Raw genomic sequence first — 144,179 nt, 5'->3', positions numbered from 1 at the left:
AAGCCACATCCATACTTTTTTCTCTGTCTGTTCTTTCATTATTCGGTGTCATAGGAATGTTGCAGCGAAATTATACAAAAACTTACTATCCTTTCAGCCGACCAAATATAGACCACCAAGTTTTGTTGAAGTCGCCCATGCCCTGCTGCTAAGGGAGTGCATAGTGGCTGCCCCCAATAATAAAAGGCGGGCGCGGAAGCGGTAAGAAAGAAAGAAAAGAGAGAGAGAGAGACCGTTTGTTTGATATGGCAGAGAACAGGTTGTTACGCGTGGCAACGCAAGCGTGTGCGTCTGTGGCGTTTATTGGATCTGTGTATCGGGTGATGACGTGACCTAGAGACGCGGTCGCGGGCAATAACCATAAATAACAGCCCGCTAAAGCACGATGGCTTGACCGGGTTGCGGGAGGCTCGCGCTGAAAGCGTGTCTGTCGGCTCTGCCTTTTGCTTTCACACGCTTTCTGCATGGCTATTGTAAGGGAGGAAAAAAAAAAGCGAGTCAGGTTTGAACAGCTACTAAATTTTTTTTTCTTAGGTGCCTTTAGAATTTGTTGCCACCGCCTATTCCGACGTTCTTCTGTCTTGCTGATTTTCTTTCTTTTCCTTTTCAGAAAAGAAAATGAGCCCAGAGTATCAGTTCTTCCAGATGTGTATCGTAAGGAAGAAGTTCAGGGTAATACCCGCAAAAAAATCTATGGGATAAGCGATTCCCTTGTGTTCATCGCTTCAGAATGTCTTGTTCGGTGTTTGTAAGGAGATACACATCACAAGTTTTCTGTTGTCAACTTGAGGTTTCATTCGTTCTTCAATGACTCGGTACCTCGCCTCTTGTAACTTATAGTATTAGCATGCAACAGCTGTCAAGCGGTTCTTTGCATTTATATTTGCCTGAGCGCCGAGTAATTTCTTGCCACTTCTCTATAACGAAACAGAGCAACATGGTGCATCAGACTAGAATCACACTGCATTCCGGATGTTCGAGCCTGATTGGCTGACTGCAGTCAACCACTCAAGGCCTGAATGCGCAGTACTGCTCCAGTGCAACTATATAGCAGAATGCTTCGTGATTGGCGGTGAACGCGAGAATGCTTGGCAATTGGTTAGCCTTTCGTATGTCGTATCGCTGGTTTTGTTGACTTCAGTAAAACTTCCTTGCTCAATTGAAGCAGCAACACACGCAATAAAACGTATATCGGCATCCCTGGCTGTCATCGCCTGTTAGAGCACGCGGACAAGTTACTTATGCCAACGGAGGATTTCGGTTCATTATTCGAATCTTCAGCTTCTAAATTTTCAGTGGTGTTCTTCGGCAACTCGTCGTCGTTTCGAACATTTTCATTCATCCACAATCCCTGCATTTCAAGACTAATGATGTCTTGATACGGCGCATGCTACGTTATACTTATGTTCCCAGAGGTGCTAATTGATAACTCGAACCAACTAGCTTCAAGATGTCCAACAAACATGTCCATCAAGTAGGTCTGTTTCCAGTGCAAAGCTGTTTCGCACTCTCGTTAACTGATTCATGATCCTAGATTCCGCGTCGTTTCACGGGTTTCATGAGGTAAGGTCTACCGATATTATAACGGCACTGTAAGGGAAGTGATACACATACGTATGTAGCCATAAAAGAACTGCGAAAAAAGAAAAAAAGAAAAAACGAATGTTTCTCACCGTGCGTTATCGAGAAGAGCCAAGAGGATGAACGTGATCTTGGCGTGACGAGTCCACTGCGTGCCGTGGGCTCCAGCGAGTCTTCTGACCATGTCCCTGACCTACGTTGATGGCGGCGGCATGGCCCAGGCTCGAACAGCCTGAACCTAGAGCCGTCCATCGACACTCGAGACAGGCATGTCACTTCACCGCCCGAAGAAGGCCCGAATGCCCGCGTCTCATCGCAGTGCTACGACGACGCCACACTGCAGCACTCGCTGAGTCACCGAGACGTGGGCAGTATAGTCGTCTTCCTGGCGCTCTCCCTTTTCTTTTTTTTCTTTTTTTCCTTACTTCGTGGGCGGAGGCGACGATACTGTAGCCGCTACGCAAGGCCGGTAACGGAGCGCTACTTCCGGTTTCCCTTTTACGGGACAACGGGTGCTTTTCGAACGCACTGGGTACACTCGAGATGCGAGGACAAGAAACAGCGTACTCTCTGCCGTTATCGCGACAGTTTTGTGAACCGAGTCACAAGCAAACGAAACGCTTCCGCAAGGGGTGTTGTCTTCCCATATCCGTCGGACCAATTCTCGCAAGAAACTGATAACATCGGTTCCTGTATCCGATGAGGCCCTCCTTTAACGTGAAAATGAACTCAGCAGCAGCAGCAGCAGGAACAGCACCGAAGATTGAGCTATACGGCGCCGCTCGCGCACGTTAAACGGGGCCACGAATCAGCTCAAGGAGGTTGTCCGGCCAAACTCACCAGGACGACGCGTACACTTCTTGCGCACTCAGGGTTTTAAAAAGAGAGAACGAATGTAGCGACGAAGCTCCATCGCACGAGCGGCACACGATGCACGATCCGCACAAACAGCACACGTGTCGCAGAACGGCAAGCGGTATCTGCGTCCCACGCGGTTTTAAGCACTGCACATCCTCATCCGTTTGGCTGCGGCGACGAGCAGCGCGCGGGAACGCATTGCGCTGTCGCCACGCTGTGCGCGACTCGCTCAGGTGGCTGGCTGGTGTAATCCCCTCACCGGTGGCCTCTCACAAGCGGCAAAGAGGTAAGAACGTAGAAAGAAGAGGGGGGAAAAAAGAGAGAAAAAAAGGAAAGAAAATACGAGAGTGGTGTGTGTGTGTGCGCGCGTTTTATCCCTTGCCTCGATTGAATGTGTGCTTCCCCCCCTCCACCATCACCTCCTTTCGCTTCTTAGCTTGCTTCGCCTTCCATACACGAAGTTCCCTTTCCTCGGTGCGCGGACCAGTCGTGAACGACGCCGCTAGCGTGCGGGACGTCCCATTGGTCCGTAGCCGACACCCTCTCGCCCCCGACGCGCAGGAGCCCTTGGGATGGGGCGGAAAACGCTACAGGCTCGACGAGCGGACGGCTGGCTTCTCCGCAGAACTTCCCTGCTTTGCACGGTAGTTGCACCTCCTTGCGCAACGCGCAACCTGCGCGTCGAGCAGCTGTGTGAAGTAAGAAGACGAAAGCTGAAGCAGTTGGGGATTCTAGCTGTAAACAGCACGGGATGATTAAATATGCAAAACGATAGCTTGCTTGCCACTGAGTGTTTTTGAAAACAAGAAAGAATATTACGGCAGAACTCATTTCACCACGATTGTCGACGGTAATGCGATTAGCATTCGAGTAATTTAGTGACACCGTATTTCTGAATCCACGTTTACTTAACAGCTGTAGTGGTCATTTTGAGATTTCCATTGCTTCGGCTATATGCGACACATTCCGGCACCGTCCCACTTTGCTATGGCACTCGCTCGCCAAGGTCGCCCATCAGCATGGGGGCAAGACGTCGTCAGTACGACGCCGAAAGACAATGGAACGAAGAAGGAGTGATACTTGCCAAGGTTGACGACTGGGCGTGTTGGTATAGCATATTAGAGGTTGGATTGCGCAACATCTTGACGAGACACACAGAAGAGAAACACACCAACGGAACGTATCAACGAAACATATCATATCATATCAACGGAACGTCAAAGGCGGCGTGAAGACCATGACATGACGACACTGAAACGACGATTCTGCCAGAACGGCATGACAAGTACGGCATCACAACAAATGAACTGTCCGACGACGACATAATGGCGACGATGGCGTGACAACGGCGGCACAATCACGACTTGAGTGACGACGGCATGGTTAAGGCAGAACCACGAAGAAAGAACGAATAAGATAGATAGATGAAAGCGGTATGACGACGACCGTGTAACGACGATGGCATGAGAGTCGAATGTCGAATTTCGGAAGGACGACGCTAGAACGACCACGACGGCATCACTACGACGATATGACAATGAATTCATGACAACTATTTGGCAACGACGCGTCATGCAGTCGACACGTCGTAAACAGTATGCACAACGCGTCAGCGATGATGGCATGACAACGGTATAGGGACAGTGAGATGACGACAAATGTATGACGACTGTATTATGAAGCCTGTAGGGCGACGATGGCGGGACGACGACGGTACGACGATAGTCGCATGACGAAGCTGAAGTGACCATGACGGCACGATCACGAAGGCATCACGACGGCGTTGTGAGAACCACTGCCTATATATGAGAACCTATATGAGATATATATGAGATATATATGAGAGCCTATATGAGAACGATGGTCTGATGACGACCGGCATGACAAAAGTTTGATGGAAAAGCTGGAATTAAGACAATGCAACGAACACGACGGCATTAGGACCACGAGCACATGCCTATAGTGGTACAAGCTATTAGGCAGCTTGGGCCACTGGGTCGGAGTAGGAAGCGAGACGATGACGCCATGACAACGTCCAGATGAAGAATCTAAAATGATGGCTATAGAACGACCACGACGACATCAGGACCACGAGCACATACTTAGTGGCTCGAGCTGTGGCACGCCGCTGTTGTCCTTGCGTCGACGTTGTTCGGCCTTTCTTGACTCGGGCTCTACTTTTTTCCATATTCATGGTTCTGGCTCTTTTGTGCTTTTAATAAAAGTCTGCTTCACGCTGCAGAGAGAGAGAGATGCAAATGAGAGAAAGGCAGGGAGGTTAACCAGAGTTGAAGCCTCTGGTTTGCTACCCTGCAAAGGGGAAAGGAAATGGCTAGTAAAGACGGAAGGGAGAGCAGGAACGAAAAGAAAGACGTAAAAAAGAAAGTCCGTATTTGTTCCGGCTTCATTTAAAAAGAAGAAAAACGCGAAGTAGAGGAAATCGGTCTCTCTCCTCCTTGATGTCTAGTGCATTTGTAGTGTTGTCCTCACGATCCTCGACATGTGTGAACAACCAGCATTCACTGTAATGGTGATGATGATGACGATGATGATGATGATGATGATGATTATCTTTAAACATGGCAAATTCCGCAGTTGGGAATGGGCGGAGATTAGGGTGGTTGGAGGAAGCGAAGTAAAAGCATACAGCTGACTTACAGAAGCGTCGTTGCTGCTTTTCAATGTGGTATATGCCTCCGTCAAGACACAATTAGCCATGATTGGCCATTCAAGCAGACAGTAGCTCCATATTTCCTCCTTGCAATATATTTGTAGAAAACTAAACTGCGCATTGCGAAAAGCTGCTCCAAGAAGAACGCGATGTTGTACATCCCAAAGCATACTTGAGGTTAGGCGCAATTTTATTGAAAAGGATGCATCCGTACTTTACTGTATAAATTGTATCTTGGGGTAAAATGACGTTAATGAAAGGCAGTCTGCAACTGCAGTCGTTAAATAATCACAGGCATCGTAGTTCCGATTTCTTTGTGGTCTGAATCACAGTATGGAACTTCTCTTTTAATATTAGTTGTCGATTCTTCAGGTCTCAATTCTCAATTACGTATATATATAGCTTTGGTTTTTCTTTCCAGTTTCTCAGTGTCATACCTTTTTTTTCTTTTCTCGCTACGCTGAATCACTGATATGTTGAGTGTGACTGGCTTAGGTCGTTCTTTCGATTCTTGCCTCGACCAAAGGAGAAGATTTTTTAGACTTTCGCATAGATTGTGTGTCACTCTTTTAGTGTCTGAATGGTGTCGCCATAATAGACTTGTCATTAACCTCTCTAAGACAAAGATTATGGTGTTGTAGTCACCGCAATACCATCTAACGTGTTCTTCTTTACTAACTTTTAATTCACGTTACATTACTCCTTGTGATTCTGTAACCTTTCTAGGTATTAATTTAGATATAAATCTCCTATTCCGCATGCACATTGTTCACTTCAGGAAGAAAATATTGCTTTCGGCATGACAGCTCTAATTGGAGCACGGCCATTCTTTTTCATTAAACGCTCTTGTTATTGTTATTTATTTATTTATTTATTTATTTATTTATTTATTTATTTATTTATTTATTTATTTATATCCCGCTGGGGCCCGTCTGGGCCTGAGCAGGAGGGGTAAAAGTACAAAAACAAGAGAAATAGAATGTACACATAAAGAACAAACAAATCATAATAAAGTTCTAAAAGTGTGACACCAGTAATTATTCTGTTCTAGAGAATCAGTACTGCTTAGCTATGGCAATAGGAGAGTGTTTCATTCACTAATAGTGCGGGAAAAAAGCTAAAATGTGAGAACGTTACTTCCTGCCTGATAGGGAGGTAAGGTTTCTGAGTCACGATGGCTGGTTAACTGTGGTGCTAATTGAGGGACGTATTGTCTAGGGCGTCAGAATATGTCATTTTTGAAGTGAAAAAAAAAGAAGGTAAGGATCAGAACTTTACGCGGAAGTTACGATGTCTCGATGCGATGTGTTTGCATGAGAGTTGTGTGTGAGTCTGATTTACGGTACATAGAATAAATAAATCTAATTGGTATCCGTTGAACCGTTTCAAGGGCGTTAATATTGTGTTTATCGTGGGGAACCCAAACGGTGCAAGCGTATTCCATTTTAGGCCCAGTCAGTGATGAGTATGCACGAAGTTTAGTTTAGGAAGGCGCTTGTTCTAGCTTATGTAGAAGGATACAAAGCTTTCGGAATGAAGCAGCACATAACTTATGCTGACAGTTGCGCGCAACTTGTTCCAAAATTAAATATATATATGCGAGTGCCATGTGACTAAACAGGACCGAGCTAATGTTGTTTTTCGTCGCTTGGAGCAAGCCAGACTATTTTTTTTTTGTTTCTCGCCTAGTTACATTATTTGTTATTATTAATTGATTCGCTTTTGAAATGTTACAATGAGAGCAAAACTGTCAATCAGAGCACTGTAAGCCATCGTGAAAAATTCTCAATCCATATTTTCGCTGCTCAGTACGTACCACATAAAAGTTCTTTTTTTTTTCCAAGCGTTAAGGAAAGCCCGCGAAAGAACAAAAACGCGGCTCGCAACGAGTCGCGAAGGCGCTTTTTGGTTCTGTTCAGTCACGTAAGACTCGCCTATTTGCAAATTTTGGCACAAGTTACGTGGGACGCCCTCTATCGTGGATACATGAGAATTCCAGATTAGGTTGTCAGTTATTGTAGAACCCAAGTATTTACATTCATTAACTTCAACAAGAGGACGAGTAGGGAGACCGTAACGCAACATCCTTTTGTATATCTTCTTGGTAATCTGCATGCGAACTGTTCTTTCATTATTAAACCTCACGTCCCATATTTCACACCACGAGCGAATGTTGTTAAGGTTAAAGTAGTTACATTCATTAACTTCAACAGGAGGACGAGTAGGAAGGCTGCAACGCAACATCCTTTTGTTTGTCTTCTTGGTAATCTGCATGCGAACTGTTCTTTCATTATTAAACATCATGTCCCATATTTCACACCACGAGCGAATGTTGTTAAGGTTAACGTTCAAACGTTCCTGATGATCTCTGCAAAACAATCTTGTCATAGAAAGTACGGTCGTCTGCAAATAAGCAAGTTTGTACTGGCCCTTCATTAGCACTAGCGATATCATTAATCTAAAGCAAGAACAGAAATGATGGTACCCTAGAAGTTATCGGAATATGACGCGAGCAGTGGACATTATTGGAAAATGGTGGGACGCGGTTTTCTAGATATATGCAGAAATCCAGGTTATAATGAAAGAGAAAAGGTGAATGTACTCTATAGTTTAAGGATTAATTTATAGCGTGAAACAAGATCAAACGCTTTTCCAACTTCCTATAAAACTACGTCGGTTTATCGATCAAACTTGCAAAACTGAATTACCGCGGTTAGCTGCGTGACCGTAGAAAAGCCTTTCATGAAACCATGCTGAAAAGGGGAACGAATACCGTTATCTGTCAAAACGTTGGTTATGTAGTTAGCAATAATAAGTTAAGTAGCTTACAGCAGGAAGAAGTAAGAAACATTGAGCGATAATTTGCTGGAAGCGCAGCGTCCCCTTTATTTCCTTTCTTTTTGTCTGTGTGTATAGGCACGACATGTACCGCCCATGCATCAGTTAGCCGGTATATTTGCCGATGATGTGGATCCGTGAAAAATGGCGCTAAGAAATGGAGCTAGCATTTCGGCGCAGCGACGGAGGACCGCGCTGGGAGCAGGCCATCGGGATCCGGTGATGCTTTAGTTTTCGTGCAAAGCAGCATCGAAACAAGGCCTGGGAGTGATATAATGTCAACACCATCAAAACAGAATGCGGGCGTGCGAAAAAATATTTCAGAGTGGACAAAAGAAGCACTCAGAATATACACATTAAGATGATCACCGATGGCCCCTTTGTCGACAATTTGCATACCAGTGAGTTCCATTTCGTCAATGGTGTTTCTTTTTCTGGCTTGAAAAGGCTGAGAACGTTTGGGGGGAGTCTCACAAAAAATTTGGTAGAGTATGTTGAAAAACAGTGACGTTTTAAACGCACCAATGCTCATAAAGCGTTGTTTGAGCCGTCTTAGCAATGAGTGATCACACGTTCTTTTTTTTTTTTTTTCAGTCGCTTCAGTTTTCTTTTGGGGTGTAAGATTGCTCACGTTATCCAGGGGTTCAATTTTCTTGTTTCTAGGTTTTATTCGGTACAATACTATCAAGACGGTAATTACATATTTGTTTAAATTGATCCTAAATATTATTTACATCTCAACCTTGAAAGCTGCTTAGCTTAAGGTCAAGATAATCCAGGAAACCCTCATCCTTGGCCCGAGAAAAAGGTATTTGCAGAATGTTTTTATGGAGGTGTCACGCAAGGCGTTTCAAGAAACAGAAATATGATCAGAAATACCGCGGTTTACAGATACATTAATTTCTTAATTTGTCCTGGTAACGAAAACAATTTCTAGGATTGAAAAGGATACGTCACAAACCCGCGTAGGCTATGTTACTACTTGCTGCACCTCCCGGTTTAACATGATATCAAGCAAAATATTGACATCTGTGCTTTTGTCTGTATACTTGAGAATGGACGATTCCGGTCAACAGCAGGCAAACGCAAATCCCCAACAATGAAAGCTGTTTTTATATAAGAAAATTTTGGCAAATGATCGCGTAGATCCTGCAAGCCTCAAGGGTGTGCATCAAGAGGTCGATAAACGGCAGACAACGAAAATGCGCCTCCCGATAACAACAATTTCAAAGCAATGCTTTCGTGATTATCCATTTGATTTAACAAATACGATCGGATGCCACGTTATCAAATGAGCAACACCGCCGCATTTAGTAGGTCGGTCACGGCGAAAGACCTGATATGAAGGCGGGAAAACATCAGCGTCATCAATGTCGTCATGAAGCCGAGTCTCCCTTATAACGACAACATGAGGACCATAACCTAACACAACAGCTTCAAGTTGGGCACATTTGTTGACGACGTTACGCGCATTTATGTTAACAAGTTGAAATCGATTACTAGAAGAACGTATCGGTCAGTCATTCCTGGAAATACCGTGACGGGAAGGCACCGTTGCTCTAGTCTATGTATTGTCGTCCCACATGAAAAACTCACCGCTCACTCGCAGTTTCTCTTTTATAAGTGAAACTGTGTTTCCTTGTTTTTTCTTTACTTACATCACTTGCCCATAACCGTCCCCTCTTCTGTAACGTATCCCGAGAGTAATCGTGCTTAATGAACATTTTTGCCACCTTTAGCATTGAACGTTCTTAAACACTGCTTGCTTCTCATTGTATAACTGAAAATTAACAATAATTAGCCTATGTTTGTCTGTTCTGCCTAAGCGGTGCATTCCACCGACCGAGACGAATGGTATACCTGTAGCCTTGTAGTGAAAAGGTAACTCAAAACTATTTCCTTGAAATCCAAGTCGCTCTCATTAGGACTTCCCTGGATTCTAAAAATGACCAGGTTAGACAGTCTGCTACGATCTTCCAGATCGATAGCCTTGGCTTTCAAAATGCTAATTGTCTTTTTGCGCGAATCGACTAGGGCTGTCCTTTCTTCTAATTCAACGAAGCGCAAGGTAAGATCAGACATCAGTTTTTTCCTACTTATTTTGCTCATCCCAAAGGGCGGTTATTTCTTCTTCAACTAACTTATTTTGCTTTGCTAGCAATTCCTTCAATATTTCTGTTGTTGTAGAGCATATAGATTAGGCTCCACATCCCCAAACCAAACGAGCGCGCACAGAAAACTCATCATATGTAATTGCAATGCACTGTTGTGGGCGCGGCAGGACCAGAAGGCCTCGGCAATCACTACGAAAAGTGTTGTAGCTGGGACTGACCTGCACGAAGTAGAATGAGTTTCGTGACGTCATGCCGCTGTCTGTTGCGCCGGACCTACTGAAAGTGTAGTCGTGCAGGTGATCATTTATAGGCAAGTCCTGTGACGTAATCGTCGAAGGTGGCGCTGCCGTGACGACTTCCAACGAGGAAGGGAGGTGAACCGTACACCAGCTAAGATACGCGCAGCACACGTGTTAGCACGGTCACTCGTGTTAACGACGAGGCAAGGTTCTGGATCATGCGTTCTGGATTATGACGAAACAGAGCAGGGGAGCCTGCATGAAGTAGAAAAAGGGCTTTCGTGAGTGCATGCCCCAGTCCAGTCCGCCGCATACCCACCTGCCTTTGTTCACAGTTATGTCAGTTATGAAGTTATCAATTGTGGAAACACTTTCAAATGTTGCGTGTCTCCAACACAGCGCATTCAGAATCAGGCTATTCGCATCATCACTAATAACCTCTACTTTTCTGATCCTAACTCCCGACGACGCGCTTGCAAGTTATTGTCTGTACAGGATCGTTATTAAAATACGATTTCGCACTCATCTTTTATATGGTACTTACGAATAAACTTTCGTGTGTATACACTGATGGTAATTTACTTATTAATAATAACCGCTCTACATTCGCTGCCAATAACTATCAATAATTATGGAAAATTACGAATTCCGCTTTTAAGGCAATTAAACTGTGGAATAGTTTACCAGATGCATTAAAATCCTTGTCATCGTTTTTCACATTTCAATTATTCCTTAAACCTTCCTTTCTTTATTATTCCTAAATTTGTCCCATGTTGCTAGTAGTTCGTGCTATATTTGTTCTTGAGCTTTCCATTGTTTTACGTATTTTCAATTTTATTCGATTGTATTGCATAACAATGTTTAATAATCTTGTTCTTGTGCTGCTTGAACTGTGTACATTTGTTCACTAAGTTATTTTTTAGGCTGCTTGTTTATTTTCTATCGTAATTGCTGACGAGCATTCCGTCGCAATATACGATTTTGGCACCCTGTTCTGTGTATTCGCAGTATGTCTAAATTTCTGTATACTAATACAATAAAATGACTTGATTTCATTTGATGTGATTATTTTGATTTCGCCTGTTGCTCGGCGACTGAAGGTAAAGGTCGCACACCGAAACCCTGCGTGATCAGTAAAATACTGGCGTTTACAGTGCCGCCCGCTGCTGTGTAGAGCGCGCGAGCGGCCGGCTTTGATCTGTAAGGACACCTGGCGGCAGTTGCTGTGTCCGAGATAGTGTGCCCCGGAGCATGCGCGGTGTTGCGTACTCCAGGGTAGCGTACCGTACTGCTGCCGAGAAGTAGCGGCGCCTGCCTATCGAAGCTCGACCGACATTACTTATTGGGTAGCGTGGCGTTGTCGGCGGGCTGCAGGCATCCGGTAGATCATGGCGAACAAGCAGGGGCGAGACGATTTGCTAGTGCGAAACTTGCACGGTTTATTCAAAGGTAGTTGAAAGAAAATAAGAAAAGCATGAAGTATGAAGTATCAAGTATGAAGTCTCTCAAAGTACATTTCGGAGCCCCTTATATAGGCTCTCTACAAGTTGTGGGCGGGATCTTGCTTCCGTCGAATGACACCTGACAGGCACGGAGAGAGGGCCCCTCCTCCTGCAATACCGAGCACGGGAAGGAGAAGTCGATCCTCTTTTCGACGAATCCGGGGAGAAGGTCGGGTGAATGAACTCTCCGGCGCCGTGGGGTCCGGCCAAGAGAAGGTGAGGGGATGAGGTAAGCACACACGATGCCACGACCATGAGAGGAGGGGAAGGGGATGAGGTCGCCCGTGGGCTCCGGCTCAGCGGGAAGGGTGAATGACCTCTCATGCGCCCGTGGGCTCCGGCTTAGGAGTAGGGTGAATGACCTCTAGCCACGTGGTGTCAGACGACAACCCTAACAGCGGCCTGACAGACACGCAGAACTGCTTTTGACGAGTGGCGACGTTGAAAAACGCTTTGCTTACCCTAATCTGCACCTGGTCTGAGGGAGCTTGCGGCAAACGTCATGGAATGAAGCGCATGGGCTGATAACGTGCGCCGGTCCTTTCGCAACAAATGAAGCGCATTCAAGGACTATTCTAGATAACAAAGGCGCTTACGAACATCACCTCCTGTCAAATGCAACAAGCGCAAGCTTACATGTTTATTAGGCCGCGCACGCTCCTGGGCACCCTATCGCGGACCCAGTAAACCGTCACCAGGTGTCGTTCCGCAGAGCATAGCCGACCCTTCGCGCGCTCTACACAGCAGTGGCCGGCACTTTACTCTGAGGCACAGCGATGTTTTAGGATGATGCAGCGGCTTAGCGGCCCTCTGAGGGGCTGATGAGAACGAGAACTTTTTTTCTAAGATCACCCGCATACATTATTTAAAAAATTAAATTCTGGGGTTTTACGTGCCAAAACCACTTTCTGATTATGAGGCACGCCGTAGTGGAGGACTCCGGAAATTTCGACCACCTGGGGTTCTTTAACGTGCACCTAAATCTAAGTACACGGGTGTTTTCGCATTTCGCCCCCATCGAAATGCGGCCGCCGTGGCCGGGATCCGATCCCGCGACCTGGTGATACATTATTTACTACGAGTGTTTGATTGACTTAACATATTGGCACCTCACAGACACCATCCAAAGAATTAGTTCTTGCAATATTTGTAGAAAACTCTGCTTTGCGGAAAGCTGCCCCACGGAGCGATGTTGTACATTCCGAAGCATACTTAGCGCAACTCGGTGGTACACTTCCTTCTGACGCTTATATTAACAAGGCTATGAGCACAAACAGTTTCCGCACATCGTTATTGTGACATCTTAACGAAAATAAATTTGAATTCGGACCTTTCGTATGCCAAGAGGGATCCTCTTCAAGGGACAATAGCTCAGACATAGTAGCGCAGTGGTGAAAAGCATAAGAATCCAGGCTATTGCTCGGGAGCAAATAAGAGACCTAGAAATAGGATCATCAGAATAGGATTAAAGTAGTGGGTGAAATTTCGATGACAACAATTTCAGGTTCAATAAGTGAATTTAAACATTCTGACTTCAGTCAGCCCATAGTGCAAGTCCGTGCATTTCATCCTGTCACTGACTTGCTCTCGCGCTTCAAATATATAAGGCCTATATAATTACTGACGTTCCAACTAGCTCGCTACTAAGCCTCGTCAGAGAACAGCTTGGCTTCACAAAAAGATATTCAATAATATATCGCAATGTAATCGATGAGCCTGCGGGAAAGTCTGAGTGGCATTCACAAACCCCCAAAAATTATTCGATTCAAAAGGGATGCCAGTCGTCATAGAACCATTGTGTAGAAAAGAAGTAGAAAACGTCTACATGAGTATCTTTGGAAATATGTTCAGGTATCCCACAGCTACCACAATTTTCTTTTCAGAAAGGGGTTAGGCAAGATGAGACAATTTTTTCAATGGTTTTTACTGCTTTCGTTTGAAAAAAGTATCATCGGGGAAGACCTCCGCAACGTGCTGTTTGCAGGTGACGTTGTCCTGTTGAGCAACGCTGGAGATGCCCTGAACAAATGGTCGAGGACTTGAACTGGCAAGGTCTGACGGTAGATTCGAGAATTCATATACGCAAGGCTAAAATAGTGCTCAATAGCCTGGAAAGAGAGCAGAAACTTGTGATAGATAGGCAGCCTCGAGAAGCTTTCCAAGAGTATATTTATCTATATATGTCAAATATAGTAACAGAAAACGCGGGCACGACAACATGGTTTCCAGACGAGTAATATTGGATTGGTGAGCATATGCCGGGTGCATCCTCCTAGGTCATGACGTGCAGATTTACCGGACACAAAAGTGCACAATCATTACAATCGACTGGGGTTGAAACATGGAGGACTAGAAATAGGCTTGAGGAAAAGCAACCGACCATGCAGCGAGCCATATGGAACGAAAAATGACAAAAACGTTGAGATAGAGGGAAATTATGGAATGGATCAGAGAGCAAACGGGTCAAGCTTATGTTCATGAATATTAACCAACTTGCTCAGCTGCAATCCTCGCTACAGCTTCCAACAGTGTTCCACTACTTCTAGCTCGTGCAACCCTATTCAGCGCGATAGATGTGCAAAGCAGGATAAGACACTGAATGCCCCAGCTGTCATTCCCGTGCCAATTTCAGCGTTTACGGTTTTGGTACGCTGGGAAACCCCATTTCTATTCTTCCAATCTCTCTTCTTTTCACATCTTCACAGACTTCCCGCGAAGGGTATATTCAACCGCAACTACTCTTTCTTTGCCCATGTCTCCAAGGTTACGGCTACAAACTACCTCCGTGTGGGTGCTATATATTTGTGTACTCCAGCAAAAATCAGCGCCATCGCTTCACCAACGAATGCTAAGTGCAGGACTCACCTCACGCCTGCAACTCATCACAGGCTCACGCGATGCACCCGTGATTGCGCAGCAGTCCATTAGTCCAGAATCATAGCAAGCACGTTATCCACGCCTCCTACATCTTCCCAACGTTGAATAAACACGGTGCGAATTGACCTTATCGAGGTGCATCTCAATTTACCCTCTCATTACGCCGCTCCTGATAGGAATCACCCTCGCTGTCCTTGCGCCGTCCGGCAAACACTATACCACTGCCGGGTGAGGGCCAATTAATGACACGACAGTCTCCGGCCGCACTGTCGATATCTCTAATGCAATGCGCGCACCGAGGCGCCAGTGAACCGAGTCAAATGACACTGATCGTGGCAGTATAATGACTCGGAAGGGCCTCAACCGGACCGAAGCTGCCCAGAGATGCGTGTTGGGTCTGTGGTTGCCGTTTGTCCAGCCACTTTGCCGAGGCTATATACACGCAGGCGCTCTGTTTCGAAATGCGGCGAAGGGAGATTTCCTACGATGAGTTGCGTCGCTGTTCCCGAGCCCAGCCGTTCGTGATCCGCCCAATAAGGCAGGCATGCGGCCGCGATCTTCGATGCGACATGCATAGCACTCGGGGGGAAGGGGACGCGCCACGCATGTCAAGAGAGAGAGAGAGAGAGAGAATCTAGGGATCAAACTATAGTTGCAGGCATACACGAACGGCAGCCAAATCTCCTTTCCGCGTTTATTCCCTTAGTTCGATCGGTGGGCTCACTCCGCTTCTCGTGAGGCCGAGAGACAAATTACCGAGCACGACCGAGGCGTCGTGGAAGAAAAAATGGGGGCCTCTTTCGGCTACTCTAACAAGGCTGGCCCGCGGGCGAAGTGCAAGAACCGAGAGAGGATACTACGTGAACGCCGCGTTTCGGCCGCGATTTCCGCCTCGCAAATACCGTGTGAACTGCCCTAAGGTTGCGTCGATCATGCTCTCAATTCGCTAAGCGTTTGATGCGCGCGTACGAGCTGCGGAAGAGTTGAGCGATTAGTGAAATTTTTTTCTTTTTCTTCTCAAGTATAGTGCCAGCGGGGCGGCCCCGAGCTCCCCCCCCCCTTCCTCTATTTCTTTAAAATGATGCTATAGCTTCAACAAGAGAATTCTCACGCGTGAGCTCAATTACGGTAACGAGACGACTCGCATATGAAGCAGACTGATGAAGAGGTAGCCCAAAGTCGCGCAGCAATAATACAAGTGTGATGAGCAAAGAACTGGAGTAGGGAGGGGGGAGGAGACTTGACTGCCAAAAAAGTGCGAAAAAGACAGTTAACAACCTAGCTAAGCAACCGGGAAAGGAAAGGAACAAAGGTTAAGAGTTCGTCGCAGTGATTGATTGCAGATTACGCTTCTTAAGACCGTGGTTAAGGCTACGCAATGCGAACGGGTCCCAAATTAAATGCGTGGATGGCGGCGGTTGCCATGGGTTAAGCTTTCGCAAGTGTGCTGTTAGGAGGACCGCACAAGAGCAAAGATAGAGCTCTAGGGCAGACAGTCAATCCGGTTCCGGCGTGGCGTCAGAAGCAAAAGTTTTGTTTATTATTTGTTTATGCATTTTTGTTCAAGATAAACTGCAGTTCAAGGATCAGGAAGGTGGACGTACAACAAGATACAAAAGCACATCGTGCAAGAAAATTTCAAGGACACGTGAAGAAAAAAGTGATAACCATAGCGAAAACACTATTTTAGTAAGACGTTAAAATACAGCGTAAATATAAAGCAAAGTGGTTCAATAACACGCTTTCAAGTGCTTTCACGTCATCAATCATTAGCAGACTTTCAGGCAACGCTTTCCATTGGGGGAAAGTGCGAGGAAAAAAAATGAAAGCTAAAAAAGCGTATCGAGAGCTAAATGCGGCGCTCTCTCAAGATTATGAGCGTTCCATCTTGGTCGTGATAAACGGGGGCGTAAGTATGAGTTGGGGCTGGTATCAAATTGATTCGATTAGAGAGCAATAAAAACAAAAATACTAGTCTAGCGATAGCTCTCCTCTTATCAAAAGAGAAAATGTTGTAAGTCCCGAGCTGAGTCAGTGAATCCTTGCGACGACAGGAGTTGAAAATGAAACGAACTTCCTTTCATCTAGATCTTTTTTTTTTATTAAATGTTTTTAAGGAGAGGTTGGTGCCCTTCTTTGAATCATTTCAAGTTTGTAAATGTCCTTTTTTCTTTTTATTGTTTCTTTTTTTAAGTACGGATCTCAAAACACGATCGCGTGTTCTTGTTGGGGACATCACGAGTCTATTATACGCGATAATTTTTATATGAGATGGGCCAGATAAATCTTTCTGTCGAAGAAACACAAATTTTCTTTAGGCGGTCACCCAAATTTTAATAACATGACTGGACCATGACAGATCATTAGTGATAGCAACCCCTAAATGTTTATGCTCATGAACTTAGTTTAGTAAACGCTCCGTAAGTTTGAAATCAAACGACAGATTACTTTTCTTTCTGGAGACCAGAAGAAAAACAGATTTGGTGTCCTTTAGCTTCATCGACAAAACCTGGCACCACTCTAGACCAGCCTAAAGGTTAGTCTGTAAGGATTCTTGGTCTTCCGGGGAAGCGACAGTTTTAGTGAGAATGCACACATCTGCAGTTAACCTGATGCCTACTGATGATGCGTCGATTGTTGTCATAATATCATCTGTACATAGATGATGAAGTGCGCGGCCAAGAACACTCCCTTGGGAACTCCAGATGATACCTGATCGAAGACCCCAGATGGTCAGCCCTGCGCTTAAAGAAACTGAAATAGGTTTGAGAAGAATAAATCCACTTGACAAGAGTTAGCGGAAAACCAATATTCTCTGGTTTTAGTACAGTTCTACTGCATAAAACGCGATCAAATGCCTCATTGAATTCTACGAGAAGAAAGGGGGTTAAACGAGGGGCCCGGTCTTTATTAATCGTACCATAAGGAGCCAACAAACAGACACCAAGGAAAGCGCAGGGGAAATTACTTGTACTTACTAAGTGAATTAAAGAAATGATAAATAAATGGAATTGAAAGTGGGTGAAAAAAAAAACAACGTGGAGAACGAACCCACGTCTTCGCATTACGCGTGCGATGCTCTGCCAAAGGAACTACCACGGCGCCGTTTTCCCATCCACTTTCTGGGATATTTATGTGCTACTTCTAGAACTAACCCTTTATAATTTCTTTAATTCAATTAGTAAGTATGTTGTGCTTGGTGTCCTTGTTTGTTAGCTTCTTATGAAATGAAATCTAGAAATGACACAATGCAATTGGAAATCAAATGTTTCATAAGCTTGGAGACAGAGTATGTCAATGAAATTAGTCGGTAGCTAGAAGCCAATCATTTGGAACGTAGCCTTCAGGATAAGATAATCTGAACAGGTGGGTTAGGATATGTGCTGTCTGTTCGGCACAGCGGGGCAGAAACATAATTGGAATTTCATCCGGACTAACAGAACATTTAGTTTTTAGGTTAATAATCATATAAAGTACGCCTTCGTGGCTTATAAAATCTGCAGAAAGAGTTAGAAGACAAGAGTTGAATATGACGGTGTACTGATCTGGTGAAAAGACGGAGTGAAAGTAGACAGTAAACTGAATTGGTCATGTTGGTTCAGTATTATGTGGCCATTAACCGTCATCTAGTCAACTTTCTTGTCAGGATCATTTAGGTAGCACCAGAATTTGTCAGGGTTATTCTTTAAACAGTTTGACAGGCACTGCGAAGATCTCGCAGTGTTAACAATGCTGATATTAACGTGATCAAATATTTAGACAGTATATAAACCCCTACACAACTACAAAATACTACTTTGAGTCTAAGGATTGATACAAGTTCCCCTTGTGGGCATATACATAACACATAGAGAAGCCCAGCTCACAACAGTTATGATTTGAGGCCATATGTTCATATATGTTCTCTATGACACCTATGCACATGTGGATGTATATGGACCCATACTTCGTAAACTGTAGATATACAGGGTGTAAGGACCAGAAGGTTATCTCTGTTCCTGTTCCGACTAAGCAAATTGTCGTAAGAAAGAGGCCATCTAAGAGACGTGTACCGTGCAGGGCTCCCATCACACGACACGTATTTTTGGTCTAGCTCGTTTGCCATGGCTTCGTAATGGTGCCTGAGAACAGGAAAGGCAAAATGAGACAGCAAGACGACGACAAGGCCGCCTGGTAGTGGTCTTACTCCCTTGTTCATCGCGTACTCTGTCGCAAATTTGCAAGTCACATCCGGCGTGAAGAGTCAATAACTGAGATGGGAAAGCAACGAGAATACATAGCCATTTGCCACAGGTGACAGTGGATTGGGAGAACAAAAGTATTACAAAGGGCCATTCAAGGAATCTATTATGAACCATCCCGAAGTAGCGTTAGGTAACCTAAAGACAACGACAACCATGTTGGGGAAGGGTACCTGAACATTCTTCGTACCTTCTTATTTTTCAATTATAACATTTTCTTGTTGTCAGGACATCCTTGTCTGCGTGATGACGATCGTTTTTTGGCATGTCGTACGCATCGAGAACGGAAAGAAGCCACAACTACTGCTCCGTAAAAGTGACCACCTACCTCGCAATTCGAAGAGTGTACGTGCAGGCACGAAACATTTACGAAATGCCCTAAAGGCTCTACATACATTAATCGTGCTCATCTCGTCGACGATTTCCTCACCGCAACGAAACACTTAGGCCGCCGTCACCACATTTTTGTTCCCTCTGATGTGCAACGCGTGACTGCTATCTTCTACTAGAGTCATCCTCATCAGGGCTCGATCAAATTAGATGGCCACGGCTAAAGGCCATTCCCGTGTGTCTTGACATCGTGGGAACGTACTTCTAAGGATAGAGAGAGAGGGGGCGGAGAGGCGGAGGAAGGAGGAGCGAGAATAAAGTGATTTAAGTGCCTTAATCGTTTTATGTTGTAAACTACACCCCCCCCCCCCCCCCCCCCGGTGGCTATATCCCCCACCGTTCGACTCGTTCACCCGTGAATTCAGTTCTGCGGGAAGAAAAAAAAAGGCTTCGAGATAAATGGCGGGCTTCCTTGGCTCACATGTCGACGCTTGACGCTTGGGGCTGCTGCCCTTACGACACGGCCTTCCCCTTTGTCTTTCCCTTACTTGCACTGATGATCATCTCCATTCCTCCTCCTTGCTCTTCCTCAATTAATTTATCACTCTTCGCTGACAAATTAATCCTCGCCTCACGCTTCTACTTCGCCTCCGAGGCATTTCGCTCTTTTGAAACGCGCCGCTCGTTTCGCAACAACCGGTGTGGCTCGTCTACATTGCTAGCATGTGTGTGCTAGTGCAATGTCCAGTTTCGCATTTATTCCCTTACACCCTCCTGTCTTCTTTTTTCAATTCATATGACCGAACGTCAAACCGTTTATACGCTCTCTAGGCACAGGTAATGTGTATAAGCTGTACGGTTTTGTTGATGCGTGCACAGTGTATTTATTTATTTATTTGTACTCCTTTACAACCCAAGTGTATGTATATAAATTGTTATGCTCTAGAAATATCAGTGTAATTTACCTCGTGTATGCGTGCATTATTAGTAATGAGATGCCTGCCCGAAGCACGTATTTCAATGTCCAGCTGTCGACTGCTGCCAAAGAAGCGGGCGGCCACCTCCGTCAAGCTGCACATTGCAGTAGCTTTTATGCGGCTGCTACCTCCTCTTAATCAAGGAAGAAATAAAGTTGAATTGAATTGAATTGAACTGAATACTTGCTAGCATTAATCAACGTTTTTTTTTCTTTCAAGTTGTACACTGCTCGCCTGTGCATGCACGTATACGGTACAGACGTTTCAAGGGACCTCTACACTTTATGTCGTGTGTTCATCGCCGAAAGCTCTAAGATCAGACATCCTTTTCTATGCGAATTTATTTGTCAACTCTATGCCCCCTTTGTTCTTTCTGAGTTTCTGCCCGCCAAGTGATGTTACGACCTCGTAGATAGCGCCACAAGGCTATCTCACGCACACGCACTATATATACGTGCGATGGCGCAGTGACATATGACATGATGACGCTGCGTATGCCTATCCTATCATGATGATTATGATGACGATGCCAATGCCCATGATGGTCATGATGACGGAGATGGTGATGACGCGTGACGGTTCCCGTGGTGATGATGATTAGGGTGATGCTATAATGCCCGGGGCGACGACGAGGCTTCAGAAGAGCCCTAACTCAAATCCGCACGCAGTGATATCGGCAGCAGCAGATAGACGAGTTCTACAAAGTTTTTCTTTCGCCTGGAAAGCGCGGTGTCAGTAAAGTACGAAGCGTCCGACTGTTGACTAAGAGAATGAGTAACACAAATACATCACAAATATGACGCTCACAAATACAATCAGCATTTTGGAAAACAAGAAACTGATACTCCCACTTATTTAAGCTAAATTCCAAATTAAAGACCTGAAACTGCGGAGTGGTTTATCAGGGACGTCCGATTAACTTTAGACAACCCAAGTACTTCGACGTGCGCGTAACTTTTGCACACGAGCCCTTTTGCAGTTTACCGTTATCGAAATAGGCCGTCGCGGCCCGGTGTCGAACGCGCAACCTCGCACTGCGTAGTAGGCTGCCATAGCTGCCGAGGCAACGCGGCCAGTTCAACTGGCTGTACTCTGCACGCGAGTAGTCAGACACGTGAAATGCGCAAAGAATGGAGCACCGGGTTAGAATCTCGCACTTGCGAAGCTCAGAGTCGGCTAGATTGCCACAAACGTTCGTAATCAAAATGCCTACTACGATGCTCCAACTTTTATAAAATAACACACACGCCGAAGCGCGTCCTATATATGCCAGTCCAAATATTCTCGCTTCCTTCTTTATCCCGTGTAGGTGCCAACTCATTCTGTCCATTGGACTTTCAGTTCGGCGACATTTCTTTCAACTTGAGAGTCAAGGAAAGCGCATACTGCTCCCGAACGTATCTTAAAAATTTTGAGTTCTTTGGTGACTTTGGTCAAGTTTACAGAACGTGGACTTTATGCGAGAACTCTCGACAGGAACGTCAGATGTGAGAAAATCAACTGTTCTATGTCTAGCGTACTCGGGAATGGTCTATCAAGTCATACTCTTTTTTAAGTATGGCGAATGTAAAACACTGCACAGAACAATGAAATAAGCCAGCTCAAATATGATGACACACTGACACACAAAGCAAACTCCGAACCATCTACCTTCAAACTCGTTTTGCTAAAGTACTTTAAATATATTCTATTCAAATTCGCAGCACAGATCGCAATCGAAAGCGCTTCAAAATGCGTGTGACGAGGTTAAAATATTATTATTTTCACTGTAGCGCTATTGCTCTTTATGCACTATGTTGGTTTACACTATAAAGCATGCAGCGCCCGAATTATTTATTTACCATTCCCCACAATTGATGCCTACGATTACTTAACCCCCATCGTCCAAGTAGTTCAATCCATGGCCGCCAAGCACAGTGCAGAACGAAGCAGTGAGCGAACTTAAACGCTTCTTTGGAAACAACGGTATACATGATTAAGGTTTATTGCACCAGGGCACCGTGCGGAATTGTGAATCAATGTATCATTCGTGTGCCACCGTCAACATCGGCGGACTCTGCTTCAACTGCAACTTTTTCTCGGAAGACTACCACTCGCTCGCTACATTTTCTTCTCTTTTATTAAAATAGTGACAAGTGCACAAAATATCTATTTGGGAACGTAAGACGTTTTAAGTCTGTCTGTCTATCTGTTTTTTTCTATTCTGTCTGTCTGTCCCTCCGTCTGTCCGTCCGTCCGTACTCTTATGGCGGCGGGGCTGGCGACGCCTACCAACTGCTGGGTATATGCTCATGTTGGCGTTGGCAGCGTTTTCTTATAATTTTCTCTCCTAATAATCAATAACCGAGTGAAACGGAGTAGCCGCTGCCAGCATACGACGACAAAGACTCCATTTATTAATTTTCTTCTCAATAAAGGAAAAAAAAAACCGCCTCAGTATAGCGGCAACCCTGTCACGTGCAATGCGACAAAGATTACTTTTCCAATTCCTTCTAACCGTACGCGAATCACAACCGCCAGCCCGCAATCCCATGGGAAATCGCGAACGGCATGCAAAAAGGAGGGACGAGCGAAGAAAAGCGCACGGAGCGCTGCTGGCAGATGAAACGTGCGATAAGAGCCCATTGTGTGGCACAGGCCTGCAGGGACTATACCCACCCGGAAACCCAATATTACGTCTGATTCTTAATTCTTAAAACGAAGGACGTTTAAGTTAGGGACCCCTTTTGTTTCGCACTATCCTGCGCGCCCTTCGAGTCGCGTTTTGCCGTAAAGTCGTCTGCCGGGCCCCGCGCCTCTTGAATAAACAAGATTCTGGCTGCGTGCCTGTCGCGATTCTGCCGCGTCGCTTTTACGAGCGAAGCGCCCACCGCGGGTCTACTAGCCGCGGACATCTTTTATTCATCAGCTCATATCGTCTGAATCGGCACTTAGAAGTCTTCGTCACATCATTCCGACGGTGACGAAGGCTCCTTTAGCAAAATTAGAAATCCCTAGAGCGTACAGGTTTAAGAACGAAAGCGACCTCCAACTCGGCCCGTGCTTGGGCGTCGACACACGGAGAAAAAAAAAAGAAAGAAGAAAATGTTTGTCTGGTGAGGCCACCTCCTGTACGTGCTGAGAGTCGTAAGCGTTCTTTTTCAGCTAGTAAGTGAAGCTTTTTTCCATATTTGGCGTGGAGAATGAAACTTAAGAAGCCGATAAGCTCTCGCATCACCAGATGTGTTGTGGAAAGAACAGGAGGGTTTTGTATACAGCGCCTTTGTGCGTATTTTCAGCAGGTCGACTTCATCGGTGAGACACGGCGACATTACGTTGCTGATAAACATTGCGACCAAAAGGAAAAGGGGCAAGTCAAGTAAGCTCGATGGCATGCGGCAGAATACTATGTAGTACAAGATTCCCGCCAACTTTGGTCACTGGGTAGTCCATGGTCTAATGGACAGAGGATCGGGGTGCTGTGCTTAGGGAACCGCGTTCGAAAGCAACGGTTGGACCAATTTAATAATAATAATATTTGGGGTTTTACGTGCCAAAACCACTTTCTGATTATGAGGCACGCCGTAGTGGAGGACTCCGGAAATTTTGACCACCTGGGGTTCTTTAACGTGCACCTAAATCTAAGCACACGGGCGTTTTCGCATTTCGCCCCCATCGAAATGCGGCCGCCGTGGCCGGGATTCGATCCCGCGACCTCGTGCTCAGCAGCCCAACACCATAGCCACTGAGCAACCACGGCGGGTGTGGACCAATTTGGGTCACTAGGTATGTGTCGCTGGGCATGTGTAGCTCTTCAACGAACCTCTTTCACGCCAGCTTGGGTGGAATCGCGAATACTAACCTTAACGTAAAATAAACATATAGTTGCTCACAATATGACGACACAGAAGATCTATTGTCTATACACATTACATGCGTGGAGTTTTCAGGCCTCGTGCCAATATATTTCATTCAGTCTGTATAATGCCACATTTATACTGACTGCTGTAATACATCTGCCGCATATGTATTCTTTGCATTATTACACCACTCTTGTGATAAATGTACATTGCAAGCATTTTTTTAAAATTTACGATACTGTTGGCCACGAGACCGTTACAGCGTGGGTTTAAGGCAACAGAAGTGTAAACTGCATGTTCCAACGATAACGTTACGTCAATAAAGTTACAGCCATAGAAAGCAAGTACAACTTTATAAACTGAGCGATAGTATAACACTTTGACATTCAAAATTCGCACTTCACATTCATGCAAAATACTTGAATTCATATTACAGAGCTCAGAGTACTAAACAATTTTTTTAAATAAGGTAGAAAGCATGTGCAATATATACATGAGTGCCAACAATATATATTCAGGTTTGTAATGACGTGATTATGTATTACTTAAAGGAAGCCGCCGTCATGCAATGCAGAAGCGATGATGGCAAGGTATTCAAAGTTAAGTAGTTTTGAATAAAGTTTCTATTTGTCTAGATTGCCCAGTCACGCCCGCAAGCCGTACAGACTTGTACATATGGGATATAGAAAATATATATGCGCTTTTTTTTAGGCTAAGCTGTTTCTGTTATCTTATTCGGAAGATGCAGAGAGAGTCGAAAGAAACAAAAAGAGCAGGAAGGATAACAAAAACAAGAAATCAGGTTCGATACCCCACACTGGAGTATGTGGGAGGGACAAAGATAATATATATATATATATATATATATATATATAGAGAGAGAGAGAGAGAGAGAGAGAGCCTATACACGCGACCACAGACGTTCACAGAACAGGATAATGGTTAGCACTTTAGGCAATGCGGATGTTGCTTGAGTAAATTCGTTGTCCTTGAATATATATATATATATGAGCGACTGGGAATAATGCTTACGCATTATCTAACGAGTCTCAATAGGGAGTTTCTACAGTACCTTTTCTTCCTCTTCCTTTCTTGCGCCATGACACATGTACAGCGGCGGATATGCGCCTTCTGCATTGGATGATTAGCCACGGTGAGTGACGCAAATTGCACTGCGAAGAGGAATTTGTGCGTGTGACCAGGGCTCTCTGGCTGGGAGCCCCTAACTTCTTCGACAGGGAGGACGCACGCCATTGAAGTATCAGCTGTTCTCAGGGGTAGGGTGGGAGGGGGGGGCTTGCAGCGCCGTGATACATTGCGGAGATGATCGTCAGCCCGTGAAGTATACGCTACGCATGTTTGTTTGCAATGGGCAAACCTGCAGGTGAGGGGCCCTTTAGGAATTGCAACATCGTTGTTATCGCTTAAGGATTGAAAACCGTCGCAGCAGAGAGCTCCCGAAAAAGAAATGCAAATCGACGAATTGAGGGTAATGTGTTGAATGTGCGGGCGATAGATAGATAGATAGATAGATATATAGATAGATAGATAGATAGATAGATAGATAGATAGATAGATAGATAGATAGATAGATAGATAGATAGATAGATATCTATCTATCTATCTATCTATCTATCTATCTATCTATCTATCTATCTATCTATCTATCTATCTATCTATATCTATCTATCTATTTGACGAATGTGGACTATATATGCACAGCGCGTTGTCGAAATACATACGCTCTAGTCCCGGTCGAATAATTTCTTTAGTGGTTGATACATCCGCGATACATCCTGCCGCAGTAAAGTGGCAAGGATCAACAAGCGCCCGCTATACAAGAGCTAGACCATTGTGCCGCTCTTTTAACCTACCAAGTTACGCGAGGGATAAACGTTCCAGAATGCATGCAGAGTCGCGCGACGGGCTTAAAAGACGCGCTTGACAATCCTTCCGGCATACCTTGGGTCCCGGCCAGTTTTCTCGCCGCGCAAGAGACAAGCCATCGCCGTCCGCGTATCGCTTATTTACGATATACCCGATCTCGGGCACGAAGTTCCGCATGCAATCGCGAGAAGGTCCGGTGCGCTTAAGTTTTACCTTGAAAGCCTTATACGGCACACGCACACGAACGCATACACAAAGGAACACAACAGATCCCATTCAGCACGCACGCCATCGGTGCTAGATGCCGTTAGGGGAAGAGCAATGACAAACAGCTAGGTAACGACCTAAAGGTAACGGCTGATAGTTGACCCGAGGAGGCAATGGTAGACAGTTTTCTTTTTCTTTTTTGACGCAGGTAAGCAGTTGCAATAGAATCTCTAAACATGCTGTTTGTGAACGAATGGAGGCTATTCAGTCCGCCCGAGAGTCGGCTTCTAGCACCGTCTGGGGCCAAACGTGCTCCAGTGATAAAAGTGGCAAATGTTGATCGCGTATCACTATAAATAATGCCGACATGCCTTTTCAACATTTGGTATGCCTGCGGCAAGCAAACAACTGTGTTCTATTCATCTTGGCAAATGGACGAGATAAGCTCGCCACTGCCCCTAGAGAAGCAAGCGAGGGCTCCGACTGTAAATTCTAGCCTTCTGCGATTACGCATATCCTGCGGTGTATATTTATCTTGTTTCCAGTTTAGTGTCGCAGTAACTAAAAGCACTAAACGCTCCGGGAGGTAAGGGGGTGTCGAACGCGCACTACCGCCAATAGGTTTGCTGCTGACGTTCTTCGGTTGTTGAAGCGAATGCAAAAAAAAAAAAAGAGGGCGAGAAACGAGGAACAGAAATAAGACATCAGCAATGCGCCCAAGTATAGGACTCGGCCTTCAGCGCGGACACTAGTCTTAAGGGCGGGCTCGAAATATTCGCCGACTCGATTCTCGTCGCCCTTGTCATCTCTGCCTGCTTGAGTCGACAACCGAAAGGAACAGACACGAGACAAGAAAAAAAAAAGAAAATCCCGCCGGCACGTACACGCGCGAAGCAAGAGCCCGCGCTCGCATAAGAGCGGTCGAGGAAGCCAGTCGCCTCTTGGGACAGGGTCCCACAACGCAGAGAGATCCAGTCGAGGACATAAAGATGCAAATGCGTCTCTCCTGCGCACACACACGAGAATGCGCCCAGCAGGCCGTCGTGCGGGCTGCTCGCTCTCTTCTCACCGGAGTAAAGGGGGTGGGGGGGAAGAGGGGTCGACGACGATGACGACGACGCCGTGCGCGTGCGGCCCACGCGGTGGTGGTGGCGGGCGGACGCCGTCAACGGCGGCGCTCGACCTTCCTCCCCCGCCCGGTCAGGCAGGCGCCTTGGGCTCGTCCCCTGGAGACGGGAGAGCAGGAACGGCCCTCGAAGAGACGCGTCACTCGTCGCGGTGCTTCGAGTGACACGTTACCCTATAGCGGCGTCCCACCTGTAATCTGTTTTACACGCCCGCGTGGTCCCGTGCGCTGTCGCGTAAGAGAGGAAGCCGCTACAAAGCGGGCCAACAAAACAGCCTTGCGGGAAAAATTCGTTGGCGTAAAATCAGCCTATCTCGTTCCTAAAGCAATGCGTTTTACTTTGAAGATCTTTGGAGAAGGGTCGACCATGGTGAGGCGGAGAAGATGGGTGCCACAACTGGCACTCGGTTAGATCGCCATGCTACCGTTCCTTTTTTATTTAAACGAAAATATATATGGATGGGCTTTCGCGAACGGTTGTTCGCTGCAAAGGGTGCTTCTCCTTTCGGTCACGGTGTTGGCATGTTGCTTGTTGAAGATCAGGACTACGGTCCTCTATTGAAGATGATGATCATGATGATGATCATGATCATTTAATTAAAACACGACACGTGCCCACAACGCCAGAATGTCCCCTTGTGCCAAAACTTGTTGCTTTCTTCGGTGTATACAGGCTTTATTTGTATTGCCTAACTACTATACCTCCGATCGGGTGGTTTCATAACGTCAAGGCTCGATGACCTCACGCTCTTTCACGCCTAATAGTGCATGCTTATTTGTGCACCTTAGTACTAGAACGCTGGCTTACTTCGTTCCTGAGTGTTGAAGACTTGTTCGGTAATGGTGTCATGTATAGGCTTCTTTAGAGCAAGGACTGCCTGCATGCCTTTCTTTTTTTATCACAAGGAGAAAAAAAAATGTTTGCATTATTTTGTGCCTAGACCTTAGGATATTGGCCTGTTTCCTTTGCTGCAGTAAAAAGCTTTTCCTTCGGTTCCTCGAACGAATGAATGAATGAAACCTCTATTTTAAGGAAGGGGATGGCTCTCGGCCGCTGTTGGGGATTAGGTGGGAAAGAAATCTAGGTTGCCGGATTGTTGGCTGAGGCACATCTTCATCTGAGTCTTGTCCTCGATCTTGCCCTTTATGCAGGCTCTGGTATTGCTGTGTGTATGGTCAGTTCAAACGCTCTTGCATGGGCTGGTCGACCCCTCCTACACTACTCGAAACAGGCCCCTTTGTCTGCCACATGTCGCGATGGCTTTCTGCGTTTCAGAGTTAGTTTGTATTCGATTTTCCCGAGTTCTACTGTTTGTGCAGTAAGTGTTGAATGTTGGATCTCCTTTGTGAAAAAGCTGTGCAGCTCCAAATGAGGTGTCGCAAGTCTGTTCTACATGGCTCCTGACAACGTGTGCACCGCACTCTAAGAAGAATTCCGGGGAAAACGGGAGCAACTGGGCAGTTCGTCCTAAAAAGGGCGCTTTCGTCCCTCAAGGGAGTAACTGCATGGATGTGCGTGTCGTGTGCAAATTTTGGAGAGTAAGTGTTTAGTCCCAGGTCAGAAAGAGAGCAACGGGAGGACGAACGGCAACAGTTACTCCCCATGCGCTCCGCTGTTTTCGTCCATGTCGTGGAGTGATGCGGCAAAAACTGTATTGTCTATAAATCGTGAATAGTTCGAAGTTAGTGCGCTGTCTATTGAACTACATGCAAAGCAGCACTTTGCCTCTTCGTGAGAAAATTGCGTGAAATTTAAAGTTGGAATGTGAAGAGCCATCCTTCGTGGGCTCATAAGTGAGCGATACACATTAAACGCGCAAGTCATTGATAGACTGCCAGATTGTGCTGGTCGATAGTACCTAAGTTCATTCCGTTCCAAGGAGATTACGAACTTAACTGAAGTGGTGTGTTGCTCAAACGGGACACACTAAGCGACAGAGCAATTGTCCGTCTCTGTCGTCTTAGGTGCCCCGTTTGAGCTCGCATATACACGTTTACATCGCGTAGTGCCTAAGTTTAAAGCACCCTGAGAATACTCGGGCAGATTTCTTTTCGCACTCGCTTATGGTTGCAGGTACACTCAACGTTACACTCTCCCCGCACAGCATACACAAAATGCCGAGTCGCTTTTACATTGCTACACCTCTATGCCAATGCTTAACTTGTCTCAATTTCCTACCCCGTCAAGCAATCTCGACAAAGAAGAAGAAGAAGAAGAAGAAGAAGCCGTGTGGAACGGCTGTGCTCTAAAATGCTCTCTGCTGGAAACAGCGTATCGGCCCCAGGCCGAGGATCGTCGACCCCGTTTTTGAACGAAGATGCAAGCTACAAAGTTGTCCTCCCGCGTCTACCAACCGGTAACGATGTTTTGAATTCTATTTTCCTTCATGCGGACTTGAGTGGCCGGCCATACCGTGCTCCCGACTTCCGAGACGCTCTGCTTGAGGTAGTGAATACTTCAGATATTGTAGGTGTCGGACAGTATCAAATGAGCCATGTATGGATGGTTACTTGCGCTAGTAGTGCGGCAAAACAGACTCTCGTCGCCTGTGGTGAGCTCCGTGTCAAAGGGCTGAAGTGCATGGTGATAGATCCGGAGACTAAAAACATCAAGCTTAAATTACTATGGCTTCCACCTCACCTTGAACCACGACGCGTTGAAGAGGCGTTCCAGGCCTATGGTCAGGTGAAGTCGGTGGAGAGAGAAGCATGGAGGTGCACTGGCATGGAACAGGGGGTGACAACAAACCGGGAGGTTTCCTTGGTGCTCAAGGACAATATCACCGTAACCTCAATACCGCACATTATGTCCATTTATGGACACCAGTGCCTCGTACTTATCCCCGGTAGGCCTCCTCTGTGCCTTCGTTGCAAGCGCGTGGGACACGTTCGACGACAATGCAGAACACCGAGATGCTTACAGTGCCATCGATTTGGTCACTCAGCGGACGCCTGCGTGTCCACCTACGCCAATAAGCTTCGTTCTGGGCAATATAGCGCAGACGAGCCACAACTGGACCACCTCATGGATTCTACAGAGGTAGTAGATGCCACCGGAGAGACTACAGGTGGCTTTAGGGACGAGGACCAGGAGCCCTTGAAGCCAATGCCAACCAGTCATAACAGCTCAAGTAATACTAGCGAAGCTTCCGGCGAGGATGACTCAGTTTGCCCACCTGGCCTAGCAAGCCTTAAAGACAAGCCCCCTGATGACAAGGTAGAGGAGGAAGAGGCGATGGACATCAGTAGGGCCAGGAAACGTCCGGCACCATGCAACGACGAAGCAACAGAATGTGCACTACAGGCGCCCGAGAAAGTGTCTCCTAGTGCTCAGCAAACTCCCTCTCCTGGTGATAATGTGCCCCGCCGGTTATATCAGCGTAGTCAGGAGAGTGGCACAAAGAAGTCCAAAGGGAGCAAGACCACAGATTTACCTGTGGCCAAGGGCAATGAAATACAAAAGCTTTAGGTGAGCAAAATGGCTACCGCCTTCACCCTCCCCTTATGTGTAGCGACACTCAACGTACGTGGGCTGAGGAATATAAGGCGTCAGCAGCAATTACTACACGTGCTTAGGCAGCATGAAGTTGATGTTGGTGCAGTGCAAGAGACAAAGATATCGTCTGCTGGTGATGTCAACCTTGCGCTGCAAACTTTTCAACCTGATTACGAGGTGTGTATTAGCCAAGCATGTGGTGCTTCCGCTGGATGCTTTTTGTTAGTCAGAAAGCAGTTAAATCATTCTTCATTGTCGCTGCGTGTTGATGGGGAAGGCCGCCTTATATGCTGTGACCTCTCTTTTCATTCCCGTAATTGGCGATTTATTTGCGTTTATGCTCCCTCAAAAGTGAGTGACAGGAAGGCTTTCTTCCTCTCACTTGCTCCGCTCCTAGATACTGACAGAGATTTGGTACTGTTGGGAGACTTCAACTGTGTTTGTCATTCCAGAGACCACTCATACCTAACTAATCGTTATGATGCAAGTGCTGTTTTCCTGCATCAGTTAACGGAAGTTCACAATCTAATAGACGTGAGCGCCTACACACCATCTTGGGTGCGGTTCACGCACTTTCAAGGCGTCTCCCATGCTCGACTCGATCGTATGTATGTTTCGACGAGTCTCTGGTCTAACATTCACAACTACGCCGTGAAGCCTGTATTTTTCACAGACCACTGTTTAGTAGCTGTTTCATGGGGTCCCCGAAAATTCCGCAGGTTTGCTCCAAACTGGGAACTGTGGAAACTTAATACACAACTTTTGCGAGAGGAAAGTTTTGTAAACAAAGTGAAAGAATTATGGCTAGAAATATCACAATGTCAACAGCTTCCTTTGTTTGCTCGATGGGAAATGTTCAAAAATAGAGTAAAAAATGAGGCGATTGCCATTTCATGTGAGCTGTCTCAAAGAAGAAAAGCTGAAAAGCATTACCTTCATGATCTACTTCACAAGCTGCACGCTTTCGAAAGCCAGGAACCAGGGTTGTATAGCGATGAAATCAACACAGTTCGCGCACAAATACAGAAATATGAGACGGAAGTGTACAAAGGAGCGATGGTTCGTTCACGCACAACTCGCTTCACAGAGGAACAGCCCACAAAAAGGGCTCTCGGTGATGAGAAGCGATACGCGCTTTCCAAGCAAATATTAGAAATTGAGTCTGGTGGGTCTATATACACAGACACGTCCCAAATAATAAGCCTATTTGAAGCTCACTATAAAGATCTTTTCGCTGCAGTTAAGCCTCAGAATGGTTACGAAAAAAACGCTGATCAGTTTATTTCGCTTATGCCACACTTAGAAGAAGATGATCGACTCAGCGTTGATGGACCAATAACCCGAGAAGAAATTAATTTTGCCGTCGAAACGCTGCAGAAGAACAAGACGCCTGGTCCTGATGGCCTTAGTGCTGAATTTTATATAAAATTTCAGGAATTCCTGTGTCCTTTTCTGCAGCAGCTTTTCGAGGCAGCCTATCAATATGGTGAGCTTCCTCCATCTTTCTATCAGGGCCACACAACCTTAATACCAAAAAGCACTGATGATGAAACAATAAAGAGAGTAAACGGATATAGGCCGATATCATTATGTAACGTGGATTACAAAGTATTTGCAAAAATACTGACAAATAGATTGCAGACAGTCATTACTAAATTAGTAGGTGATCATCAAACATGCGGAATTCGAGGCCGCTCTATACAGACAAATGTTCATATCGCACGTTCAGTCCTTGAGTGCATAGAGGGTACTCTGCTAGGAGAACATTCGGCCCATATCTCCCAGTATGGATTTTGGTAGCCAGGGTTTGGCAACGAACCGGAGTGTGAGGTGCCGTACCTGTAACCAAGCCCATGGACTCGCTTGCGTCTCAAGTGTGTGAGTGGCTGCGTTTCCCCCATCCGTGCCGGTGTGCCCGGTTGTCTATAGGATTTCAACATTTGTCCAATTGTCCTGCATTCTCTTTAGTTTCCTTCTAATGTCGTTAGCCACAGCATCGTCTGTCGTAGGCACCGTTAATTCGGCCACCGCTTCGTACGAGTCCTATAATGATCCGATATTTCGCACACGCTGTTCTACAATGCTTTCCACGTAAATGGGAAGGGTGCTGACCGCTCCCCATATGGCTAAGGGTTTTGCGTGCAAGGTTGCACCCCCGGGAAGCTGACATGTGCGATAGCCATTGTGTTGGAGCGTCGATGTGCTAACCCAAGCCATGCTCGCTATACCGTTTCTGATTGCAGCGTGCGTGGAGATGTCAATAGCGTGCTGCGGTTCTTAGTCCCAATCTTTTTTTCAAGCATCTTTCTAGGTTCCGTGTTTCGTCAGGAGATAGGGCGTTGCTGCCTCCGTATGGCTAGTGGTGCTTCCCATGGCGGCATTATGGTCGCTTCCACGGGCTCCGGTCGTTCTTCGAATCAAGGAAGTCTTATGTTAAAGGACGCGCGTTTTCATTGCCATTTGACGTCAGAGACCGTTCAGTCTTTCTTCTTCTCGGTGTCGGGCATACAGGTGCACAACGTGAATCTGTACGTGGCTGTTCAGCTTGCGTCCTGCCTATTCACCTTGCTCTGAAGTGAGCTCGTAGATGCCTGATCTTGTTAAAACCAGACAACATTTCTGAGTAGCAGGCATACCTCGAATGACATTGTCACGCACGCGCCCGTCGTGCGAGGAACAACAAAAAAGATAGAAGAAAATATATTCTCAAATTAAAGCTGACGGTGGAAAAATATAACGAGGGGAGAGCCGGACATGGATGTCACGTACACGACATAGCTCCAAACAACCCGTGTACTCAAGGGCAGTTCAGCCCGAAAGAGTGCGATTCTCGTGGTGTAGTTAAGGTCGCTTCGCCGTCTGTGCTCTTGCTTAGCCTATAATACGGAACGGAGCTTCCCTGACGGAAGGGTAACGTCGCCGAGAATAAGACGAGAACCACGATGAGCCAGACAAGAGCGCAAATGCGTAAGCTTCCAGCAGGGTATAAGATCCACGAACTGAGACCAAAAGGCAATAAAAGGATCGGTTCCCCGTTTGGTGAGCGGCGCCTATGTATATAGCTTTCCGAACAAACTGGGAGGACAGTTTCACCCGAATTTCCCCCGGCAGCAGTGTAATAAAATCAGCAGTTGTCAGGGCTCGCACTAGCCTTCCTGGCGGTAGAACTAATTGTACGTTGAGGCTTGTCTTGTTTTCCCTCTCTTTCTGTTTTGTTACTTCTCCAGATATATGGGCAACTACGTCACCCTTACATGCACGCGCTGTTTTTTTCTAGTCGTGCGCACTGTAAGTAACGAAACCTCGAAAGGTACCTCGTAATTGCTCACTCCCCACAATAAACAAAGAAGACTTGAAAGAACGAGTACCGAATGTGACGTCACATTTCGATTTGGGAACCTTCATCGCTCGGCCTCTCAACTCGGGACCCGCGAGTACCGCGCAACGAAACAGACGTCGGCAGGCGGACGGCCAGGCATACATGCTCGCCAGAGCCACACCACACAGGGCCCGACTCGTGTTTATAATCATTAGCGCGCTCCACGCGACGACCTCCTTGCAGAGCGGGCCATATTTTTTTAAACTTTTCTTTTTCTCGGGCCTGACGCATCTCGTGCCCACCTGCCACGCAGCAGCAGCAGCACGCACACTTCCGGGGCTGTCGTCCGCAACCCCCACGCTGAAACAAGAGCAGCAGCAGAAGAAGAATATGATGAGAAAAGAACTTCGCCACGGCGGCGCCGTCTCATACATACAACACCGCGTCCTCCTCCGCCCGTCGCGAAGACTCGCATATATACACGCTACACGTACAAGCACGTACGCCAGCTCCTCCCTCATTATTACCACGCCGCAAGATGACAAAACGCGTTTGTCTACAATAACAGCGACTGCGAAACCTGCGAAGAAGCGCCAGGACGCCTCGACTGCTTCGTCTGCTCAGCAGCAGCAGCAGACGGAGCCGAGATCAAGCCAGCGATACGTCCTATAGACGTATATAGTATACCGACTATATAGGCGCTCTATATATATTACTTCGGTGCACTGCCTGGCTCCCTCCAGTGCGCATGCTCCGTAGGAACTGCGCATCGTCGTCGTATATGTGCTAGGGCAGCATTCGCGCATTAGAAATTCCGTTGGCGTATACGGGGCGGGAACATGGCGTCGAAACATCTCCCCCCCCCCCTTCCCTCCTTTACTCGCGAACGAAGTCGTAGACGTCGCCGTGCGGTTGGTTCCCGCCACCCCCCGCACGAGCGTGTACACTTCCTGCACGGCAGGTCGACCCCGTGCGCCATCAAGGGCGTATAAAAAACCGCCCACGGTCATTCCATTCAACCCCCTCGACTTCATTTTATATATATATGTATACGTGGGTACCGCATATGTCTCATCCCCATGTTCTTCAGAGAGGAGCGACCCGCGAACTTTCGCGGCCCACCAAGAGAGAAGTTTCAATGCTCATTTGATGTGCTTCTCGAGGACATGAAAAGTAAATAAAGAAGCGGACAGGCGAGTGGCTTACTACGTCGCACCCTCAATTGGGAGCATTCAGCCTGCGAAATGGCGAGCAAAAGAGAGAAGATGCATAAGGAGGTGCAAGAGGTTAACTAGTGAGTCATTTCGTTTGACTAACTTGGGAAGGAGGACAGAGGAAATGGGGTTAAAATCCGAGCAATGGGCAAAAGAGTAGACAGACAGTAAAGGAGAGAGCCTGTGCATAGGCTTGGTCGTAGTCTGCCTGGAAGGCACTTAACGCCGCCATTAACGAACGAAACAGGGCTATGAAGCCTGCAGAGCAAACTTGATTGATTTATGAGGTTTCACGTCTCACAAAGCAAAGTCTCACAAGACAAGAGACGCCGCGTAGTGCAGGGTTTCGGTTTAATTTTGACCACTCTGGGTTCTGTAAAGCGTGAATCTAAAAGCAAGAGTGTTATGCACGAGTGTTATGCAAATGCGGACGCAGCGAGTGGAATTAAGTTGTCGGAAGATCGAGGCTACGGGAGTTTGCAGAACCATTTAAAATGTATGTGTGGGCAGTTGCCCGGAATGGTGCGTGCGAGTGCTTGTCTTGGCACATGAAACTGAGCAAGTATCACAGCGTCCACCTGATTCACAAGCAGGATTGTCGTATGGCAGTGCAAAACGATACGAAAGGTTTAGCCGTTTGCCAACTTCACCGCGAGTCACTATGAATAACACAGAAAGGTGTATTTCAGTTTGGCATATGGCGAGCCTGATGGAAAACATAAAGCGCCATAATGGACAAGACGAATGGCTGTGTCCGCTTTGTTCTTTCCGCAACGGCCCCTGCAGTCGCCACTGAAAGAGAACGGAGTGACCCCCCCCCCCCTACTTTTTTTTTGTATCTCTATTCGCGCAATGGCAAAAAGTATGGCAACCTGCACGGCATACCTAGAAACCACGATGGCATTGATACCATGGAGGAAGGAAACAATAGGAGGGAGCATGCCGCAACGCGATTGAAGCCGATGCAGTGGCCTAACACGTGGTAAATACGTCAGAACGCGCGGTGGGTTTTAGTCCTCCCGGTTGATTTCATTCCTTTTTTTTTTTCGATACACATTCGAAATTATTTGAAACTCTTCAAATAAACAGAAACATGGCTACCTCCGCGGCACTTTCGCTCAATGTCGCGCTCAAGTTTCTGGATTGTGGCATCGAATCGCGGTGTTGCGCTATGCGTGTCCGTTCGGCAAGCCGCATCAGAGAGAAAGCCTCTCAAGCGTGTCGGAAGTTGAAAGCAAATGTTGCAGGCTCCTCCGAAAGGTGCGCGGCGTTGCAACACTGCTTATGGCTTTTGCGGTACGTCTGCACTGCGGTTCGTGTTCCACTAAATCGCATAGGTATATCTGTTGTCATTTCAGAAGCTTAGCACGCATATCTTTCACTTATAAAGGGAGGTTAAAAACTGTTTTGTAAGCCGGTCAGTTCTCGTGTGAGGGAGTACACCTTTCTCTTTCATTCGCCGATACATGTTATGTTTTACCCGCCGTGGTTGCTTAGTGGCTATGGTGTTGGGCGGGTAAGCATGAGATCGCGAGATTGAATCCCGACCACGGCGGCCGCATTGCGACGGGGGTGAAATGCGAAAGCACCCACGTACTTAGATTTAGGCGCGCGTTAAAGAACTCCGGGTGGCCCAAATTATTCCAGAGTCCTCCACTACGGCGTGCCTCGTGATGTCGTAGTTTTGGCACGTAAAACCCCATAATTTTTTTTTGTAATAAAATCGTATGCGTCCGACGACCTACCACTTGTTCGTGTTCTCAGTACGCAGTTTTCGAAGCAGGGTCAGTGCTTGGAAACAGCGGAGATCGCATGACACGACCCCGTATATGGTTTTCAAACTCCAAAACCTTGAACAAGCGCTGTTTGCAGTTGCTGCTGCTTTCCTTGGGAGCAGACGTTCTTAGCAAATGCAACTCACCGTTTCTTGCAGGAGTCAGCGTCATCTGAGGCAATAAGCTTCACCGCATTTGGCTTGCAAGGATGACTCCGCTCCCGCAATGCGATCAGTCGCATGCACGCAAACCCTCATGCGTAAGATGCCACCGATCCAGCGGCAATGCAAATCAATAAAGCTGGCCTAACATGGCAAAGTACACACGGGCAAGGCCTCGAGCAGCTGAGCAGTCATGGAGGCCTCCATCTGACCAGCTAGCAGCTGCCGGCCGAGGGCGCATCGAATAAAAGCTACCGGTAACCAAACGTCTCGGCAAATCTCGAATTTCATCCGTGATCTCGACGCAAGAGGTGACGTGTTGGGCCGCCATTGTTGCTTCACGGAGCGTTCGCTTCGCAAGGCTGGCTGCGGGACGTAATGCACCATCCTATCGTTTTCCTTCCTCCATGCATGCTTGACACCGAAAGCAAAACATGAAAACAACTGGAGCGAACCTCATCGCAGCTTTCCATTGAGGAAACCGAATTGAGAGCATGCTGAAGCACATGTCTTCAGCGGGCGTAATCTCCTCCGCTTCAATTATTTATCGCGTTATTTGTCGGGGATATTTGTTAAAAACAGCATTTCGCAAGCATATGCTTACGATGACACTCACATGCCATGAGTAAATATTTGCAGAATGTTTTCTTACTAGGAAAAAACAAATGCCAAATAACGCGAGAAAATTTTTTGAAGGTTTGCCTTCTTTAGTTAGTTTGTTTGGCGTTTGATCTGTTTTGTCGATTTGTCCACTGAAAGTGGCTCCTGCTATTCCTGAGCAGGCACCGAGTACTTGCGGCTGCTGAAGCACAGTCGGGCCAACAGGCTAACCCTCTGCGCGATTCGCCCACGTTACAGTGTAACCTGGCCTGTTGCAAAGAACTTAGGTTTTCCACCTCTACTATGAAGTCATCGACTATCATGCGCTAATTTATTGGCAGTCTATGTGATCTAGATAGTCCTATCAGCCTGCTATAACCCTGAAGGTACCTAGTGTTGATTTATTGTTTGATTATGCAGAACAAACACGGGCGAATCACTGGCCCCAGAGAATTTCCCATATTCTGGCCAATTTAGCGATTTGACCGGTAAGCGTTAAGGATGTTCATTTGGTGCCACGAAACTCAAGGAAGGGTTGCGGGCGCTCAGGTAAACGAAGCCACAAGAGAGCAGGAGCGTTCTTCAGAGCGAACGGTTGAAGAATACGATGCGTTGAATGAAAGCAAGCACGTGTAGAATGAAACACTCGAAAAGAATACTTAAAGCGGTTTGGTTTTCCCTTTGGTATAGCATGAAACATTAAACTTGTAGGACACAACACTATGGCATTTAAGGTCCCGACTGGAGACCATCCACCTCGGAGGCCATAACTTCTACAACGAATATCATGAGCGAAACGATGCACTGAAATCGACAGGACTTGTACGATATTTTTTTTCCTGCATATTTCCAGTGCACCATACACGCGGCCGGTGTGAATTGTGCGAATTACTATGTAAAGAACTATACGGGGCATTGTTGCTTAGACGTCGTTGCAGGTAGTTGATAGCTGGTGGTTCCTTCCATGCTTTCAACGTTGTTTTGCGCCAATCCCCCGATTCTATATCCTCCATTCTGGGCACGTGACATCCTTGAGGCTCAACGTTAAGTACGCTTCGTTTGTGCCACCGAATTCTGCTTTCGCGACCGTAAGGACGATGAAACAAATGCACACAGATACACCACCATATAGTCTAAAGAACAGCTTTAATCCGACGTGCACAACGTCGTCCTCGTCGGCTACAGTGTTGATTCCTACGGCCTCCGAAATACCGGCACACATGCCACCGCTTTCAGAGTCTGTGTGGGGCGCAAAACCACGTGTCATTGTCGCGCGGTTGCGCATTGGTTAGCACGGCTTTCGAGTTAACTGTATATGCCTTCCTATATACAGTAACTCCAGAGTTCGGGACCCAAGAGACTAGCTGCGTCGGAGATGCAGGTAGAGCGATCCGCCGCCGGCCGCCCAAATGCGTCGCCGCACACTTTTGGAGCCCAGGATGGCGGACCCGGGCGCAACTCGGGCTCCCTAGAGGGAACCATATACGGTAACTCTAGCGCGCCTGGGCTCCCAAGCGAACATTGCTGCAGTGACGCGAGCTCGAATTCCAGTGGATGATATAGGGAAAAAAATGTTTTGCGTGCTTATTTGGTGAACCCTCTACGCGATCCGCCCACATTCCAGTGTAACCTGGTCTGCTGCAAAGAACTTTGGTTTTACACATTGACTATGAAGTCATCGACTATCATGCGCTAATTTACTGGCAGTCTGTGTGATTTCGATAGACCTATCAGCCTGCTATAACTCTGCAGGTACCTTGTCGTGATTTATTGTTTCATTATACAGAATAAACACGGGCGCTCCCTGGCCCCCGAGTATGGGTGAAAACGGCGTTTCACAGAAGCTGATTTACGAGGGTTTGGACGGTTGAATTTAAATGACGCGATTCAACGTCCTGATACTGGCACAGTGGGCTGTGAGAGCTGGCGTTGTAATGGAGGGCTCCGCACTGTAAAACAATTTACACCCTAAAAAGTGAAAAAAGGTGTAAATGTGTCTATAACTTACACCCTTAGGGTGTTATCTATATAATGGACACCCTAAGGGTGTGAGTTATAGACACATTTACACCCTTTTTCACTTTTTAGGGTGTAAATTATTTTACAGTGCGGATTCATTTTAACCACCATGGGTTGACGTGCACCGAAAGTACGTCGCACGAGCGCTTTTGCATTCCATCTCCCCATCAAAATGCTTGGATCGTTTGCAGCGACAGCAAGGTAGTGGTCCTGGTGGACCAGTTTTGTTTTTTTTTTCACCATGCGGCAATGGCGGAGCCAGGAATGAAGACAATGAGGAGGCGGCCCGACGAGCACACAATAGAGCGTCGATGACGTAACGGAGCAAACCCAGTTTCGACCAGTTAACGTTCGTGTCTCACGCCTCTTGTGATTGTTCAAGCTCGATCCACATGTTTCATAGCTCGCAACCACTTGCGCAACGCGCACGTTTCGGCCAACTAGGCGTTCTCTCGAATTACCCAACTTAACTCTTAGACGAAAAAAAAAAATAAAGAAAAGCTCGACTGGTGCCTTTTTCACGAAGCCCTCTTCCACATTCCAGAACTATAAGCGTGAGCTTGTCCCTGCCCCTTCATAAATTTCCTCCGGCAACGATAACAGTCTGTAGGTTCTTGCGCACTGATGCCGTACAAACCAGTATGCAAACTCCTTCATGCCGAAGACTACACCTCGGGCCGGAACCAACTCCCCGCCTCTATCGCTTGCAACCCTGACGTTTTCTTTTCATTCAAGGCCGCCATTACTCTATTGTATCAGTACTAATACTCTCCTCCCTGTAACATATCCTGGAGGCCCTGACAGTATTTAAATAAGTAAATATTTGCTCACATATCGCAGTAAAAACTGGATATGTGAGCGTTTCATGAATACCCCAATGGCTGCTGTGTAGGCATTATGGCGTACTTATGACAGGAAGCACACGTGGCACAGTCATTGCAAGCTTAACGACACACTACATATTGAGCCAGGTTATGTTCTATTATATCCTGAATTTCTTCTGGCTCAAAAAAAAATAAAAAAAATTGAATATCATTTGCGAATGTACGTGGGGTGCAAAACTGGTGCCACAGCACTTGTGACATTCGGCTTAACTTTGTGACCTGGTTACGAAATAATTGACATACGGTTTCTACTAGTACGAAAGAATGCCTTGATATCCACGCTGTGTGAACTAGGAATTGGCCGGGCTAACCATCTCGCATCTGATAGAGGCCTCTAAAAGAGCCAGCATTGCGAATTTGACGACTAAGATTTCTTCCCCTGAATATATGCAGCTATACGTGAATTTCTTGATAGTCTTCACCCCTCGTTAAAAAAAAACCGCGTGCAGAGCATTGTTTTCCAAGTCGGAGATGGTGACGCGTTGGCGTATGTTTCTGTCCGATGCAACGGCCTCAAGGTCAGGCTTTATCTCGCTTTAGCGCACCACTCGGATTGAGGAGCTCAGACTATAGACACGTCGCGAAATCGCGACAACAGACTGTAGAAGGGCGCCATTAATAAACAGCGTCGCTGCAATACGCAGTTTTACGCTTTCGCCCCCATCTCGGGCATTTTGAATACCTACTGAGTTGTCAATGGTACGTGAACATACGATTGCATTTGTCGTCGTATTGTGTTCTTGACGGCCCCCTCGATATATATCTGCATAGATGTCATGCGTTTTATATTTTGCATGCAATGTATTTATTGCCTGCGCCTATCTAACGTTTCTGAGACTGGAAGTAATTCGAAAAATAAGTAATGTAAACAATATGGCCACTGAATATATATATATATATATATATATATATATATATATATATATATATATATATATATATATATATATATATATATATATGCTGACCCCCCATGCACACATTGGAATTATGAAGCCGTTATCCAAGTTGTTTACAACTAAAACGGCAGTGCGCACATTTGCAATGTGACAACGCCGAATAGCTTAAACCAAGATTCTGCACGTAACTGACTTCGCTTTGCCATTCAGTAGACTCACTGTAAGCACCTATACATATGGAGTTCACATTGAGTGATTAGGTGTAAGCCCCGCGACTCACCTCGCTGAACGCGCATTCGATCCCTCGCCACTCGCCCTTGCAGTTCGCACTTTTTCTTTTATCGCGTCGATCGTATCGCTGAGCAGCGCGATCGCCGCGTTATCGAAGTTGGCGATCGCCGCGATCAAGAGCGACTGTCATGGCGCCGGCGCGAGTCAAGAAAGAAAGAAAAGGCGCAACCAGCAGCGCGCGCTTTCGCGGAAATTGAACCAGCACAACCATATGACACCTCTCCACCGACAGTGAGAACGGATAAGCCCCAGAGCTAATCGCCCGCCGGCTCGAGCGGCAAAATAAAAGAATGTCGCTATCTCTACTTTTATTCATGGGGCTCAATTAGATGTCTGGATGGATGTGCAAAGGGATGGATGCTATGAGCGTCCCCTTTGGAACGGGGTGGTGGGTTGCGCTACCAAGCTCTCGTTATTATATTGCCTAATGTCCTACCTATGTTAAAAAAGAAAACAAAAAGGGAAAGGGAGAAAACCCACGATGAATTCCCATAACCAAACTTTCTGAACCGCCATTGCGAATTTTGTTTTTTTCACGCCTCCGTCGTTTGTAATTTCCCTACTTTTCTTCCACTAATCTTCCATTCGCCGCTTACTAATCTCTACTGCGTACACGTTGACTTCCCTCCGGCTCTCGCTGAACCGAAGGGCTTCAAGGAGGCCAGTGGTGACTAAAGCGATCGCTGGGCAGATATCTTCACCTTCTAATAAGACATGCTCCATCGTAGCTTTACCGCAGCAAGCACATGCTTTTTCTTTCTTCTTATATCTCGCTTTATAAGTGCGTGTGCTAAGGCATCCCGATGTCGCTTCGAAAATTAATGAGCTTCCCTTTGAGTTATCATAAAATTATTTATTTCCTGATTTCGTGTTTTCCGCTAAAATAGTTACTCATAGCCGGTTTCTTTTCCATTGCCGCCACCCATGAGAATATCTCAGCCTCTCTGACTTTCCGCTTGATGTTATTTGTTGCCATGTTGCTCACCATACATGTCGCATGCTTGCTGGTAAGCTTCCTAGTTCTTTTTCTCCACTGTGAATCAATGTTTTTCCTGTACAAGTACCTGAAAACTGACCCAGTCCGTTTACTTTCTTCCACATTCCTCAGTCACTCTTCATAATCAATTTTACTGTGAGCTTCCCTCACTTGAAAACTTGTCCAGCCCATATCACCCTGCACAGCTTCATTTGTAGCCTTCCCGTGAGCGCCCAAATGCGAGGCATCCCACTGACCTTTGGTTGCCATCGAGTCCTGATTGTGTACCCCTGATTTCAAGCAAGCAACCATATTTCCCAAAGTAAGTCTTGGAACCATTACACCTTTCCACATACCCCGGAGCACCTCGTATCTATTGTATCACCGTAACACTCTGTGTTTTATTATGGCCGGATTTCTCTTCCCCTTAGCTGTTATTGTTTTTTCCTGTGTTTCCGTATATATATCGCCTTCGGTTATCCATATACCAAGGTATTTATATTCTTTTACCCTAGGTATTTTCTGGCCCTGAATTGACACTGCCTGTTTGTTCACTGTTTTCATTGAATACCATAACACCAGATTTTTTAACGCTAAATTTCAGTCCTAAATTCTCGCCTTCCTATCCACAGATATTAACCAGATTTTGCATACCCCTTTGCTTATTAGCTAGCAACACAACAACGTCCGCATAAAACAAACCAGGAAGCTGCTGTTCTACTACTGTACCGGCTGTTTCTATGAGAGATTAAATCCGATATTACTTTCCCCTAGCGCTCTTTCCATATTCACCATGTACATCATAAACAGCAGAGAAGATAAAGGGCCCCCTGCCTCAGTCCCTTGTTGGTGTCAACTTTGTCCTCGCTCCTCATCCCTTCCCATTCAACGCAGACGGCATTTTCTAGGTAAATCTCTCTCAAAAGCTGTATACAATCGTCGCCCAAGCCTTCCCCGTCCAGAATATCCCACAAAATGTTGCGGTCTATGTTGCCATACGATCCTGTAATGTCTAAAAAGGACACATATAACGGTCTCCTTTCTACTCTAGATATTTCAATAGACTGAGTAAGGACAAATAAGTTATCATCCAGACGCCTACCTATTCTGAAGCCATTCTAAAGTTCTTCCAAAATGCTATTATTATCTGCCCATGCTTGCAGCTTTAATTTATTTGCCTGAATTGCTAACCTGTATATTACCGATGTAATGGTCAACGGTCTATACGAGTGAATTCTATATTTCTCCCCCTTACCTTCATAAATTGAATTCATTCTACTTTGTCGCCAACTGTCTGGTATTCGCCTATCTTTTAGATTTTTTTCTGCTGCTTGGTGCGGCTCTTCGGGCCCACTGGCGGTCATAATACGAAAGTTACTTTTACTCGCCCTTCGAGATCAACGACACAACGGCCTACAGCGCGCCACCAGCGATCTTTTAACTAACGCCTGCCAGAACCAAAGCTTCCAAAGCTGTTCTGGCGCAGCTTCTCGAGCAGTTTGTCATTCTTCCGCTTTCGGCGCCATTTGCAGCAGAAATTTGCTTGAGTATCAAAATGGCACCATCGTCGTGGTATCCGCCAACCCTGTAGTATAGAAGAATCCAGTAGTACAATTAAAAGCAGCTAAGACAAAAATACGAGCTTTGAGAAGGAACTTCGGAACTTTCGGAAGTGTGTGTTGCGACACTAGCAAAGAATGACAAACAAAAAAAATGATAATAATACATACTAAATCGGAAATTAGTCACAAAGCATAAATTAATGGCAACACCCAAAGGTATAAGTTGCATTGCAATATTATACCCGAAGCGTAGGTTTGATTGCAGAAGCCAGTCAATTATCATGCAGTTATACGCCTGAATGCACATAATTTTCAAGTACCAAAATCGTTTTATTATGCATAAAATACATTACATGTACATGGTATATACAGGAGGAGGTCCTATAGTCAAAGATTGGAGTGGGGGGGGGGGGGACCTCATATAACATCTAATTTAATTATTTATTCTGTGCAGTGTATGTGGTCAAAGTAACAAGAAATAAGAACGTCTCAATCTGTAGTTAGTCTTCGGCATTGGACGCAAACGATTATTATTGGAAGTAAATCGGGTAGCTCTTTCAGAAATATTGCCGTTGCCCGAAGAAATGTACAGAATCAGGCCGTTTTCGACCACTCACTTAGCATCATCCTCAAATTCTAAGGGTGGCTTCTTGCAACGCGCAAATGTACTCAGAAAAGCCCAACCATCCTGCGAACAGAACTTTGGCTTTGCCTCAGCACAACCACGCAAAGAAGCCCTCTCTACAAATAGAGGTTACACAGTGCTGAGAAATCTAACAATTCTATTCCAATTCTAACATCTTAACGGTCAAATGACCACGAAGGAAGCATGTACCTTTCAGACAGCAACGAAATGGCCACGTTGAAATTGAATATTTCAAATGCTTCTGAGAAAGAGCGTAGCTAAGGGGAAAGGGAGCACATCGGGAAGTGCCCCCCCCCCCTCTATCCCCGAAAAATATTCCTCACTACGCGACTGCTTCTAAGATAGACAGTTCTGGAAGATAAATTTGTACACTTCAAGAGACCCTAACAAAGTGTAATTAAATTTTACAACATGGTTGAGGTTCATTATGACACCAGCACAAATGAGAAGGCCACACACAGACACACACACAGGTCAGGACACTGTCCTGCATATTTTTTTTTCTCAGTATATTGCTGTCACCGTAACCGTCGTGGTTGCTCAGTGGCTATGGTGTTGGGCTGCTGAGCACGAGGTCGCGGGATGGAATCCCGGCCACGGCGGCCGCATTCCTATGGGGGCGAAATGCGAAAACACCCGTGTACTTAGATTTAGGTGAACGTTAAAGAACTCCAGGTGGTCAAAATTTCCGGAGTCCTGCACTACGGCGTGCCTCATAATCAGAAAGTGGTTTTGGCACGTAAAACCTCATAATTTAATATTGCTGTCACCACGTGCTGTTGTTGTAATCGCCTTTCAGGAAAAGATGTTTTCAAAAGCAAACATGAGCCAGATACTAGTGTATGGTGCTAAGTACTACCCTACTATTTCCTTTCACCTTCCCTTTCTCGTTTAGGCACCTCCATCCTAAGTGAGATGCATCGCACAAGCTGCCTTTCAAGGTCTCCAATCACTTTTCTACTCCTCCATGGTGTAGGTACTGCAATAACGCAGTGAAACGCACCAAAAAAAGACTTTGAAGTGAAACACTACATATATGCAATCACTCCAGAGTGCGATGTAACGCTGCTACAAACTTGATCACTAAAGGTGATGTGAACTCTAAGTGTATGAGCCAAAATTACACCAGTATCACACGAACTAGAGATGGAGGAAACGAATGTATGGGTGCTAGTTAGTCCTAAATTGGCGCGTTCCATTCTGCGAGTACAATACAGTGCTTTACTGCGCAACCACAAGAATCCATTCAAACTCTGCTGCGAGACATAAGCACAAGAGGTTAAGAATAGTTTCAGAGAACATGGTGGATTCACTCTTATTGTTAAATGTATACCAGGTGTTTAGGCAAAGAATGCCAAGCATTCCTAAACGCACTGCAGTTGTGATAAGTGATATGTTTAATCAGCAAAGTGTTATTCATGGCTATATACAGCACAAAATAGACGGAAGCACAAGGGGCAGACGCAAGCACTGCAACATATGAAGGAGGCACACGAACATGTCCTTGCTTTTTCCAGTGAGTTCCGTGCTGCCAACAACAATAAATTCGTACTACCTAACCTGACTGCAGTGTTTGCTACTTTATTTATGGCAGTCACAGACATTAGAAATTGTCTAACGATCAGTGACAAACTCAATATCAGAAGACACTCCTTGGGTACCCTTTTCATCGATAAGTTAATGAGAAACATTTTAATTGCATACATTAAGTCAGCCATTGCTATAACCGTCTTCATTTGCTATAAATCCTGTCAAACCACGACATTAGACTTCAGTTAATTCGACTTCGCTTCATTCAACCTCGACTATAGTTCCGGCCGGCGCCCACGCATTTCTATGGGCGCAAAGTATCGTTATTTCGATACAAAAAATTACCTTCGACGGATAATTCGAACTTTACAAGTCGGCACACACGCGCCTGACCCCCATGGAGGCTGAACTAGCAACCGCTTTAGTGGCAGCGTGTTTCAGAAAAGCCTATAGGAAACCGTGAATGCGTTGAACACACGTAATAATCTCACGTCGAAAACGCCCGTTTTCGACCTGCCCTAGGAATATTTTTAAGCATTAACTACAGCTCACAATGTGTGATCGCTGTATTTACCCGATTCTAACGCGCGCTTTTTATATTTTTCGGGAAAATCGGGCTGAGAACTTCCTACGCGGTGCAATCGAACCCGAAACCAAAATTGCCTTCACAACGTTTGTATGCTTTACCGCATGGCATAATATTATTGCGGCGCAGCTAACTTTCAAAGTACTAAGGCGAAGCTGACTTTAAAAATATCGGTCGCCATTGTGCACCACCTATCAGACACTCGCTCGTTTTTCTTTTTATTGACAATTATATGGTCGCTCCAGGGGTGCTTCTCCCGTCGTCGTCGCCGCGATGTTCTGTACAAAGTCAAAGGGCGATAACATCGTCGCCGTGCGCCGTATGCTTTATGCGCGAGTGAAAGCGTGCGAATGTGAGCCGACGATGGTGGCTCAATCTCGCGCGCGCAAGGGAGGAAAGCGGGGAGGAGGCGTGGGGTCTTACGAGGAAGGGGGGCGGGCGTTCTACTCTGGCGACGGCTGCGTACGGCGCGGGTCTTATCTTGAAAGTGATCTGCGATGGGGTCAGAGTGCGCCCAGTGCTGATAGCTTCGTGTGCGCTGTGTTCTCGCTACTTAGATCGCGTTTGAAGCGAGAGACAGCAAGAAGGTTAATTCGCTCGCTGCTGCTGCCACGTATTCTCACTCCGGCGTTTTGACAGCGAGTGTGCGCGGTGATCGAGTGAGAAGTGTTCATGTTTGCTTGCGCATGCGTGACGCCATGCTTGTTAATTTAGGTAGTAAGCGAATGTTTACAAGTTTACACGGCAGATAAAACTGCTATCCTTACTTCGTATAGCTGTCTACTAATATGCTATCACTACCGATACTTCCCCTTTTTGCTGAAACTGGGACTTTCTTTTTAAGCTACGAAATTGGGTGCGCGTTAGATTTCTAATTTGTTAGGATTGTAATGAAGAAGAAGATCACAAGGACAAGGCCAGCCAGATCGTCTGTTCCATGTCTGCAGTGCAACCAGTGGGGCAGCCGGATCGCCAGTGCTTAGCACGAGTGTGAGCCGTTCGGGCAACCAGCTGTTCCTGCTCTGCGTCACCTACCTTCTCGGTTACGAACCGACGCTACCACCTGAACTGTTCAATACACCCCATTACAGGATCTTTACTGTGATTTCTACTTTAGCTTTCCACTTTAGACGTGGGGCGTGAATTTCATTTAGGGGCGTGTTAGAATCGGCCAAATCAGCAGTGTGCTGTTGCGTTTCGCCTGCGACACGTGGTTTTGCCGGCGCGACTGCGGCGGGGCGGCAGACATTTTGGCCCGATCGTCGTCGCCGCAACGCTCATCGCCAGGTGTTTCCAGGCGCGACTGCGGCGATGCGACCGCAAAGGATCACCCTCTCCTTCCAGTCATTGTGCCTGAACCAGGCGATGCGACAGCAGGGGCACCCTCTCCTTCCAGTCATTGTGCCCGAACCAGGCGATGCGAAAGCAGGGATCATCCTCTCATTACAGTCATTGTGCCCGACCGGCAGCGCTACGACAGGGTGCTACGATATTGTGCTCGACATGGTGCTACGGCAGCGCTACGACAGTGTGCGTCACCATTAGCCCATTGTACATTCACGTGCTCGTCTTTTGAGGGGTTCCTTCTTGCCCTCAACTGCGAGAGTATAAAAACAGCTGCCCCCGGACGCCAAAAGGAGGGCTCCGATTTCTTCTGTTGAGTAAAGTGCTCTCCCGTCTCTCTACTTCGGTCAACCTGACCGCCAACTCTTTGCGATGTTAAAATAAACAAGTTGTTTTGTTGTTACCAGTCGACTCATGCTTTGCCGGGACCTTCGGATGCTTCCAGTTGTACCCCAGGCCGCCAGGCCAACGCTACCCTTGGGGCTTGCGACCCAGGTACAACCACGGGCGTCAGCACCGAGTTCCCAACAGATCGTACCAGCGGTGTGTTTGGGATCGCACCGCTGGTACGATCTGTTGGGAACTCGGCGCTGACGCCCGTGGTTGTACCTGGGTCGCAAGCCCCAAGGGTAGCGTTGGCCTGGCGGCCTGGGGTACAACTGGAAGCATCCGAAGGTCCCGGCAAAGCATGAGTCGACTGGTAACAACGAAACAACTTGTTTATTTTAACATCGCAAAGGTTTGACCGAAGTAGAGAGACGGGAGAGCACTTTACTCAACAGAAGAAATCGGAGCCCTCCTTTTGGCGTCCGGGGGCAGCTGTTTTTATACTCTCGCGGTTGAGGGCAAGAAGGAACCCCTCAAAAGACGAGCACGTGAATGTACAATGGGCTAATGGTGACGCACACTGTCGTAGCGATGCCGTAGCACCATGTCGAGCACGATCTCGTAGCACCCTGTTGTAGCGCTGCCGTAGCACCATGTCGAGCACGATCTCGTAGCACCCTATTGTAGCGCTGCCGGTCGGGCACAAAGACTGTAATGAGAGGATGATCCCTGCTTTGGCATCGCCTGTTTCGGGCACAATGACTGGAATGAGAGGATGATCCCTGCTTTGGCATCGCCTGTTTCGGGCACAATGACTGGAATGAGAGGATGATCCCTGCTTTGGCATCGCCTGTTTCGGGCACAATGACTGGAATGAGAGGGTGATCCTTTGCGGTCGCATCGCCGCAGTCGCGCCTGGAAACACCTGCCGATGAGTGTTGCGGCGACGACGATCGGGCCAAAATGTCTGCCGCCCCGCCGCAGTCGCGCCGGCAAAACCACGTGTCGCAGGCGAAACGCAACAGACCGCCCCGCCGGGGGAAGGAGATCCCGATGGACAGGGGACTGCATCCGCTGTCCGGAGGGATGTCGCTCGATGATGCTCATAACCGAAGTCGGGCGTCCCTCGACGTTTCTTGAGCGCAGCGCACAGAGAAGGCCTCGTTCTCTTGTTCAGGTTCGCACGGGACACTGCAAAGTGACTTCGGGAGAGTTCACCTTTTTTGTTCTCGTTCCCGGCAAGCGTTAGAACTACGCTGAAACTCAACCGCTCAGTCAGCAAGCACGGCACAACCCTCACTAAGCCCTGCCAGGCTCTTTCCCCTTTTCATACCACTGCCTAGTTCCTTACAGTAGTCTAGCATCACTCAGAACGCGTCCACAAATTGAAAAATTGCACTAGAAAGCATATCATCACTTTGAAACACTAAACAAAAGCAATATGTTAAAAAAAATCCTGCCTCAGGAAGAAAAACATCAGTAACAAACAATTTTGAGGCTGATTCCTACGTTAGGGGCTTCGACTTAAGCCATCGGCGTTACCGTTGAGACTCCCCTTTTTGTAACGCACCTCAAAGGAATATTGTTGTAAAGCGAGGCTCCAGCGCAGGAGGCGGCCATTTTTGGGAGAGATGGTCTGCAGCCATTGGAGAGGGCAGTGATCCGTCTCAATGATAAACCTCGAGCCGGCTAGATAGCATGACAATTTCTGAACGGCCCACACGAGACACGCACACTCTTTCTCGGTGGCGCTATACGCCTGCTCACGACTGGACAGCTTACGACTAGCATACAGGACGGGGTGTTCTACTTCTCCATTTTCCCGTTGGCACAGTACAACGCCCATGCCTCGCTCACTAGCATCGCACTGAACAACGAACCCTTTTGTATAGTCTGGCGATCGTAGCACAGGCTGGCTTGTTAGGGCACTCTTTAGGGCGCTAAAAGCTTTTTCCTTTGTCTCGTCCCAGACGACTGTTTGAGGCTCTGTTTTTCTTAGAGCATCCGTCAGGGGAGCCGCGATATCAGGGTACCTAGGGATGTACCTCTGATAGTAGCCGGCGACACCCAAGAACGACCGAATATCGGTCTTTGTGCGCGGTTGCGGAAAGTCTCGCACAGCGGCCACTTTTATTTCAGAGGGGCGGCGACGACCCTGACCAATCACGTGACCGAGGTAGACAACCTCGGCCTGTGCTAACTGGCACTTAGGAGCCTTGACTGTCAAGCCCGCTTCGCGCAGGCGGGTTAGCACTGCCCGCAAGTGTGCCATATGCTCAGACCAGGATGCGGAGAATATCGCTACGTCGTCTAGATACGGTAAAGCGAATTCTTGCTGTCCCCGCAACACTTTATCCATGAGGCTTGAAAAACAGTATGGCGCGTTCTTCAAACCAAAACTCAACACTTTAGGACGGAATGTTCCCATTGGTGAAATGAACGCCGCATACCTACTAGCCTCTTCTGTAAGTGGAACCTGCCAATAACCCCTGACAAGATCTAGGGTGGAAATAAACTGAGCGCTACTAACTTTCTCAAGGCGCTCCTCGATGCTAGGGATCGGATAAATTTGATCCTTAGTGATGGAATTAAGCCTGCGGTAGTCGACGCAAGGACGAGGTTCCTTGCCCGGTACCTCAACTAAAATCAAAGGGGAGGTATAATCACTCTCACCTGCCTCAATAACACCGAGCTGTAGCATTTTCTTTACCTCAGCCTCCATAATATCGCTCTGGCGGGGTGACACCCGATACGCCTTGGATCGTACTGGCTCTGTGGAGGTAAGTTCTATATCATGAGTAAGTACAGAAGTCCTACCAGGCCTCTCAGAGAACAGACCTTGAAACTCTTGTAATAGCTGGTGTAGTTCGGTTTTCTGCTCGGGCGACAGCGGTGCTCTACTGATAAGGTCACTAATGACTTGACCGGTGTCTTCCCTGTTCGTCACTGAGCCTAGTCCCGGAAGCTCGACCGGAAGCTCTTCAGGAACGTTTACCATCATGCACACCACTGCTTCCCTTTGTCTATAAGGTTTGAGCAGATTACAGTGGTAAACTTGCTGTGCTTTCCGCTTTCCTGGCAGACTTACCACGTAGTTAACGTCCGACAGTTTCTGAACAATTCGTGCTGGGCCCTCCCACTGCACGTCTAGTTTGTTGTTTAGCGATGTGCGCAATATCATGACCTCATCGCCAACCTCAAAACGACGGGCCCTGGCTGTCCGATCATAATAAACCTTGGCCCTCTGCTGGGCCTTTGTCATTGCTTCACCTGACAACTCCTGTGCCCTTCTTAAGCGTTCGAGGAGCTTAAGCACGTACTCCACCACGACTGGGTCGTCGCCCCTACCTTCCCACGATTCTCGAAGCATGCGAAGCGGAGATCGAAGCGAGCGACCGTACACCAGTTCAGCTGGCGAAAACCCCGTAGCTGCATGCGGCGCGGTTCTTAAAGCAAACATCACCCCAGGCAGACACAGCTCCCAGTCAGTTCGATGTTCAAAACACAACGCTCTCAACACGCGCTTCATGACGGAGTGGAGCTTCTCAACGGAATTCGACTGTGGGTGGTACACTGAGCTGTGTAACAGCTTTACCCCACACCTTTCGAGAAAAGTTGTCGTCAAAGCGCTAGTAAACACTGTGCCCTGATCTGATTGAATTTCTGCAGGAAAACCAACTCGCGCAAATATGGACAGTAGTGCATTAACTATCTCAACTGAGCTGAGTTCTTTAAGCGGCACTGCTTCAGGGAACTTTGTCGCTGGGCAGATCACAGTCAAAATGTGTCTGTACCCCGTGGCTGTTACCGGCAGAGGTCCCACAGTATCAATAACGAGCCGTCTAAAAGGCTCCGTAATGATAGGTACCAATTTCAACGGCGCCCTCGATTTGTCCCCTGGTTTGCCCACCCGCTGACAAGTGTCACATGTCCTCACGAAATGGTCTGCGTCCCGAAAACACCCTGGCCAATAGTACTCTTGCAAGAGACGGTCCTTAGTTTTCTTAACTCCTAGGTGTCCGGACCACGAACCCCCGTGTGACAAGCGCAACAGATCCTGACGATAGCATTGAGGCACGATCAGCTGATCGAACTCCACTCCTCTGCGGTCTAGATACTTCCGGTACAGGACTCCACCTCTTTCCACAAAACGCGCAGTTTTCCTGGCGATACCTTCTTTGACATTGCAGCGCACGTTTTCCAGGCTGCCATCCTTTTTTTGCTCGGCTATCAAAGCCGACCGGCTGACTTTTAGCAACCTATCAAGTCCGTCTGACGTAGGCGCGATGAGCAAATCAGTAGATAGCTCTTCTAACTTTCCCGCGTCGGGCGTTTCCTCTCCAGTATCTGGCGCCTTTAACGTTACAGACTCAAGTTTATTCAGTTCGGGCGTGCTCTGAATATCAGCTTGCTGCGCCTCTGACCCTCTTTCGTTGTTTGATAACGTCGGCCCCGCAACCACCGCCTTTGCAGCGAGCTCCCGAACCTTCGATCTGGTTAAGGCCTGAACACTAGCTTCACCAAACAAAAGCCCCTTCTCGCGCAGGAGGTGATCGGACCTGTTTGAAAATAGGTACGGGTACTGGGGTGGCAGCATAGATGACACTGCCGCCTCTGTCTCAAGCGCTCCGAAAGGTCCTTCAATAAGCACCTTTGCTACCGGCAGACACACGCTATGAGCTTCCACGGCTTGCTTGATCCATGCGCACTCGCCCGTGAACATATGGGGTTCTACGTAAGACGGGTGAACTACATCCATCGTAGCTGCGGAATCGCGAAGCACTCGGCACTCTTTCCCGTTCACGAGGAGGTCTCGCATGTAAGGCTCGAGAAGCTTCATGTTCTCGTCAGTGCTGCCTATTGAAAAAAACACAACTTTTGGTGTTGTTTCCGGACACTGCGCCGAAAAGTGACCCGGCTTCTGGCACGTATAACAAACGCCCGCTCGCCTCATCTCGAACCGCTTTCTGCGTTCGGCTTCGGCTGCCGCCGTCTCTTTACGTTTGGTCGGACTGCTTTCACTTGCATCCTCACTACGCGTGTTCCCCTTTGCTCTCATGGGTGTGAACTTCGGCCTCTCAAACTTCGAGCCAAATTCACCCTTTTGACCGTCCTTAGCCCCGCGAGCCCGACGCGTCACAAACTCCTCGGCTAGCTCAGCGGCTTTAGCCACCGTACAAACGTCTGGCCTATCCAAGACCCAGTATCGCACGTTCTCCGGTAACCGACTATAAAACTGTTCTAGCCCGAAGCACTGCAGAACTTTATCGTGGTCACCAAACGCTTTCTCTTCTTTGAGCCACTCCTGCATGTTCGACATAAGCCTATACGCAAACTCTGTATATGACTCACTTCTGCCTTTCTCATTTTCCCGAAACTTCCGACGGAACGCCTCCGCAGACAGCCGGTACTTTTTTAGCAGACTCGATTTTACTTTGTCGAAATCCTCTGCTTCCTCTCTATCCAAGCGAGCGACTACGTCGGCCGCCTCGCTGGGTAACAAAGTGAGCAAGCGCTGTGGCCACGTTTCCCGAGAGAACCCCTGCTTCTCGCACGTTCGCTCAAAGTTAACCAGGAACAAACCAATGTCCTCTCCAAGCTTAAACGGCCGCATCAGGTCAGTCATTTTGAACAATACGCGTTCTCCTGCACCGTGTGCCTGACTTCCATTACGAGCGCGTTCCATCTCTACCTCAAGACGCTTCATTTCCAAAGCGTGTTGACGGTCACGCTCTTGTTTTTTCTCTTGTTGCTCTCGCTCTTTCTGTTCTTTAAGTTCGCGCTCTTCTTTTTCTTTCTGTTCTTTAAGTTCGCGCTCCTGTCTCTCTTTTTGCTCTTTAAGTTCGCGCTCCTGTTTCTCTTTTTGCTCTTTAAGTTCGCGCTCCTGTCTTTTTGACCTCTCCTCAATAGTCTCAAGGCATTCCGACAGCTCGTCATCCTCAGCCTCTAACTCAAGAATAGCCTTTAGCAGTTCTGGTTTTCTGAGTTTGTCCGAGACATCCAGACCCAACTCTCTTGCAAGCTCCAACAATTTCGGTTTGCGCAACGACTTCAAATCCATGGCTGCTCTGAATGCTGCTTTCTCTACTGCTTACTATTGTCTTGCCGCAAACTAACCCGGCAGCAACGACAACCACAATTACCAGCTCTGTTTCTGACACTAACAAAAAGCCTGGCAAAGCTCAGAAGAAGAAAGTCCCGCACTCACCAAACCTCGCAGGCAGGAATTCCGCGCAGTCGTTCCGCTGCAGGCAACCAGTCGTCACACAGGGCTCGTTGCACTGCTCCCGGATCGTCGTTGAGCTGCTCAGCATACAGTCAACTGCATCTCTTCGCTGCTGGCCTCCGTTGTCGCGATCTCACCGCTGGCAGACAGTTGTTTGAAGTCGGAGGCGATCCCACCGCTGCCACCAGATGTTTGGGATCGCACCGCTGGTACGATCTGTTGGGAACTCGGCGCTGACGCCCGTGGTTGTACCTGGGTCGCAAGCCCCAAGGGTAGCGTTGGCCTGGCGGCCTGGGGTACAACTGGAAGCATCCGAAGGTCCCGGCAAAGCATGAGTCGACTGGTAACAACGAAACAACTTGTTTATTTTAACATCGCAAAGAGTTGGCGGTCAGGTTTGACCGAAGTAGAGAGACGGGAGAGCACTTTACTCAACAGAAGAAATCGGAGCCCTCCTTTTGGCGTCCGGGGGCAGCTGTTTTTATACTCTCGCGGTTGAGGGCAAGAAGGAACCCCTCAAAAGACGAGCACGTGAATGTACAATGGGCTAATGGTGACGCACACTGTCGTAGCGATGCCGTAGCACCATGTCGAGCACGATCTCGTAGCACCCTGTTGTAGCGCTGCCGTAGCACCATGTCGAGCACGATCTCGTAGCACCCTATTGTAGCGCTGCCGGTCGGGCACAAAGACTGTAATGAGAGGATGATCCCTGCTTTGGCATCGCCTGTTTCGGGCACAATGACTGGAATGAGAGGATGATCCCTGCTTTGGCATCGCCTGTTTCGGGCACAATGACTGGAATGAGAGGATGATCCCTGCTTTGGCATCGCCTGTTTCGGGCACAATGACTGGAATGAGAGGGTGATCCTTTGCGGTCGCATCGCCGCAGTCGCGCCTGGAAACACCTGCCGATGAGTGTTGCGGCGACGACGATCGGGCCAAAATGTCTGCCGCCCCGCCGCAGTCGCGCCGGCAAAACCACGTGTCGCAGGCGAAACGCAACAGGTGCGATCCAAACATCTGGTTGGCAGCGGTGGGATCGCCTCCGACTTCAAACAACTGGTGGCAGCGGTGGGATTCGAACCCACGCCCCCGAAGAGATGCAGTTGACTGTATGCTGAGCAGCTCAACGACGATCCGGGAGCAGTGCAACGAGCCCTGTGTGACGACTGGTTGCCTGCAGCGGAACGACTGCGCGGAATTCCTGCCTGCGAGGTTTGGTGAGTGCGGGACTTTCTTCTTCTGAGCTTTGCCAGGCTTTTGTTAGTGTCAGAAACAGAGCTGGTAATTGTGGTTGTCGTTGCTGCCGGGTTAGTTTGCGGCAAGACAATAGTAAGCAGTAGAGAAAGCAGCATTCAGAGCAGCCATGGATTTGAAGTCGTTGCGCAAACCGAAATTGTTGGAGCTTGCAAGAGAGTTGGGTCTGGATGTCTCGGACAAACTCAGAAAACCAGAACTGCTAAAGGCTATTCTTGAGTTAGAGGCTGAGGATGACGAGCTGTCGGAATGCCTTGAGACCATTGAGGAAAGGGAGACTGCAAAAAGAGAAGAGCGTGAACGTAAAGAACAAAAAGAAAAAGAAGAGCGTGAACGTAAAGAACAGAAAGAGCGAGAGCAACAAGAGCGTGACCGTCAACACGCTTTGGAAATGAAGCGTCTTGAGGTAGAGATGGAACGCGCTCGTAATGGAAGTGAGGCACACGGTGCAGGAGAACGCGTATTGTTCAAAATGACTGACCTGATGCGGCCGTTTAAGCTTGGAGAGGACATTGGTTTGTTCCTGGTTAACTTTGAGCGAACGTGCGAGAAGCAGGGGTTCTCTCGGGAAACGTGGCCACAGCGCTTGCTCACTTTGTTACCCGGCGAGGCGGCCGACGTAGTCGCTCGCTTGGATAGAGAGGAGGCAGAGGATTTCGACACAGTGAAATCGAGTCTTCTAAAAAAATACCGGCTGTCTGCGGAGGCGTTCCGTCGGAAGTTTCGGGAAAATGAGAAAGGCAAAAGTGAGTCATATACAGAGTTTGCGTATAGGCTTATGTCGAACATGCAGGAGTGGCTCAAAGAAGAGAAAGCGTTTGGTGACCACGATAAAGTTCTGCAGTGCTTCGGGCTAGAACAGTTTTATAGTCGGTTACCGGAGAACGTGCGATACTGGGTCTTGGATAGGCCAGACGTTTGTACGGTGGCTAAAGCCGCTGAGCTAGCCGAGGAGTTTGTGACGCGTCGGGCTCGCGGAGCTAAGGAAGGTCAAAAGGGTGAATTTGGCTCGAAGTTTGAGAGGCCGAAGTTCACACCCATGAGAGCAAAGGGGAACACGCGTAGTGCGGATGCGAGTGGAAGCAGTGCGACCGAACCTAAGGAGACGGCGGCAGCCGAAGCCGAACGCAGAAAGCGGTTCGAGATGAGGCAAGCGCGCGTTTGTTATACGTGCCAGAAGCCGGGTCACTTTTCGGCGCAGTGTCCGGAAACAACACCAAAAGTTGTGTCTTTTTCAATAGGCAGCACTGACGAGAACATGAAGCTTCTCGAGCCTTACATGCGAGACCTCCTCGTGAACGGGAAAGAGTGCCGAGTGCTTCGCGATTCCGCAGCTACGATGGATGTAGTTCACCCGTCTTACGTAGAACCCCATATGTTCACGGGCGAGTGCGCGTGGATCAAGCAAGCCGTGGAAGCTCATAGCGTGTGTCTGCCAGTAGCAAAGGTGCTTATTGAAGGACCTTTCGGAGCGCTTGAGACGGAGGCGGCAGTGTCATCTATGCTGCCACCCCAGTACCCGTACCTATTTTCAAACAGGTCCGATCACCTCCTGCGCGAGAAGGGGCTTTTGTTTGGTGAAGCTAGTGTTCAGGCCTTAACCAGATCGAAGGTTCGGGAGCTCGCTGCAAAGGCGGTAGTTGCGGGGCCGACGTTATCAAACAACGAAAAAGGGTCAGAGGCGCAGCAAGCTGATATTCAGAGCACGCCCGAACTGAATAAACTTGAGTCTGTAACGTTAAAGGCGCCAGATACTGGAGAGGAAAATCCCGATGCGGGAAAGTTAGAAGAGCTATCTACTGATTTGCTCATCGCGCCTACGTCAGACGGACTTGATAGGTTGCTAAAAGTCAGCCGGTCGGCTTTGATAGCCGAGCAAAAAAAGGATGGCAGCCTGGAAAACGTGCGCTGCAATGTCAAAGAAGGTATCGCCAGGAAAAATGCGCGTTTTGTGGAAAGAGGTGGAGTCCTGTACCGGAAGTATCTAGACCGCAGAGGAGTGGAGTTCGATCAGCTGATCGTGCCTCAATGCTATCGTCAGGATCTGTTGCGCTTGTCACACGGGGGTTCGTGGTCCGGACACCTAGGAGTTAAGAAAACTAAGGACCGTCTCTTGCAAGAGTACTATTGGCCAGGGTGTTTTCGGGACGCAGACCATTTCGTAAGGTCATGTGACACCTGTCAGCGGGTGGGCAAACCAGGGGACAAATCGAGGGCGCCGTTGAAATTGGTACCTATCATTACGGAGCCTTTTAGACGGCTCGTTATTGATACAGTGGGACCTCTGCCGGTAACAGCCACGGGGTACAGACACATTTTGACTGTGATCTGCCCAGCGACAAAGTTCCCTGAAGCAGTGCCGCTTAAAGAACTCAGCTCAGTTGAGATAGTCAATGCACTACTGTCCATATTTGCGCGAGTTGGTTTTCCTGCAGAAATCCAATCAGATCAGGGCACAGTGTTTACTAGCGCTTTGACGACAACTTTTCTCGAAAGGTGTGGGGTAAAGCTGCTACACAGCTCCGTGTACCACCCACAGTCGAATTCCGTTGAGAAGCTCCACTCCGTCATGAAGCGCGTGTTGAGAGCGTTGTGTTTTGAACATCGAACTGACTGGGAGCTGTGTCTGCCTGGGGTGATGTTTGCTTTAAGGACTGCGCCGCATGCAGCTACGGGGTTTTCGCCAGCTGAGCTGGTGTACGGTCGCTCGCTTCGGTCTCCGCTTCGCATGCTTCGAGAATCATGGGAAGGCAGGGGCGACCACCCAGTCGTGGTGGAGTACGTACTTAAGCTCCTCGAACGCTTAAGAAGGGCACAGGAGTTGTCAGGTGAAGCAATGACAAAGGCCCAGCAGAGGGCCAAGGTTTATTATGATCGGACAGCCAGGGCCCGTCGTTTTGAGGTGGGCGATGAGGTCATGATATTGCGCACATCGCTAAACAACAAACTAGACGTGCAGTGGGAGGGCCCAGCGCGAATTGTTCAGAAACTGTCGGACGTTATCTACGTGGTAAGTCTGCCAGGAAAGCGGAAAGCACAGCAAGTTTACCACTGTAATCTGCTCAAACCTTATAGACAAAGGGAAGCAGTGGTGTGCATGATGGTAAACGTTCCTGAAGAGCTTCCGGTCGAGCTTCCGGGACTAGGCTCAGTGACGAACAGGGAAGACACCGGTCAAGTCATTAGTGACCTTATCAGTAAAGCACCGCTGTCGCCTGAGCAGAAAACCGAACTACACCAGCTATTACAAGAGTTTCAAGGTCTGTTCTCTGAGAGGCCTGGTAGGACTTCTGTACTTACTCATGATATAGAACTTACCTCCCCAGAGCCAGTACGATCCAAGGCGTATCGGGTGTCACCCCGCCAGAGCGATATTATGGAGGCTGAGGTAAAGAAAATGCTACAGCTCGGTGTTATTGAGGCAGGTGAGAGTGATTATACCTCCCCTTTGATTTTAGTTGAGGTACCGGGCAAGGAACCTCGTCCTTGCGTCGACTACCGCAGGCTTAATTCCATCACTAAGGATCAAATTTATCCGATCCCTAACATCGAGGAGCGCCTTGAGAAAGTTAGTAGCGCTCAGTTTATTTCCACCCTAGATCTTGTCAGGGGTTATTGGCAGGTTCCACTTACAGAAGAGGCTAGTAGGTATGCGGCGTTCATTTCACCAATGGGAACATTCCGTCCTAAAGTGTTGAGTTTTGGTTTGAAGAACGCGCCATACTGTTTTTCAAGCCTCATGGATAAAGTGTTGCGGGGACAGCAAGAATTCGCTTTACCGTATCTAGACGACGTAGCGATATTCTCCGCATCCTGGTCTGAGCATATGACACACTTGCGGGCAGTGCTAACCCGCCTGCGCGAAGCGGGCTTGACAGTAAAGGCTCCTAAGTGCCAGTTAGCACAGGCCGAGGTTGTCTACCTCGGTCACGTGATTGGTCAGGGTCGTCGCCGCCCCTCTGAAATAAAAGTGGCCGCTGTGCGAGACTTTCCGCAACCGCGCACAAAGACCGATATTCGGTCGTTCTTAGGTGTCGCCGGCTACTATCAGAGGTACATCCCTAGGTACTCTGATATCGCGGCTCCCCTGACGGATGCTCTAAGAAAGACAGAGCCTCAAACAGTCGTCTGGGACGAGACAAAGGAAAGAGCTTTTAGCGCCCTAAAGAGTGCCCTAACAAACCAGCCTGTGCTACGATCGCCAGACTATACAAAAGGGTTCATTGTTCAGTGCGATGCTAGTGAGCGAGGCATGGGCGTTGTACTGTGCCAACGGGAAAAGGGAGAAGTAGAACACCCCGTCCTGTATGCTAGTCGTAAGCTGACCAGTCGTGAGCAGGCGTATAGCGCCACCGAGAAAGAGTGTGCATGTCTCGTGTGGGCCGTTCAGAAATTGTCATGCTATCTAGCCGGCTCGAGGTTTATCATTGAGACGGATCACTGCCCTCTCCAATGGCTGCAGACCATCTCTCCCAAAAATGGCCGCCTCCTGCGCTGGAGCCTCGCTTTACAACAATATTCCTTTGAGGTGCGTTACAAAAAGGGGAGTCTCAACGGTAACGCCGATGGCTTAAGTCGAAGCCCCTAACGTAAGAATCAGCCTCAAAATTGTTGGTTACTGATGTTTTTCTTCCTGAGGCAGGATTTTTTTTTTAACATATTGCTTTTGTTTAGTGTTTCAAAGTGATGATATGCTTTCTAGTGCAATTTTCCAATTTGTGGACGCGTTCTGAGTGATGCTAGACTACTGTAAGGAACTAGGCAGTGGTATAAAAAGGGGAAAGAGCCTGGCAGGGCTTAGTGAGGGTTGTGCCGTGCTTGCTGACTGAGCGGTTGAGTTTCAGCGTAGTTCTAACGCTTGCCGGGAACGAGAACAAAAATGTGAACTCTCCCGAAGTCACTTTGCAGTGTCCCGTGCGAACCTGAACAAGAGAACGAGGCCTTCTCTGTGCGCTGCGCTCAAGAAACGTCGAGGGACGCCCGACTTCGGTTATGAGCATCATCGAGCGACATCCCTCCGGACAGCGGATGCAGTCCCCTGTCCATCGGGATCTCCTTCCCCCGGCGGGGCGGTCTGTTGCGTTTCGCCTGCGACACGTGGTTTTGCCGGCGCGACTGCGGCGGGGCGGCAGACATTTTGGCCCGATCGTCGTCGCCGCAACGCTCATCGCCAGGTGTTTCCAGGCGCGACTGCGGCGATGCGACCGCAAAGGATCACCCTCTCCTTCCAGTCATTGTGCCTGAACCAGGCGATGCGACAGCAGGGGCACCCTCTCCTTCCAGTCATTGTGCCCGAACCAGGCGATGCGAAAGCAGGGATCATCCTCTCATTACAGTCATTGTGCCCGACCGGCAGCGCTACGACAGGGTGCTACGATATTGTGCTCGACATGGTGCTACGGCAGCGCTACGACAGTGTGCGTCACCATTAGCCCATTGTACATTCACGTGCTCGTCTTTTGAGGGGTTCCTTCTTGCCCTCAACTGCGAGAGTATAAAAACAGCTGCCCCCGGACGCCAAAAGGAGGGCTCCGATTTCTTCTGTTGAGTAAAGTGCTCTCCCGTCTCTCTACTTCGGTCAACCTGACCGCCAACTCTTTGCGATGTTAAAATAAACAAGTTGTTTTGTTGTTACCAGTCGACTCATGCTTTGCCGGGACCTTCGGATGCTTCCAGTTGTACCCCAGGCCGCCAGGCCAACGCTACCCTTGGGGCTTGCGACCCAGGTACAACCACGGGCGTCAGCACCGAGTTCCCAACAGATCGTACCAGCGGTGCGATCCAAACATCTGGTTGGCAGCGGTGGGATCGCCTCCGACTTCAAACAGTGCGTTGTATTTTTCAGCATTTTCTTTAGTTTGGCCCCCAAAATAATTAATTCAATTTCGTCGGTCCCGTCAGCATCGAATTAACAAAAGTCCACAATACCTTCAAGAAATCCATCCTTAAGATCTGCAGTGAAATACATTGGTGTTCCAACTGACATTGTGCCAAAACATTTAACAAAGGTTCGTAGGGGGAAAATTTAAGCCAAATGCCAATCCATTTGCCATATACTTCAAGTTAGTTATTTCGTGAGAAGTGCTGCTTCCGGTCCTGTGGACACAGTTCCATATGCTGCAGTTGTGAAAGCTGCTAGTGTGAAGTAAGCAGACATGTATTTAATAGCCGCAACATGACTCTTTAAGGGGCCCTGAACCACTCCTTGGGCTTGGTGAAATAACACAGTCCGCCGGTAGCATACACTGCTGTGAACATCTCAGGCAAGCTTTGCTGTCATACGCGGTGTGTGGAGGTCACAAGTGGATCCCGAAGTCACCTTTCTCTAAAATGCGCTCTTTTCAACAGAAGGCCCTATCCTCACTCTCTTCTGGCCACTTTATTTCGTTATTCCCTTAGACAGCTGCTATTGGCCAATAGCTAACATCGAGCTGCAGTCGGCTACATGGAGTAGATACTGCGGCCACCGCGGGGCGCCACCACGAGTCAATTGGCTAAGCATATTGCAGCTCGCCGAGGACAACCGCATTTGGCTCATGTTTAGCGCGTCGTAGGCTCCAAAGGCAGAAGTCGTGGCATCTATGTTAACATCCAAAATGAAATTTGAACTGTGCGCCACGGTGACATTTAGAAGGCGGAATGTTGTGGGCTCGCCCCACTGCGCCGTAGCCTTCGCAGTGCAAGGCATTGAAGAAGGAATGGGAGCACAGCGGAGGCCGTGTTTAATTGCCAACAACACCACTTCTGCTGAACGCATTGAACTGCTTTTTGCGGCAAAGTATTTCTGAAATAGCCTATTTTCACTTCAGATGCCTTTCTTCACTTCAATAAAAAGTGGTTCACGGCCCACTTAAAGACAATTAAAAAGTTAATTAGTAAGCATTATTCACCTAAGGAATCTATTACCGGCAATTAGTGCACTTCCTAGGTCCACCAGGATGAATAAAGCGTTATGAAGGAAACAAATTCTTTGCTGCCACTGCACGCTCTTAAAAAAAACCTTTGGCAGTATTTGCGTACACAGCCGATAACCAGTATGGATCCAGGATCCACATGGAAGTGGCTGCTATCTGACTACTTTTATTCAATGTTGATGCCCATTTCTTTTATCAGAGGAGAATCAGTGACCACACCCTGCTGAACCAGACTTCCCACAACAGCCTGGTTCTCTGGGTTTGCTTCCATGAGGTTCCTGATGGCCAAGGTAACATGCTGTATTATGACTGACAGCAAAAACGTCAAGGATAAACAGTACGGCTGTGGATGCAATTATTCAAATCATGCATACAGATCATGCACAAATCTCTTTCTGATCTTGTCCCACAGCACCCAAGAGCTGAGACCTCATATCAAGGCACTGTGATCTCCTATTTCTTGAAAGAAGTTAGGAGATCCTACAAATCAGACCAATGGTCCACGAAGCAACCCAATGCGATAAGACAGCGTGGCAAAATATGAAGGCTTTGCATGTGGCTTGATGAAAAGCCTTTGACATAAAATGACAAAGCATGCAAATAAAATTAGGTCGGAGTTGAACATAAGTAAAAGGCTTGAAGTGTTTCATGTTTCTTTGTAAATTCCAAGTGCCCTTTGCACACCTCACAATACATCAACCAGCCCCATCTGAAATTCGCATACTCTGCGGGTATTTTCAAAAGTTGTAGAGACAAGATGCATTGACATAAATCTGAAAGCACTATAGCATTCTTTAGACTAAAGTAAAGCTAAAATGTCATTAAAGATTGATTATTGTATACACACTGCATTTTATTGAGATTCTGAACAGTACCCCAAGCAAAAGGTAGAGAGCGCACTTAACTGTTGATCAATCACTCACAACTTTCACGTACACTATAACCAAGCATTAAAGTCTGTTAAACAGTGTTAAAGGGACGCTGAAACACTTCTCTAACAAATCTTAAGAAGGCCTCACTGTTAAAGAACATCGTCTCATAAATTTCATGCCAAAAATTTTTTTCTAAACCTTCAGATATAAGTGGAACTGTCACGCTGATACCTGCCTTTCTCTCTCTTTTCGTATCAGGCAGCGCGCTCGAAGATACACAGTGGAAAAGCCAAGAAGGCAAAGCCTCAGCCAGAAGTTGAGTGTCATGGCCGTGAAAGCGCTCATCACGGCATCCCCTGGTGGCCACGATAAGACTACGCTATGCAGCATGCTGCTGCCATCTCGGAGGCTATGCACAGCAGGCACAGCTAGGCGCAGTGTAAAGATGAAATTATTTTTCTGTCTTTTCGACATCGCAGACATAAATATTTTTCCTTTACTTAACTCAGTACAAGCAATTACGTATAACTAAGAACGCTCTTGCGATACCGAAATCAGCCAATAGCATTGGTGGATCCAGTTGCCTTCAACAATGCTGCATGAGGACATTACGGAAACGAGAGCAAGTGACTTTTTGCTATCTTTGACAGGAGATTGAAAATTTTTTGCTGCATACAGTGCAGTAATATTTGGCTTACGTGTTATGAGCAGCCTCTATGACAGGTTGGCAACATTCTCTTACTAGGTTCAATAAGTGTATCAGAGTCCCTATAACTCTCCATAGTTAAAGGGACACTAAAGCAAAACAATAAATCAGTTCAGACTAGTAAAGCATTGTTTGAGAACCCTGCAGGCAGTGATTTCAAAATAATAGTTCGATTATTAGATGAGTAAATGAAGGTCAAAGTATCAGTATTTGAATTTCGCGCCAAAACCCCGACGCAGGTATGTCAGTGTGACGTAAGGGATTCCAAAGTATGTTTTCGCATTAGGGCCGCATTGGCTGAGTAAGGGTTCCCGAAACTTGCCATGTTTAATATTTGGTTCCTTTAGAACACAATGTAGTCAATCTGTACCGCTATATAATTAAGTAGGCAATATAAGATGCCATCAAAATCCATGACATCACAGCGACCAGGTGCGAGAACTTCAAAGAGGCGTTGCCACCCATCTTTCATTCTTGCCCTTTTTCTGGTTCACCAAGCATCTTATGTTGGTAAGAGTGGCGTTTTTGGTGTTATAGAAAGGTAATTTACCAATGCAGAAGAAATCATTTTTCTCTTTAGTGTCCCTTTAATGAGAAATCTCATGCAAACATGCTTATTAATTCTTGCTGCTTTAACGTGTTCCATTCTGCTTGACTGCCCAATTTGTCGTCGTTATTTAAGGCGATCAACAAAGGTAGGAGTGCCTTAGGATGGACATTTAGTGGCAGATTTGCACACAACAAAATTTCTGTAGACACACACCCATGTTCGTAACCAGCTTACGGCCAAGACACTTCTAAAGAAAGCAAGTGCTTCCAAGATCTCATGGGCTGGTGGTAAATCCAGAAGCACATTCACTGAAATACTTTGAATGAAAGGATACAGGGATTTTTGGCATCTAAATTGCAAACATCCAGTATGAGGGGAATGCCATCCAAGTTCCTTATCTGCAGTGGAGTGACAGCATTACAAGATGTTAAAATGAAACAATTAAGAAATGCAATGTTGGAAAAGTCTTACTAAGCAGACTCGCTTAGCAATGCATAAAGCAAACAGAGATGATGAGGACTCAGAAAAATAGACAATGAAAGACAAACTTGGCAAGAAAAGGTATTAATCCAGCATGAGAGAACCAAAGTACATCCGATGAAGCAACAACTTCGCTATAGTATTGAATAAAAGTCTAGTGTACTGCAAAACAAAATTAGCTCTGCTTGCTCAGATGACTTAATTACCATGTCTTGATGTTTCCTGTTCTGATGACACATGTTGCCAATGAGTTGAACAAGATCCCGCTTGAAGCCGAAGCTGTGGTGACCAGTCAACTCCAAGGCTCCCTTCTCAACAGCACTGAAGTCATCCAAGCGCGGTGCAGGTGTAAATGCATTCTGGCTTGATTTACCAAGAAGGTGAACTGTCTTCAATACCTCTGAAAGTACAAGAAAAAGAGCCAAAGTGTACCTTTAGTTTTCTAAAGAAATGCACATTTCTATTTTGAGTTGGCAGATAATTCTCTTTCTGACTCATTTCATCTAAAAACAAGCACCAACTCATTAGACCATACGCTCTTCCAATTGTTCACAATGTTTTCTCGATATGTGGGTAGGTCTTTGACATCAATCATAAAAAGACTGCTGGATCTGCCGTTAGGAAGTCACCGAAAAAATTCGGGAACTGTTCTCTGCTGTGGAAGACTCTCCTGTAGAATGCATTTGACAGAGACTGAAACAAGTGCAAGCCTGGAGGGGCGACATCTGATGAAAAGGCTGGACTGGGAGATATCCCTGTTAAAGCCCTCTACAGCTAATTTGATGACTCTTGCCCTATGAGGCAAGCACAGTGAAATTGAAGAATGACGCCAAGGTGCCAATTCAGGAATTTCGTGGCATTGATTCAGGCATTCCTGCTTAGTGGCTTCCTCCAGATGGCAGAGTTGCTCACAATACAATGAAGTGGTGACATAATGTCATCTGCGCTGTATAATGCTGAACATATTTTGCTTGTTGCAAACATTTCCAATCTATAATAAATAAATAAATAAATGCATGGTAATTGCCTGTTTTCTATTGTGCATTTCACATTAAGCAAGGCAGTGGGCATAGTCGCTACTAACCAGAAAAAAAAAACATTGTTACACAAATGGCCCGAATTTGTGCACTGACCCACGGCATAATCCAGGTTTTGTTCAAGGAAGGGAGGGAAGTGCTCAGACTTTGAGATAGTGATTGATGACAAATGATGAAATCTCTACATGTTGGCGGGTTCTCTTCAATAATCATCACATCTTTCTTGTCTCCCCAGAGCAAAACAACAGTAACAGCTGGGAACAAGGACTTCGTGGGCTTCTCACATGCCATACTCTAATGATGCGCATGCTAAATTTAAAAGGGGGGTCAGGACCTCCGGACACCCCCTGGATCCATGCCCGCCAACCCAATAAAATGAGACCTGCCATCCAACATTCATTGTGATGGTATAAGGCACGTAGTCAAACTGATGGAGAGAGAAGATGCCAATCACTGTTATATATCAATATTACTCATCAGTTTGACTGCAAAGGCATATAGATACTGCAGCAGTCTACAGGTATATTGCAGGTTTATAGCCACAGAGGTCTCAGGTTCAAGTTCCAGAAAAGTTACTAAATGAGTTTTTTTTTCTGCTCAAATATAAATGGAGAGGCAGCCTTTAGCACTGAATTTGACTTTTCATACAAAGGCTACCGCTAGCAGTAACCAATACAAATATAGTAAAGTGAACATACGCCTACTGCATATTAAAGGAACATCAACAAGACAACACCACCATACAGGATGCATCCAAAACATTGACGCACCCAATGCAGTTGCAAGAAGCTCTGAACCATCAGCAAAAGAACCCTTGAATTCCTCATTTGCAGAGGCCAAACATAAGACCTTCAACAGCTTACAAATCTCTGAAATCTCCTGCAATAGATAAAGAGTACAAAGAGAGCAGCAATTAAAACTAATATACCTTGTATAAATGCCTATTTAAGTAAAATATAGCCTTTTGTTGTGTTTTTAGTGTGGTACATGTTTTATACAAATTGCACAATACACTGATATGCAGAGGAGCGCACGCCTGGGCTTGCAGGAGAATGCAATATTTTCAGGATTATGTTTCACTTTTCGGCTGCAAATAACTTAAAGGTGGGATCAGAAATGTTTAGCACTCATTGAGCCTGCAATCTAACACCGCAGATGACCACACAGAGAACACTAATAAATAAGACTTATCAAGAATGTGTCGAGTAGTAAATTTCCAGGTCAGTGTATAACACAGAATCCCTTTTTTTGCCAACTCTGACAAGGAGGTCATATCAGCATACCTGGCTCTCTGTCTCTATATGAAAAAGGCACAAGTGCAGGGCAGGTATATTAATTACAATCATTTTCGTTAACTTCATTTCATTTATTTCTGAAAGTGCGCAAGAACAGCTCTACACCTTAGTACAGGCATGCTTGTGTTACACAAAGAACAGAAATGGAACACAAAACAGAAAACCTGAAGTAAAAGTGGTACAAGATGCAACAAAAAATTGAATTAAACCAAAGACAAAAGTCAGATAAAGAGCAAATAGAAGAGCTGAAAATATCAAGATTATGACACAAGGTATTTTGTTGTGTTACAAGATGTGTTACAGTGTTAGAGGTGTGAGCTGAATTCATGTAGAAAATGCTGGGATTAGGCAAGTTTGGGTGAGGCACGCAGTACGCGACAGGTGACACTAACTGCAGACAGGAAAAGTGGTTGTAAATTAGTTTATACAAAAATAATGAATCACAATATTTTTGCCTTATTTCTAGGGGTATAATATTAAACACACGCAGTACATGCTCATAGACCTAAAATACACTGCGTCCCAGAAATCGATCGTACAGGATACAAATGAGACGTCACTAAAGGCATTCAATTTTTGTCACATTGGTCAAGTTAGTATAGTTTCATACAACAAACTAAACTTTAACTTCGAGCACACAAAAGAAGAATACACGAGAACAGCGCAGCTGACATTCTTAAACATTTTTGCCATTCTTGATACGAGACCTAACTTTCTGTAGGGTGCATTACAATGCTGGAAATGTGTTCTTGGAAAGTTAGTCGAGAGTTTGCTTCCATCACACCAGCAATTATGGGCAAAGTGCTACAAGAAAGGTAGCATACCCGCCCAGGCTCGTCCAGAAATCAACATCAAGTTATGGGGCTTAGCATTCCAAAGCAACTCAAAGGCTGTGAGAGCTGCCGTTGTACGTATCTCTGAATTCATTTCGACCGCATGGGTCAAAATTATCCAAGTCTTAAAGGGACACTAAAGGCAAATACTAAGTCAAGCTAAAGTGATAGATTAGTGCTAGAAAATCTCTAAGACGTCAATATTATCGTGAACAGAGCCTTAATAATCTAGAAATTGAGGTAAATGCAAGACATGATTAGAGAGTCCCCCCCGGGACATTCAAGCGCTTGCCCGATGACGAAAGCACTCCTCAGTTAAATTCTGTAGCTAGTACTCAACCACTCATTGCAAAAAACATCATTGTATAGTATTAAAAGACCAAATAAAATGCTACTTATCCAGTTCTATTTCATCTTTAGAAAAAAGAACTAATTGAAATTACCCTTGACAACGACGCGGGTGGTAAAAAGGTTTCGTTTTCGCTCGACTTTGCGCCACCCAAGCTTTCGCATTTCAGTACTTTCCTGATCATGTAGTGCTGCGCTGGTTTTGCTGGCTCGTGAAACTTGGACAAACTTCAAGCATCAGAGAATTCAACTTCCATGTGATGTCGCGGGATGCCCGAACGGTCTACGTCACTTGACCAAAAAGCAGCTGCAGTGGCGAACCCACCACTCTGTTTTACTCGGTACCGCCGTCTGTCGGGTGCCATTTTACTCACCGACGGTAGGCAGCAAAGGGTGATGATGGCTTATGCAACGCCACCACTCCCGCCTTTGGGTGGTGGCAGATATGAATTTATAAAAAGGCATTTTGACCCTTCAGATGCCATTTTCTCGTAAACTAAGTTTTTTCTTGGCACGAAACAAGTGTTGCAAGGTCTCTGGGATGGTATTTAAACAGTTCACGTTGTCTTAGTATTTGCCTTTAGTGTCCCTTTAAGTGCACAAGTGTCTTTGCACTGCAGTGGCTGGGAATTGAAATCACAACCTTATTTATGCCCACTAGCATAACACCATAGTTACTGAGACACTGTGACAGGTCTCGGGCTTATTAAAGCAAAGCCGTCAGTTGGTCGGTATCTCGCTGGATATATTTGTGGATACATTATAAACATTATGCACACGTTTGATGCAAGCTCCTGAAAACTGGCCTATATAAGCGCTGCGACAAAGCAGTGCAAATAAGCACACCTCTGTTCTGCGTGATGAAAGAATATCACCCCATAAAAACTGCATATATGACGTCACCTCAGTTATCTCTAAAGCACAAAAACCTCTTAATGGAATAGTGCATGGTATTGAATGGCTTCCTTGATTTTATAAGTTAGGCCTTCCCCGTAGTGCTTGAACCACTGGGAGTGTGCCCATTCTTGGCCGCTTCCTCAGAAGGGGTATATTCCATCGTTACACAAGTGGTAATAATAAAAGCCTTAAATGCATGTACATATTTGTCACACTTCTCTGCATACGCCTATCCTCACCATTCTTCCCTTGACCAACGTCAAAGGTTGTCACATCACTGCATCGACATCTCAGTGTTCGTGTGCTTAACTACTGTTTGCATTTCGCCATAAGTTGTGAGCTCTGTACTGCACAAACATTGCTTAAGATCACACACGGCATAGGGTGAAAATATTGACACCTTTATGCATCGCACTTTGTTGAATAGCTTTTAATTAACCCCTTCAAGAAAGCGTCTCTGCATGCTTCAAGCAAAGATTATATAAGAGAATTGAATTTGAAGTGGAGTATTAGCGTAAGAAACCAAACACTATATAGAGCATGTCTCATTAAGTGTGCTGTCTGTAATCTTGGTGCAGTTTATTATTATTGTTATTATTGTTATTATTATTATTATTATCACCTTTTTTTTATGGCTGCAACAAACAGCCGTCACAGTCCAAACAGTTTCTAACAAGTCAAATTGGCAGGTGGAACTCTTTCCCCAACGTGAATTGCACCGACAGCATTTACACATGCAAAATGAAGATACAGTCTTCTCCTGAGTAACATCTGGAATTTCAACATTGCAGGTGGCACGGAGCAACAATAAGTGTTTACAAAATATATATAAGGGTTACCGGGTCACCAGCAGCTGCTGCCTCCAAGCATTTCGTCATGGTCCATACCCTCTCCAACAGCTGACTTTGAGCATGCTCTAAGAAAGGTAAGGAGATTGGAATTGGTGCATCTTCACCTTGTTTCTTTATAAGGTCGTCAGCAGCAATATCCAGCAGTACACACCTGAAACAATTTGTAATGCGTAGCACTGAAATAATATAACAGCATGATCACTTCTGAACAAAAGACTCAGCTCTATGTGGTACTCACTGATTTATTTTTGTCAGCCAGTTTGTACTGGATGGTAAATTGAGAGAGAGAAAAAATTTACTTAGGAGATGGCAGGACGATCGGTTTGAGGTTAACTTCTCTAGCCTGTTAGTGTGCGCTGGGGGGCAGAGAAGTAGAAGAAAAGAGTGCCACGACGGTGACCATGTGGACAAAGGATGTGGATGAATAGAGTCGCTTATCAAATGGTGCTGCATGTCAACACCTAAATAATTGGGTTTTTTTTGGGGTTATGGGGTTTTACGTGCCAAAACCGCTTTCTGATTATGAGGCACGCCATAGTGGAGGACTCCGCAAATTTAGACTACCTGGGGTTCCTTAACGTGCACCTAAATCTAACCAAGTCAACACTTGTGCTGCCCTTGTTAGTGAAATGAGAGGCAGCAAGAATAAGGAAACATTTGACCACAGTATGAAAACCCTGAAACATACTCTCATTATTTATCATTTAGGTATAGCACTTTCTTTTTCCAAATCAATCTGCTTACTGGCATAAAGAGTGGTTCTGTGAGTTACCCTGTGCTTGGAACAAGTTGACGTTCAGCAATGAAAGTGACCTAGCTGATGGAAACAGACACATGTGATTAATGCAGTGTCTGTTAATTTCTTTCAGGAATCATCCCGAAATATGGGCCCTGTTTGTGTAGCACCCAGGCAACGAACCTACGTGATATTTTCCACTAGTCCTGCAGGGGCAGCACTTTATGTGAAGAAAGGCTCACTGCACTGAAGAGTTGCAGATAAAAAGGCCAGCGCTTGTGATGTGGTTTTGTGTTTCTTTGTCTCAGTCTCAGTCACGCTGCACCTTTTGAATAGCCAGAACTAAGATTATTATAATGCTTCATTAAACACAGTGTAATGAAGCAGACGCGCCTCGTGTTTCCGATAGCAGCTCAGAGACGACGACAAGTGCTGTGATTGGCAAGAGAGCTCGGGCTGTTTGCTGCTGCTAGGCTGTTTATCTGCTGCCTCTCACCTTTAATTAAACATCATCACAGCAGTAACACCCACATAAAACACATTGTCGTCCTTACTCAATTGCACACAATTTTGCTAAATATGCTGTTTCCAGACATGCCACATACCTGCAGCGTGCAGACAACTTTTGGAAGACTGTCACCAAGTCATCATGCTGAAGTAGCCGCTCCAATATGAAGAGGCTGGATCAAAACAGAAAGAGTGTGAAATGCAACTTGTATAGAATTAAAATCAGATCATTAAAGAGTTTGATTAATTAAAGGGCCCCTAAGCCACCTCTGGCATCTCCAGCACATTTTACATAAACACACCTACAGTGCACAGAATACCTCAAGGATCACCGTTGACGAACATGGCTGCGTTACGTACCACAGAGAAGCCAGCAATACAAAAAAAAAAAAAAAAGCAACCCTGTGTCCCTCCTGACTTTTCCAGTCCCCTTTTCGCACGGTGTGACCCCAGCAGGATCAAGCGCGTGACGTAACCAGGCTTAAAGCTGTTGATCAGTCCGTTGATGAGGGACAATAGCCCAACATGACAAGAGCTGGCTGTGTCTTTTGAGGGATGGAAGCGGCCAAGGGAGCTTTGGAGCAAAACTGGGAGCAGCAACTTAGGCACATTGCAGCAGGTTTGCAGCAGGAAATGTTCATTTTGGAGCAGAAGGTGTGCGTTTTGGAGCATGCTAAGTAAGGCTCAACATGACTGAAATACAGATAAATCAAGAAAAGATATTCTTTATTAGACTGTGCAGAACACTGTTAGGTTAAGGCGAATCAGTTCTATAGAAGCCCGCAAGGTGGAGGAAAGTTCGCTAAAGGAAGAAAATGTCATACACCGGACAAAGCAAACCCATATTCGTTCCTTAGAAATCACTATTATGTTACATACCAGACGTGCCTACTAAATGTGGCCGAGAAAAGAAATGAAACAAAGAGATTCATGCGAACAGCACCAATTGTATGTTGATATGCTTCTGTTAATGCTAGTCAAGAGTTCTTTTTTCATTGTGCACAAGCAAAAAAATTTTTAAGTTTAGTTAGCTAATGTCAATTACCTCATTTATTGGATAATGATATTGGATAATGCAAATCCTAGGTTGCTTCAAATATTGTTATCACTCATGTTTCAACATTATCCACAACTTATTCATTGACATCTTGTCGGTTAGGTAAGAGTTAGCTAATTAGACAAATTCATCCACGCTGAACAAGACACACTATCTGTAACAACCATGAACAACCCCCATCAACATACAGTGAACACTGTTTGTGTCATGCTCTCAGTTATATTTTAAATTCTTGGTGACATTCACTTGGCATAGCAGACTACCAAGAATAAATGTGAAGTTAATTTGTTGGTCATTGCATTTTTGCCAGTATTCCACATGATTTGGCGAGAAGAAAAAAAAACAGAACTCTGACATTTATGAAAAGAATAAAGGGAAGGAAAGTATTCAGTGGCTTTCCAATCAGCATCGCCGACCAATATGTTGCATAACCTCAATTATTAGGGCTGCCCCATAAAATCAGTGTAAAACAGCAACCAATATTTTGAATGCCAAGCAATAGTTTCTTAAAATTTTCGGACTCAAATGCACAAGTTGTGTTATGAACATCATTACCGTGAAGGCAATTTCTGTCGTTCGCGTATTCCCCGACCCTTCACAACTGCCATTCAGCCCCCCTACGGCCGACTAAAATAGAAAATTTACATTCTCGGTTCATGTTCTGTAGCCGCAAAAGCCCAATTTCGTATGGTGTGGTTGTGAAGAATATAGAGTACTCGGAGGGAAAATATGAGTGATGATTATGCTTGCCATTGGATATTTCTGGTGATGAAGTTTCGTGAAAGTGAGCAGCACGTTTGTCAACGTGCCACACTACCATCCTGGTAACCGGACTAGGTGCACGTGCAAAATATATTTTAATGTTACACGCATGGTGTTTGCCATTAATTGATGCAGATTTAGGGCATACAAGCGTGCCCTAAGATATATGATGACAGACCGCACGACTTATTCATTCAGCTGAGAGCACGGCCTTCTTTCCTGACTGCCCCATAAAAAGAGTGCGAGTTGAAATTGTGTATACCTGGTCCGTATATTACGCAAACATGCAAGACTTGTATAAAACGTTCGTAATGCACTGTATGGCACAAAGGATTTTCATTTCCCTGCAGTCCTGTTACAATGCGCGACCAAACACAGCCACACTCCAAAAAATGCCGACGCTGAAACGGATTACTTTGGCTTGGCTTCTAAGGCTAAATGCTAGCGGCCAATTAACACATGGTTGTGTGGTTGTCACTGAACACGAACATCCTGCAAAATTTCGCAATCTCATTCGAAGTTAGTGCTTTGGCACAAACTGGCGCAGCTCGGAGATTTGGCACAAGATGACGCAATTCGCACAGCACTTCCAGCCCTGGTTGTTGAAGGTGACAATGACTCATGCATTATGCACCACTGATTCTTCCATCAAGTTTTCATTCAATTGGTGTCGTGCTTGGGGCAATTAGGCACAAACAATGAAGCAATGGAGAAGCTTTTCTGCTGACATGTTGATGTGACTAACTGATATCACTGCACTGCACGGAGTTAGCGAGAGTAGGCGAATAAGAGGACAGAGTGCCCGTGAGGACGGTGGCAAAGGGGGGAGAGAGAAACTGTAGCGGTTACATAGTCATTCATCAAATGCCTGTAACTTTGCTAGTGATACAGCACCATGATACACAGTTGCCACTATATATAACAAGTTTGCAAACACAGAGTGGTTCATGGGCCCTTTTAAACAAATCTCGAAATTCCTGCAGGCCTGCTATGTTTTCAACACATGTTGAGGTTCAGTTGATTAACATTTTTTGCCTTCTCAGGGCACAAAAATGGAGCCTTAGACGGCTCACTGATGGGAGAACACTTACAATACAGGGACAGTCATAAACAATCCGTATTTGCTATTAGGGCGCCTGCGTATATTGACAAGTGCTATTATGAGTGCATACAGTAAGCAACATTCCTTTTTTTGTTTAGCTTGATTTTGGGATTTCTCGTTCTCAATTTTCAAAATAATTTGAAGAAATTACATTTTGTAAGGTGGCTGTATGCTGCATGAGCTGGAAAACTCAGCCACCCAAGTTATTTGCAGGGCCAGTACTCAACGAATTCTACGGCATCCACAAAATTTAGGTACTCACTACAATATGTATTTGCAGTATGTGCTCGTTAAAGCTATGTGAACAATTGTCCATGCATAAAGGAATCATCGTGCCGATTTATGTTTTGGTAATGAACCTACCTCCATTCAGACTCGGTGTTGATCAGCATGTCCGCAAGGCTCTCTATCATGCCCACAGAACCAGTTGATCTTAAGATACTCTCCACGTGTGCTGGTGAAAGGCAGTTGTACAAAACCATACTGCAGTATTGCCGCACCTTGACGTCAGGACTTCTAAGAAGGACAGGGCACCTGTGCCAGAAGATATGAACACATAAGAACACAAGGGAACGCATGAGAAGCCCGTGAAAGCAGCATCATACAACAGATGCCATATTGGCAGAACCAGGAGCACCATAAGCAAAGGGCTGAGAGAGCACGTTGCACTAATAGAGGCAACAGCAAGGCCAGAACATCGGGCTAATCACTGTGGAAAATATTTGTGTGGCTGTTGGCCACAATTTTACGACATATGTATGTGTATTAGGTAACTGACACGGACACTGGCAAGAAATGCTAAACATGCTTAGACTGATAAAGTACTCTTTCAGAACTCTGTTAACATTATTGTAAATGCGTGACCACATGCATGTGAATTTCCAGTGACAGCAACAAACAACAAATTTGGTTGCCACGGAGGGTGATCTGTTGCCATCGCTTGCGAAGTCACCAGTTCCTGGCCAGCCAAAAAATTTAACTTGTCTCATGGAAGTCTGCATGGCGTTCTACTAGTTACCCATGATTCCCTAACAACTACCCGGGCATCCCACTTTGATCTGATTTCACTCTTGCTACTGGCTCCTTGTTGGACAGCAAGACAGAAACAGTAAAATCAGCCTTTGCTTAGTCCCATCTCATGCTGAAGATAACATATTGATGATCTTTTGTCGTTATTATTGTGATCAGCTGCGTGTTTATATGCTGTCAAGCCTCAGATGCCACCGAGAGCGACGAAAGTGTTTTTGTTTGCATTTACCAGATGGCATCACCGCATTTAATGCTGGCGAGGTGGAAAGCTTTTTTTTTTGCTGGTGATGACGATATATTAACCCTTTCAGTGTCATACTTTCTTGGAAGTGATGGCCCCCCAGTGTAGTTTTTTTTTTTTTCTAGGATATCACAAAACGAACACAAGGGCTTATTCTTGGCTGTGCACAAATGGAAAAATGACATGCACAATGGCAAATGCTCTTTTTGTGTGGTCCTTACATTCATATCAGACAAAATGAATGTCAAAATGAACGTGGCAGCACAGAAACATCAAAATGTACCAGTACATCATGATGCTCAAAGGGTTAAAACTAGATACAGTAAAACGTTCATCTTGCAGCCCATCTGTAACTTTTTTTAATTTGGTGGATAATTATGGAAATTATGTCGTGATGGCACATCGACGTGGTTGCCCCGCACCGCGACAGAGTGCCTTTCACGTCACTTGAATATCGCATGCATGTGGTTGCCTCTTAGACAATAGGTTTATTATCAAAAGAGAAAACAAAGATTGGAATTCCGTTTCATAAGTTTCACGCTGAACCATAATGCCAGTATGTCAGTGAGCACCTCAGATTTTGAAGTATGTTCTCGTATTTAGGCAATTGTGTCCCAGTAAAAGTTCTCGAAGCTTGCCAAGTCTAGCCTGTGACTCCTTTAGAACACAGCACAGTTCATCTGTCCCAATAAAAGATTAACTGGATCTGAGCAGGTGCCATAACAACAAGGAGCTACTGCATGAACATTAAGGCAGCTTCACTATGTGTCCTTTGCTTTTTTGTTTTGCCTTGCTTAGCTAGCCTGCTCTTCACTGCACCCCCCCCCCCAATATGTTTCCCGATTCCCAGTCATCTTGCACTTAGTCAGTTAACTCAGCTAGCATGTTACTGCGCAGAACAGAAGGCTCAGAGAGCCTACTTTGCCATGAGATTGTACAAGGCCATTCACTGGTAGGAGAGATAGCTCATTAATGTTAATTATTATTAATAATTAATATTAATAATTAATAACTAGCGCCAGTTTATATAGAAAGCCTACAGACTTATCTTTTAACAATAGAAGCCTGCCTGAAGTGTGGCATCAGCCACATTTTCCCCACAAAACTGTGGCAATGTCGAAGCTGTGCTGGCTGCTGGCTTGAATAATATTCCTTGCTCAACGTGTATGACCCTGTACATTCTATGACGTGATGCCTAAAAAAGTACTACAACTTTGATGTGTTTGCTAAAGGCTAAAGAAATAGCGAGGTAATATATTCGGGGTGTCTACCAAGTTGACATTTCCAAATTCCCCGAGTTTTCCAGGTTTTCCCTGAGTGCCATTGCAGAATTCTCTGAGTGATGCAGAACTATGTTTTATGTCAAGACGGGCGGAAATCATATTGCCCAATGCTGTCACTCTCCAGTAAGCATATGAAAAAAAAAAAATTTTAAAAACGACTTAATCCAATTTGAATACTAAGGAGTAGTGTTTACGTTATTCAAAAAGACAATAGCAGGGAGGGGTTAGTAAATTTAATGCACAGTAAATAAAGTGTCTTCGAAAAAAAATTGCAAATGGAGTCGGACAGTCTCAAATACGAATAAAAAGGAGATGCATACAGAAGCAAATATTTTCGAATATGAGCTATTTCTATCAACTGATAGCACGCTCAGTGGTATGAGGCCTGAACTTCGTCACAATTGAGATTCTTTCTCAACAGCTCGTAAGTCAACTTCAACTGTCCTGGTATACTCTGAGCCAGCGCACGACGCTTTAGTGTTGTGTTTCACTGCTTTAAAGAGTTTATTTTGGTTTGGATGAGGGACACCTGCATCTCGGCATCAGCCAACACTTTGTTTTTTGAGCTCAAGCTCCTTCAAAACGGCGGCAGCACGCTTCCTTTCCCGTTTATTCCACAATGCGTAGGTCCTTTCTGTTCTTGTCCTCCTTCCGCCACTCGTTCGCCCCACGGATCATTTGAAGCATCTTGGTCAGTTGCACAGTCCACGTCCGATTTTTCGAACTTCCTAGGGGCCGTGATAACGTCCGAAAAATCGTTCAGTTGTAAAAAATAAATTCACGTCATTTACTTCCCTTAGTGGCTCAAACCGCCACAGGCACATTCGAAAACGCTCTGAAATACACGTATTAGGCATATCGGTGCTCGTACTGTGACAGGAAATACCGGGTATACGCGTGTATAATTAAGGAATACGTACATACTGTGTCCCGTGGCAATATCCCCTTCCCGCATTTGTTATGCTTCACTGCAATACTTTTGCGCATGCTTCACCATGTAACATTTCCATACAGAGGCGAAGCTGACTTTCGGGAACCGGCATTATGCAACGCACCGTGTTTTCCAAGTTTCTAAGCCAATCGCGAGGACCACAAAGGCGGATTCCGTGCCATTTCTGACAGCAGCGAATTCTTTCAATAAAAAACATGGCACCCAACGGCAAGAAGCTTCACAGCGAACGTCGAAGCAGCTAGGCCTAGCGTTACCGCAGTGGTGGCTACGGCTGCCGGCGGATCTGCAGCGAGAGCGCCGGTTCGAGGCGACAAGGTAATCAAAATGGCAGCGGTGGCAGCTTTCATTAATGCCGTTTCGGACCTGCGGTCAAGGCAAAACGTTTGGAAAATCGGTCGGCGAAGAGTTCTTGCGTCTGAAATTTCAGACGTTCTGATACATTGACTCTATGGGGTACGTGGTGGTGCTGCGAAGCCGTCCAAATTATCGGGGATCCGGAAAGTCGGTCGTTGGCTATACACTGGCAACTTCTCCAGCCGACGACAGGGCGTCAAAGACGATTCATTACGATTCCTGTCTGTTACTCGAGCCAGCATATTACTGCGACTTTCGACCCTTTCAATAAAATTACAGCTAATTTTCCCTGATAGAGGCATAAATTCCCCGATTTTTTTCCAGACTACTCAAGATCCCTGAGAATTCCCGCTTTTCCCGGTTGGTAGACACCCTAGCTGTATATTACTTCACGTATAAAACAGCTGCTTAAACCACCTCAACAAATTTGCAGGTTCTGATTGTTATGCTTTACTGGCTAACAGAAGCTGTTCGCAAACTGCATCTCATGTACCAGTGCATTTTGAAATATGCTGTTAAGAATAAAAGCCCAGAGTTATTAACGCTTTCACTGCAGCATGGGTCACTAATAAACCATTGTGGGTGTTCTCCTGTGCAGTCATGCGGGTGCTTCTATAGTGTTCAAGCAATATCTGAAAAAAATCACTGCATAAAAAAATTACTGTAGCTTCTGATTGGCTGTGTGGCTACGTCATCTCCCTGAAGTTGCAAGGTGCACAACTCATTGGTGGGTCAAAAACACATTTTGCTGTTATGACATGCGACAGACTGCAAAGGTTGTGATGCGCCAGAATCGGGACCTCACAAACTGAATGGCCACCAGTGAATATGTCATTTCCATGCCAACCACACATCCTAGTTTGCTTTGAATGGACAGACAATTGGCCATAGGTATGCACAAACAGCCATTCTTACATTTGGGATTCCTGTGCCATCAGCAATTCCCACACAAGGTTCTCACTGGACTGGTGACTACACACAAGGTTACCCAGGCACTGTAAACTGCATCGAAGCCCAACCACACACTCTGAAAGGAAAAAAAAAATGCAAGAACAAGCAATGACGTTGTTACTTGGGTGCTGATAACTAAGCTTATCAGTCAAAGTTAGTTAATGAGCTTTGAGAGTAAATAGCTTTCCTCATATTTCGTTATCTTTAAACCTTGGTCAGTAACTTTATGGAACCATTTCCCTGGCTTGATTTGGTCGGAAAGTCACACTAAATATGAATACTGAACTATTCTTCCACTCATCTTGGCAGAAACACATTGACCTAGAGTCTTGTGAATGGCTGACACATACGCTTTCGAAATGTGTCTGCTTTGGCAAGCACCGATCGATACAATTTTGGGCGAGTGAAGTCAGAATGGAAAATCATCACCAGATTGGGTAGCTCATGGTGGACAAGCTGCGAAAAAGCCACATTCAATGCTGGCAAGCTGTGGCCTTGGCCTTTAATGGGAACTTGTGCACACGGACTGCATGTAGAATATTTGGAAAATGTAAAGTTTTGAGGAAAAAATGACAGGTTACCATAACTTCAACCCTTTTAGATGCCAGTATATATTAAAAAATATAAACATGTTTTTTTAATAAGGATCGATACGTTAACTTCCTCAAATAAGCTGGTATGTCAGAATTTCGAAAGAAGGGAGCAAACCTTTAATTTTTTTTAATGTGTTTACACAGTTGCGTACAAAGCACTGCAGTGGCTACAAGTTTGCTTTTAGAAAGCAAAGAAGCAGTTACAAGCATTTTTAAAAAAATGACGTAAGAAAGCATGTCTTATTCTAGCTGTGCTATTTTCACAGAAACATCCCACAAATGTGGCCCTGAAACTGGTACAGCTTGTTACAAAAATACTGACAGGTGGGTTAAACACCACCAAGTGCACAATGCACAGAGATGTGCACTTTACCCTTCACATCATAAACAATGATTTCATGAATACCCCTGCTCTGTTAGTGCTCAAATTTTGCATTTCATAATCCTAATCATTCAATACAACATTTAATTGGCAATGTTACTTGCCTAGATTTTCAAAACGCTAATTTGTTTTCGTCTGCTACCCCCCACAGTGAGTGATGTTTCAAGCATGACAGACATGTCACTTCTGGCATCGGCAGCGCGAAAAAGCATGGCCTCCGAGATTGCTTTCCGGTACTCGCTGAGGGTTAGGATATGATGTGGACATCATGATGGGCGCAGACGAAGGCAAATACACATTTCCATTTTTGAACACCAGCCAAGCAGCAGCACCCAGTGTCATATTGAAAACTCTGAACCATGAAATGTAATTTTGCTGTAAAATCTTTGTTTTATGATGTACAAGAAAAATTTCCCTTCTTTGTTCGTAACTGTGTACAAAGCCCTTTCAAAGGTTCAGTAGTTCACAGGGAAAATACTATTAAAAATATGACTCTGTCAGTAAATGAAAGGCTGTGACATGATCAGTGTTGGAGTCATTTTCTTCAGTATCCTTTCTGCCTTTTTGGTTTAATCAGAAATAAGACTAAGAATGCAACAACCAAACAATTAGGTCTCACCTTGAGCTGATGCCTCTTGTTTCTTGATTATTATGTCCAATTCTTTTAAAAAAGATATTTCACCAAACAACAATGACTATCATGCATGCACCTTTATAATCAGTGCTTCAAAAGTATCACTTTTAGCATCAAGCATTTATATGTGCAGACAGTTTGGAAGAAGTAAATGATATAGAGCTAACTATATGCAAAACAAAGAAATACAAGCAAAAATCTCAATCTTAGATGGAAAGCCGCAGTGACCCGACTTGCACCCTCAATTCTGATGAAACAATCACGACTATCATGTGCCTTTCCAATGAAGTACACAGAAAGCAGCAAAAAGAAAGATTACCAATCAGGCTGCTCCAAAAGGTACGACTTGTAAGAACAAGCTTTTATATGTGTAGACACTTTTGTGAAGAAGTAAAATGCTACAAAGCTAATTATGTACAAGACAAGAAAAGCTAATACAAATAACAATTCTAGATTGAAAGTTGCAATTTCTCCAGTTTTGCCTACAATATCTCCAAGATGTTTTCTTTGGATTCATGTTATTGTTTTGAATTGTGCTACCACATGCTTATCCTATTCAGACCTAAAGAGAGTTAGTGACACAGTACAACTAGTCTATTATGAGCCTGAAAAACCCTTCATTTGGTCAACAGGCACAGGTACATCATGACTGCAGCATGTCCATGTGCATGGATAAACTTACATCTCTCATGTTTGTTCAGGTAAAATCCTCTCTCTTATTTTTGCCTAAAGACGCAGATAAAGCATAATGTTGTGTGGCCTTCATTGGGTATATAATCTCGTTCCAGACTGCAGTGTAACATTTCGGCGTGTTGGACACACTACATGAGTGTTTTACAGCGAAGCTGTATATGGCTAGCGTTCCGTGCATTTTTGTTCTCCATGAACAAAAACTATCATCATCAATGGCTCAAACCCCGTAAGCATTCATGGTCCCATAAGCAAGCAAAAAATGCAATGGCTCATAGCTTCATATGGCAGAGGCTACAAGCACTCAGCAAAGTGAAGCGAAAAGTGCTTAAATTCTTTCCAATCACACATACAACAAACATACAGAACAGCATGCCAAAAACTGTCATCATCAATGGCTCATACCCCCGTGAGCAATGGCTCATACCCTCGTAAGGCTCATATCCCCGTAAGCAAGCAAAAAATGCAATGAATTGTATTTCCGTAAGGTTCATGGCTACTCACTTTGCGTGTATTAGCTGCGATGACACTACCCCTATTGTCATTTTCAGTGATTTCAATGTGTATGTGTAGGTACCAAAAAGGGAGCGGTTCACACATTCCGTGTTGCAGACATATCCCTTGCGATGCCATACTGATCCGGCCCAACCGAACACCCAGCGGCGTACGTGCATTGATTTTACATTATCAAAGAATGTGATTGCTGTTGAGAGTGACATAATAAGCACCGATCAAGGCAATAAATGAGTATGCGTGCCTTTCGTCACAATGACCACCCCATCGAGACAATAAATGAGTTCGTACCTTTGTTCAACATTCTGTGTCATCTCTGTGCAGTGTGCTAAACAGCTTCGCTGGTCAACCACCTTCACAGAGTGGAATGACTCATAATTTTTCATTTTCATTAATGATACTATGGTCTCACATGGAGTGGTATCAATTTTCTTGAAAATCAGTGGCAACAAGATGAATAAAATATACTGAAAAATAGTGCCATATGTACTGGCTTCCAATTAGAGAAATGTTTTGTTCACCCATCATTTTTATTTCAATATTTAAAATAATAAAAGCCAACGTGCACAGCAGTGAACATGAGGTCTGACGAGGATATACAAGAATTGTTGCAGCTACCAAAACAGCCACAGGAATAAAGCTGAAGATTACAAACCAGCATGGGATGCATCCTTGATGTGAAGCTCACAGAGGCCCTTCACCAGAGTCTTTAGACTTTGCATTAGCACATCATTCCTGAAACAAATGACACAGCATATGTGGTATCGGACTGGCATTTGACATGAAGATATGCCATATTATAGCACCCTAAAGTAGACTCCCTTGATGCCTTTAATGCAACCATCACCACATTATCAACCCATAGACAACCTAAAAGTCAGGATTTGAACCAATTGCTCAAGGATTCAATAAAAAATAGCTACAATGCCTTGGTGTTTGTCCATAATTTTAGTTTTAACTATAGTGTCCAATCCTAATTACATTTAAAGGAGAGAATGGGCTGCACAGTTAAATAAGATGTGCTTGGTATTACAGGGACAGGAGAGTCTGTACAGCTGGACAGGTTATAGCTTATATATCCATACATTTAGCACACTTCTGCTAGGATTAAATACTGATAAGATAAACATGTTTTCACAGTCCCTTTATGTTTGTCCCAAGGAAAGTCGGCCAATACGAAGAAAAAAAAAACCCGCACAAAGCAGATATGATATTTTTTAGCGATGCCTTTTTCAATACTAATGCCTTTTTGTGTTTTTGGCATTTGTGAGTGGTCACCACTCAGGTCCCCACTCACGAGTGCAAAAAGGCGTCAGCATTGAGAAAAGCCTCGCTACAAGATAGCGTCCCAGGACACAGCCAGGCTTACAGACTAGAATTGATCCTTTATGTCAACTTCAGTGAAAACTCCATCATCACAGCACGGTCTGTCTTCAAGACATACAGTGGTGTACGAGCATGTTTAATGTGGATGTGGAGATTATGTGCAATAGTGACAAGCACGAGTGAACATAATTGCCCAAGGCATATGTGGTTACCTTGCAGTAAAAAAAAAAAAAAGCCAGCGCTGCATCTAATATTGATCTGAAGGATAGTCCATGCTGCCATGGTGAATGAGTTTTCACCATGCCAGAATTCTGATTTGCAGGTTTTGCCGTGAGGGTCTTGTAGTCATTAGCAGCACACTAGTGCCCCTATATCTAAACCAAAGAGCTGCGTAAATGCAATGGATAAGAAAGTACCTGGTTGCAGTGGCCGCATTTCCCGGGGAACCAGCGAAAGAATTTCGCAAGAAGCGAAAGAGGTCAGTTACGGCCTCCCATTCTACATCCTCATCCCAAGTGGCAGCGAGCTTCTGGGCAACGGCTTCCACAGAGCTCCATGTTTCGCTGGGCACAGGTTGCCCGCTGCAAATACAGAAGTGCCACACAAGAGCTATACTTGCCTGCTCATGGCATATCTGAAAATTCTGAACGTACATTTGGCATAAGTTCAAGTGCAAACAAGCAAAAAAACAAAAAGAATGCATTGCTGTGTTTCTCTGTTCATCAGCATTTCTGACAGTGGCTAAATTCAGGCTTCATAATGCAGACTTGGGACTGCACGACACTTAGAAACTTGTTGCAGAGTGAATGCACATCACACTCCCATTTAATTATGCTTAACCGGCTTTCTCGTCATACTTTTCGTGGCCGCTTTGCAATATGTGCATCCACCAATTTGATGCATTCTTTCCAAGATAAGTGAAATGAACTTCATAGGGATTGCAGGCAGACTACTTTCAGGCAGACTGAAAAACATGATGATATGACAACACTATGGCATTGTGGCCAGTTTTCATATAGGCAGTAACTATGGCCATACCCGTCGCACCATGCGGCACATGTCAGTTACCTAGTGTACCACAATATTACAGCTATGACAGAATCCAGTGTCACAAGTGCTGTTGAAAGTCAACATCAATGCATAAGACCAAGCATTCTGTCAATTTTCTGCTAAATGTTGTCATACAAAGCAACACATATTGTTTTCATAGTGGGCTGAAACTGCATGGCTGGATCTGAAAGTCACAAGACAGATTGTCAGATGGTGATCACATATCATCTGTTGCCAATCCCTCTGGAACTGCAGGCTTTCTCTCTCACCGACAATACACATCACCATTCCTATGACATCAGTGACCACAGAGTCATCCACAGAGGATGAGAAACATATTTTTGCGAAATAATGATATCTATAGCTGTGCTCACATAAATATAACAGTACTGCATGGCTCAGTAGTTCCTGCATCAAACACCACACCTGTGTAAATGCAAGAACTTTCTATGGGCATGTACTGCATTACACACCAGACAATGATACATTGAGACAGAGCTGCCACCCTTAGCAAATTGTTTGCTTAGTAAGGCATCTTTGTATTAACAGACCCTATTGGAAGGGGCAGAGCTAGCCATAGTGCTTAATTACCAAGGAAGGTTTTTGTTTTCTCTGGATGGCAGAATGGAGAAAAGGAGTCCTAAACAAGTTTTTCAAATAGTGATTATGGTTTCATTAGTTTCATCGCACGAGGCTTGCTTTTCTGTCCCAACTATAGGAGTGTATTTGTAACCTGGGGTGGTATTGTTGAGCTATCCCTTTCGGGGATATGATCACTTTCATAATATATTGTGTTGCATAAGATATGTTGAAGTATGCTGCCTACAGGCACAGTGCAAAGAGCTTCGTAAAGTGCCAGAATCGCCGTCAACCATACACTGTGTTGTGCTACGCCTTCCTGTGCCAAGCCGAGCAAAATCTCATGAATGTGATGGCATCCCTGAAAATGATAGCTCGAGAATACCGCTCCAGTCCATTCATGCAAAAGGTTGGCACATGGCATGAAGAAGGAGGATTGTTGTGGACAGCAACACAGGGCTCTCAAACCCTGGCACTAACACACAGAGCTGAAAGCAATGTCAGCACCAGTTTAAGTTTACACAAAGCATTTCCACAGTGGCACACAATATGCTAAATGTAAACTGGGGTGCATCCCATTGATGTGATGCGGTATCGTTACCATTCATTTAAGAGCAGTTCCTACCCACCATGTGGCGGTGATACGGCAACATGAAAAGAATGTTAGCCATCTGCTCTACCGGAAAGTATGTTAAAGAACTTCTGCTTTTGTGTTGACACAGCAGCATGGCATTACTTCTGTGCGACTATTCTGGCATTACTTCTGTGCGAATATAGCCAATTAAAGAAACCTAGCCCCAATGCATTGCATAGTGTTGTACTAATAAATAGAGCTTCAGAAAAAGAAAAGCTGCAGTGAAGAGCAGCTATAGATAAGTCCATTCACATTCCATATTTCAACTATACTGAATGGCGATAGCCATTCAGTATAGATTGCTCAGGGACACATGCAAATTCAGATGCTTGTTGAAGTTGTTTGGGCGAGGATGGTTATGCTGGAAACAATATTGCTCGCAGTGACCATGGTAAAAAAATCTATAAGACAGCAGAGTTGTGTTACTGCTTTCCGCACAGGTTTCCCACAATAAGAGTGACCTTGTCCATTCATTACTTTGCCTGAACATTCATTGCGAAGAATGCTCCTATGTGGGAGCTGAAATGTTCTGAATATTCTTCTACACTCCTTTCCAACCAAGGCTGGCATACACATTCTTATCATGCAAGCAATTGGTGCTAATGGCACAAAACAGCAGGGCAAGAGCATTAAAGAATCAATTTAGAGATAAGAAAGGCCATTTCAGTTACCATCACTATGTATGCATAAAAAAAGACGAAATTTTGCAGATGCAATTTAGTCGCTACATTTGTACACTAATTAAGATCTTATGCCACCAAAGTAATGACAAGTAAACTTGGGTAGATGAGTCAGATTGGAATCAAAGACAGTTTTTATCTTTGGTCATTATGTATCACCCAGATATACTTTTTCTGCTCCCAATAACTGCATGTATCAGAGTCTTTTTCTCTGTACTAGAACTTAATTTTTGTCAGAGGTGAACCACAATATCCATGCAAGTGGAGCAAAGTGATAGCATTACCCTAGCTTTTGGTATGCACGAACCCAAATGCAAGTAATGTATCTTGCTTATGAAGAAAGTGTATACAATTGTGTTGCAGTAAATGTTCAGTATGAAGGATCAAGCACAATGCTGAAATGTTCCTTTGATCTACATGCACCAAGGCCTTTTGCACTTTACTAACAGCTACAAAGAAATGGCCACGAATTGTACAAAAAACAAACTGAGGAGTCAAATGAATAAACGTGGCTTTCCCAACTGCCTTGCACAGAGACATGATAATCGGAGCTAAATTGTGTTTAAAAATTCACTTTGCGACAAACCATCACTTAAGGAATGGATGATACAGTGGCAAACATCGCAATGAGACCATAGCCAATGTGCGCGGAGATTGCAAACAACACTCAGATGTTCTAGTAATCTGGCCCAAGACTACAAGGCAGTGCTAGAGAATCAGCGACACACCAGTCGGATTCCAAAAAAGTTTCTGTTTATTCGTGAAGACACTAAAGAGGATATAAAAAATAACATTTGGCATCATCCAAAGGAGGCCTCACACAGGTTATCAAAACTATGCACCACACACGAAAATTGGCAGTGTAGCAGCATCCAGTAGTGGCCCACTGTCTTGAAAACCCAGCTCATGTACCATACAACCGGCAGACGATACTCGCAACAGTCTACATGTACAAGCTCTTAAAAACGTGTAATTGCATACACAACATGGAAGTTACACAGTATATCCACAGTATGCTGCCAAAAATTCATCTCAGTCGCAGCAGAAAAAACAAGTTGCTGCAGCAACTTCCAGTGAATGTCCCATGAAAGTAGCATCCCACCAATTAAACAGAATTGATAAATGTATACGTAACACATAGAGCATACTGCAAGTTCCTCGCAAAGCAACTACCTTAGTTTTTACTGTCCAAACGTAATCCATGACAAAGCTGGCTTGCATGTGGAAAGTTAATGCATAGTGAACACATCTGTTAGAATTGAAAAGGAATACTTGGCCATTCTGAATGGTTTACATTATGCATATTAAAAGAAATAAAATGTAATAGATTTTGAAATACTAGTGCTGTACAGTTGTCGACAGATTTTTTAAGACGTGGATAGGCCCGCGTGATGGTCAGAGAAAGATAATTTCAAGAAAAAATGTTGTTCTTGAAGCACCAGCCAAGCAGAAAAATGCATTCATATTTACTCAGTGTTCTGCTTCAGTAAAATAATGTCTGCTTGAAATTTTGCGACGGTGAAAGTTGTGGAAGTGTTTCACGTCTGCCCATCATGCAGCTCTACCTGCGTAACTGCAGTTTAGGTTGTTTTGCTCAAATCCAATTTTTCTGCCTAGACCCGAGTTAACCCCTTTCTTTCCAGTAAGCACACAAACTTGGCAGGCACACACACAGCAGCTACAGGCCGGTCACACATGAAGCCGAATGCCACATTTAGTATTGCCTTCGGTACAAAACCATGCACATGATCTCAAGCCTGATCACTGATGAAGCGTTTGGGTAAACACAGAGGCAAGCTTCCCATCGTGACTTGCCGCCACCACGCCATCAGCCAGCGGCGACATTCTGTCATGGTCATGCTGCTTGACAATGCCTAGGCTGTTAGGCCTAACCAGTGCTGCTCTGTCCCGTGTTGGCGACCGAAGATATTAGAGACCTTTAGTTTATGGGAGGCAAAAGTCTTGCATTCTGCTTGTTCAAGCAAGCCACTTGGGTCTCGGCTAACCTAGGCAGACTTTGGGTTCATGGTTATGCAACTCACTTGCATCCCCTACTCTAAAGCTCTCTTCACATTTAGGTGCAGAGTCAATGTGACGAAATGTATTCGCAGTGGCTGCACAACACGCACATAGTTGAAAAACTGCATCACTAATGAAAGCAAGGGTACGAGCGGTAGCTTAAATGACACCAACTTCATTCAAGGGCACCATCCCGGTGTCATCGCAAACACAGCTGATGTCCGAAAAATTAAGCAACGCACCATATGGCATCTGAAATTTAGCCACCTTTTATGCATAGGTTTTGTGAAGAAGATGACAGTTCCGCAGAGAAGTCCAAATAATCAGTCGGCAATTGTACTACTACTACTACTAGCGTTACTAACAAATTTTCAAACTCTAGCTGAAAGTGCAGCTAGAACACATGGTCAAGGCCATCAGGTCATGACAAAATTTACAAATGTAGCAGGAGCTTAAAACCACTTAAGGCCCACAGGCTGGTAAAGAGTAGACAGCGCAACATTACTACACTAAATTAAGTTACATTGCCACAAAATATTTTTTTATGGCAAGAAGGCTCGAAAACAAAAAGTGCCAAAAGGAAGATGGCATAACAAAGGCTTAACAAAGGCAATTCTTGGGTGAGTCACAGTAGCACACCAAGTCTTTAGCTAGTTTGCAGTGTTCTCTTGCAATGAAAGTTCTCTGCTACTCAAAGATAGCCTTTTCAGTGTTTGTGGCTCCAAGCGGAAATGCATACTTCAGATGTCTACGCAGCAAGCACAAACACTGAAGAGGCTATTTCTGAGAAGAAAACTAGATCTATCACAAGCTCATGACATGAAAACGCTGCAAGCTAGCTAAAGACTTGCTGTGTAACTGCGATTGATGCAAGGAAAGGTAGCGACATTGCCAGAATGCTGCTCGAGAAACAAGATCAGGAGTGCAGAGAAAGTGTCTCCAACCTCAAAGCTTATGCTCTGCTGATTGCCATCACTGGCTGAAGTAGACCACAAAGACAGGGTGCTGTACTTCAACAGGGAGCACTGACAAAATGCTTTCAATGAATAGCATCGACGAGTTTTCTAAGAAAAGTAATATTAACCAAGCTGCATTTTCTTTGTAGTTTAAATGAAAGAAATATTTTGTTACTACACTGTTTGCAAATAAAGTGTCCATAATTACTTGGAACTGGTACCATGTTTTGACAGTAGTGGCATGAAACCCTGTTTTACATTGATGTTTTCTACTTGGTTAAGGGGTGCTTTCCATATTTTAGGGCTCTACTCGATCACCTTAGATTTACATAATGTTTGCCTTTAGTATCTCTTCAAATGAATGTCTCATAATTCTATCTGCAGATAATGGAAGGGCGAAAATGACCAGTATGCAGATCCAAGAGGCACCTAGCCTTTTTAGTCGGTAAAAATGAGATGGCACATGAACTTGGTGATGTTACTAACACTATTCTCGTAACCGGCACACATGTTGCTTGTTCATTTAGCAAGGCTTCGGAACACTCACAACACCAACTCAGCAAATGCAGTACGAATTTCCAGTGCTGCTAAAAACACATTCTCACCTGCTGTGAGAATCGAAGATGTTCATAAAAATGAAAAAACATTCACAATTAAGACCTTTACTTTAGGCCGCCAAAAGTAAAACATTTCAAGGATGCATGCAAAAAAAGATCGAAGAGAACAGAAACGAAGCTTTAACAGACACACTTGTTCCAGAAAATCATAGGTGTATATAGACGGGCTTGCTAAGCACAAAAGTTATTGCACGAGATAAGTACATTAGGCGCACCGCGCTCGGGCCAAACTTACAAGAACCCAAAGGAGTAAACAAACATTTTTACAAGTCTAAAAAAAAGTTTAGAAGTGATACCGTTTTTCCTTATCACAGCTAAACATATGTAAATTGAGCCACAAGGGAGTTCAAGCGAACAAATAAAAATACATTACATGAAGACAGGGTGAGACACTTGATGTTTTAGAGAGTTTCTGTTGCACGTCACGAAAGGCCTACATCATGAAACAATCTCCAAGAGCTCGAGCGTTCTCTCAAAATGAGCAGCTGTGTGACCTCTTAATACTGCATAATACGGAGCTGGTAAGGAGTGTTGACATCAGCCAATCTGATAACTCTGGGCAGCATACACTTAAAACAACAGATTTAACGCAAAGTTCAAGAATGGATAAAGGCACAGTACCGTTCTTTTAACTTCACAACACTGCCAAATGAGGAACGTCATTCTTTAAAATGAGAAAAAAAAACAGTGTGCAACAATTGATAGGCTATGAACTGAGCCCATTGCAGGCATAGAGATGTGACTTACAATTTACACTGATGTTATAGCAGCTCATTACAAACGGATATCAAACCACAAAGAAACCAAGGAAACACTGCACAGAGATCAACACATAACTGTAGATCACTTCAATCAATCACCTCTATTAGCTTGACTAATTCAATTACAGCCAGCAAGCTGATTGTCTCTCAAGCAGCTTCATTGCTCCAATTTTGTTGCAGTAAAAAGACTTCTGGCCCCTTACAGGCACTAAAAGCACTTTGATGCAGTGGTTGCTTGTACTTAGTTAAGGCCAGGTCACAAACAGATAACTCAGGTGAAAGCTTGAGCCCCACAATCAAGCTGGAATTCTTGTTTCCTTGTCTTTCTGCATATAAGGGCACATTGGAATAGCTTTAGAAGTCTGGGGCACTGATTAGTCTGCAAGCCCATCTTAGACATGGCATGCACATTGCAAAATTCGTTCCCATGCTGAGAAACCTGCTTTGTTGGAGCAAATTGGTTTGGCCACAACCTGACTTAAGACTATTGTGCGCAACTAGAAAAATGGCATATTATTTGCAAGGCAAGTGGGACACTTTAGACGCACGCTGAACTGACGTGTCTGGTGGATGCTAGATTTATGCAGACGCTAAGTCCTAAAGGATAAATAATCAAGGGTTAATTCAGACAAGAAAAGTAGGTCACCAAAGATGGCCACATAACACCAATAGCTACACAACTGTGTCCTGCATTATTGCTGGCAATTTGCACTGCGGAAAACTCTGCCAAATTAGTCTTTCCCAAGAATGCTACATGCAGAAATGCATGCGAGCAATGATACTTAAATTAATGCCTACAAGGTAGGCAATGAAAAATAAAGAAGATATTCTGGTACAACACATGCTTGTAGAAGAGCCAAGAATGAAGGTATGTAAAAAACTGACAAATATACCTTCACAATGAATCAAAGCAATTAGTAAGAACTAGCAATTAAGAGGGATGCGAGTTAGCAAAAGAGCTAGACAACTCGAACACTGTTCAAAGCATTTTACAAAAGGAGAGAGAACCCTCAGTCAATTATTGATACCACCGTCTGCTGCTTTGCAAGTCTGACAGTGTCAAGAAAACGCGTACACACAGAAATAGCTACAAATAATATGGCAAAACATGAGATCTGAACAAAAAAATAATAATGATGATGCGGCACAAGATGCATCTTATATATTACACCTGACAAATACACAAGGACCAAACACTGGAAGTACTGGTTTGTCCAGTGAGCAACACAAGGGCCATACAAGGCCAGGTACCATGCTTGCCAACCTTGGACAAAAGGAATTTCTGGAATGGCACACATCAGTACATCACCCATGTCACACATTGAGGGTAGTTCCAACTACTTAAAACTTTTGATAAAGGAATCAGATTCTGAGATGCAAGCAAGCAAAAACGAAAGACTAAGCTGCTTCTGATGAACTGAGGTGTTTGTTTGCCACACTTGTTGTTCAGAGTTTAACAGTCTACTTAAACGATGTGAAACACATGATTAAATTACCACTAATTTTGCCACACTTCAACGTCAAAATGTAGGTCACCTCTGTCAGAAACAGACAGGGTTCTAAAGTTCTCTTTCCAGCACCAATTTTCAGTAGAGCCAGAGTAGCATGGGTGACTCTTGAAGTGGCCTATCAAAAGGCAACTATCTTGCCTCCGGACCTATATCATTATCACAGCCCAAGGCACAGAAGCATAGTTCAATGGGAGACAAAACCAGCCAGCGTATCGATGCTAACAGGCAAAGTGTCTACATAAATAATGACTGCATAACAACATTCCTTAGTGCAAGGAACGTCAACATGGCAGTGCAAAAGAACAAATGATGAGATGCACAAGGAAGACTGCCTGTCCACCAATGCTTTGTCAATGTTTATGCCCACGGGGCAGCATGCGATGACAGCCGTGGCAACAATCAACGATGGCACATTCCAGACAGTTTGAATGTACTACAAAAATCTCCTGCCAGTTTTGACAAAAGATGAGCAATTCAAAAATTGCAAGAAACAAAAAGAAAAGTTATGTGTCATCTGCAGAATGAGCAATAACATGTCCAAAGGCTTTCAAGAGCCAGCTCCTCTGCTCACCAGTTCTTCCAAATGTAAAATACAACACCCACGCACACAGCAAAGCCTGCGGCTGTGATGGCCAACTTGGGCAGGTAGTTTGTGAGCACGGCTTCCCATCCACCATGCTGGAGCACCCAGTAGCAGACGCGGTCACGCAGGAAAGCCCACACCCAGGCAACCACTTGCCATCGCAGCCCTCCCACAGAGCACCGGACAGACTTGAGGATGAGGTCGCTGCAGAAGAAGAAAAACGTGACGAGTCTCTCCCGGCTGAACCCGTCTTCAAAGAGCTCGAGCATCAGTGTCATGAGGTTATCTCGGGTCAGGCTCGAGATGTCCAGCGAGTCAGCTTCCTGTCTAACACGTATACGTTCCCTGCTCTGCGAGAAACGGTCGGCAAGAGCACGCAGCTCACGACCCATGTTGCGGTAGACGGGGTGGAGGGCCTCGGCCTCGGTGCGGCTGTGTGGAGTGCCGATGTCTTCTTCGTCGATGGTGTGACTGTACACCATGTCCCCGATGGACTCGCCGCCAGCTCCGGCATCCATGGCTCCTTGCTGTGCTACCTGGTAGTCCACAAAAGAGCTGAGAAGCACTCTGCCTTCCTCCCGTGTCTCCTCGTGCGTGGGCGTGTTGCGTAGCAGCGGGAGGGGAATGCTCATCTGTGTCTGCAGAGGCAGCAGAAATGGTCGCTGTGTGCCAGTGGGAGTTGATCTGCCTCCGTTGGCATCTGCAATTACCAAGATGGCCATCAGACATCCCTTGCGCAAACGCCATCTTCAAAAGATATGCTCCTATGCATAGCTAAGTCATCTACACCTACGTAAGCATTATCAATGCGTAAAAAAAAAAAAAAGAAGAAAAGCAGGGCACTTCCAAAAAGCCCAGGTTACTAAACTTGTGCAGCAGAAAAACAAAAGGCAATACTACTGTAATAAATTACATCTCTCTTGACAATAAACCGAGTTTAAGTATCGGAGCTTTTCAGTTGAGAACCTAGAACAAGCTCTCAGAATCTTATAATAATGCATACGTATTACTACAGACTATGCAAGAAATATCTTACTGAAGTCGCAAATCTGAATACATACGCAGCACAGACGCACACACATAAGCCAGTCACTAAAACAACCTGCATTTACAACCAGGAATCAAAACTAATTCACTGAAACTTATCAGCAACCCTGACACTCGCAAGTGTCACGAAACTGGTCGATTTGCTAGCCAAGGTACAGAAGGCAGACTATCGGCACAGACCAGAAGCGGTTGAAGTGCAGCCCTATCTGAGTATACTTGTGGCCATGGTCAGGCAGTCAAAATACAATAAAGCATAAATATGTGAATGACTGTGCTAGTTTCCACAAATAAAAAATGCAGACAGTTTTGATGAAATTACGAGTTCTTTGAAACTAAACCAGCCATTTACTGCAAGGCAGTGAGAACATACAGAGGCATTACGGCTTGGGATACTCGGGTTATGCTGAGGCACCTGAACAGCATGGTGCCCTCTTTTTTTGCGATTCTTTGAGCAAGCCTACTGGCCATCCCCGCATTAGAAAACGGTTTTTACAGCCCCTACGGCTTCCCATTCCACAGCCCCACTTGCTAAATGCTCTCAAGTAATCTCAACCCGGTTCCATACTTAAGCATTCTGGAAGCCTTATTGAATTGTCACAACACATCTTTGCATGAGATTCCATCACATAAGCAACTGTTCTGCAAAGCTGAATTCCTTGTAAATAATAATAATCAATCCAGCCTTTCCATGCAACAATTATTTAATATCAAACAACGACTATTCAATGCCAACTCATGGGAAACCAAATAGATGCCCAAGCATGGAAATATATATCAACAAGAACTTGCAGGGCTTTAACGAAGGCAGCAAAGGGGCAAAAGGTCAGCTGAAAACCACACCCCCAAAAGCAAACCCTACCTATGTGCATAGAGACTACAGGAAAAAGTGGCACAAGAGAGTTGCAGCCCTTTTGACATGCGCTCGTGTTGCAAAACACTTACTCCACAATGCCATGCGACGGATACGAGTGCGACAGGCGCCTTTCGTGGAAGTGCCAATGGAAAGCTCATCACCACTAACGTGACTCTGAATCACTGCCACAACCTGCTTCTCTTTCCACAAAACCTTGGGTTTTGGAATGTGTTTCACAGCTTCCTTTCTGAGTAAACAATGCAAGGGGGGGGGGGTGCTTGAGAGAATACTAGTCTTGGCTCGCTTGTTGCAAGCATAATGAGCAGTACATTAACGTGACGAAACAAAAGCAAAGAACTTATTCCTTCTTGCACCTGCAGGTTAACACAATAATGTAATCATTACAGGCACTATCCCACAATCATTACTTTTGTTGCAAAAGGCAATGCACTAAATGAACAAAAGCAACGTATTAACCCTCCCCCCCCCCCCCCCCACACACACACAACTACATGCGTTTTTACTGACAATAACACCGTATTTTCTAAAAACCACAGTGTAAATACTATTCAGGTTCACTTTTGAACACGTGTAAACTTCTTCGCACTCCTGCAATGAATTTAAATAATTGCCTCGGGAAGCGGTTGAACATTTGAAAATTAGGGGGGGGGGGAGGGGCGTGAAACATTTCTTATGTCAAGGAGCATTATGGCACATTGGAGTATCACATTTGAGCTAATGATGTCTGCAGGGAATGTCAGTCCAAAGTGGACAGGAAGGAATTGACTGTACGTAGACGTCGGCCAAAGGGTAGCAGAAACAACGGCAGTGCCCAAAATGATAACGCCTCCAGCAAATTCGACCACCTGTCCACGGCGATATATTACAAACTTGGTGCTTGCGGCGCACCTCTCCTGACCCCCTCACACAACGACCGCTGTCCCACAAACAGGTCTCACACAACGCCCCCCCCCCCCCCATCACCCCACCCGTCTACCCTTCAAAGCAAAAACCAACCAAATCTCCAAAGGCCTCGACAAGGGAGCCATGCACCAAGCGCATCCCCGCAGAAAAAGAAAGCACGTGCTCCGATGACTCCTCTCACTTCGCCGAAAGCAAAGAAAACAAAAGTAAACAAAGAAACCACCTCCTCTACTCCCGCCGCGCAATCAAACATCGCCGCAAGCAATGCAGAGAAAAATAAAAATAAATGAAGGATAACGCGGTGGTCGGGAGGACAGGCGGCAGCGGCGCCTGCGCTTCCAGGAATACGCAGGGCCCGATTGTTCGTTAATACGCAATCGAACGAATATATACGGAAGGGCATGTTGCATCATGTCCGCGAAAGCGGGCTGCGGCGGCCCTCCGAATTCGCCCGTTACCCTCACTTCCCGCCCCCTCGCACCCGAGAGGAACTCGACCGACCGTGAAATAACGCGCCGCCGGAGTAAAAGGTGCATGAACTGCGTGAACTCCGAAATGAACTGACTCACGTTGCAGCCGGCGCCAGGTTCATCACGCGAGATGTCCGGCTTTCCACCCGTGCACAATGCGCGGTTGCAACAGGTCGCGGCACGCAGCGTGCCAAGGGGTTAAAGAGGCGCGGGGCAGTAAACAAAGCGGTAAAATGATGCAGATCAAGCGGGCGTTTTTGCTACTTTTCGGGGTGCATGCACAAGCAAATGGCACAAGAATTAAAATGCAAGCGGTGATGATGCATAACAAACAAACAATGCTGCAGGTGCACCGACATTTCGGCCCAGGTGCTGGAGAAAGCGCAGCGAGATCCGAGGGGTGCGGCTATGTTGCAGTGCGTGTGATCGGAGAATAAAGCGTGCATGCAAATTGATGACAATACGTACCGCCACTGTTGGCACTGCTCGACGATGAAGCGGAATCGTCAGAAACCTCGACCAGTTTTCTTGCCATATTCGTCCAGTATAAGCGGTATAAGTTCTTTGGGCGAACAAGAATACGTGCACGAAGTTAGACCAATAGACAAGACAAAGCTAGGAGCCACACGATGGCAAACGCCGCAGTAGCTGCACAACAGTAACTGAGGCAAGCCGTCTCGTCCGCTGGTGGTGGTCTCCAAGGTGGTGTATGAGTCATGCCCAGACCAGCGGCGGCTCCCGCGAATTCCGAAAAACGATGTTCGAGTGTCCGCTAGCGCAGACCAGAACAAAGCACAAACCTGGTCCGCAGGGCGGCTAGCTCGTGGAGGCTGCTGTGCAGGTGAGGGGCAAGCAAACAAATAGGGTCTCTGTTAGCTTTCTTGTCACCAGCAAACGTGCCCTCGCTCATGACACTGATCGTCGCCGCCGAAAGTGCACTGCAACTTGACCAGACTTGCTTGCGCTGCAGCCGTTCCCCTTACCACTCTCCCTTTCCACTATATACAGCGGGTAGCGTCGTTGGTCGTAGCGTGCCGCGGAGGGCGTGCAGGAGTGACGCATGGCAACAAACAACGGAAATGTGCATCGGTTGCAGGTGGCAGCACTAGACATACCCATGTAGGTTGCTCTAGTTTTAGCGCAGTCTCGACATGACCTCGTAACATTTGTCCACGTCTATGCCTCTTTCAACATGGCCGCCCCCAGTAACGGTGGCACGATGTCCACTGTCAAACACCCGAAAACTGCGAATTTTGCAGACCTCAAACTTAACAAGTGGATAATCGACCAGCTCGAGACATTAGGTATGCTTGGTCGTGATACTCTAGTAGTAGATGTCGTTAAACTGCCGGTCTTTAGTCATCTTGGCTGCTAAAGTAATGCTTACATGATGCCGATGCTTGAAATACGCTCCCAAATGTCGCCTGTCGTTTAGTTTAATCTTCAGAACACGCGACGTTTATGTTTAACATTAAACAGCTTCAGAACTGTTCGTATACTGTTGTCGAATGTCATCTTAGCACGAAGGGCAGCGGATGTGCTCACAGTTTCAAGTATTTATTTCCCTTTCGATGTAATCGTTCAATTACTTCCATTCTCTCACCTACAACTTCTCAGGTATCAGTAAACCTTCACCGATCCAGGAGAACTGCATTCCTGTCATCTTGAGCGGGAAGGACTGCATAGGATGCGCAAAAACTGGCAGCGGAAAAACGCTTGCCTTTGCGCTGCCGATTCTTCAAAAGCTTTTCGAAGATCCGTACGGTATCTTCGCACTTGTTTTGACTCCAACTCGTGAACTAGCATTCCAGATCTGCGACCAATTCAAGGTTGTCGGCAAAGCAGTTGGCTTGAAGGTAAGAAACGTACAAGAGATGCAAGTGCGGTGCAACACTGCTTTCTTTCATCCTAAACCAATGCTAGCCACAGCTGAAAACAGAGCACGCGAGTATATATATTATAAATATATATTTTCTTTTACAGGAATGCGTCATTGTCGGAGGCATGGACATGGTGACGCAGGGACAGATTCTGGCCGAGAGTCCCCATGTTGTTGTGGCCACACCAGGACGATTAGCTGATCACCTGGAAAGCTGCAACACGTTCACTCTCAAGAGAATTCGTTTCCTGGTGTTGGATGAAGCAGACAGGCTGCTTGAAGGTCATTTCAATGAACAGGTTTGTGCACCTTGCAAGGATCCCAACGCTTGGACCTTACTGAGGCTTCTTAATGCATGGTGTTATTTAATGCTGTGCAAATGATTCCTGTATGAACCCTTGAAACTACCTATGTGCACGATGGAAAGAAAACATGGCTTGTAGCTCTTCAGTGAAGTAATTAAAGAGTAGCTTGTGGCTGTCATACACATATTCATTTGTTAGGTTATGAATGCATTACAAATCGCCAGAAGGGCTTGGTAAAGTGCTGATACATTGCATACCAACATGCTCTAAAGACTTAAGTCGTGCAAGTGGTTGTGTTGTCAAATTTTATGGTATGAAGCTTTGTGTCTCTTATCTCTTGCTTTATCTTGTATTACACAGCTTAAGACCATATTTGCTGCACTGCCCAAGAAAAGGCAAACATTGTTGTTCAGCGCCACCATTACAGCCACCTTAGAAGAACTTCGCAATGTTGCCATGACAGATCCTTTCTTCTACACGGCTCCCTCTGATGTGGTGACAGTCGAAGAACTTGACCAACGTTATGTCCTGATGCCAGTTTCTGTACGAGAAGCTTACCTGGTGCACATTCTGAAGAGGTTTCTCGACTCCATGCCGAAGGGCTCTGTCATTATCTTCACAGGCACTTGCAAGTATGCATCCTGCTGTCTTACAGAAATTTGAAAGAATGAATGTATGTTGTTTATTTGCGCAAGGGCCATTTATGGCCAAAGAGCACCATGCCAGTGTTAGTGACTTTGCAGTGGAGTGAAGAGTTCTACGAAGTTGATGTGACGTGGCTGTAAAGGGGCCTTAAAAATAGTCGCTGTAAAGTGCATAAAATATACGTCTAATAAGATTATGGTGATGATCGATGACGTGTACTATGACGTGGTCTCACAGACATTTCTTTGCTTCTCTTTGTAGAGTTAACGTGTTATTTCAGATGTGCATGAAGATTTACTAGGTAAAATTTATATGTGTGTATGTGCGCCTTTTTTGTCCTTGTCTAGTTTGAGATTTTTAATATTGTCAAATTTCCAGCTTAATGGTGTGCTCGTTCTAGCTAGATTCATACCAAAAAGAGCCTGCTTTAGTTTTTCGCATCTTGGTACCAATAGGGTGTATTCAGTGACCGTTGGATGTCCCATTAAGATGTGTTACAAGGCCTTTGCAACCACTGAAAAAATCGTACACAAATCGAAGTTTGGATGAGAGAAAAAGGAACCTCATAATTGTTGCTCACATTTAGGAATTGGCAAAAGAAAGATGATGTAATAATACAATGTTAGTGAACATGTATATATACGATACGTCATCGAAGGAGCTGCCATTGTTGCAAAATATCGAGTGGGCATAGATTATATAGAGTTGGTTATACTCTTATGTCTTCATCATGCACATCCAATGTGCACACTCACTAATATATATTCTGTACTTGTATGATGAGTGAGTGAGTAAACATCTTTATTAGACTAAATAAAAAGAAAATTATAAGGAGCAGCCATCTTTATAAATCATATGCAAATTTATTTTCTGATTCTTCCATTGTTTCTTTGCCCGACAAGGGTGAAGTCGCATGCCGCTAATCTCTATGGATGCTTTGGGTGCCTGCGTGGAGGTTGCCTAAATAAATTTCTTTAGCATTTACACTAGTGCACTAGCAGTGCTGATGACGTATTGTAGTGAAGCATAAGTTTTTTGAGCTAACATTGTCATTGCCACATAGCTGAGTTTTGCTTTTGATATTGCGGACAGTATAATCACAACCAAAGTGATCCCACAGAGGCACCGATGGGCGACAGCTGGTATTATGGTACCCAAAAGAAAGTTCACCAGAAGAATAATGCGTGGATCTGTCCTGTAAACAATGCGACTCGGCTACAGTGAAACAAGAAGGCATACTGATTGTGCCACATATGTAGTACTATGCCATGTAGTACTATGCCATGTAGTCCTAAATTAACATGTTTGTTCTGTGAGAATAATACATTGGTTGCAGCTAGTTTAGAAATGAAATTTCTGCAGAAGCTATTGATGATGATTGCCAATGTAAGTGAATAGCCAAATGCTTCAAAAAGGCTGCTCGCTTTACTGATGGAATGGTGCACTTGATGGTATATTTTTGTCGCAGTGAGGATATTTAGGTTGTGCTTGTTGTAGCATAGCATTATTTCGTGGAGAACATAGCTGCAAGATTTAGCACTTGGAAATGAATGTGACCAGCAACTCCTGCATGTGAGGGCATGCACTCTATGCGTCGGCGCAACGCCCAACCTCTGATCACGAAAATGGGCACTAGGGCCAGAGAAAGCTATTCGCTTTAAAAGATATAAGACTTCATCAATTTAAAAACTTGGTGCCACCATAAACTATGAAGGCTGTTTCTGTGCATCGTTCTGGGCTATGCATCATTGCCGTAGCAACAAGGTATCACAGTGACAAGTTGTAGCAGCAAGTCATGAGAACAAACCCTTACTGCAATTAACAGTGGCACTGACATTCTGCGTTAGTGGTCCCTAATAACAACTTCCTGTTATTCTGAGAATATTTTAGCTCTCAATTTCCTTTTCTTAATTTCCTTCCCTTGGAATGCATGTTTCAGGTGAGCTGCTGAAAGAGAGAAAGACTTCAATAAGCGCTGGAGAGTTTATCCTACCCAAATTATTGAAATGCTACTTCAGAGCGATAGAAGTAGAATATGTCATTAAAGCTTCATGTTTACTCTGTGGTAGTAAATTGTCAATATGCAGCCAAACAACTGAGTGTGTTCAGTTTTTGTTTAGACGATGTCATCAGGTGTTCTTGTTCCATTAGTTCTGTTTAAATACATAAACAACATCTTCAAGCACAGGCTTCTCAGTGTGATTTAATTGGATAAAACAATCCTAGTGTTAGGGTGGTTAAATAAATTGCTTTGGATTGATTCTAGGATCTCTCAGAATGACGAAAACTTTATCAAGTCACTTCATTTTGCTTATGCTGTATTCATTTTGCTTGCCGCATACTCTGTTGCATTATCGTATGAAATCTGTGTTTTGCTCTGCTCAAACTCCTGCCGTTAAAGGGGCCATGAACCACTATTTATCGAAGTGGAGAAAGGCATTCGAAGTGAAAATAGGCTATTTCAGTAATACTTTGTCACAAAAAGCACTTCAATATGTTTAGCAGAAGCTGAGTTATTGGCAATTAAACACGGCCTCAGTTGTGCTCCCGTTCCTTCTTCAATGCCTTGCACTGCGAAGGCTACGGCGCAGTGGGGCGGGCTCACAACGTCCACCTTCTAAATGTCACCGTGTTGCACAGTTCAAATTTCATTTTGGATGGTAACATAGACGCCGTGACTTCTGCCTTTGGAGCCTACGATGCGCTAAACATGAGCCAAATGCGGTTGTCCTCGGCGAGCTGCAATGCGTTTAGCCAATGGACTCATGGCGGCGGCCGCAGTATCTGTGCCATGTAGCCGACCTCTAGTACCGTGTAGCCGTCTATTGGCAGTATCTGCCAATAGCAGCCGTCTAAGGGAATAATGAAATAAAACATCCAGAACAGAGTGAGGACAGGGCCTTCTGTTGAAAAGAGAGCGTTTGAGAGAAGAGTGACTCCGGGATCCGCTTGCGAGCTCCACACACCGCGTGCGAGCGCAAAGCTAATCTGAGATGTTCACAGCAGTGTATGCTACTCACAGACTATGTTATTTCACCAAACCCTAGAGGTGGTTCAGGGCCCCTTTAAGGTTAGTAGCAGTGTTTCAAGCAAATGATATCGGATATATTTGTGAACATTAAGTGATACTGGTTCTCTTTACGCATTTCAGAGGGTGCCAGGTACTTTCAATCGCCCTGAAGTCTCTCGGCTTTCCAAATGCACCCCTGCATTCTCAGATGCCACAGAGAGAACGGCTTGCTTCACTGAACACATTCAAGTCGAATACAACTCGTGTGCTTGTAGCCACCGATGTTGCCAGCAGAGGTACCCTCACTGGGCTTGTACTTCTTTTTCTGTTCCTAGCATTAACCATATAACTTAGATTACTCAGGTTCTTTGCGTTGACCATTTTTTAAATAAAACTCCAACTGCTTTCATGATTAGTTCAGTATGTCTAGCGCAATGGGGCTTTGCTGTGCCGTCCATTCTCAAAGGCCATAGTACCAGCATAGTGTTATTCTATCACTTGATGTTACCACCACCTAATTAGTGAATTTATTCCCCCTTTTTGCTCTTGTTGGATATGCTTGTTAACTGTGGTGTCTAAAGAGACATGAGACAAGACATTGTGTTTAGAAGTATGTTGGAATATTTAATGTTGGAAATATGTTTTGATACAGTGGTGTCATTTTCTCTTACCAGATGGTATCACTTCCCAATGAGTGATGAAATTAGTTTTTATTCTTTTGTTCAGGACACTACCTAGCTGTGACATCTAAAGAGATACAGTAAACCACCATTGTGTTTACAAGTGTGCAAGAATGTTCAAGAAAAGTGACTCTAGAAGTTGAAGGGAAAACCATCTGCTTTTTGGAATGAAGCTACATGCATGTGCTTCTTGCTGCGAGTACAAGAACAATAGTACTAGGATAAGTTGTTTATGACAGTATTGTCTATTGACTATGCTGTGTTTATTCAGCATGTTTGAAAAGTACCACTGGGCCCCTTTAAAAATACAACATTCAAATTTGTCGTGCTACGAATGACAAAATTGGAATGCAACCTAACAACTTGCCTGCAGGTTTGGACATTCCATCCGTGGAACTGGTGCTCAACCACAATGTGCCTTCAGCGCCTAAGGACTATGTGCATCGTGTGGGTCGTACAGCACGTGCTGGCCGTGGGGGAAAGGCCATCACTCTCGTAACTCAGCACGATGTTCGCCTTGTGGAAGCCATCGAGGCACTTATCAAGACTAAGCTTGCCCTTCAGCCTACAAAGGGTGAGAGCAAGGTTTCGCCTACCCGTTATTCAGCTAGACTGACTGATGTGTCCATCCATGAAGATTGGCAATATTGGTGACTTGCAGAATGGCCCCTGTCACACGTCCTCATTTTCAAGCTAGTACTACATGTAATGCTACCGATAGTAGCTGGGGCCCTAGTTCTGACTTACAGGTGTTCTGAAGCAGCGCAATTTTTCGAAAGTTGGGAGCTTTGCTGTACTCCGTTTCATACATATGATGCAATGCTGCAAAGGCTAGAAGAGAGACTTCTCTGACTGTTTCGCATCTGCGATGAAACAGTAGTGCGTCACATATGAAAGAAAGATATTTGGGACTCACCGTGTAATTCAAAGTAAAATTTAGTATAGTCCTTCTACAGAAAAAAAGAAAGAAAACGCTACATATTTATTACATGAAAAGTGTCAGAGAACTAAACCTGTTTGTCACCATACAAGCAGAGTAACATGTTTGTGGCATCCGGCAGCCACAACACATCACTTGTGCTGCGATCAAAACGTAGCATGTCGCCTACTAGAAGCAGAAATATACGCAAGTATTGTGTGATTTGATGTAAACTTCTGTCCACAAGTAGTAGTTGGAATATATGGCATACTTATTTCCTAGGAAGCGTTGCAAATCCAAAACGACTTCGCTTCAAATTATGAGAAGCAAGGCCTCTATGGCAGCGCTGCTTACATAGCTACCGCAGCGTTGCCTGCTATGCATGAATCAGAGTATAATCATAACTTGGAAGTGCTGCAGAAAAGATTGCTGAAAAGCCACTTTACGTTCCCTAGGTGCTGTACATCCAACCTGTAGCCCATTGCCCTCTTATTGTACTTGTGTTGAGGGTGTGTTAGAAGTGGGGAAATGCGGTTTTTGGGGTGGATTGTATTCACAACTTCAGCTACATTGAATCAATGTTGACATTACCACCTCACCTGACCCACACACTAAGGAACTGCTTGCTCAGCTAGATTGAAGCTTTGTTTATAGATATTCTTATAGATTCTTCTTCAGCAGTAACTGTTATGTGCTGTTAATTGACTAACGACAATGACAGGTAGCAAAATGAACTTCACATTAGCTTTTAGCTATAGCAGAGCACTTGTTTATTGATAGGGTCAGGCCATAATTACTTGTAAGAAGGTGAAATGCATTCTTCTGTAGAGACAGATGCTATGTACTCTTCCATGGCTTGAGAGGATATAGTGTTGTGTTCCCACAGAATAATCAAAAAGGCCTTCACATTGTTATCACAGGTGTATTAAAAGTTACATTTTATGGTACAGAGGGCTTGATAATATGCCACAGTTGTCACTGTGGCTATGTACTACTGCATATAACATAGGACCATGGAGGTTGTTTGTGGGCATTGCATTACACGCAGTTAGGCACATGAAAAATTAATGTCCATCCCAGTGGCTTCCAGCTACTTTGCCACCATGCATGCACAAGAATACTTCTCTAGGCCAATCTAGCCCTTTCTAAGATACTGTGGGTACACAAAGGACTTCACTGTTTTCTTTCTGGTTGACTTGTGACAAATAATGTATCTTGACTTGTTTCTTTTGTCTTATCCTCTCAACAGAATCAGAAGTACTGAAAATACTGACACAAGTGTCGGTGGCCCTGCGAGAGGCCGAGATTCGCCTGGACGAGCAGGACTTTGAGGAACGCAAGTTGATCAACTGGCGAAAAAAGCTCCTTCTGCAGGGTCTCGATCCCGATGAAGTGGAGGCCAAGAAGCGCAAGAAGCAACAGCAGCGACTCCTCCAAAGGAAACGAGAAGGAAAAAGACTAGCACAGGCAAAAGGAGCCCACAGAAAGGAGTCTGTAGAGACGTGAATGCAATAAAAATTAATTATATTTGTTGTAAATAAAAAAATACAGATGACCATACTGTGTTATCTTCTTTGTGTGAAAGACAAACCCTGAAAAGCCTGAAATGCAAGGGAAGGGGGCTATTGAAGGCCTGTTGCGTTGGCAGAGGACTGTGGCACGAGCCCACACAAGCAACTTTTTGGAAGGCCAGAACACAAGAGGCTGCAGTTTCACCCGAAAAGTAAAGCATTGATAGCGATAGCAAGGTTTAGCGTTGCGCTTGAGCTCCTCAGACGGTCTTGTAACAATACACAGGGGTGACATAGCATGACACAGCGTGAAAGGCAACTGCTACTGAACAGCAGAAATACCGCCCTGGCAGCTACCAGGTGTATCACAATGGTGGCGTAATGAGGTGTCACCGTGTGACGCCAGCATACGCCGCCATTGCATGATTGACAGCAAAATGCGCCTCTCCATCCCAAGCGTTCTGTCAGCTTTCGTTCCCAATGGCATCCGCATGCTGATCCCACCATACCAGTATGCTAGAATCCTCGGAAGACTTTCCCGAGCTCGCTAGACCCTGCAATTTAAATTGGTGACCCAAGCAGGGTCATCACGCGTGTTCCACCACTCCCAGCTCGTTCACACTGCCTTTTCGATGAGTGCCTGGTGATTGCTAACGGGAGTTCGATCAAATACTCCAGCTGGGCATTACTTGTCCTTCATCCAGCACTTGGGCCTCCCCACTTTACCTTGTGCCCAAGAAAGAGTGTGTAAAATGCTTACATGGTCCATGATAGCTATCCCCTTCTACACATCCAAGATTTCACAGGCCACTTCATGCATCCATGCACTTCTCTTGGATGCAAGTGCATGAAGGATGCAAAATCTTTAGTAAAGTGGACCTCATCAAGGCGTACCACCAAATCCCAATGAGGCTGCCGATATCCTGAAGACGGCCATTACTACACCCTTCGGGCTGTTTGAGTATGTGCACATGTCCTTTGGGCTATGCAACGCAGCTCAGAAGTTCCAAGGATTTATTGCCGAGGTAATGTGCGGCCTCCCAGCTGTATTTGCCAATATCGATGATGTCCTCGTTGCAAGTCCCAATTTACAAGATCATGAGCATCACCTCCGGGAACTCTTTCAATGCCTTCAACAATTTGGCCCGGTTGTCAGCTACCTGAAATGTGTCTTTGGGTTTTCTGAGCGCAAGTTCCTGGGTCACCACATCTTGGCGCTGGGAATTCGTCTGTTGCCCTCTCACGCCCAGGTCACGAAAGAATTCCTAGCACCCACTACCCTACGCCAGCTGCGCGAGTTCCTGAGCCTAGTGAATATCTCCTGATGCTTTATTATGCACTGTGCTGAGCTTCTGCACCCGCTGACTGACCTCCTTCACATGACCAAGGGCTCCTCAGCTGCAATTTCCTGGTCTCCCAAAGCTCAAGCTGCTTTCAGGGCTGCTAAACATGTAGTCGCCAATTCGGTGCTTCTCATCCACCCGAGGACTAATGTGCCTACTTGCATCATGGTGGATGCTTCCAGTGTGGTCATCGGTACTGTTCAACAAAAAATCGACTCCGAGTGGCGCCCACTGGGCTTCTTCTCCTGGAAGCTCCAACCTGCTGAGACTCGCTGCAGTGTTTTTGGCCATGAGCTGCTCGTCATCTACTCCACCATCCAGCACTTCCAGCTCTACTCGGAGGGCCAGCCACTTTATGTTCTAACCGATCATAAGCCCTTGGTCTTCTGTACAAGTTCATACAGAGGGTTCATCTTCCATACGAACTCTCCCAAGTATGCTGCACATGAACTTTGTCAACTGGCTTATATATTGGAGTTCACAACAGATATCTGGCACGTCAAAAGCACCGACAACAAGGCGGCTCACGCACTTTCATGCATCACCTCACTCGGCACTTCTGTGGACTGGGAATGTCTAGTCCGGATGCAGATGGAAGACCCTGAGCTGCAAGCGCTGCGTGATCACCCCCGTTGCCTCCATCTGCAACTTGTTCCTTGCCCATTTGTGCCTGGTGCACTCTGGTTCGACATGTCAGTGGCTGCACCTCGCCCCTTTATTCCGGCTGCCTTCCGTCATCCAGTTTTTCTATCGCTTCACAATATCTGCCATCCCAGCATCCAAGCTACGCAACGCCTCATTATGCAGCGATATGTCTGTAAAAAGCCCTCGCTTGCCAGACTGCCTAATTTACTCACCGCTTGACTCCCTCGCACTTCTTATTACCACCTGGCTGTTGCTTTGGCCAAGTACATATTGATTTGGTTGGACCACTTCCTCCCTCTCACGAGTGCTGGTACATTCTAACAATGGTTGACTGTTTCACCTGCTGGCACAAAGCTGTGCCCATCCTGGACATCGCTGTGGGAATGGTCTCCAAAGCCTTCGTTTCAACATAGGGTTCCTGCTTCGGCTGCCCCAGCATTGTTACAACTGATTGTGGCCGGCAGTTTGACTGTGCACTGTTCACTTTTCTCAACTGCCTGCTTGGTACTAAGCACTACCATACCACTGCATATCACCCCTGTGCCAACGGCGTGGCTGAGTGGCTCCATCCCCAGCTCAACGCTGCCCTCACTGCACAACTTGATCGAGAGCACTGGATCGACCACCTTCCTATGGTGCTTCTTGGCCTACGCGCCGTCCTTCGTCCCGACTTTGGCTGTTCAGTGGCCGAACTCGTCTACGGTGCACCCCTGCAGCTTCCTGGAAAACCTGTTTGTTACTTTGGCCCCCTCGCCCCAACCGCTGCAGTACCTCCAATGCCTACAGGACTGCATTCAGCGACTGCACCCCGTCTCACTGCAATCTCCGGACCACAGCATCTTTGTGTATCCTGACTTTGCGTCTTCGACCCAAGTTTTTCTCAGATGAGACGCTATAAAGGCGCCTCTTGCGCCCTCCCATGATGGGCCGTACTGTGTCCTCCGCAATACGCCAAAGTCTGCCACCATCCCCTTGAATAGTCATGAAGAGGTCGTCTTGTTAGACGCCTCAAACTGTCCTAACTCGAGATGCTTCCCAAGGAGCTCCTCGCAGATGCCGCCGGCGTAGGTGCCGATCAGTATGTCACTAAGGCAGCCTCATCTCTACCTTGTCTTTGTGTGCACTTCGACATTGCATCTGGGTGGGAGGTCCTGCAGCACACACCAATGGTGTGTGCTGCACCATTGCCCTTTCAGGAGGCACCTTGGTGCCGGCTGTGAAACAAGAAACAAATAAAAAATAGGTGGCGCATGCTCGATGCACGGGCGCGGCACGCGCAGTCAGGTTCTAGAAGCCTGCTATGCTGGTCCTCTTGACCTGGTGCGCCATTGTGACCCCTTGGTTCCCGACAGTTCTACATCATATGGTCCAGTAGCCTGGCATAAATCTCCTCACAATCACTGGACTATGCATTTGTGAGCCCTCATTCACAATAAGGTTCGGAAAAGCGCAAGTTCTTAAGGCTGCCATTATTGCACAACATACTAAACAACAACACTGGCACTGATAAGGACAAGCATTTCAATGTGCCCACCTACGTGTTCTCACACGTAGACCATGCTCTTATAGTACGAGAGTATAACTGCTGCATTAACTTATTCAAGTACTAATCTTTTCCCGTACTCTACATTACTGGGACTGCTTACTGGGAAAAATTATTGCACCTCTTATGCCCTTTATTTATTGCGAGATTATATTTGCAATACTTAAAAGGTTGAAGCGACTGTCGTCTTTAGTTTATTTGCCGTATAGTGCTACTGTTCTGTCAGGCACCTACAGTGTATTTCACATTATACTTCTATTGTACTTAATTCTGTACTTCTCGCTACAATAATGTCCATAAGGGCACTGTAGGAATCTGTAGAAATAAATAAAAATAGAGGCAATTTATAAGGAAACTTTCCGTTATCGCTGTGCAAACTAGTGCACGAAGAGCAATAGGCAACCAGTTGCTTGAACTTTGCATGCCAACAGCAATGCGCTCTAACAGAGCTGCAATTTCGCATCAGCACATTCACTGTCATCTTGGGGCACATGTATCCAAAATACATGTGCTCAGATTGTACATGATCATGGACAAAGTATGGCTGGACACATACGGCTTTAGCAAGTGTTAAAACAGGCGTCGTTAACAGGTCTGCTAGTGTTCGAGAGTCCTGTCAAGTTTGTGGCGTACCTACTGGATGCTGTCAACATATTTTAACATTCAAACTCCTGTAGCATTTCCGGTTCCAGTGCTGGTTCCCTATAGATATTGAAAATATGAATTTCAAGACAATTTGTTCCTTTTCTTAATTTTTTTTTCTGTAAGATTTGTGTCCTCCTTTAACAACACTTTCCATAACAGACAACACAACTTTCCTTTGCAATTTCTCTGGAGGGAAAACGACAGGTGTATGTAAATACAGGAGGACAAGACATGCCTAAGTGATTTCTTTGATCATGGATGTCATGTTTTAATATGTACAAATTTGCCGTTCGGGTGAGATGAGATGTCAGTCGGCACTTGCTCTTACACAGTGCTTTCTTCCCAATGGTCGACAACGTCTCTGTTCAGTTTGCATTCAACCTGGAAACAAGGCAGTGACACGCTCTTTTGACAAGAATCTTTAAAAATGACTACAGCAATACCCTGTTACAACTAAGTTGAAGGGGGAGCCGAAATTATTTTGTTATATCCATTATTGCATGTACTGCAATATGAACCTCTATGGGCATTTCAAGGGGAATTTCACTTATTTCGTTATATCTCGTCTCGTTATGAGGTTTGACTATGTGTGAAATTCAAGCAGTCATTTCCGGCAACTACAAAGTAAAGATGCATATGACGCATTTTCGCCATGTGGTAGCTCAGTTTTTAGCACTTTCCCAATTTGCTGCTTAAGACAAACTCGCGAGATTTCTGCACCATTAAATAATTTTCTTTTGCCCTTAGAAAAATTGTTCATGTGATGTTTGGACGGACACTGTGTTTACGCCAAGTTCTTTTCAGACTGAACTTGACAGCTTTATCGACGGAATGTAGCATCGGTGTTCTCGCTGTGATGGGGGCAAGAATTTCGGGCAGAGAATATGTGTGTGCACAAAACTTCTGTGGTCACATTCCCCGACTGATCACTTTTGGAGATATCACTTTTACAAGTTTTCACATGACTTGGCATCGTACATCTTGGTGCCTAAAGGTGACAGTATCCCCAGCACAGCACCACAAATGCCGTTAGTCACAGATGGTCATGCGTCCAGCGCCAAGTCATGCAAAATTCTGGCGAAAGTGATTGACAGAGAATGCTGCCGCCGTTTAATATCTTGATTACAATGCAAAACGCAAGCAAAAGTCTGGAGAAATCCATGCTAGTCACAAATTGAAGCCTATGTGAAAGCATCACAGTCTGAGCACCAGATCTATAATCCAGACAGAAGCTTTGAAGCAGGCATATCAAGCTTTTCTGGTGTAGTCTCTGTCAAGGCGAACAGCACAGATAAACACTGTGTCATCGGGCTCCATTTGCATTGAGTGTTGCTGTGTTGAAGCTTACACAAATTCATAGCCTTGTTTACACCATGAAGCTCATGTGCTTTTACAGACGAAAGAAATAAATCCCAATTCCAGCTACTTTCCTATCTACCTAGGTGCCCTGTTTTCAACAAGAATAGTTCTCAATGCCATCATAGGTATCTTGAAATGTTGAGATGAGTCTGGTGAAACTGAAAAACTATAGCTCCCTAAAATTACGTGGCCGAAATTTTTCGCAACTCGGGGACTTTGGATGTATTCGAGGCAACTTGACTACGATTTTGGGATTGTGCTGTACGGCTCACTTGGGCCGCAAGAACTGCTTCCCATCTTATTTCTTTTCTATGATAACTGCCTTTTCAAAACAATGCAGTATGTTCAGCCTTGTGCGTGTCACTTCAGTCACACATGTTCTTCATGCATCACTTCTTGTCCGAAGGATGCATCAGCCTAGCATGTAGCCAGCAGAACTAGCCGGCAAAATAAATTTTTAGTTTTCAGCATAGTGTCCATATTTCTTGCCTAAATTTTGCATGCCCTCGAATTTTGCAACATTTGACTAAAGACTCGAAAATATAAATTTTTACGCTGTTCCGTGCAAATTACTGTTTGATGAATGATTTATGGCTGTCCAAATCATTTTTTCAAACAGTCAAGGTCAGCATACTGACTATGCCACAGTTCGTCTTTCTTAATGAAGTTTTGCCTTGTCCTTCCATTAAGACAATCGTTATTGACACCATACACTAGTGCGGTACCACTACTGTGGCAAACTATGGTGACCACAAGCACAAAAGAAAATTATTTTACAGGTGCAGTTTCATTCAACTTTTGACCAAGTTTAATATGGTAAAGTTTCAATCAAACCTGTCTAATAGCATTTACCAAACAACAATCACAAGACATACTGTACTGCAAATTGTACAGTGCGGTTCACTGTTACAGGAAATAACAAATTAGTATTTCGGGAATTATTGCAGCTCAGGTATGACATAAGGCCTCCGAAATGTTTTATAATGTTGACTGTACGTTCAGGTTATGGTATCTTGAATACAAACTATGTATTCCCTTCAAAAATGGATTGTAGTGAACATTCACCACTTCTTTTTGCAACACGTCTGGCACATTCATGCACGAAGCAAACTTGGAAAAGCGAATACACTTTATTTGGATTGCTCGAGCAACACAGAAAGACATTTTTAAACATCCCTGTAATATGTATACAATTGTGTTCGGGGCCTATCACTATGTTTGTCATCACAAGATGTATTGACGCTCGCACAGGACTGCGTAGGTAGTAAACATGAAGCAAAGCATTTACTCAGTGGTACTTATTTCCCAAACAGTGCAGTCCAGGATCGCTGACCAAAGCGTGCATGTTACGGGAATAGCACAGTTCTTTCAGCAGGTTCCTCTTAATTTCATTTAAAAAGTAGAGACATCAAAAATTCAATGTTTCTCACGCTTGAAGTGAAAGAAGAGTCAATGCCACAAAATTATGCGGCATAATGAAGAATTCCTGCACGTGTCAGATTTTATTGTGGTGATGCGCTCGACATCACAATACTAGCTACTAGGGGTGTGCGAATAGTGATTTTCGAGACCGAATCGAACACGAATCGAATACTACCAGTATCAAATAGTTATCGAATGATGAACAGCCATTATCACAATTAATATAAAACAATGTTAAACATTCTAGTATTCTTAAAGTTAACTTTATGTCATTACACAGCATGTTATGAGGCATTGTCTATTAAAAGAACAAACAGAGCATTAGGAGCAGTCTTCCCATGCAAAAGACTCTTCAGAGAGCACGAATGATCGCTGTATAGCCTATAAAGCATGGCTACCTTAGTGACGTAGCCTGCTCCACTACACAAGTCCTTGTGTTTTATGTCTATATTGTGGCCACGGGGGTGAAAGTTTACGATACTTTTGCTCAAATTTTATGTTTATTTGGGTGCAGTTGTCTTGAAGTATTCAAAAAGTATTTGAAAAATATTCTCATTTAGAAATAGTCACTATTAAATTCATTATCTGAAAGTTTTGAATATTTGCACACTTCTACTAGCTACCATACACAGCCTCAGTAGTTGCTCTGGTTAGGCAAGTGCAGGTTGCCTAAATATTTCATCAACAATAATAGCATTGATACATTGCTAAGAGTAGTGATAAAGGATTCTGTTGCAAATGTATGAGGTCTGTTCCACAACTCCCCGGAGTGATTTTTGTAGGCGGCAATGCCGTCTGGCGGGGCGAGGCTTCACACAGAAAGGTCAGAGATCTAAGCTTCGAGACGAGACCTGCCTCAGTTGCTTGCAGGGAGTTGTTGAGGCAGGTCACACTCCACAGAGATGTATCTACTGCACCCTCGCCGAGAAAAGAAAAAAAGGACCAGTTTTTGGGGCGGCGTTACGCTATCAAGTTTGGTGTGAAACTGAGCAAAAATGGAGCGGAGACGGTCGAAATGCCTTGGAAAGCGTGCGGTGATGACACGATGAAACAAAGCCAAACTTTCATGCGGCATAAGAGATTCTGGGGAGGTCGGGAGTCCGTCAATGAAAACCACTCGGTAAGCAACCACTCGGTATCTACATCACAAATGGACGACTATAGTTGCAAAAAGTGCGTCTAGTTTTGGACAAGGACTAGCGATTAAGTGCTCGAATGATCGCAGGGGAGCGTGGAATACCCAAAACAATCGTTCATCGCATTTGAATGGAGGATCTTCAAGTGAGGAAGGTCTGCGCGAAAATGGTGCCAAGAGTCCTGACAAGTGAGATGACGGAAGAGCATTTGTTGAAGTGCCAGGAATTGCATGGACGCTACAAAACGGACTCAACATTTTTGGACAGAGTGATCACAGGGGATGAGACGTGGATTTTTGAGTACGATCACGAATCAAAGCGTCAGAGCAGCTAGTGGCACACCACGGAGTCTCCGCGCCTGAAAAGAAAAACAAGGATGAGCTAATAGAACATTAAGGCAATGCCCATTGTGTTTTTTGACAGCAAAGGTGTGGTTCACAGTGACTTCGTAACGCATGGACAAACAGTCAACAAGGGTTTTGCTGTGAAGTGCTCAAATAGTAGCACAACAGGGTTCGACGCGTCCGAAAAGAAATTCAGACACGACAATTGGATCTTGCACCATGACAATGCGTCAAGTCACACTGCTCTCACTGTCTCCGAGTTGCTGGCCAAAATGGGTGTGGCGATGCTGCCCCAGCTGTTGCACAGCCCTGATCTGGCACCACCAGACTTTTTTTTGTTCCCAAGGGTCAAAAGAACCCTGAAAGGAACTTGGCATGGGATGCTGGAGGTGGTAAAAGCAGCTGCAATGACCTCACTGAAGGAGGTTCCCATTGATGGCTTCCAGGGTGCCTTCAGTGATTGTATGAAGCATTGGCAATGGTGCATCGAAGCAGGGGGAGAATACTTTGAAAAGTTCTGAAAAGATTGTAAACTGTTATTGATTAAATGATTTATAAAAAAAAATGGGAAGTTTTGGGACAGACCCTGAGTTTCTTCTAACCTAATGCTGGTGTTAGCATAAAGCTGGATCGTATGTGCAATATTGTAACCACTAGATTGTAGCAACAGTGACCTCAAATGTGCACCAATGAGCAATTCCAAAGTAACGGGACACAAGAAACAATTTTGACGAAAGTAAACTTCTGTGTGCACACTGAAAAAAATGTGTCTATACTACAGCGAACAAAGTGGGTACACTAACTCTACCACATAAACCGATTTGACATAAAACTTAAACAAACTAGCTCCTTTATGATAATTTTAAAAAATTCTATATAATCAAAAGCTCTCCCTGGCACAATACACTCACAATAACAGGCAAGAGAGAGAACACGTTAATAATACTAAACGCCTGAATAATGCCAGACACAACTTTGTTTACTGAAAACCACACGTAACTATGACGACCGTTACCAGTAGGTACGTTAGGTATTATGTACAAATATGGTAACTAGCACACTTTGGCAGATCCTGTACTGCAATTTGTAGCTGAAAGTCATGTGTGTACTGCATTAAGGATGAAAACAATTAAAACTGATGTCTCTACTACACTCTTTAGAGCTAACCAGAAAAAGCCTGCTCTCTTCAACTTCATCAAACACACAGACACAACACACTGCCAGAATCATTGCTGGATTAAAAAACATAATTCTCTTGGTTACTGCAGTGGCTGTTGCAATGCTCAGTACAAAAGACTCTATGTACAACTGGCAAAATTTTAGCGCTACTAAGAAGCAACACTGTCATGCAAGTTGTCTGAAACCAATTGCCTCTGTACACTATGGTTTGGGAAATTCCATTCGGTCAAACACGACCAACAGATGCTGCAGTAAAGGAACATTTCACAACCTTGTAAATCGCATGCCATGTAATGGGGGCACAGTAAACGTGGCTGCGCAGGGGCAATATTCTCAGCCGTTGACTGTCAGAGATACAATCGCTTTTGTGAGATTTTGTGTCACTAGCACCACATGCATCAGCGCCTATGGACAACGCCACATTCACGACACTGTGCTAAGCGTGCCTGGCGCTGTGCCAGAAATGCTTGTTACCTGTGGGCACCATCATGTCCGGTGTTAGGTAAAATCTCGCGAAAGTGATTGTATGCTTGAAAGTAAGCAACCGAGAATACTTCCCCAGTAAGCAGGGTGACCAGTTACCATTGATATATAAGCAGATTTGGGTGTTTTTGTTCGGAGTCCTATATTTCAGAGCACATTTGGCTGGCTCATGTTTGTACATCCTTGTTAAAAACAAAGGGAGGGTATGCTAATGTTCATTTTCACCTCTGTGAACATTTCCACATGGTGAAATTTTGAGGTGGCCAAGAGTGGTGCATTTTACATAGGTGCACAACTCTCATCAGAAACAAGAAAAAGCTAGGACTATCACATGACACTTAGCTTGATTAGCGCAGAAATTGTAATCAATGATGACAACATAGATTCAACTTCACAAAACTTCTCCTGCGCAGTGTTCCTGATTGGCCAGTAGTTAAGCACTGGGCAATCATTATGGCAATCGGTGTGATAGTGGGATGGTTTGGTGGCAATGGCTAATCACAGAATTAAGAGAAGTTGTGTGAATACGGGTCCAGTTTGTTGCCATTTTCCCTCAATGGTTTCAACAAATCCAAGCATGTACAGTAATATATATACAAAGCATTATATTTATTTGTATCTGAGCAGATGACTTATAGGATAAGTACGGCACAGAACTTGGGGGTTGGCTTAGATTAAAGCGAACATGGTATGTATTATGTAGGCCATTCAAGCATTCACTTTGAAGTAAAGTCCATGCAGAAACGCCTCTTGGAGTTGTCCAAGTGTGCGTCAGCGTTGTGCAACTTGCTCATCTGCATGTAGCCTGGTGTCATCATCAATGTTATGAAACTTGATTCAAACAGGAGAAACGACAGCGCGGTGGCGACACAAACCGAACTGCTGCAGACAGCGGCACAAGGTGAATTAATGACGCAAGCAAACTATTGCAGGTGGCGGCACCAGGTGCACTGATGACGTTCCAATCATTATAAGCCGTTACCGCTCTTTAGTGCCTCATCCATCCGCACTGAACCATTATCAAACGTGATCGCCCGTACTCCGGCGGCGGCGGCATATGGCATGGCCACACGGGCCCTATCTTGAAAGCGATGTGTGATGTGGACAGAGTGCACCGAGTGCCGATAGCTTTGTGTGCATTGTGTTCTCGCCGCTTAGTTCACGTTGAAGCAAAAGGCAGCACGAAGGTCTCTTTACAGCGATTTATATTATGTAACGGACGGACGAATGGTCGAATGGATGGGTTTCCTCATTGGGTAGGCACAGAAATGCTTGCACGTTGAAAAACTTCACTTGCTTTGGGTTATTGTAAGAGAGCCAACACTTCAAGCTCAGACTTGTTTTGAGAAAGCCATCTGCTTATTGTCGCAAATTAAACTGGTCACCCTGCTTGGAAGTTCGTAACACAGATAGAATGTAGAGTTTTCCAAAAAAAGTCAGTTTGTACTACCTCGATTGCTATAGCCTTTACAGCTGAAAGAGACAGAGAAAAATAGAGTGACAATGAAGTCATCAAGATACAAGCACGTCGGCCAGAAAAATAAATTGTTTGATCTTCGAACCAGACTGCCGGGACTCGTGTAAACATACTAGTGTTTTCAGTTTGAGATGTTTACGGGACATGGGGGAGCCATATGAAAGAAAACATAAAAGGATTGAAACAGGATCACAGAGCTTTGCCATAAACATTTGGGTTTTTCGGGTATCTGCACATTACCAGCATTTTTATGATTCACCTTGTCCCTTTGATGAAAAAGTTTCAGTGCCGTTCAGCCATCATGCTATAGTATCGCAAGTTGTCCATTGTGCGGAGCATACTTGTGGATGACTGCTCATAACAGTCAAGCAAAGCTAGGAAGGGTAACATAACTTAAGCGTTACAATACTGGAGGCCCTGGTGCAGGTTACAAACTTTCAGAGTCATTGAGGGACATCTGTCATATCACATTATGCTTCCTGCATAGGACATACCAATAATTCGCAATGTGCAATATTTTGGGTGTTTCATTACTAATGCAACAAAATTGATGGGTCCCCACACTGCCCTACCCGTTTTACTGTTCTAGGAGCGATTCAAATACACATTTTACATATACCAATCTGTCTTTCTTTCTTTTGCTTGATTAAAATAAACGAAACAATTCTTTAAAGTATGCATCCCATGAATGAAGGCTGAAGCCCACACACTACAAATTTAGGTTGCATGCGCAGGCTGAGTGAGAATTGTTGCGCTTTTTTTTTTCAATAACCGAGTGCACACTGTACACAATTTCTTAATTGCACATGGCACGCTGTTCTGTTATTTTTCATGGCACACTGTACACATCAGTACACTCTAAGGTGCACGCTTTGCCCACAGGCAGCAAACAAGAAGCTATTCACAATGCTTAGAATTTGTAACAGTATCTGCAACACTGGAGGCAGTTGCAGATATTTCTGTCGAACTAGAAGAAGCATTAACGGTCAATTATAAACACAACCAAAAAGCTTTAATAAAGACAAGCATTATGGTTCACTGAAGCACACTGAAGAAAGACAGCTTTGTGTTCAGTACCTTCATGCACAAAAAGTGAACTCCCCAAATGTGAATAACCTCAAGACACCCCTAAAGCATACTTTAGGAATACCAAAAAAAAAAAAAAATATGAAACCTGTTTGCAAAGGCTATACAGTTATGCAACAAGTGGGAATTTTTGCTGGCTAAGCAGCTGCCATGACAACGAAGTTGCATGACCAATTGTATGATAGGCAGCTGCAGCTATACGAAATGCAATTTTGTTGCTGCTGTGGTTTGATACTAGCTATTTATGGTCACCAGAAATGACCAACCTCAAGCTGAAATCACGCCAAAATTATATTTATGTTCTCTGTGTACAATGCTTATGCTACATTCCACTCTCATTACAAGCACCTTGCACCCAGAAAAGGGAGAAGAAAAAATACCTTAAAAACTACAGCCCATTACAATATCTATACAAACATTTCACACCTCTACATTGTCACTTCCATACCCATTCAGCCGACTTGTCACACAATCAGACAAAACAGTGTGTTTGCGTGTCTGGATGTCTTTGGGGAGTCTGACTTACTGGAGCACCTACTCACCTACTCATGCCACACAGCAAGATCAACAGGAGTACTGACTCACCCTGTACCCTCCCACAATGCTGGTAATGTTGGTAACACCTTCAAGTCTGAAAAGCAGCGAACTGCCGGGAAAAGGAGCCAATTTCTACTAACTAACAAGGAATGTTTTAAGCATGCAACATATGAGTGGTGTTGACATTTACCGGTGGCATGAAAAATCAGTCGCTGCAACATGGCACCTGAATTCTCTTATGGCGAGGTTTGCAACAATGGCATATCTGCAAGCGCAGAAGTAAGCCAATTGCTTTAAGGAGGTGCATATAAGCACTTACATGTCATCGACGCAGTGGTGTTGACGTTTGGCACAGGCGTCTAGCATCAGCCATGCAACACTTTCTGTACCCTCTTATAGCATGTTGGCAGCACTGGCAAGAGCTGGAGCAGGCCAACTGTCACAGATAACTAGCAAGGAGTGTAACCAGGCACAAATTGTTATTGAGACGTTTCCTGCTCTCATCAAATGCATTGCGCGATAGGCAAGTCAGTGCTCCTGTAATGTCTTCCTGTGTGGCTGGTACCGAGAAACATGACCAAGAAGTTCCAGTGTGATCAAAATGGATGAGGCTAACATAAAGTGGCATTGAGGTGCAGACACATCGCTGCAGTCGTCCTGAATTCTTTACATTGCCAACTTTTCATGGTGACACAATGTGTAACCTCTTAAAATATAGTGAACTAAATAAACTGAAATTGACATTTCGGGAGTGAAAAACCAAGGTCATATGACTGCCCTTACACATGCGCAAAACTATACAAATGAATGAAAAAGACAATGCAGTTCGGCACGCATTTGTACAGTACGGCACATTCCGAATCAGAACACTGAGTATTCTGCTACTGATTGCAGTTCAGGTATGACATGACCTTGGAAACTATCTTTCATGCACAATCCTTATGCCTGTATGCCTTATACCTGATTTTATCCAATTTTCTGAAGTTATAGCAACATTGAACCTGAACAACTCTTTACGCTTCTAGGGTGTTCCATTTAGGAATGAACCTTACTGTACAGTACACTGCAATCGAATGCTGCACAATAGTAGGCACTCAAACATGCTTTTAAAAACACCTTGCAACCAGTCTACAAAGATGCACAGAAATTTGGGCTTTTATAAGTAGTCAAGAAAATATAAGTATTAGTATAACCTCCATTTTACAGCTATATTTCTGCACCCTCTCGGCTGGCATGTGAACCACGGCCTGCGCGGCAAGAAACGTATCTACAGAAGTTGCTCATTTAAAAGATGACCATGAATACACATAAGGGTCACATTAAAACAATCTAGAAATCAAGTAAAGACCTCATAAAGGCAAATAGCGGCACTGCTCAGCCATATTTAAGTAAAGCACCAACTCTCGACTAACTGCATAAAAATATGTCATCACAGAAAACATTCAAAGCAGGGCAGTACACTAGAAAATATGGAATACAAACTGTGGCTTGCTGCACATGAAAGACATCAAGCTAACAAAACTGTACAGTGGAACCCCGGTTATACGTCCCCTGTTTTTGTGACTACCCGGGTTTTACAACGGATTAGCGCAGTGCCGGCAAAGTCCCCATAGAAGCAATGCATTAAAAACCCCGGTTACCTGACGCAATTTTGCGCCTGACCCGCATTATACGACGACCCTCGCGAAGCATGGGATGGAACGGTGGATGAAAGAAAAGTGCCGTGGGTCTCTTTCCTTGCTCTGTCTCTCCGCATGCAGAGCGCTTGACACTCGCTGTGCTGAAATAGCGCCTTTTCTTCTCCACAATCACTTTCTCCCTCTCTTCTCGGCAGCGTCACCTCTCGTCGCATTGGGGAAGCGTTTCTCTCCTTCCAGTTTCCCAGCAGCAGATTGTCGACAAGGTAGCACAGAGAGGCCTAGGTTTATCGCACGTGTTCTTTGTCGTAATCCTAGCGACCAGCGTTCAGCGGAGGTCTTGAGTTGTGTGGAGCAATGTGACGCACGATGTCCCGAAAGCGGGCAGTTCTGTCGCTCAGCGATAAGCTGAATATTATCAAGGAAGAGGAAAAGCGGCGTGGAGCCACGAAAGCCAGTATTGCCCGGGACCTTAAGATACCTGAATCTTCGCTTAAGACGATCCTGGCAAACAAAGCAGTGATATTGCAGAATGCCAACAAGCTCGGGCTCAAGTGGAAAGCGGCAAAAGAAGGACAGCATGAGAAGTAAGAAAAAGTTCTCGTCAAGTGGCTGCGTCAAGCACAGAGCTCTGCGATCAACATTGATGGCACCATTCTAAAAGAAAAGGTGGACCTTGTGGCATTGCATCTGGGCATCGACGACTTTCAGGCATTATAAGGGTAGCTGGATTGCTTTAAAAAATGATAGAGGATTGTGTACAGCCGCTCCTGCAGAGAAAGCACTCCCGTGGACGTTTCGACGGTGAACAAGTGGATGGAGTCGCTGCCGGAGATGATTGCTGCATACAAGCCCTGCGACATTTTCAACACTGACGAGAGCGGTATTTTTTACCATATGCAGCCCAAGCAAACCCTTGCGTTTAAGGGTAACAGCTGTCATGGTGGCAAGCGTAGTAAAGAGCGTGTGACGGCACTATTCTGTGCTAACGAGCACGGTTCCTAGAGGCTGCCCGTGCTCGTTGTTGGCAAGTCTGCAAAGCCACAGTGCTTAAAAGAACTTGAAGATGCTGCTGTGCAGCTACAACTTCAACAAAAAGGCGTGGATGACGTCTTCGCTCTTCAGCAATTTTTTGCAGCAGCTGGATAACAAAATTGGTGCCAGAAAATATTGCTTTTCGTGGACAACGCACCATGCCACCCACCCGATACGTCCAGCCTAAGGAACATAAAGGTTGTTTTTTTTTCGCCCAACTGCACAAGCCGGCTGCCGCCGCTGGATGCCGGCATCATTAAGTGCGTCAAGCAAGGGTACCAGAAGTGGTTAGTGCAGCGTCGGCTGATGGCTATGGAGTGCGGCGAGTCGGAAAAAAAGAGCACTGTGGTTGACGCTATGCATTTTATTGCCAGTTCATGGAATGCAGTGTCGCGAAACACAATCGGTAACTCGTTCAAGCACTGTGGCTTTAAGCGAGAGACTGCCTACTCTACTGGGGATGCAACAACCTCGATGCTGCTCGAGGCTGATGCAGGCTTCGCCGACGATGATTTCGAGGGTTTAAACCTCACCACGACCTTCGCTGAGTATGTGGAGGCCAACGACAACATTGCGATCTGCAGCGAGGTGTCACTGGATGACGCCATCGAGGAGGCTTTGCCTATTGCCGACACCGCTGCGACATCGGACAAGGACACGACGATGCCACAGATGTCGTGCCTGGGCCTACCACGTTCGCCGAGGTGCTACGGCACATAGATGGCATCTGGAACTTCATCCGTTCACGTGATGCCGCAAAGGACTTCCTTTTGGACATTGCCAAACTCGAGCAAAAGCTCTTGGTTCACGGATCAAACAAGGTCCAAAAGAAACTTACCGACTTTTCTTAAAGTTCGCGCCAGCTGGCGGGAATCGTGGCAGTGGGCAATGGAGTGCCGTAAAGATACGTTTGAATAAAGCGTGATTGGTAACTGTACTGCAGCATTAATTCTTATCGCATTTACTTTTTCGGTAATTTGGGTTTCCAAGCCCTGCAGAGTATGTTATTAGTTTATATTGAAGTTTCTCATAAATCCGTTGCGCGAAATAAGAAGTATTTTTATAGGCCTAATTTATGTTCGAATTTTAAAATGGCCGCATTTTACAAAGCTTTCTCGCGGTCCCGAGATAGTCATATAATCGGGGTTCCACTGCACTTGGCGACCTAAACAAATTAATGGAATACCACGGGAAAAAAGAAATTGTAAGCATACTTTAGGCACTTGCAAGACACAGTTGGCATTAACATAACTGACTTAGTTGAGCCTTGCTGATATATTCCTGAATCACATTATCATCCAACAAAGAACACTGATATCAAATTGAATCATAGGATTTCCCACACAATACCTCCCCATTATACAAGTGCTATATGCATTTCAAAACATATGAAAAAGATTCTGCTGTAAGACTGCATCAATAAGGAAGCAACCGACTTTTCCAGTTAAACAGCTGGCTGATCAATCGCTAAATTAATTCACGGTTTTGCTTATTACCATGCTCGGATGCAGTTTACATACACTATCTGCTGCGGTGTTGGATAAAAGAAAATAAAACAAAAATTGGTGCCATCTGTCACCAGGAGAGTAAAGTAGCTCAGCACTTCTTTGGCTCCCCCAAGGCAGGCATTTCACCCCCTTAGGACAGATGGCGATACTGGTTCTTTCACTCATAAACTTTGCTTTTTCAGTGGGCATTCCAGCAGATGATGGGCACTAGAGACTCATAAATGGAAGCCGCCATAAAAACTCGCATTGATGCAAGGTTCGAGCACAGACAATTTAGCGGTTTAGTTGGAAGAGATATTTACACTGGGCTCTCCCACTTGACACAACATACAGCACAGAGTGGTAGTCCTAGCACAACTTGAGACAAAGTTCTGCGTCAACATCGGGACATTGTGGACTGATGGCTGAAAATTTACTAAAGCCTCCTCGAAACTTATATGCTCACTCTAGTGAACCTAGTTCATTTGGCAACCACAGTGCCATACAAACAGGCAAAAACATACAATGTATTGAACTGGTTATTGGGAGGACTTAGCTATGTTTTACATCATGAAAGTCTTCAAAGTCTGGCCAAATAATTATTCAGTCTGAACAATGCGAAATGTCTGTTACCAATGTCTGCTACTCGATCACATACTGTAACATGCATTGCATACATCACATGCAATGAATAATAAATATCGGCCAACAAACATAAACTTGGTCAATAGGCTCATCTGTGATTCTTGAGGAAAAAAAAAATGCTATGATGGAAGGAAAACAGCTTCCTTACTATGGAGTGTTGGCTCTTCATACGGACAACTTGGGCTAGCTTGTGAAAGAAGGTAAAGACAGACAAGATATCTTTAAATATGTAGCAAAATCCTTGACTCGATGACGAGCAAGACTTCCTAGGAAATCACTAAAGCTGTCGCTTGTCACAGAATGTCGGGTAAGGCTGAGGCTGCTCCTGCTTCCACTTTGAAGTAGCAACACTGTATAAATCAGCGCTGGCAAAGTCCTTACAGCTGCATTGCAGATAACAGTGCTTAAAAGCACACTAATGAGAAACACTAAACGTACTTAAATCGATAGATTGTGAAACACTATTTGCATGTCTTCTACAAAGAGAGGTGCTGTCAGTGGAGAAGACAAAAGGCAAACCTCTAATATTTAAAATTTCATGCTTAAAGCACAGCGCTGATTACATCAGTCTGTCGCGAATTTAAAATTTCATGCTTAAAGCACAGCGCTGATTACATCAGTCTGTCACGAATTTCACAGTATATCTGTATATTTGCACTACTTCGGTGCAGGAGACGTCCACAAAAGTCACCAGGTTGAGTCACAGAAAACTTTCCTGTCGAACATACCGTATTTACTCGTGTAAGGCCAGCACCCCAACTTTGTAGTGAAAGAATACAGAAAAAGAAAAGTAAGAATAGGTTTCCTAACCATTACATCCATACCTGCACGCATGACCTCCAAGACTGCTACGGTGCGTAATTGCAATTTTGGAGGCCAGGCTCGCGCACTTACCGATTTCTGCAAGCCGCTATTAAGTCGCACTAGTTTCTGTCATGCCAACGATGGCATCGTCATAGTATTCTTCCAAATCATGATTATACAACATAATAAATCCAGATTGCTTCAACAGTACCGGGTGGGCTGAAGCACACTGTTAAACAGGTTTAGCTGACATTTTGCTTTCGGACACATTAAAAGGGCATCACTGCATGAAGCGTACGTGTGGATTTTAAACGCGTAGCTTGTGATTCTGTCTGAGACTGCTGTCAATAGCTTCAAGGTGACAGCAATCTGAAACCGTAATGGATGGTTTGAGGAAGCACCAAAGATGTAACCTCGTCAAATGACGAGGGCAGCAGAAGCAATGAGGACGACTAAATAAAAGTAATTATAGTCTGTCGCTAGTGGTCACAAAATTTTGCACAGCAGTCTAAGTGTAGTTAGAGACTTCACTGAGTAGCCATAAGCTGGCCTTGTGCAAGGCCTGTTTATAAGTTTTTAAAATGTGTGAGCCTTACACGAGTAACTACGGTAGTCTGCTCTAAACTAATACACAACAAAAACATGCCGTTGGGCTTGCTTAACCTTAACTAACACAGCATTAAGACACAACCACAAAGAGAGCCACACCATGATGTATGTCTATGTGTGCCTTCTCTCGTGGTTGTGTCCTAGCGCTGCACTAATTATGTCCTGATAAATTGTGAACTGGTGCCTGACCAATGCTGCTAATATTGATGACTTAACAAAGAGCTGGAATTTAAAGGCAGCATTGCCATCTTCATTCTTGCTTTATTGGCTTACTGAGCTCTTGTTCCCAGTAACACTGGCTTAACTGAAACTTCAGAAATATAGTCTAGCATTACAAACCTTATTATTCTTCCGACGCGTTCCTGCAAGGTCGCTGAGCTCTTGCTGGATGATATATATATTCCACTTAAAATATGACTACATTGCTGCTCAAGTGTACTTACAGCCATTGTGAGGAATCTCTTTTGAAGACAATTGTTTTGGGCTTAATCACTTCAATGCTTTGCAAAGTGCAAGCTACGGAACATGCAAGTGTCGTCGATGTAAGTGAAGCGGTCAGTGCAAGCGAAGTGGTGTCAGCATACGCTAGCAACAACGACTATAATTTTTGACACAGGTATGTGGTACCAGGATTTCAATGTATTAAAGAGAATGCATACCAGCGTACCTAATTGTGGTACCAGCAGTGCCACCTAGGGATAACCACCTTTTGTCATCAGTGAGACGGGATGCACATAAAGTGCAAACCAGACATTGGCTATAAGCTATGTGCGCTTTCATCTAGCTAAAGAGGAAAATTGCACTGTATTTGTCAGTTTTGCCATCACAACAGTTAATCCATTAAGAAATGCATGGTCACTCATAAAGTGCAGGTCACTACCCCCTCAATGTCTGCCAGTTAAAAAACAAGTGTACAAAACTGCCTCAGATGCTCACTAATGATTCTGTAACTAACCATGCAAGCTCAACAACAGCATTGCCATGGTTATCTGCAATATGATTATCCATGTGTAAGCATCTTTTTAACCTTGGCATCAGTTGCTCTGGCGAAATTGATAAGAGCAGCTGGCCTATCTTACCTTTAACATGAGGCAAGCATACAGGCATTAGTACACTGCTGTACATGAGGCATTCTTGCCGGTAATGTTGGTGGTTCACAAGATAGCTCTGCTGGTAATGTTGCATTCCTTTTAGCATCTTAATCCTCTGCACTCACTACAGGCAAGAGTTGAATGCTCTCCCTGAAGGGCTCCCTATCGCTGTCTGGGACATAAGAGGGCTTAACACTACCTGATAAGCTGACCGCACTCCCACTAAAGACACCGCTGCCCCTATGGATAACCACAGTATTGCTCAAATGTACCCTGTGGCCACTGCAAGTCATCTCTCTCTCAGAGAGGTCTGTTCTGGGCCACTTTCTTCTGTGCTTCGCAAACTGCGAGCCGAAGAATACGCTCGTCACTCAGGCCTAAGAGGGGCCGGTGTCAGTGTATGCTAGTGACAGCGAGCGGATCGTCTTTGGAGCTGATGCGCTGGTACCCACTAGAGACTAGGGCCGACGACCGGTGCGACGAGCCCGGCGGCGAGTCTAGCAGAGCGGTGGTCAGGTCCGGCAGAGTGCCGTCGCCCATGCCACGCTGCTGCTGCTGTTCACGCGTGCTTTGGAGCAGACCCTGGAGGCTGGAGAGGGACACGTCCCAGTCCTTGAAGGCGTTTAGCAGGAATATGGCACACACCACTGTCATGAAGCCTGTGAGGCTGCCTGGAAGAGGAACGACGCTGTTCGTTCACTGTTGTGGTCCCACCGTCTCTTCCGCCTAGCAAGGCTGCAATCTGAACACTGGCTTAAACGGACAATGCAGAGGAACACCAATACTAATTGATAGGTTATGTGATATACAAGCTGAAACACTAGTTGATAAAGTATCTTTTCAAAACTTTACTTTCATTAATTTTATGCCAAGAGCTTCATTATAGAAGACAAAATTAAGGTAAAAATTACTTTCGGCAATTTCGCAATGAAACCCCAGCACCGGTATGCCAGTGTTACATTATGAATTTCAAATCATTTTGTTTATCTTTGGGCCATTGCAGCCCAGTAAATGTTCTTGAAACTTGCTAAGTATAGTTTTTTGCCCTTTTAGAATACAATGTAGTCCATCTTTACTAATACAGGATTAGTTAAGACTCCCGCAGATTTCACCACCAGTATTCCATTCTTTAGTCCCTTTACTGGCTTACCTTAAAGGGGGCCCTGAACCACCTTTTATCGAAGCGAAGAAATGCACTTGAAGTTAAAATGGGTTATTTCAGAAGTACTTTGCCGCAAAAAGTACTTCAATGCGTTCAGCAGAAGCGGAGCTATTCGCAATTAAACACCTCTTTCACTGCGCTCCCATTCCTTCTTCAATGCCTTGCACTGCAAAGGCTACAGCAGAGCGGGGTGTGCCCACAACGCTTTGCCTTCTAAATGTTCTTGTGGATGTTAACGTAGATGTCTTTACTGCCACTACTTTCGATTTTGGCGCCTGCAACGCACCAAGCGTAAGCCAAATGCAGTTGTCCTCAGCGAGCCGCGGTGTGCTTATCCAGTGGACTTGTGGCGGCACACTGCGGCAGCCGCTGTATCTACGCTACGTTGAAGATAGCAGCTACATGCAATTGTGGTGTGTATGAGCAGCGTTTGCTTCGTGCCCTACAGGACTTCACTGCATGCTCACACTCACATGCTGCAGTCTGACCATGCTACGTGGTGCGCACCAACTTTGTCCTTCACCAGCTTGACCGACGGATAGTAGCCACATCCAACTTGCGCATTTTGAAGCACTATGAATAAATACGAAGCGAAGCCTGCCAAGGCGTTCAACCAGGAGCGGCCAGGAGTGAACGCGCATTGGCAAGCATGCGTGTGGTCTAACCTTAAGTTTTGCCTGGTTCGAGGCTAGCTGAGCGTTCAAAATAAGTTGAAATTGGCGAGACCCGCCGGCTATGACACCGATAAGCAGAGTGACTAAAGTTTAATGCCTACACAGGCGGCCACAGCCGAGCTTACATGAGCAGACGGTTGTCGGCTCCTTCCGGAAGTGCACAATTATTATAGAAATTCGAAAGCACATTTTCGCTTACTTCAGCCTGCTTAATGAACTTCGTCAATAAATATACACAGTAAAAGCAAGAAGTGCAGTGATCCAAACACCCTTTTTGGTTGACGTCTGGTATTGGCCAACAGCAGCCACGCATGGGGATCCACTTTATTACGAAATAAAGTGCCCAGAAGAGAATGAGGAGTAGGCAAGTAGGCTCCCATTGCGAAGAGAGCACTTGCGAGCTCCACTCGCTGCATACGACAGCAAAGCTTGGCTGAGATGTTTACAGCAGTGTATGCTTTTTCACCAAGCCCGAGGGGCGGAGTTCAGGACCCCTTCAAGGTAAAAGTGGCTATTTTTGGTATGGTGACAGGGGTAATTCATTTACGCAGCTCAAATTATTTTTCCCTTAGGTGTTCCTTTAAAAAAAAGCCAAATATTTTTAGAGGACCACGGAACTGAAGCCTTTCTTACTTGAGCAGAAACAGCGGGACAGGCAATCGACAGACAACAGTGCTAAAGAACAATTTCACTGTGAATGACTGCATTCACGAACACTCGCATAAGATCAGTAAGCAAGGAAGAGATAACCACCTGTCATTGGATCGCATTAAATGTGGCCGTGAGCCCATTTTTAAAAGACTGTGCCACAACGTCAAACTATCATGACGAGCACATGCAATTAATCTCTGAAACGTTCCACATCCAGAAGAGTAGCACTGCTTGTGTAAGTTTTCCTTTAATTTCACTCCTTCCAAAGGAAATTCCATTCTTGTCATATTGATTACCTTCTTTTTGCATCTGCGCATGCTCCCTTCACATGTTTTCAGGTTTTCCTTTGCAAAGTGGTATGTATATATATGCTGCTTTAAAGAATAAACATTTGGTTGTTTGCTCAGCGTTATTGTCTGTGCCTTACTTGTGCCCTGTTATATTGGGATGTTTTTGCTCAAGTCATAAACCAACCAGCCCAAATGCATATGCATCTGAAGCCTGCTTTCTTTCTTTTTAATGCAAAGCAATGCGCAGAAAAACAAACGAAAGCTAAACTTTTTACAAATGAATGAATGTCATTTTTTATCAAATACAGTCAAATGTTGAACTTGTGCCATCGTGCTCAGAACAAAAACACTTCAGCAGCTGAACACAGTGCTCTACATCATGACGTTAGCACTCTCTAATCACTGAGAGACGCTATGCAGTGCGAAAAAAGTTTACCAACGATGCCTCCAAGGCTACTAGTCTAGATCAGCATCAACTCTGCCTCTCACTTTTGAACTGTCCGCAGTTGTCGATGAGTGTACCATGCCGAGAAGACTAAACAAATCGTATGCAGTTATGAGTTTCTCTGAGCTTGTTGAAATTGTTCACTCTTACTAAAGCAGCGACAATTACATTGGCACAAGCACTGTACGCTTACTTGCATTGTCGATATTGACAATCATCTGTTGCTAAAATTTGTTGCAAGTCTCTTAAGGCAAGCAGAGTGGCAGGTCAGAGAATGAAGAGCTTTCATTAGAAGACACGAAAGCTATATTGCTGTTGAGAGGTGCATAAAACACAGAGCAGTGGCATGCGCACTAAAAACCGAAAAGAGAAAACTAAGAAATAAGGAAAGTCCACATTGAGTCATGAATCATACCACACTATTTAGACATGAAAAAATTTACTACAATGGTTTATCAAGGCTTACCAAGCACATCTTCGCCGCTCATGTTTCCCCATTCCTTGAACAAGATTGCCGATGCAATTAGCACAAACGTCGTAAAGAATACATAGTAGATGGGAGTGACAACGGAGGTATTGAAGACATCCAGTGCCTGAAAACAAGATTTCAAAGGCGGTTAGGTCTACTCTTCATAAAAAATGAAATATGGTAGACATTGAAGATTAAAGTATACACTGTAAAGAGAAAATTAAAGAATTAAATAGCCCTTGAGGCACTAAGCACCAAGCCTGTAAGCTCAGCTGGAATGCTCCCAAAGCAAAAAGTAAGCTGCCCTAAAGTAATCATTGCCACACTTAAGAAATTACTGCGCTTGCAGAAATACAATGGAACATAATATTAATTCAAAACCATTCAAATCCATTCAAAACCGAGCAACTGTATTCATTGTACACTATTAATATAATATCAAAATTTCTGCTTTAAAAGAAAAAATTCACCTTCCTACTCTAATTTTCCTACTACAAATGTGCCTGGATCTACCTTTTTATTAAGTTTTCGGAAGTAACAAGCATACTGTATCTTATGCAAAAGCCATGCAAAATGCTCTGCGCCCACCTCTCGCATGTACAACATTATATTTCCAGCAATAGTTTTCTTTCTTCACTCAACCAAGAACTGAACCGCCCGAACTACCAATAACATTCTCATCACTGAGGCTTCCTGCTACAAGACTGCTATATATAAAAAAAAAAAGACTTAAGTCAAGTCGTTCTGCCTAACTTATACTATGTCATGTCCTCATGTAATGCCACTACCCAGTGGAATTAAATCAACAAATATAATGTGAAGGCAAGCATCTAACAGTTCAGTAAGGAAGAAATTGAAGGAAATCTGCACAACTTTTAACAGCCACACATCATATACAGTGACCAGGTGCCAGTATTGCTTCACTTGTTTCACACGTTTGCTGCTTTACAACAGCACTATGCAATGGGGCATGATGTGGCAGAGTATTGTGAAGAAAGCAAGCACCTCGAGTAACACCCTCTAGAGTTGAAAATGCAGTGAAACAAAGGAAGGCGACAATGACAAATCTGAATTTTATATAGAGTATATTCACCGAGTTATTAAGAGTACGCTGCAGTGTGTGGTAAAAATAGGAGATACAATGTTTCCTTTGGACTGATCATTCTCAATAGCCAATGTCATCGCTGCACGATGAAGACCACTCTCAGACATCTCTGACTGACCGAACCGATTGCACAATTCTGCAAATATTGTAATCTCACCACTCCATCTAGGGCTCTGCTGCTCGCAACGAAGCTTTCCTTTCCTCGGCACCCTTTGTGTTATTTTAAAATACCGCCGGTCATCTTTTCTGTGCAGTAGGTCATCATCATCATCAACCTATTTCATGTCCACTGCAGGGCGAAGGCCTCTCCCTGCGATCTCCATTAGCCCTGTTTTGCGCCAACCGATTCCAACAAGCGCCCCTGAATTTCCTAATTTCATCACTCCACCTAGTCTTCTGCCACCCTCGACTGCGTTGTCCTTCTCTTGGTACCCATTCTGTAACGCTAATGGTACAATGGTTATCTAACCGGAGCATTACATGACCTGCCCAGCTCTATTTATTTCTCTTAATGCCAATTAGAACATCAGCTATACCCATTTACTCTCTGATCCAAACCGCTCTCTTTCTGTCTCTTAACGTTATGCCTAGCAATCTTCGATCCATCGCTCTTTGCGCGATCCTTAACTTGTTCTCAAGCTTCTTTGTCATACTCCAAGTCTCTGCCCCATATGTGAGCACTGGTAAAATACACTGATTGTACACCTTCCTTTTCAATGATAATGGTAAGCTTCCAGTCAGAAGCTGACAATGTTTGCTGTATGCGATCCAACCCATTTTTATTCTTCTATGAATGTCCTTCTCATGATCAGGGTTTCCTGTGATTAATTGACCTAGGTAAATACACTCCTTCACAGACTCTAGAGGCTGACTGGCAATCTTGAACTCTTGTTCCCTTGGCCGGCCATTCATCATTATCTTTGTCTTAACCACACTCTTTTTTAACCTCACTAGGATGTAATCGACCGGCACTTGACTTCCAAGTCACATTGCTGCCTTTCTATCTTGCAATGTTAAATATATCATTTTCCACTCTATAGTTGATAACGGAGTTTGCTCCTTTTTATGCCTGTCATTTTCAATACTTTGGTTCTATGGGGGAGTACTAACAGTACAGTTAATCCTCCATATATAGAAGCCACATTCAGGGTAAAGTTATACCCATTACGTCCAGTACTTGCTATAAAGAAACAAACAAAAATCAATGCCAAGAAATCTACGATTGCGGCCATGCAATTTCAAAACTTTTGCCTCAACATAAGCATGCGTATCGTTCACTACCCATTTATTCACCACAAACCAAGTCAAGCCGAGCTTTGTCTGCTAATCATAGATAGTGCCTGTGACAACAACACTATTGTTGGTCTCTGATGACTTAATGTACAGAAGAATGAAAGTTAGTTTTATGGGTGTTCCAGGGTCTTTCAGCTAGCTTGCATGCCACCTTGAGTTGAGTGCAAAGAAGCTTTGCTTCGCTATATACTATGTTCAATCCTGTATTTTCGGTTTCCTTATAGCAGTACAATACTCACTGAAATAAAACATGGCCAACCAAATTTTCGATTTACTTCACTACATCCGTGTTCACTATATAAAGGTTTGACTGAACTTTCCCACTGTGTAAATTTGCAGTGCAGCAGGAGTGTGCCAAACTGGGCTGGTTGATATATGTCAAAGGGAATCGAACGGTGCAGAAAACAGAGCATGAGGGGAGACAGCAGACACAGCGCTGGCATTCTTTATTGCATATGAACTGCAATATACACGAAACGCAATAGGCACAGATAACATGAAAACACCATCTCATCACAAGCCACTGCTGTCCATAGGCTGTCACACTTTCGATAGGTAGTGTAACTCGCTGTAATCTAGGGATACAGCGGGCGCAAGCTTACGCATGAATCACCATGTTGGTACGTGTGAAATGCTTTGCTAATCTCGCAGGCACATTGCTCTCTGTAGCGTTCTAGGAATGTGCAGCTGTCAAGATGTCATTCGCAACTGCATTTGCAACATTGCAGCACAGAGACTATACAAAGAGAGGAATAACTCTGGAAATGAAGACACGCTCTTCCCAGATTTGCCCTGAATATCATATGTTGCCCAGTTCACCTTGTTGAGATAGTTCATCTGGACCGAGATGCAGATTACGACGCCGACGAGGCAGACCCAAGTGACCCAGGAGGTGAATTCATTGTGGCCGGCAAACGTCTCGCGCAGCGCCAGGCCCAGGCCTTTGCAACCCATGACTGAGAGGGAGCCGATGACCGAGCAGATGGCCACATAGATCACCACGTTGGAGGTGCCGTACTTTGGCGCATAGATCACCATCAGGATGCTGGCCGCCGTCACCACAAAGATCACATACACTATGAATGCTGGGCACATCGGCGTGGCAAGGAAGGAGAAAAAAAAAAAATTAAACACTCATTTCAACAGAAGTGAGGAGACAATTTAGCTGCAATCAGAGCACACAAGTAAGACTATTAAACTTTGGTGTGAAATTTAACTCGTTCATGGGAGGGCTCGTCAGCAACAGGTCCCTTGCACCACCAAGCATCAGAATTGCATGATAATGTAAATAGCGTTAATTACTCACAGACATTTGCTTGTGTTACCTTGGGTGTTCCACAAGGCAGTGTTCTCGGCCCTTTGTTGTTTTTTATTTATATGAATGACTTGCCAACTAATATAGCGTCCTGTGCACATTTGTTTGCAGATGATTGTAAAATATACCATGAAATAAAGTCATCTGATGATAATCGCCTTCTTCAGCAGGACCTTAATAATATTTCTAGGTGGTGTGAAAAATTGTTCACGATGCTCAACTCCTCCAAATGCAAAATGATGACTTTCAGCCATAAACAGGTTAATTCCAAGTTCTTTTACTTTTGAAATAGCATGCCTGTGTATGAAACTGTCGTACAGATAACTCTGCATTCATGTGACACCAAACCTTTCCTGGTCTGACCATACTACTTCCATCTGTGCTAAAGCATCTCGCTCACTTGGTTATCTCTACCGGAACCTGCAAAAATTGCCTGCTCATGTCCATAAATTAGCTTACGTAACTTATGTACACCCCCAACTTGAATTTGCATCTCCAATATGGTCACCGCTTTAGAACTATCTGATCACAAAATTAGAATCAATACAAAACAGAGCTGTAAGGTTTATCTCCAACAAATATACTAACTGGCAATCCAGTGTGTCTGACATGAAAAAAGAAAATGTTCTCCCGCCTTTAGAAAATTGCCACTTAGTCTCGCCTCTGGGCTTGTTGCGCAAGTACGTGTATACGATGGGCCTTCACCCCTGCCACTTAGCACTCCACTGCGCACATCTAGATGTTTGCATAATCATGTTAGTTTTTCACGCATTTTAAAACATACAGAAGCTTTCAATTCATCTGAACTCCCGTGCGCCATGTCACTATAGAATTATATTCCTGATTCGACTGCATCATTAACAAATCCTGTTTGTTTCTGGGAGCACATGTATAGCTTGTACTGCTAGGATAATCTATGTTTACTTTGCTACCATGCCAGCCTTCTCTTTTGTATGTCCCCTTAAAAAATGATGAATGGGCTGTATGTTTCAATAAATAAATAGTCACTTCTAAACTGTTTAACATAAATTCACAAATTAAGTAGCGAGTTAATTACTTCAGGAAACATTTCAGTTATAAAATAGAAGCCAGTCAGTGCTAAGGACCTGTCCATTAGTAGGAACCTTGAAGCAAACTACAGTGGAAACTTGTTGATATGATCTTCATAGGAACTGGAAAATGTAACATATCATCCAAAAATCGTATTATCCAAGGCAAGCTCCAAAAAGTATGAAAATTGGCGAACTCAGTGACGAACTCAATAGCAAAGGTAGGCTCGTGTAATAAATAAAAGTGCATAAAGTGTAAATAAAAGTGCATTGGCTCCGTTTTGTGTGGTGTCGAGTTATGCTGCTCCGTGTAACACATTATGCAGAGCAGCATCACTCGACGACCACACAAAACGTAGCCAATGCACTTTTATTTAGCAACGTCGAAATAGCTAGTAAGTTTATGCTGAACTTTCTTTCAGTATCCATAAAAAGTTCTTTTAGAAGGTAAAAAAGAAGTTGCCATTTCTTCACTCTAATGAGCAACGGCACCCCACCAGTCGGTGTGTGATGCCGTACAGGGTGCGTTTCTCTTCCAGCATGGCTGGGATTCAACACGTTCGTGGGTCATTGGAATGTTATTTAAGCTAGTACACTGGAATATAAAGTTATGAGTTTTGGAAATACCAGTAAAAACCCCCCTTCTGCAGTCATATTATCCAATTTCAGGTGATAAACACGCTCACAATAACCGTATAAATATACACTGCTCCTATGGGATCCTGGCTGGGAAAAGAAAAGGAAACGTATTATCTCAAACAACATATCATTCAGAATCGTATCAACGAGATTCCACTCTAACCTCTGTATCGAGGCCTGTTTCCAAGGTATTTGTTCCCAAAATCTGCCATAACACACAAAGGTGCTCCATGCAATTTTGCTCTACAGCATAAGGAACGCCTTCTAAGAAAGCAATAAGTAAAACAACAATGCTGTTTGCTGCAAATTTGTGAATGGATATCTCAAAAAAAAAAAGTAAATTATGGGGTTTTAAGTGCCAGAACCACTTTCTGATTATGAGGCATGCCGTAGTGGAGGACTCCGGAAATTTTGACCACCTGGGGTTCTTTAACGTGCACCTAAATCTGCACACAGGTGTTGTCGCATTTCGCCCCTATCGAAATGTGGCCGCCGTGGCCAGGATTCGATCCCACGACCTTGCGCTCAGCAGCCCAACACTATAGTCACTGAGTAACCACGGCGGGTTGGATATCTCAAAGCTGCTGCTAATCTCAAAGTACCACAAGGTGGACATATGTTGAGCGGACTGGCTTCAATTCTCCAAAGACATGTTCCCGATAGTAGCTAAAGGGTAAGTGGTAGATTACACACTAGTAGAGTAATAATACATAAGCGATTACCACAGCTGGTGTGATAACCTGGTGCATATGAGCAGATGTATACAACCTGGTGTACATGTAGACAAAAATGCTAGGATGAAAAGCATGTATAGCATATCTGATTAACTCAAGCAGGATAGGAGACTATTTGTCACTGCCCCATTTCGAAGAAGATGCCAAAAAATCATCATCATTATCATGATATCAGTATCGCACCTGGATTCCAGTACACTTAGGGACAGGTAATATGGCATACAAAAAAAAAATAACCTTTTTATCTGCACTTCACTTTGAAATTGCATAAAGCTATCCCAGAGATATGGAAATGTTGAAAATGGAATGCTTCTGCATAAGTCTCACACACATCGCCATCCTTGATGTATGCAAGACATTTCAGCATAGATAAAACAGCAGAATGGAACACTAGTATACTGTGCAGAAAGCACAAGCGTAATGCAAATGCCACACTGTTTTTTACACCATGTTGACATGAACCAACTGGCTGAATAGTGGCCCCTCTTGCAGGGTATTTTAGCTTTACAACTTTATGTTGTATCACAGTTTGAACTTATAGGGGCCCCTAACAGTCCTAACAAGAAAACCTTGTGTCTTGCATTTATTTTTGATGCCAAAGCGTCAAATGGCCCACTGAGCGAAAAAGCTGGTGTCCGTCACCTGTAGCAGCGAAATGGCAGGCAAATTCCCATTGACTGTGACGCCATGTCACGAGTGTGCCGTGACGCAATAGAGCAGGTGAAAGGGAACACCTGCAGTAGCGCTAGGGGAGAGGGCATCGCCGCGACGCCATGTCACTGTCGCTCTCGGAAGCCTGCGTTTTCCGTGCGTTCCTTGTTCATGCAAGCTGCCACCTTTGTTGTAATTGCCCCTCGGTAAGGCCAAACAAAATGCACCAAGCGTCTCAACGTGCTCGCTTGCCCACAAGAAGTTCATCACTCGAAAGACTGCTCAGCAGCATTCAATTGGACATTAATACTTTTGCATTCACAGTGCTTAGGTGTCCTCAGACTTCTTTTTTCTTTTCTGGCTTCATTATGTATGCAGCTGCCCGTAATTACAGTACAAATCTTCAATTCTTCAAAAAAGTGACAAATCATAATTTATACTATAGGAGTCATTATTGCTTATTTTCACTCTAACACTGTACTGCTTTCACCAAAAATAATTTTCCTGGCTAATTGTTTTTTTTTTAACACAACAGTTCAACATGTGCACCAAGTGCAACACGGATTTGGGTAGGGGGGGGGGGGGAGGCATGTCAATCAGGCTGCAGGTTGCATCACCGAGACTGGAGGCAGTAGTAGTGTCGTCACAACTCATCCTACCTATAACTAGCAAGCCTGCTGCAGTAGTCAAACGCCAGAGCACGCTTGCAGTGTCAAAAGCTGGCTACGTGCTGCCAAATCAGCCCTTCTTTCATCCTTTGCTCCGCAATTGTTTGCAATCAACTTGATATAAGCCTTGCTTTTTGCTTCTGCTTCTCATCTCACCTCTCTCATTTTGTTGACCACTTAATGCACTCGGTTTTTGGCAGCACCACAGCACAATCACAGTGCAGCCCGATCACATGTTGACACAATTGTACCACGTGGTGACAACAGGCCGGCTCTGGGGTTTTGTCAGAATGCCTCCGACTAAGATGTCTCGTCAATTCAGACGAAGTTTGTGGTGAACCAGTGATAAAAAAGCATAGGCTCACCAGGTTCAACAATCATGGTGCCGAGCATTTCCATGCTCTCAACGTTGCCCTCTTTGGGGCTGTGCAGTACGATCACTGTAGAGCCAAGCACACAGAGAAGGCACGCAACTTTCCCAATGAGGTTCAGTCGTTCGTTGAGGAACTTGGAAGACAGGATGGCACTGCACTCAAGCATACACGACTGTTATTACACACTCGGACCCCCTCACCATAAGAGTCTACTGCCATAAGATGTCACACCCAACTATATACTAACAGACCAATATATAAGCACAGAAGGAACTCAGCTAAATGCAGCCTCAACATTAAATCAGTAGTTTTATGACCAATGTGTTTCACATGTTTCTGCACCAAAGTATGTGAAATATTTTGCTTGCATACAAGAGTAACTTGTTCTCACAGTAAATCCTACTTTGCTGCTCTCTCAAGAAGCACACAGTGAATTTATATTCTAACTGCATGCAGTTATTACAGATGTCAGAAAGGTAAATATTAAGTTCAGCCAGAGTAACAGATTACAGTCCTGAAAAGTTCTGTGTTGGTTTCAGGCCAAAGGATTACTGTGTCATTGCGAAAGAAATGTGTCTGAAGACAGCACATTTCTTGACAATGGCACATCACCCAGAAAAACAAGTAGACACATATCATCTGTACACGAAAAGACCTGAACTGTGCCAGTCATCTCTGAGGTGATCAGTGGGCAAACGCTATTTCCCGATTTCACATGTGACATAATATGCCATTCAGTGCTGGTTTATTATTTTGGCAGTGGCAACCTAGCTCTACGATTACACCCTTCACTTGCAGATGCACCACTTAGAAAAGTGGCATTTGGAGCACTTATCTGTCATTAAAGTTGGACTCAATACTTGCCTCTAGCATTTGCATAAGTGACTACTTTGAGCTGTACACAACCACACTGGTAGGCTAAGTAAGCTGGTTTACATATTGAAACAAAACACTCAGTCCTTGAACACACTGGCCACACTTCAATCAGGAACTTGATAAACAGGAAAAGGAAACAATTTCCGAATGAGCGCTACATCAAAACAAGAATTCGGTAACCTTTCAAAGTCTAATTTTACTCGGTGAGCTTTCACTCTGCAAGTTTGCTGAAACAAACGCGGCAGCCTCACCTGACTAAGACACTGAGGGCACCCAGTGGTGTGACAAGCGATGCTGGTGCGAAAGCATAAGCTGCAAAGTTTGCAGCTTCTCCAACAGCCACTGAAAGATAGGCATAGTGCAACTTAGATAACACACAGATGGTTTGTGAGCAGATAAAGGGAAAGGTCTATGAGAAGATAAAGTAAAAACAAACCAGATCTTACTCATGCCTCTGGTAACAGCTGTTTTACTACCCGATCCTGAGAAATTATGCACAATACTATGTACAACCAACCCAATCTTCTGAAATAAAGTGGAAAGCTAGAGGCACAGTGCTTCTTGTGTGCTATAGTAGCATAATAGTGTTGTTGCCACTCCACTTTGTTTATGTGTCTTCACCAAAAGATCCCCTTCAGTCAGGGCAACAGAAGGACCTCTTACATTGTGCTGCACGTAAACTAACCCACCTGCCTACTTAATGTGGCTTCAGTTCAGCGTGTTGACTATTGCTACATACGACCACTTTGGCGAAGGCATAACAATGTTTGACACAACGTTGCACGTGTTGAAGTTTCATTAGCGAAGCTGAAATAATTGTTTCTTTTTCCTATAACGCTTGCAGCCAATGACTAATTTGATCACGTGCTTTGAGCTGGTTAGTCAGCTATATTTATAAAAAAATTTACATCAATGATCGTGTACTAAATCAATATTCAATTGTTGTGTACTCATGTGTACTGATTAGGAAATGTACAAAACGCTATTCTACTGCCATGAATTTAATTCAGTGGAGTGTGCAATGCCTCAAAAAAGAAAAAAAGAATTATGTACGTTCAACAGATTTACTGATAGTTCATCATTATTTGTGACTGAAGGTGATACCTTTTTGAATTACTTATAAGCAGCTTGAAAGGACAGAAAATATGGCTAAAAATTTTGCTTCTAGCAGATGCATGCAATCTAACATCTTTCCAACCTGTGCACTTTTGCAGGAAGTGTACTGGGCTGAGCAATGAGGTAGTACACTTAATGGTAATGGTTACACACATGCAGAGCACTTGAAATATGTGCATTTAGTGCATAACAATCCACTGTAGAAGAAGGGAAGCAAATTCTAAGAAACAGATTAATTTTGCATTGCACTCACTGAGGATGAGCCCGGCCCACCACACCCATTCCTTGAGGTAACCATAGCCCCCAGCTCCTGCAGAAGAAAAGACGAATCAGAAAAAGAACTGCTGCAATAATAGACATTGATGCAAGAAAAGCAATTTGCAGGCAAATTCCACCAACGCTGAATACCTGCTCTTGTCTGGCCCTTGCTGTTGATGCGTAAGAGACCTTTCTTCTTTACAATGAAGCTGGTGCCGATAAAGATGCTCGAGCTGATTGCCAATATGAGGCCAGTGTAGAAATGGCTCTTGGCCAGTGCGTCGTTTAGGTCAAAGTCGTTAGACGTCGTCGACATAGCGGGATCGTCGTCCATGGGCTAAATCTTGAAGTTGCTGGTGGTGCAAAGTGGTGGAGAAAATAGAAAGGACGAATAAGTGCCTAGTACCAAGATGACCTTTCCACTACAACCTAGACGGCCCACAATCAGAAATATTTGATGCAGTATATTTTGACAGCATATATCATGCATACAGTCCAAGTATCTCTCCAAACTGTGCATAATGCTATGTGGCATGATATCATCCACATAAGTCAGTTAGACGAGTGTGCATCACTTTTACTGCCGTTAAGGAGGTGCCAACATGACATTTCTGACTTGTCATTTTTTTGTGTTAAAGTGAAGGTCCAAGCACCCTTTTAACCTCAGAAGCAATACTGGCAAGTGCCAGTACACTATAGATAACGTACTATGACACTTGTTTCTATGAACCAGTTTTGGTTTAAGAACACACATACAGTTGATGCGATGACATACTGGCTCACTCTGTTCCTGTGATTGATGCAGTTGCCACATGCAAGTACTTCCTAACGAAAGGTGCGCAGCAATACATAATAATACAATACATAATGAAGCAATCATACCTAGCCTCATTGTTACACTATGTCGGCAAATTTCACTGTCTCACAACAGCGCTGATAATGCCAAGTCCAGCATTTCGAGACAAGTAATTTAACCAACTAAGTAGGATGCCTTATAAATGTTTCCCAAGCTTGATAAGTATGATCCTTTCACATGTGAGAAGCATGTGGTAGAGTTGTTGCAACTTTGAATATGTGTGGCAGTACCCCTTCACCTCAGAAATGCATGTTCAGCATCATACCTCGAGAGATGTGGCCTTGAGCACAATACTCACAGACCAAATTCTGCAAAGGGGTTTGTTCATGACACCTTCTAAGTTGTGTACTGGCACCTCTCAAAGTCTTTTCAAAACGACTGTGTCTGCAATCAACCTTTGAAATGGCAAACTTGCATACAAATGCGCATAAGCCTTAAGCACAGAGCCATTTATAGCTTTATTAAAAGCTTTATGCCACTAAGACCTCAATCATGGTCGCTCTGCTTATAAGCAAGACATGTCACTGCACAGATGCTCAACAGTATACAGATAAATTCATTCTAACTAAAACACATGTGGATACAGTCGAGTGCCCCTACAATAAAATGACCTGTATAAAGAAGGATTCATCACGTCCCAAGTAAATGTTTACCCTTCAGAAGTATTGTGAACACGTATGCAGCAAAGACAACTACAATGAACTTTCCGGTACAATGAAGCAATTTAGGCGTCCCTGATGATTGATTTGTTGCTTTGCAATGAACGCACATAGTAATGATGCCACTCAACTTCTGTGTGCATAAATCAGACAACACCAGAACAGAGACCATGCAGCAGGGTCTCTACTCGGTCGTAAATAACCCCTGAACCACCATCACCACCACCGAACACAAAAATGAAAACGAAAGAAAGCCGAGAGTGAAGGATGAGCTTTTGAGGAGTGGCACAAGCATGGCCTGCAGGCAAAAACAGCAAATATAGGCACAACAACCTTCATCTTCACACTCCCGATCAGCAGCAGCCATCGAACTAGCCATAGAAACCAACACTCCAACACTGGCAAGAGGGACATTCAATGCTCTGCTGCTGTACCTTGGGTAGCTTCTGGATTTCAACATGCAATATTTTCGCCAAGTCAGCTGCTGATGCACATTCCGTAGGATGAAGGGTGCAGATAAATATTAGTGACTTTTTTCATCAAGTATTTTTCGAATTCATGTTAAATAAACCCTTTCTTTTCCTGAACGTGCACACGAACTTTACAACAAAGTGACCTGTATGATGTAGAACTTTTGAGGCCCCAAGAGCTTGGTTAAAAGGATTTTAACTGTAGTTTACTCAATACACATCAGGAGTTAACCTCACTATGGAGACACTTTCAATCAAGAGAGCACAGATGAAGTTTGTTTGCATTAGACAGCGTTGACTCGGGCTGTACCACCGTTGGGAATCTTCGACAAAGTCGAACAACGATCGGGGCAGACAGCCTCAACAGTCTATCTATATCGAACACTCAAACAAACAAAATATAACTACAACAGTCAATGCAACATTTTTCTGACCTCAGCTATATACAAGTGGATAAATAGTAACGCTGTGTTACAACAAAAACAATTAATGGGTGTATAAACAAGAAACAGTCAATGTCACATCAATGCATGCAGTCTGATACGTCTTAAAATGAAAGTAAAATGCTTTGAAAATACAACCAAACACGGTAGCAGAGAAGAGATTCTTGGTATGTAGAAGGTGGCATGAAAGTTGGGCAACATTTATTCACAGCATTCATGTTTAGCGCATAACGCCTTCCTGTGGACATGCTTCGTGCCCCATGGAAGAACATGAAGTGCGACAGCGCTGGTATTGGCACTGCGTTCGAAAATGCTGCTTGGGAAATAAACGGAAAGCGGAAACTCACCAGCTGTTAAACGAAAGCAAATAACACTGCGTTCGAAAACGCCGCTAAGGAAATAAGCGGAAACTCACCAGCTGTTAAACGAAAGCATTGTCACTGTGTTATGTTGATGTATGGTAGCCTTGTACCGCATTTCTTTGGCCGAGCGCTGACGGGACCAACGTATTAGGTGCCACTGTGCCGCGTAAAGGCACCAATTTGGCTTATAACGTGGCCGCCGTGGCGCGAACAGATATTGACACCGACGCAACATCCTATTAGCCGCCCAAAGCTGCGCATTGCGCAAATTTCGTTGTTTTGGTGTTCGCTTCGTGACAGCTCCTCAAAGTGTGCCTAAATAAACAACGTCGAGACACATTCCAAAGCAAATCATCTGCTGTCATAAAAACGGTTACTCACCTTTTAGCCTATCGAGGATCCATGCAGAGATAATCGGTTACTGCAAGCCGAGCACCGCGCACCTGATATGCAGTCGTCATTTGGCATGCCAAGGACGCGAAGTCTCTATTCGAATAAATTTTGACAACCCGATCGTTAAGCCGGGCTGTTTCCGACAGCCAAGACAGACGAAGGTGCTACCTCATACAAATCGGTATCCCACAGCTGGTACAACACGGTCCGACGCACACACAGCGAGCTACGAATGAGGTACCACCATTCGCCACTTTGGTTTCTGTCACTACGCTGCAAACGTGCAACTTATCGCGTTTACGGCAACGCATCGCTATTGAGGCCACTATGCCAGGGTAGCCTACGGCGCAGTTTTTTACGCTAAGTGTGAAGAAAAGAGTCAATAATTATTGTTTTTCTTCAAAAATATATCAAATTACTGAGTAGTAATATTGCGTCCCCCTATTCCAGAGTCAAGTCAGACTTTTTCTTTGTAAGTTAGATTTCCATGCATTAAATATTGTTTTACATAAAAACAAGAATTATACGCGCTTATCACTATACTTAACATTACCGTTGAAGTTCTACAGCTTTAAAATATACTTGTTAGGCATGTTATTTTGCATAGAATAGTTACAAAGCTCGCTCATAACTATTTATGTTAACATTGCGTTGAAGTTTCGGTTTTGGTTCCATGTACTAGCACTATCACTAAAGCTAGTAATCACTAGCTCTTTTGAAATTACATGCAAATAACTGCAAGAGTTTATCCTTTTTTTTTTGCCTACCGACTGTGCAAAAAAATAAGGGG

General features: G+C 44.9%; 5 protein-coding genes across 12 annotated transcripts in view; 2 read left to right on the top strand and 3 right to left on the bottom strand.

The window, feature by feature from the left end:
- The window catches only part of LOC142585274 (protein Wnt-2-like), a 91,181-nt gene extending 88,385 nt beyond the window's left edge, over nucleotides 1-2,796 (bottom strand). The window contains exon 1 of the mRNA XM_075695904.1: nucleotides 1,674-2,796. Coding sequence (XP_075552019.1) covers nucleotides 1,674-1,765 — 92 coding nt within the window. The 5' untranslated portion in view covers nucleotides 1,766-2,796. The remainder of the gene's footprint in view (nucleotides 1-1,673) is intronic.
- A 26,716-nt stretch (nucleotides 2,797-29,512) lies between these two features.
- LOC142586305 (uncharacterized) lies at nucleotides 29,513-30,756 on the top strand. Its single transcript, XM_075697549.1, has one exon. It carries the CDS (start codon nucleotides 29,539-29,541, stop codon nucleotides 30,754-30,756), a length of 1,218 nt encoding a protein of 405 aa, XP_075553664.1. The 5' UTR covers nucleotides 29,513-29,538.
- A 32,657-nt stretch (nucleotides 30,757-63,413) lies between these two features.
- Nucleotides 63,414-98,031, bottom strand: LOC142585271 (ataxin-10). Of its 2 annotated transcripts, none has more exons than XM_075695893.1 (12): nucleotides 97,450-98,031; nucleotides 93,712-94,387; nucleotides 84,714-84,878; nucleotides 83,627-83,706; nucleotides 80,124-80,235; nucleotides 75,713-75,883; nucleotides 72,527-72,601; nucleotides 71,174-71,336; nucleotides 67,732-67,840; nucleotides 66,131-66,324; nucleotides 65,779-65,842; nucleotides 63,414-63,625 (listed from the first exon to the last, which is right to left on the bottom strand). In XM_075695893.1, exons 1-12 carry the CDS (start codon nucleotides 97,514-97,516, stop codon nucleotides 63,483-63,485), a joined length of 2,019 nt encoding a protein of 672 aa, XP_075552008.1. In that variant the 5' UTR covers nucleotides 97,517-98,031; the 3' UTR covers nucleotides 63,414-63,482. The 2 variants fall into 2 exon arrangements, with proteins under 2 accessions (XP_075552008.1, XP_075552009.1); XM_075695894.1 differs by having other exon boundaries at nucleotides 97,782-98,030.
- A 116-nt stretch (nucleotides 98,032-98,147) lies between these two features.
- Nucleotides 98,148-105,975, top strand: LOC142585272 (putative ATP-dependent RNA helicase DDX49). Its single transcript, XM_075695895.1, has 7 exons — nucleotides 98,148-98,285; nucleotides 98,599-98,837; nucleotides 98,965-99,159; nucleotides 99,526-99,797; nucleotides 102,962-103,116; nucleotides 103,874-104,074; nucleotides 105,669-105,975. Exons 1-7 carry the CDS (start codon nucleotides 98,174-98,176, stop codon nucleotides 105,923-105,925), a joined length of 1,431 nt encoding a protein of 476 aa, XP_075552010.1. The 5' UTR covers nucleotides 98,148-98,173; the 3' UTR covers nucleotides 105,926-105,975.
- On the bottom strand, nucleotides 105,754-143,675 carry LOC142585273 (magnesium transporter NIPA2-like). Of its 7 annotated transcripts, none has more exons than XM_075695898.1 (11): nucleotides 143,378-143,675; nucleotides 140,357-140,559; nucleotides 140,202-140,258; nucleotides 139,084-139,174; nucleotides 137,948-138,108; nucleotides 133,346-133,611; nucleotides 130,126-130,252; nucleotides 126,890-127,108; nucleotides 124,082-124,120; nucleotides 117,480-117,502; nucleotides 105,754-110,487 (listed from the first exon to the last, which is right to left on the bottom strand). In XM_075695898.1, the coding sequence occupies exons 2-11, from the start codon at nucleotides 140,538-140,540 to the stop codon at nucleotides 110,431-110,433; spliced, it is 1,224 nt and encodes a 407-aa protein (XP_075552013.1). In that variant the 5' UTR covers nucleotides 140,541-140,559; nucleotides 143,378-143,675; the 3' UTR covers nucleotides 105,754-110,430. The 7 variants fall into 7 exon arrangements, with proteins under 7 accessions (XP_075552013.1, XP_075552017.1, XP_075552016.1 ...); XM_075695902.1 differs by having other exon boundaries at nucleotides 124,082-124,116; XM_075695901.1 differs by lacking the exon at nucleotides 124,082-124,120.
- Between the last annotated feature and the right edge of the window lie 504 nt (nucleotides 143,676-144,179).

The sequence above is a fragment of the Dermacentor variabilis genome, chromosome 6 (genome assembly GCF_050947875.1).
Source record: "Dermacentor variabilis isolate Ectoservices chromosome 6, ASM5094787v1, whole genome shotgun sequence".
In the NCBI taxonomy this organism is placed as follows: Eukaryota; Metazoa; Arthropoda; class Arachnida; order Ixodida; family Ixodidae; genus Dermacentor; species Dermacentor variabilis.
This window is presented reverse-complemented; position numbering and strand designations above follow the sequence as displayed.

Excerpts from the sequence above, each read along its gene's own strand:
- LOC142585272 (XM_075695895.1), top strand. The coding sequence starts at position 98,174 with ATGGCCGCCCCCAGTAACGGTGGCACGATGTCCACTGTCAAACACCCG. Across the intron at positions 99,798-102,961 it reads ATCTTCACAGGCACTTGCAA|AGGGTGCCAGGTACTTTCAA; the intron begins GTATGCATCCTG and ends TACGCATTTCAG. Across the intron at positions 104,075-105,668 it reads TGCCCTTCAGCCTACAAAGG|AATCAGAAGTACTGAAAATA; the intron begins GTGAGAGCAAGG and ends TCCTCTCAACAG.
- LOC142585271 (XM_075695893.1), bottom strand. The coding sequence starts at position 97,516 with ATGGCAAGAAAACTGGTCGAGGTTTCTGACGATTCCGCTTCATCGTCG. Across the intron at positions 80,236-83,626 it reads CAAGGATGCATCCCATGCTG|AGTGTGTGGTTGGGCTTCGA; the intron begins GTTTGTAATCTT and ends TTTTCCTTTCAG. Across the intron at positions 66,325-67,731 it reads GCTTCTTGCAACTGCATTGG|AGGTATTGAAGACAGTTCAC; the intron begins GTGCGTCAATGT and ends TTGTACTTTCAG.
- LOC142585273 (XM_075695897.1), bottom strand. The coding sequence starts at position 140,540 with ATGGACGACGATCCCGCTATGTCGACGACGTCTAACGACTTTGACCTA. Across the intron at positions 139,175-140,201 it reads GTGGGCCGGGCTCATCCTCA|TGGCTGTTGGAGAAGCTGCA; the intron begins GTGAGTGCAATG and ends CCTATCTTTCAG. Across the intron at positions 127,109-130,125 it reads GAGCGGCGAAGATGTGCTTG|GCAGCCTCACAGGCTTCATG; the intron begins GTAAGCCTTGAT and ends TTCCTCTTCCAG.
- LOC142586305 (XM_075697549.1), top strand. The coding sequence starts at position 29,539 with ATGCTCTCTGCTGGAAACAGCGTATCGGCCCCAGGCCGAGGATCGTCG.